At 43.7% G+C, this 144,179-nt stretch overlaps 1 protein-coding gene across 1 annotated transcript; it reads left to right on the top strand.

The window, feature by feature from the left end:
- The first annotated feature begins 53,981 nt into the window (after window positions 1-53,981).
- Window positions 53,982-136,360, top strand: CPE (carboxypeptidase E). The gene is made up of 9 exons (XM_075860270.1): window positions 53,982-54,495; window positions 92,043-92,239; window positions 97,500-97,667; window positions 98,923-99,040; window positions 112,002-112,184; window positions 125,216-125,355; window positions 126,637-126,736; window positions 129,486-129,604; window positions 133,433-136,360. Exons 1-9 carry the CDS (start codon window positions 54,213-54,215, stop codon window positions 133,529-133,531), a joined length of 1,407 nt encoding a protein of 468 aa, XP_075716385.1. The 5' UTR covers window positions 53,982-54,212; the 3' UTR covers window positions 133,532-136,360.
- Window positions 136,361-144,179: the final 7,819 nt, after the last annotated feature.

Here is a 144,179-nt window from a genome sequence, read left to right as displayed (position 1 = left end):
GGTAATATTACATCCCTGTCCCGCGAGTCCATGCCTCTTTTGATACACGACAATATTTTGCTGGCCTTTGAAGCAGCTGATTGACACTGCATGCTGAAATTTAGTTTATGATTTACAAGTACACCCAGATCCTTCTCAACAAGTGACTCCCCCAGTGTAGCTCCCCCTAGGACATATGATGCTTGCAGGTTTTTCGTACCCAGATGCATAACTTTACATTTATCTACATTAAACTTCATTTGCCAAGTGGACGCCCAAACACTTAGGCCTCATGCACACGACCGTAAAAACTCCCGTTATTACGGGTCGTAATTACGACCCGTAATAACGGGCTCATAGACTTCGATTGGCGACGGGTGCCTTCCCGTTTTCTCACGGGAAGGTGCCCGTGCCGTTGAAAAAGATAGAACATGTCCTATTTCAGGCCGTAATAACGGCACGGACAGTCCATAGAAGTCTATGGAGCTCTCGTAATGACGGGTGGCTACATGTGTGCACCCGTCATTACGGCAGCGTTGCTAAGCGACGTCAGTAAATAGTCACTGTCCAGGGAGCTGAAAGAGTTAACTGATCGGCAGTAACTCTTTCAGCACCCTGGACAGTGACTACCGATCAGTATAAACCTGTAAAAAATAAAAATAAAAGACGTTCATACTTACCGAGAACTTCCTGCTTCCTCCAGTCCGGTCTCCCGCCCGTTGCCTTGGTGACGCGTCCCTCTCGACATCCGGCCCGACGTCCTGGATGACGTTTCAGGCCATGTGACGCTGCAGCCAATCACAGGTCAATCACAGGCTGCAGCGGTCACATGGACTGCCGCGTCATCCAGGGATGTCGGGCTGGATGTGAAGAGAGGGACGCGTCACCAAGACAACGGCCGGGTAAGTATGAATTTCTTTAACTTTTATTACAGAAAAGGCTGTCCCTTCTCTCTATCCTGCACTGATAGAGAGAAGGGGCTGCCGATTAGTGCAGTGCTATTTTGCCGCCAAAAACGTGCCCGTAAATACGGGTGGAATACGGGTGACACCGGACCCATATTTACGGGCACGGGTTCGTAAATACTGGTGCAAAACGGGTGGAATACGTGTGACACCGGACCCGTATTTACGCCAGTATTTACGGGTGGGAAAAAATACGGTCGTGTGCATGAGGCCTTAGTTTGTTTAAATCTGCCTGCAATTCACAAACATCTTCCATAGTCTGAACTATATTGCATAGCTTGGTGTCATCTGCAAAAATAGAAATAGTGCTATTAATCCCATCCTCTATATCATTAATAAATAAGTTGAATAATAGTGGTCCCAGCACTGAACCCTGGGGTACACCACTTATAACTGGGGACCATTCAGAGTAGGAATCATTGACCACAACTCTCTGGATACGGTCCTTGAGCCAATTCTCAATCCAATTACAAACTATACTTTCTAAACCTATAGTCCTTAATTTACCCATTAGATGTCTATGAGGGACAGTGTCAAATGCCTTTGCAAAGTCCAAAAACACTATATCCACAGCGGCCCCTCTGTCTAGGCTTCTGCTTACCTCTTCATAAAAACAAATCAGGTTGGTTTGACAGCTTCTGTCCTTTGTAAAACCATGCTGGCTGTCACTTATAATACTATTTATTGTCACATAATTCTGTATATAGTCCCTCAATAGCCCCTCAAACATTTTCCCCACAATTGATGTTAAGCTTACTGGTCTATAATTACCCGGCGAAGACCTAGAGCCCTTTTTGAAAATAGCCAGTCCCTTGGCACTATACCACTCATGAGGACTCTCTAAATATTATGAAGAGGGGGACAGAAATAACTGAACTAAGCTCTTTAAGAACTCTAGGGTGTAACCCATCTGGTCCCGGGGCCTTGTGTACATTTATTTTATTTAATTTAGCTTGGACCATATCTACATTCATCCAATTCAGTATATCAACTGATATATTAACAGCACCGGCAGCGGCTACATCAGCTGCTCCTTCTTCTGTTGTATATACAGAGTGGAAGAACCCTTTTAGTAACTCTGCCTTCTCTTGATCCCCTGTGACCAACTCCCCATTACCACTATCTAAGGGTCCTACATGTTCAGACCTGGGCTTTTTTGCATTTATATGCTTGAAGAATTTTTTAGGATTTGTTTTACTATCCTTGGCCACCTGCCTTTCATTTTGTATTTTTGCTGATTTTATTACATTTTTACAGATTTTATTAAGCTCTTTATATTTTACAAAGGCTGCAGATGTACCCTCAGATTTGTATTTTTTAAATGCCCTTTTTTTGTCATGTATTGCCCCTTTCACAGAAGGTGTAAGCCATGTGGGATTTAATTTGAGTCGTTTATACTTGTTATCTGTAGGAATACATTTTGCACTATAATTACCCAAAGTAGATTTGAAAATCTCCCATTTATCATTTGTCCCATTATTTGACATTAGTTCTTCCCAGTCTATATCCTGAATTGCCGCCCTCATCCTGGGGAAATTGGCTTTCTTAAAATTAAATGTTTTTGCCCTCCCAGCTTGCGTTTGTTTTTTACAGTATAGGTAAAATGTAACTATATTATTGATCACTGTTACCGAGGTTTTCACGAACATTGACATTCCCAACAAGCTCTGCATTATTAGAAATGACCAGATCCAACAGAGCTTCACCTCTAGTCGGGTCTTCCACAAACTGGCACATAAAATTTTCCTGCAACAGGCTGAGGAAATGTCTCCCCTTTGCAGTTGAAGCCGAACCATGACACCAATTAATATCCCGATAATTAAAATCTCCCATTATCACAACAGTACCCGCCTGTGCAGCCCGCTCCATTTGTTTATATAAGATGGAACAAAATAAAATCTTTTTTTTAGCAAATGTGTCAGTTTATGCTAGCATTTTTCACACACGGTATAGACCACGGACTAAATTCATCTCCTTTCACATTCTTCCACTTCTCCCGTGCATGGGGATACCAAATATGTGTGCTTTATTCACTGTGCGGGCATGTGCCAGGGCCTGGCATGAAAGGAGGCTTTTTGGCCTTTTCGGTCCAGGAATTTTGCATTTGATTTTATAGCCGCATACTGTTTTCTTGCGGGCGTAATGCTGCTGAAACATTAGAAACACCCCATAAATGACTTCATTCACACAAGTAGACCCCACAAGGTTTCCTTCAAGGGGTTTATCATATTTTTAGCAAGTCCAGTTTTCTTCTGAAAGTTTCTTGAATAAGATGGAACAAAATAAAATCAGCGCTTTTTTAGCAAATGCGTCAGTTTAGGCTAGCATTTTTCACACACAGTATAGACCACGGACAAAATTAATCTCCTTTCACATTCTTCCACTTCTCCCGTGCATGGGGATACCAAATATGTGTGCCTTATTCACTGTGCGGGCATGTGCCAGGGCTTGGCATAAAAGGAGGCTTTTTGGCCTTTTCGGTCCAGGAATTTAGCATTTGATTTTATAGCCGCATACTGTTTTCTGGGGGGTGTAATGCTGCTGAAACATTAGAAACACCCCATAAATGACTTCATTCACACAAGTAGACCCCACAAGGTTTCCTTCAAGGGGTTTATCATATTTTTAGCAAGTCCAGTTTTCTTCTGAAAGTTTCTTGAATAAGATGGAACAAAATAAAATCAGCGCTTTTTTAGCAAATGCGTCAGTTTAGGCTAGCATTTTTCACACACAGTATAGACCACGGACAAAATTAATCTCCTTTCACATTCTTCCACTTCTCCCGTGCATGGGGATACCAAATATGTGTGCCTTATTCACTGTGCGGGCATGTGCCAGGGCTTGGCATAAAAGGAGGCTTTTTGGCCTTTTCGGTCCAGGAATTTAGCATTTGATTTTATAGCCGCATACTGTTTTCTGGGGGGTGTAATGCTGCTGAAACATTAGAAACACCCCATAAATTACTTCATTCACACAAGTAGACCCCACAAGGTTTCCTTCAAGGGGTTTATCATATTTTTAGACAGCCCAGTTTTCTTCTGAAAGTTTCTTGAATAAGATGGAACAAAATAAAATTAGCTTTTTTTTTAGCAAATGCGTCAGTTTATGCTAGCTTTTTTCACACACGGTATAGACCACGGCCAAAATTAATCTCCTTTCACATTCTTCCACTTCTCCCGTGCATTGGGATACCAAACATGTGTGCCTTATTCACTGTGCGGGCATGTGCCAGGGCTTGGCATAAAAGGAGGCTTTTTGGTCCAAGAATTCTGCATTTGATTTTATAGCAGCATACTGTTTTCTGGGGGGCGTAATGCTGCTGAAACATTAGAAACACCCCATAAATGACTTCATTCACACAAGTAGACCCCACAAGGTTTCCTTCAAGGGGTTTATCATATTTTTAGACAGTCCAGTTTTCTTCTGAAAGTTTCTTGAATAAGATGGAACAAAATAAAATCAGCTTTTTTTTTAGCAAATGTGTCAGTTTAGGCTAGCATTTTTCACACACAGAATGGACCACGGACAAAATTAATCTCCTTTCACATTCTGCCACTTCTCCTGTGCACGGGGATACCAAATATGTGGGCCTTATTATCACATAGAGATGTAGGAGGGCGGACGATAGAAGAAACTTATTTCACAAATCGCTTTTTTTCAAAGCTGGTTTTACAAAACTCACCAGAGTTTCTATAACACTTCCAAAATATCTGCTCTTGAAGCAAAATATTCATCTAGGGGTATAATGGGAATTTATTTTTTGGTGTTTTCTAAAATAAGAAATTGCAGGTTTATGCAAATGGAGCTCTCCAGCAGATGAACTTTAGAAAACATGCAAACATGACATCCACCACCTACCCATTCCCTCCCTCACCCTTGGAGTAAAATCAGGGGAAAAATAAAAAAGTAATGTAGGGCAAATATATTTTCAACAAATTAACTAAAATCTAATAATGCAGAAAAGTGTGGTATTTTTTAAAACATGGCTCAATGCACAGGCCTGGTTGCGAGGGACATGAGGGACAAAAATAACAGGAATCTTTGCGGTGCCCATCTTTTCTGCAGACGCGGCACTTTTTCTGGGGGTTGCTTCTGGTTGGTGTTGGGGGAATCCGATTGATGAAGTGTCTTTCAGTCAGTCGCGTGACATCCTCAGACTGGGGGCATTCTCTGGTGTCCTGAACATCAAAAATGAGGCCTTCAATAATTTTCTCCTGGAACATTTATTGAGCGGTCCCGCCCTTCATAAATCCTGAAGGCCGTGGTATATCCTGACCCGCTTTCGCACAGCTAATAAAGCTTAACGCCATATCTTGCCCTTTTGGAAGGTAGATATTGGCGAAAGCTAAGTCTGCCATGGAAGTTGAGGAGGGATTCGTCCACACTTACATTCTGCTCAGGGGTGTAGAGTTGCAGAAATAAATTATTCAGGGAATTTATTAGCGGTCTTATTTTGAACAACCGATCCCGGTTTGCATCGGTACTTGGGGGGGCCTGTGCGTTGTCGTTGAAGTGGAGGAACCTCATTATTGTCTCATAACGAGACCTGGGCATTACTGCAGAATATACTGGGGTGGCTTGGGCGGGTCTTGTTGACCAGTATGCCCTAATGGAGGGCTTTTTGACAATACCCATATTTAGGGTGAGCCCCAATTTTTTTTTTAATTCCTGCAAATTGGTGGGCGTCCAATCTCTGGCATGGGTGGATGAAGGTTTCTGCCTTATATATTGAGTAGCATATAAATTTGTTTCGTGGACAATCTGATTTAGGATGTCGTCCGTTATAAATAAATGGAAGTAATCCATTTGGACAAAATTTGTATTGTCCACGGTTATGCCAGGAGTGGCAGTAAATCCGTGGATTCTAGGCCCAAAAGATGGGGCAGGTGCCCATACAAGAGCCTGGACTGGAGGGACCTGGCTGTCCCATGCTACAGCGCTACTTGGCCCTGCGCTTTCATGTTCTGCAGTTTCAACTGCATCAGGGACAACGTCCCCTGAAGATGAACCTGAAGTGACGCTGTCATCGTCACTGCCCAAAACAGGTTCCATCTCTGACGCCATCTCTGATGCGGTCTCCGACTCAGACCACAGCATGGCGTATGCCTCCTCGGCGCTAAACAACTTCCTCGCCATAACGTCACTAACACTAACACTAACTAAACCAATTTTTTTTTTTTATAAAACACACAAACTAACTGGTATATATATCTACACTACCGCTAACAAAAAAATAAACCGCTATTGCTATATATATTATATATATGTGGATATATATAATTATATACTCCCTACCTGCCTATTCTAATAGAATAAAAGAAAGAAAGGTAGATAGATAGAAAAAAAGATAGATGGATAGATAGATTGTATAGATAGATAGAAATCTATCTATACAGAGAATGTTTTATAGTGTAACTGTATTTTTTTTCACTGTATTCTTCTGGCAGCAATTCTCTCGAGTCTCTTCTTCTCCTCAAACTGAAACAATGTTTGAGGAGAAGAAAAGAGGCAGGAGATTTACTGCCAGAAAAGTAAAAATAAAACAAATGTGGTCGCTGTGATAGGTTTTCACAGCGACCACATGTTCAGGGACCATCAGATTGGTCCCTGATACTCTGCCCAGTGCCCAGAGCTGTTGGTAACAGCGTGGGCACCGGGCTGTGTGCATGCGATCGCGTGCACACTGTTTTATACGCAGAAATGCATGTGATCGCTGTGATTAGTTGTCACAGTGATCACATGTTCAGGGGCCAAAAGATTGGCCCCTGACATTCTGCCCAGTGCCCATGGCTGTTAGCAACAGCCAGGGCACAGAGCTGTGTGCATGCGATCGCGCGTGCACAGTATCTGAAGTGCCGCCGTAATTAGTCTATACGGCGGACTTCAGAGACCCTGACCGCTGGCCGTATATATACAGCCAGCGGTCGGGAACTTGTTAAACTGTTTCGGAACCACTCTAAAGCAAATTTATCAATGTACTTATGTAAGTTTGGGCCAAGCAACATATTTCTGAAGCCCCCTTGCCACTTATAAAGCCATTTTCCGACAATTATGAATATGTCAGAAAACTAGGCAGGGCTTCAGAGTCACATTCTGCGCCACTCATCAAATTTTTCACCACTTTCATAACCTAAAAAAAGGCCAACCTGTCATTTTTAACCTGCGCTATATTAATTAGGCCGATCTCACTCACAATTTTGATGCCATTTTTGGCTCCGCTTTTTGAGCCAAACACAGAAGTGGAGACAAAAGAAAAAAGATGCATCAGTCTTTTCTTTGTACCTGTCGTGGAAGTCAATGGCTCAAAATATATTCGACTGAAATTTTGACGAGTGTTCCAACAGACACTCACACCAGGCACTTTATCCAGCATCCTAATCAGGATATTTCTTACCGATATATATCGAGAGAGTAGAAATAAAAAACAGACACTGCTGATGTGCTCAAAAAACTCCTATGGAGGTTTATTGCCGAACTCAATTATAATAATATCATTCAGAAGGGGTGTAGACTTGAGGTTAACCAATCAGAGGCAATGTGACAATAACTCTTATTCAGCCAATAGCAGACAATAAGAATATTTCAAATACATAATATTAATTCTTCATTAGAATGCTGACCTCAGGTAACACCTGGAGTCAAGCATATAATGGGCAGTTTTTAGTGGTTTGTTCTCATGGGGGAATTTGTTGCGATAATGAGAAATAGTTGCACTTTATGTCTGGGCGTTCAGCCAACCCGCTACAATGGGGTATGAAGGCCATATTATGATAAGACATTTCTTTGAATTATATAGAGGAAAGTTCATAAATGGAGAATACATAGCTTAGTAATTCGGCATCCTGCTTGATAATTCATAATGTAATTTCATACAGAGAATATAAGCAAATAAACCATCCTTCACAAACCCCGCTTTTTCTCAAATTAAATTACAGAAATGATATATTATGATTATAGACCTCAAACAATATATCAATAGGGCCACAACTAATATGATATAATGCCATCACCAATGTCTGGTTTGGGTATAGGGTCCCACCAGTGCATTGACACGTCCTGTACATCATCATCCTCTTCTATCTTCTGCTCTTCACTGACTGTCACCCTCAGGGTAACCCACACAATTATGGTGTAAGACAGTACGGTGGTATCCAGTGGGGGATTACACTCCTCCTGGTCACTTACTTATTTAAACACTTGGATGCTGCTAACGGGTTCACTTCGTTTTTTGGTCTTTGCTTTACTCTGATCTTTGCTGATGTCATCAGGACTTGGTTTCGTCATTGTCATCTGTCAGACACCGTCTCTTTTAGGATACATCACCGGGCTGTACTGTGAGCCTGGGGTGAGTTCCCACGTAGACGGATTAGTGGAGTCTTTTTGTGACTACCACAAACCCTCCGCATCTGTCCTCTTCCTCCGGTAAGTTGCTCGTCTGCACGGCTGCTTAGAATTGTGACACTGCCGTCAGTTCAGGACAAGCGCGTTGTACTGGATCAGGCTGCGCCTGCCGCATCTCAGTGATGGAGTTCATCATGTTAGAGTCTTTTAGTTCATGTTTACTGGCACTTGCTGGGGACCCCCTATATTCAACGGGTTGTTACGATTGCGGCGATACCAAATTTATATGGATTTTTTTATGTTTTCCTACTTTTACACCGTAAAAACAAATTTTTTTCAAAATTATTTGCTTTTGTGTCGCCATATTTTTTGACCGATGCAGCTGTATGAGGGCTTTTTATTTTTGCGAGACGACTTGTAGTTTGTATTGGTACTATTTTGGAGTAGATGCGACGGTTTGATCACTTTTCATCAAATTCTTTTGAAGGCAGGATGAACAGAAAACAGCAATTCTGGAGTTTTTTTTTATTATATTTTTTATGGCGTTCACAGTGCGGGTTAAATAATGTAATCATTTTATAGTTGGTTTAGTTACGAACGTGGCGATACCAAATATGAGTATCTTTTTACTTTTTTTCATAAAGTATTTTGTAAGGAGAAAAAGTTTTTTTTGTTTTTTTACTTGGGATATTTATTTCTTTATTTCAAACTTTATTTAACTTTTTTTTACTTTATTTTTAGTCCCACTGGGGGACTTTACTGTGCAGACTTCTGATCGCTATTATAATACACTGCAATACTTCGGTATTGAAGTGTATTATTGCCGGTCAGTGTAAAACTGACAGGCACCTGTTAGGTCATGCCTCTGGCATAGCCGAACAGGCAATCACTAAAGGCAGACCTGGGGGCCTTTGTTAGGCCCCCAGGCCCCCAGGCTGCCATAGAACCCATCGACACCCCGCGCAGGGATGCCAGTGGTAAGAGAGAGGGAGCCCCCTCCCTCTAAAATCACTCAGATGCGGCGCTCGCTATTCAACACCGCATCTGAGAGGTTAAATATGATCGGAGATCACTGCTAGTGGTCTCCGATCATTGCCCTGAAGCCTGAGGCAGTTACTAACAGCCCGGGCTTCAGCAGCACCCCGCACGATGCGGGGAAAGTTCTTCTGAAGTGCCGACGTGGAAACGCGTTACTTCAGAAGAACTACCCTGAACGGCCGACGTAAAAACACTATACGCCAGTCGTTAAGGGGTTAAACTAAATCAAACACACACCTTTATATAAGAAAAACTTCTCTGTCCCAATGAACAGGGCCCCTAGAAGATGTGTAGTTACTGGGTACATTGTATTTGCACTTGGTGTTACTCTTTTCAGCAGGATTTTTACCTTGTTTTGAGTTGATTACCTGGAACAGCTTCTACTCACAAAAATATACACAGATTCCACATGTTTATCTGACAAGTTTCTCCAACCAATTTTTCTTACTCTAATTTGTATTGCATGGGAAGGCCTCTCAAGATCCCTTCTCTTCGTGGGAGGCAGGTATGATAAGGTTGGCATCGGTCTGCCAGGACTGTTCTGTAGGCAAATCAAACAGCTCTAATAGAATTTAGCAGCAACTGCTATAAAACCTGGGACCTACCAATTAGATCTTACCAAATCGATCCTTGCAGTCTTGGGGCATATGTGAGGTCACACGCCATCAATGCAAGTGCCATCAAGAGTGCCTTGGGTGCTACCGGTTTACCTTCCTTTATCCGTCCACATTCTGTTAGAATCTGGTTTTCACGCCTTCCGCTCCCAGTTGGACACTTCCTGTGGAGAACAATCTTTTACATCGCATAATCATTAACCCCTTCCCGCACCTTGACGTAACTGCACGTCAAGCTGTGAAGTAAGTCCATGCACCTTGACGTGCAGTTACGTCGGCACTTTAAAAGTTCACCGCCGCGCGGCGCTACACCGCCGCAGTGTTTAACTGTGTAGTCCGTCTGCCCTGGTGTCCAGGCAGAGTACAAGGGACTCGAAGCAGTCCCTTGTTAGAGAGGCTCCGATTGGTCATTCTGTACAGACTTATCAATTGGAGCTTAGCACATTAGAGCTCAACGTCACAGGCTCTGATCTCCTCTGTTGGAGTCAGTAAGTCGAGGAGACAAAAAAACACTTAAAACCCACATTAACCCCTTGATCTCAGTCCCAAACTGTGATCACCCCTCCCCTCCTCTCCCAGTCTATAAGGGAGGTTTTCTTTTGTTACTGTTTTGTTTTTTTTAAATAAAAAAAAAAACTTTAGTTAGTTTAGTCAGATCTAGTCAGCGTTAGTTTAGTCAGATCTAGTCAGTGTTAGTCATCGTCAATTTAGCCAGTGTTAGTTTAGTCAGATCTAGTCAGCGTCAATTTAGTCAGTGTTAATCAGCGTCATTAGTCAGTGTTAGTGTCAATTTAGTGTTATATCATCTGTTCACTTGTTGTGCTACTGTGGGGTGGTGTCTGTTGCTGTGGTGCTGCACTTGTGGGGGGACGTGGCCCAGAGCCAAGGAGGCTTGGCTTGGCCCGATGGCATGGGTGCTTTTGGGCCTCTGGGTTGCTCCCTCTGCAGGATCGGTGTTGCAGTGGCGGTGACCGCCAGGCGGTGGTGCAACCTATAGAGTAGGGACCCACTTTTAAGAGGTCGCCGTGAAGTGGCAAGTGGGCTTGCATACAATTTGATCAAAATGTTACAAAGAACCTCTCGTTCATGTTTAATAATTTTGCCTAGCCGCAATTGATCATAATATATACTGGATGTGCGGTCCATGTCTAGAGTCTCTCTCATTGGTCAATTTAGTGTTAGTCAGCGTCAATTTAGTCAGCGTCAGACCGCTTGTCAGCATCAGATTGCCCGTTAGCGTCAGATTGCCTGTTCGCGTCAGATCGTCCTTTAGTCATCATCAGTGTTAGTTTAGTCAGATCTAGTCAGCGTCAATTTAGTCAGTGTTAGTCAGCGTCACTAGTCAGTGTTAGTGTCAATTTAGTCAGCGTCAATTTAGTCAGCGTCAGACCGCCTATCAGCGTCAGATTGCCCGTTAGCGTCAGATCGCCTGTTCGCGTCAGATCGTCCGTTAGTCATCGTCAGACCGCCTGTTCGTCAGCGTCAGTTATTCTGTCAGTTAGCGTCCTTCAGTTAGCGTCAGTTAGTGTGTGATTGTCAGTTATTCATCCTCTTTTTGCAAGTGTAGTTTAGTGTTAGTCAGTTATAGTGTCATAAAATAAAAAAATAAAAAATATATATTAGTGTACGTTAGTGTTAGTATTTAGCGTTTTATGTAAAAAAAAAGTTTTATTCTACATTTTTTTGTATACACTTTCTACAGTATACAAGTGTACATAAACATTTACTGTACACAAAAATAAAAAATGGGCCGCAAAACATTTTCCGCAGAGGAGGCGTATGAGATGCTGGCATCGGACACAGATACTGCGAGTGATGCTGAGTCCGCTTTTGTGCTGTCCTCTTCCTCAAGTGACACCGAGGAACCTCCTCGCAGTCGCAGGAGGGTTAGTGTTCAGGTTACACCTGCACCTGAACCTAATTGGTTGCCCCCAACCTCCTACACCCCCCAAGTACCGGACTTTACTGCTGCTGCAGGGGTCCAAGTCTAGACAGCAGGGCTGTCTGAAATTGAGTTTTTTCAGCTCTTTTTTTCGGACAGCATTGTGGACAAAATTGTTGAGCAAACAAATCTTTGTGCTCAACAATTTATTGCTGTCAACCCCGGTAGTTTTTATGCCAGGCCATACAGGTGGCATCCCACCGACAAAGCAGAAATGCTGCAGTACTGGGGATTGGTCCTAAATATGGGCCTAACAAAGAAGCCATCGGTGAGGGCCTATTGGTCCACTGATATTCTTTACTACTGCCCCTTATACCGCACCACAATGCCCAGTGCTCGTTTTGAGGCAATACAGAAGTTTTTGCATTTCAATGATAATTCCCAGTGCCCCCCCCCCCAGGATGATCCCAATTTCGATCGACTCTATAAAATTAGACCCCTTATTTCCCATTTGGCCCAAAAGTTTTCCATGCCATATACCCCTGGAAGAGAAATTGCCATTGACTAGTCCCTGGTGCATTTCAAGGGAAGGGTGAAGTTCAGGCAGTATTTGCCCAACAAACGTGCCAGGTATGGCATCAAGATCTACAAGTTGTCGGAGTCGGGCTACACACATACTTTTAGAATAAACGAGGGAAGAGACAGTCAGATTGAACCCCCAAATTGTCCACCCGTCCTGTCCTGATTGTCTGGGACCTCCTGCACCCACTGTTTAATCAGGGGTACCACTTGTATATTGACAACTGGTTCACAAGTGTAACCCTGTTCAAATGCCGGGTGGAACAAAAAACGGTGGCGTGTGGGACGGTCCGTAAAAACCAGAGACAGCTCCCAAAAACCTTCTCGGCCAACACCTGCAGCGTGGGGAGAGCAGGGCGCTCCAAAGCGAAGGGGTCCTATTTTGGAAATTCAGGGACAAGAAGGATGTGTTGATGCTAACATCCATTCATGATGCCACCTGCTCTCTTGTCCCTGTGCGTGGTGCAGCACCCACCACCACGTCACTGCCTGTCTGCATCCAGGCATATAACAAATTTATGGGGGGAGTGGACCTTCCTGACCAGATGCTCAAGCCGTACAATGCCATGCGGAAATAAAAAATTTGGTATAAAAACTTGCGATGTACTTTATCCAAATGGCATTGTACAACTCCTTTGTAATATACAGGAGCACTGGTCAGGAGGGGACATACCTTGAGTACCAGGAGAAGGTGATCAAATCCCTTCTCTTTGGAAATGTGGTAGAGGTAGGAGAAAGTTCTGCCTCTGCAAGTACGGATGTCCCCAGGATAGTTCCAGGGCAGCACTTTCCTGGTGAAGTGCCGCCCACCGCAAAAAAAATCCACCCCCAGAAGAGGGGTCGTGTGTGTGCCAAAAGAGGCATAAAAAAAACCACGACATACCAGTGTAACACCTGTCCCACCCACCCTGGACTGTGTATGAACGAGTGCTTCCGGATATACCACACCTCTCTGGATTTCTAAATTTTATTTTCATCTGTCCCTTTCATTTATAATTTTCAGCCCTTTCATTTACAATTACCGTCCCTCCCATTTACCATAACCATTTGACCATTTAAAATTTGAACATCCCCATAACAAAACTAAAAATTCCCATTACACCCCTAGATGAATATCTAGGATTTGTAATATGGTGTAGTATCTGCAAAATTTTTTAGGCCTATGCAAACATGATATGTGCCCAAAAATCATCCAAGTAAAGTAAGGCCTCAAGATCCTTGTGATGTTCCAATACTTTCTAGCCATGCCCTATGTCCAGCAACAGAGAATTAGGGCCAATTTGGGGGTATTTCTAAACTCAGAAGAAATATCCTGATAAATGTTGAGGTGTTATTCTTCACTTGCATGCTCTGTGTCTGAAAAATCTGTCCTATAAATGATTTGTCATATGTTCTTTTTCACACCAGATATCCACAAGAAAAAATTCCTTGAGGGGCGTAGTTTTCAAAATGGGGTCACTTTTGGGGGGTTTCCACTGTTTTGATACCCCAGTGCATTGCAAACGCGACATGGCACTAAAAACTATTCTAGCAAAAGCCGCTCACCAAAATCCAAATGACGCTCCTTCTATTCTGAGCCCTGCTGTGGGTCCAAACAGCAGTGTATTACCACATATGTGGTATTGCCGTAATCGGGAGAAATTGCTTTACAAATGTCGTGGTGCTTTTTCTCCTTTATTCCTTGTAAAAATGTAACATTTCTATGTTTTTTCAGAAAAAAAGTAGATTTTCATCTTCACACACATATTCAAATAAATTTTGCAAAATAACTGTGGGGTCAAAATGCTAACTATACACCTAGAAAGATTCCTTTAGGGGTGCAGTTTCCAAAATGGGGTCACTTTTGGGGGGTTTCCACTGTTTTGGTTAAAACACTTTCTGAATGCTGTTTTGAATACTCTGAGGGGTGCAGTTTTCAAAACGGGTTGATTTTTGGGGACTTTCTAACATATAAGACCCCCAAACTAACTTAAGATCTGAACTGGTCCCAGAAAAAATAGCCTTTTAAAATTTTCTTGAAAATATAAGAAATTACTGCTAAAGTTCTAAGCCTTGTAACGTCCTAGAAAAATAAAAGAATGTTCCAAAAATGATGCAAATATAAAGTAGACATATGGGAAATATAAACTAGTAAGTATTTTGTGTGGTAATACTATCTGTCTTCCAAGCAGATAGATTTAAATTTCGAAAAATTTAAATGTTTGCAAATTTTCAAAAAATGTTGATGTTTTTCACAAATAAATATTGAATTTATCGACCAAATTTTTTGACTAACATAAAGTACAATATGTCACGAGGAAACAATCTCAGAATCGCTTGGATAGGTAAAAGCATTCCAGAGTTATTACCACATAAAGTGACACATGTCAGATTTGAAAAATCGGCTTCGTCCTGAAGGTCAAAACAGGCTCAGTCCTGAAGGGGTTAATTTAACCCCATAAACAAGACACTAACATTTTTAGACATGCTGTTAAAAATAAGAGCATACAATATAGATCTGCTATATTGTGGCAACTAGTTTCACACGTTACATTACACACATGTATCACACATCACACAGATGTCACATCACACCCATTCACATTACACTCCCCCCGTTCTGACCTACATTAGTCAATGCAATGTACCCGGCTGCTCCGTTTTCTTCACTCTTCCTATCAAAATTTACACCTGCATTCAAATTGTTCTTTCTCACATCAACTTACTTGTAACCCCCTGTAATCACTTACTTTGTAATTTTAACGTATGCCTTGTTTCTCCTGGCCATCCACCGTCCCTTTCCCAACTTTCCACAAACCATTCTATTTATCACATACAACCAACCATCTTACTGCTGCCAGCCTTTTTTTTTTTACAGTGTGTTATTTTGCCTTCACATTCTTTACAACTAAAGCCCCAGCTAATTTTGCTCATTCTACTATAATGATTGCCGGGACCCATGCCCCAAGGCTGTCCCTCATTTTTGTCTCACTTTCTCCTGACCCCATGGTCGGAGAGCAGTAGGGGGATTTCTGGTAAATCCCCCACCTCCAGGCAAACTGACCATGTTTGCCGACATATATCTCAGACCACTCTATCTCCTAGACTGTCTTACCAATACGATATCAAAAGTCGTTCCTCTAGACATTATAGCAGTAGGGTCTCCTTTCCTCTGATCCCTCACTGTATTGAACATTAAGAACAGACAAAATGCTGCCAATCAACAATTGCAAGAGCAAATTCTTCAACACATGTTCGACATTCATGAACCTCCATTAAATCAAACAGGAGTTGGTCACATTCATTTCAAATATCTACAAACCCCTCACTGCCGGTGTATAGCTTTTGGTTCATACAGAAGGACCCTTACACACAGTATTACAAAATGGCAGTGTGCTAAAAGTGTATCAATGATTATTCAAAACTACATTCAAAGTTTTCCCTGTTGCACTGGATTCTCCATTATCAGGACTTAACCATTGAAGCCCTTGTGGTACTACAGGATATTACTCACAAATATCCAACTTTTCTGTCACCTACAAACAGTCAGTACGTCCCAACTATTATCCCAGAGCAAACGGGTAACAGAATAACTATTAATTGTAAACAATTTTACACAACTAAATAACAAATGACACACTACAACAGAGCAGTACAAGTTTTTTTTCCCCTCACTGTCCAAACTACAATCCTTTCATTTCAAAAACTTCACATGTGAGTTACAACTTCTCTCCACCATGCACAACGTCACCGCATTCCAAAGGGGGAAGGTCTTACACTTCTCACAATTTTTTCTGGTTAACAATGTAGTTGCTGGTAACAATTCTCTCATGTCTTTCATATCAAAAGTTCAAGACCACGTACGCACCTGCAATCTTTCATCACACAACAAGTTTCAACATACCTTTTTAGATCCATCCACGTCCAGAAGATGTGACGTCATGACAGCTAAATTCCGAGGCTTATGCAATACATGTGTGAATGGTGTAAGAATAAGCTCCTTACCTACTGCAGTTTTTTGTAATTCACAGATGTAAAGCGCCAGACCTCTCTAGCGACAGCTATCAGACGAGCAATCTCCCAGGTTTCGGCACCATTAATGTCGTGGAAGTTAATGGCTCAAAATATATTAGACTGAAATTTAGACGAGTGTTCCAACAGACACTCACGCCAGGCACTTTATCCAGCATCCTAATCAGGATATTTCATACGATATATATCGAGAGAGGAGAAATAACACACAGACGCTGCTGGTATGCTCAAAATACTCCTCTGGAGGTTTATTGCCAAACTTAATTATAATAATATAATTCAGAAGGGATGTAGACTTGAGGTTAACCAATCAGAGGCAATGTGACAATAACTCTTATTCAGCCAATAGCAGACAATAAGAATATTTCAAATACATAATTATAATTCTTCATTAAAATGCTGACATCAGGTAACACCTGGAGACAAGCATATAATGGGCAGTTGTTAGTGGTTTGTTCTCAAGGGGGAATTTGTTGCGATAATGAGAAATAGTTGCACTTTATGTCTGGGTATTCAGCCAACCCGCTACAATGGGGTATGAAGGCCATATTATGATAAGACATTTCTTTGAATTATATAGAGGATAGTTCATTACAAAATGGAGAATACATAGCTTAGTAATTCGGCATCCTGCTTGATAATTCATAATGTAATTTCATACAGCGAATATAAGAAAATAAACCATCCTTCACATACCTTTTCTTCCTTTTAGATCCACTTCGGGCTTTGGCTAAAAAAAACTGCATCAAAACTGTGTGTGTGATCCTGGTATAAAGGGGCATGAATGCTGTTGATGAATACAGCACCTGCTGCATCAGGGAAGAAACTGGCACGCTGCTCAGATGGGGCACCAGTATAAGTAAGGGTATGTTCACAATCAGCTGATTTGTTGCAAAAATCTCTGCAACTTACAAATCAGTCCAATACACCTGAATGGGGCGGTTTCTGCAGCATGTGCATGTGGTTTTTACAAACTCTATTCAGATATATGGGACAAATCTGCCGCGTACGAACATAATCTTAGGCCCCATGCACACGACCGTAAAAATTGACTGTAATTGCGGATACATTCGCTTATATTGTTCACGGATACCTTCCCGTTTATTTATGGGAAGGTGTCTGGGCTGTAGAAGTGTGCCGCAAAAGATAGGACATGTCCTGTCTTTTGCTTTTTACGGTCCGTGCTCCCATACTTTGTTTTGTCACTTTGTATAGGAGCACGAGCCGGAAATGCGAGTGGCTGTCCGCGGCCGTGCCCGCAATCGCGGTCTGTGATTACGGGCAAGGCTGTGTTCATGGGCCCTAAGACCGGGTTCCCACAGGATGGATACGCTGCGTAAAAACCACGCAGTTTATCCGACATGGAACCTGCAGGACTTTCCGTCCGAAAAATCGCACCATATTGTGGTGCAATTTTTCGGACGGAAATTCCGCTGCGTAATTAAGTGCACATACTTACCCCCTCCTCTGACGTCTGCGCCAACCTCCCTGGATGACTTTTCAGGCCATGCGACGCTGCAGTCTGTGATTGGCTGCAGCGTTCACATGGGATACGTCATCCCAGGAGGCCGGACTAGACGAAGAAGGAGGGCGTTCTGGGTAAGTATGATTGTTTTTTTCCGGCGTTGTGATTTTTGCGCCGTAAACACTGCGAATACGCCGCAAAAGTTGCAACACATGGCTTTCTGTTGCGGGTTTTGCATCCCTATTGAATTCAATAGGGAAAACCTGCAGCAGAAAATCAATGAAAATGCAGCATAAATTGACAAGCTGCGGAATTAAATTCTGCACCACAGGTCAATTTATTAATGTTTACGCTGCGTTTTTCCGCAAACGTGGGAATGAGATTTACTAGATCTCACCCACTTTGCTACCACTGTAAATGCTGCGGAATTTCCACTCAGAATTCCATTGCGGAAATTCTGCAGCGTTTACGCTACGTGGGAACCAGGCCTAAATCTTCTGTGTCTTCTTACCACGCCCGCACATGACTTTTTTATTGTTCTTGCATGGCCTTATAAATAGAAATGTGTGTCAAATTTGCACCCGTGCGGGACCCGTTTTCACGGATCCCTCTTAGATTGAGTCTGTTGAGGGATCTGTGAAAACTGACAAAAATAGGACATGTCCTATTTTTCACGGGCCTTTCACACGGTCCATTAAAACAACGGCTGTGTGAACAGCCCGATAGAAATACATGCAGCCGTATGACGGCCGTTAAAAAAAACTAAACGGTTGTCACACAGAGGATTTCAACGTTCATCTGAATAAGGCCTATGTCTGTATCTTGAAGCCGCAGTATTTTTGGTTCCAACTTCCCCTGCTCTTTAAAAACCTATACAGGTGTGCACAAAAAGTGCTATGCTATACTTCAGCTAACCATAAATCCTCCAAAAACATTCAGAGAAACCCAAGTATATTTAGCCAATAAATCACAACTTTATTAGTTCATTATAAAACACAATTAAAAATAGGACATCGTGTATGATCAAAAATTAAGAAGATATAAACCAGGGGTCTCAAGCACGCGGCTCGGGGGCCGCATGCGGCCCCTGGGGCAGTTATCTGCGGCCCGCGGGACACAGAGCCGCTAGTACAGGCTCTGCTCCGGGACTCTGTGGAATTCCCTGACATCGCTATCCACATATGGACAGCGATGTCTGGGGCTTTCCCAGAGCCGGAGTCCGGTGCAGAGCGCTAGTATCGGCTCTGCTTCGGCACTCTGTGGAATTCCCTGACATCGCTGTCCATATATGGACAGTGCTGTCAGTGTCTTCCCAAGAGCAAAGTCCCGAGCAGGGCGCTAGTCCAGGCTCTACTCAGGGGAATTCCCTGACATCGCTGTCCTCATATTGACTGCGATGTCTGGGGCTTCCCCAGAGTCTGAGTCCCGTGCAGAGCGCTAGTATAGGCTCTGTTCCGGGACTCTGGGGAATCCCCTGACATCGCTGTCCTCATCTTGGCAGCGATGTCTGGGGCTTCCCCAGAGCCTGAGTCCCGTGCAGAGCGCTAGTATAGGCTCTGCTCCGGGACTCTGGGGAATACCCTGACATCGCTGTCCATACATCGACAGTGATGTCAGGGGATTCCCCAGAGCAGGAGTCCCAGTGATGTCAGGAGCACAGCTGGAGTCCCAGGAAGAGCCTGCTAGTGCTCTGCCCGGGACTCCAGCTCTGGGTTTGTCCCTGATATCACATTCCCGTCCAGGAGAATCCCCTGACGTCACAGTGTATGGACAGTGACGTCAGGGGCTCCAACAGCAGAGGAATCCCCAGCCAAAGCATCGGCAATGCTCTGGCTGGGGATTCCACTCCTAGAGGGAGCGCCAATGGAGCTATCTACTTGGGGTGTATGTGGCATTATCTGAGGGGTGTGTGTGTGTGGCATTATCTGCAGAGGGCACTGTGGCAGCATCTACGGAGGGCAATGTGGCAGCATCTACGGAGGGCACTGTGGCAGCATCTATGGATGGCACTGTGGCAGCATCTACGGAGGGCACTGTGGCATTATCTACAGAGGGCACTGAGGAATTATCTACAGAGGGCACTGTGGCACTATCTAAAAAGGGGCTGCCCAATCTTGACATGTGTGTCTGCCAAACGCTGCCAACTGAGCCGCCGGACTGCATTTAGCGACACTTAAACTGGAAAACTGGGTTGTTGAAATAAGCACGTGGAGAATTCTCTCAAATTTTAAACCTAGCGGTGTTATTATAGTAATGCAGTATTAGTATTATAGTAATATAGTGTTATAGTAGTTCAAATAACTAATTGATTAACAATAATTATGTATTGTATCAAATTTGAAAGTAATACGGCCCGTCAACTTCCCATTTTTTCTATATGTGGCCCACTTACCCGGTCGAGTTTGAGACCCCTGATATAGACCATCCAGTTCCAAGGAAGACAACACGCATAAATACATATACACATATACTGTATATTCTGAATTAATAACCCAAAACTAGTAGAAAAGTGCAACAGGGTTAAAGGGGTTTTCCACGTTCTGGCAACTGATGACCTATCCACTGGTCAAAGAATAGTGGCCGAGCTGCAGTACTGCAGCTCTGCTCCTATTCAAGTGAATGTTTTGCCGAATGGCCGCAATGCAGTGGTCGGAGCCATCGGCTTCCGGCTACAACTTCTGCATACTGTTCAAAACATCCAGTGCCGGAAGCAGCCGGAACAGCTGATCGGTGCGGAGTCCAGGTGTCGGACCCGCACCGATCATATATCTGGTGGATAGGTCATCAGTTGTCAGAACTTGGAAACCCCTTTTAGTCAAGTCATTGGAATAGATACACAAACCATACACATTTATTGCAGAAGTTGACTTCCCTATTGAACTCAATGGAGAAATTCTGCTGTCAAGTCCGTATTTCACACCGAATAACCACCTCTGTAAATTGAAAGCTGAAGGCATGCCTGGAGAGAAGTACACCACACAGATGTTTGGTACAGCTTCCCTCTCTGTCAGGAGGAAGACTGAAAACTTTTTATTCAGAACAAAGAAACACAGAAAGAGACACATGCCTCCTCCCCAGAGATGTGGGAGTGCCCAAGCCCCCACCAGTTTCTCAGACTCACTCTTCTTGCATTCCAGGGGGCGGTGTCTTCCATAGGTGTGTCCGACATGAACAAAGAACTTGTTATATATATCAGTATATTACACAAAGAACTGAAATGTATATACATATGTGTGAGTATAATATTTTTCAAACAATATACATAGTATTGATCCCTGACACTGCAACACATCCGCAGTTTAGGCTATGTTCACACGGAGTATTTTGGGGGAGGAATATCTGCCTCAAAATTCCGTTTGGAACTTTGAGGCAGATATTCCTCTCCCTGCACGCCGATTTTCGCGGCAATTATCGCGCCGTTTTTCGCCCGCGGCCATTGAGCGCCGCGGGCATAAAACAGCGAGATATACGCTTTCTCCTGCCTCCCATTGAAGTCAATGGGAGGTCAGAGGCGGAAGCGCCCGAAGATAGGGCATGTCGCTTCTTTTTCCCGCGAGGCAGTTTTACTGCTCGCGGGAAGAAGACGCCGACGCCTCCCATTGAAATCAATGGGAGGCGTTCTCGGGCCATTTCTGCCGAGTTTTGCGACGCGGTTTCCGCGTCAAAAAACTCGGCAAAATACCCCGTGTGAACATAGCCTTACTCTACAGCTCAAACGGATTTATAGTACGGACCGCAGTTAAATTTATGCACATATTCTGTTCAGGTTTTTTCACAGCATGTGGATGAAATTTGATTAGCTCTCATTCACTTTGCCGGTACTGTAATATACAATGGATTTTCCGCTAGCAAATCCAGACTGAAAATCCATCTACGTGTGAACATACCTTAAAAGTGCTGGGCTACCTTTTATTGGAATCACTCTTTTTCTGAGTGTGAGGGATTCTATAGTAGAGAAGCTGCAGTTTCCCTGTAGTTCAGTAGTACACATTGGCAGCATCATAAGCAGAATGCAGACTGCTGTTTATATTTTGCTAAAATACGCAGAGTTTATCAATGACAAATTGGATTTCCTTTCAATTGCCCTGCACCATTTTCAAAATTTCAGATAATATAAATATACAGTGCAATTACTTTATAGGCACTTTCCTAATATAAATGTTGAAGTGTCCTCACTCCTCAGGTTTGAATTGTAAATTAACTTTGTCACTATGTAATGTCTGATATTGTTTGTTTCATGTTCCCTCTAAATTGTAAAGTGCTGCATAATATGTTGGCGCTATATAAATAAAGATTATTATTATTATTATTATTATTATTATTATTAGTACTACTCATAATCAAAACATTATGCTGGAGTCAAGAAAAAGTTTTTTCATTTTACATTATTTTTCAGGATAGCAAAGCAAAGTCATGTAGAGTTACGATAAAGGCTTCGAGAATGTCTGCCTTCTACACAGTTAATATCCTTGAGAACATTGCCGTGTTCTCGGACCCTGTGCAGCGCCATATAGAGTCCCAACAGGACCATATTACGTATTCATAACGTGTGGACATATGGTTCCTCTGTAACACGCAAGGATTGTACAGGGCCTAGGGTACCAGAGTGCCTTTAGTGTGCCGAATCTCTAACACAATGATGTAACATTAATGCCGGGTTCCCACGGGTCAGATGCGCTGCAAAAAAATCACGCAGCGTATCCGACCTGGAACCCGCAGCGTCAGAAAAATTGCACCACATTGCACCAGGAATTTTAAGCCAGATTTTTCTGCCTGCAAAAAAACTCAGTGTGAACAGGTCCTAAAAAAAGCGCTCATACTTACCCCCTCCCTCCATTGACGTCTGCTCTGGCCTCCTACAATAACGTTGCAGGCCATGTGGCTCTGCAGCCTGTGATTGGCTGCAGCGGTTACATGGGATGCAACGTCATCCTAGGAGGCCAGACTGCAGGAAGAAGGAGATAGTTCTGGTTAAGTATAATTTATTTTTATTTTCTTGAGTTGCGTTTTTTGTGGCAGAATTTCTGTGATTCCGGCACAAAAGTTGCAACATTGGCTTTTTGTTGGGGGTTTTGCATCCCCATTGAATTCAATGACGAAAACTCACGACATAAAAGCAACGAAAACGCAGCATAAATTGACATGCTTTGGATTTAAATTCCGCTCCGCTGGTCAATTTATTAACCTTTACGCTGCAGGTTTTTTCCTCAGCGTGGACATGAGATTTTCTAAATATCCACTTTGCTGCTACTGTAAATGCTGTGGAATTTCCGCGCAGAAATTCCGCAGCGTTTCGCTACGTAGGAACCCAGCCTAGTACAACAGGGCTCCAAAGGTCCAGCAGAAGACAACTGTATTTGGAGATGACTTTGAGGCCGATCAGTTGCAACTAAATTCTATTTCTTAGTAGATGATTTACAGTTGGTTTACAAATAATCTATTAGATCTTATTTATGATACTGTATGTCCTGCTTGTTCAATGATAACAACAAAGATTACGGTGAAATAAAAAGTGGATGTGCACATGTTCTGTATAGATGGAGTGTGAGACTTTAGGATTATTTCCTCTGGTGTGCTCAGGGAACCTCAGTGCAAAGCTAGGCCCATAGCAAATTATGTACGCTATATTACAGATCTATAGATTGCAAATGTGTAATTTGGCTGTGTGCATGGATCCTAAAAATGACTGAGATATATACAATATTCATGAACTGCTTTGTCTTGTTGACTATAACTGACTGCCCATTACTCTAGGTCATGTTGTATTTCACCATTGTGGTTAGTTTCCAGCACACAGAGTAGTCTCAGAACATAAAATGAAATGATATATTATTAGAACAAAGCCAATGTACTACCCTAAAAATTTTTTATACATTTGCTTTCATGTCATCCTGCTAGCAGTTATGTTTCCAGCCACCAGATGGCATATTTCCCATTCTGCTAAATATATACAGTTAGGTCCAGAATTATTTGGACAGTGACACAATCTTTATGATTTGGGCTCTGCATGCCACCACATTGGATTTGAAATGAAATAACTGAGATGCAATTGAAGTGTAGACTTAAAGGTTTAATTCAAGGGGTTTGAACAAAAATACCCTGTGAAACGTTTAGAAATTGCAACCATATTTCTACACAGCCTCCTCATTTCAGGGGCTCAAAAGTAATTGGACAAATTAACATTACCATAAATAAAATGTGTTTTTTTTTAAATACTTTGTAGGGAATCCTTTGCAGGCAATGACTGCCTGAAGTCTGAAACCCAAGGACATCACCAAACGCTGGGTTTCCTCCAGTGGCGTAGTTATAGGGATCGCAGCGGTCGCAATTGCGACCGGGCCCCGAAGCCAGGGGGGCCCACGGCCCCCCGCAGCACATCAATAAAAAGTTACTATAGTAACTCGGGCCGCGGGCCCCTGTTACTATAGTAACTGATAGTACTTACCTTCCTGGTTACGGAGCGCAGCAGAGGTCCTGATTTCACAGCGCTGTGCGCAGCACATGACGTCACAACGCTATGCGCCGCGCACAACATTGTGATCCTTTATAGAGTCAGGACAGAATTTCCACCGCGGCTGAAGAGGAGGGTAAGATTAATATACCTGCCTGCTGAAGCTGATTGGCGGGGTCCGACTCCCGGGAGACGGCCAATCAGCTGTTTTGAAGGGGCCGCAGCGCTCCTACGAGAGCTGCTTCCCCTTCATTCCGGTCACTTGCTCACACTGTGAATCCGTGTCGGTGATTCACAGTGAGCGAGTAAGGGAAATGAAGGGGAAGCAGCTGTTGTACGAGTGCTGCGGCCCCTTCAAAACAGACAGGCCCCGACACATCAGCTATTGATGGCCTATCCTGAGGATAGGCCATCAATGTTTAGGGACTGGACAACCCCTTTAAGCCTACGATGTAGCAGGCTTAGAGGGCCCATGAGACAGGATCACAGATTGTGTGATGCTGTCTGCTCGGCCCTGTATCTAAGCCAATTGTAATGGCAGGAAGGAGGTGAAGGGAAAGTGAGCCCTAATCTACCCACCGCCCTGTCCCTGCCTACTTGCAACGACCCGCCCTAGGCGACGAGGTACAACTGGGCGGCGGTCCCTACGCTGGCTAAGTGCACAGGAAGACAAACAGGGAACACGCAAGGGAAGGGGCAGTAGCCACGGAACGCCACGAGGAAACGGGGCGGCGAACGAACAGTCAGGACCAGGACGAAGTGAGTACACCCGAGCGGACACGGAGACAGAAGCAAGCCAGGGCAAGCAAAGCAGGTCAAGCAGAACTGCAGCAAGGCAGAAGCATGGCAGAAGCAGGCTGGAGCAAGCAGCAGTGGGGCCAGGAATCCAAAAGAATTACAAGCACTGAGGGAGAGCACAGGGCAGGTAATAAAGGGCAGGGGGCGGAGCTAACTCCGAGAGACCAGGCCGCGATAGGCTCTCCCACTCCTGAGCCTGCCACCCTGGTTGGTGGGAGAAGGTGTCAGTCGAACAGGTCTGGCCTCAGGTGTGGATTGATTAATCCCAGGAGTGTAGCTAGATGAAGTACCTGGCAGATCCCTAACAGTACTCCCCCTTTTATGAGGGGCCACCGGACCCTTACTAAGGGGACCCGGTTTAGTGGGGAAGAGGAGGTGGAACCTCCTGATCAATACCCCAGCGTGAACATCACGGGCAGGTACCCAAGTCCTCTCCTCCGGCCCGTATCCTCTCCAATGGACCAGGTACTGGAGGGAGCCCTGGACCATCCTACTGTCCATAATCTTGGCCACCTCGAATTCCACCCCCTCAGGGGTGAGAACGGGAACAGGAGGTATCCTCGAGGGGGACCAGGACGGGGAGCAGCGTTTAAGGAGGGAGGCATGGAAGACGTCATGTATGCGAAAGGATGGGGGGAGCTCCAGACGGAAGGATACAGGGTTGAGGACTTCAATGATCTTATAAGGTCCAATAAATCGGGGAGCAAACTTCCTGGACGGGACCTTAAGGCGCAAGTTCCTGGACGACAACCAGACCAAATCCCCGACGACAAACCGGGGGTTAGCAGAACGTCTACTATCCGCCTGAATCTTTTGTGCGCTCTGGGACGCCTCTAGGTTCTTCTGAACCTGGGCCCAGACAGTGCACAGTTCCCGATGAACCTCCTCTACCTCAGGATTATTGGAACAACCAGGGGAGACGGAGGAGAACCTAGGGTTAAACCCGAAATTACAGAAAAACGGGGAGACCCCTGACGAGTTACTGACCCGGTTATTCAGGGAAAATTCAGCAAGGGGAAGGAATGAGACCCAATCGAATTGACAGTCAGAGATGAAACACCTTAAATATTGTTCCAGGGATTGGTTGGTCCTTTCCGTTTGGCCATTGGTTTCGGGATGGAAGGCGGAGGAGAAGGACAGATCAATCTCCAACTTTTTACAAAAAGCTCTCCAAAATAAGGAAACAAATTGTACCCCTCTGTCAGAAACGATATTGACTGGGGCCCCATGGAGACGCAGGATGTGTTTCACAAACAAAGAAGCTAACGTCTTGGCGTTAGGTAGCTTCTTAAGGGGCACAAAGTGGCACATCTTGCTGAAGCGGTCGACTACCACCCACACCACCGACTTGCCCTGAGATGGAGGCAAATCGGTGATAAAATCCATGGAGATATGGGTCCAAGGTCTCTGGGGAATGGGCAAGGAACGTAGTAGGCCCGCAGGTCGGGACCTAGGGGTTTTGGACCTAGCGCAAACCTCACAAGCGGCGACGTAAGCCCTAACATCTTTAGGCAACCCAGGCCACCAATAGTTTCTGGTAATGAGGTGTTTGGTGCCCAAGATGCCAGGATGACCGGATAGAGCGGAGTCATGGTTTTCCCTGAGTACCCTCAGCCGGTATTGCAGGGGAACAAACAGTTTGTCCCCAGGGACGTTCCCGGGAGCTGCACCCTGATCAGCCGCGATATCAGAAGCTAAATCAGAATCCGTGGCAGAGACGATTATACCAGGGGGTAAAATACAAGCGGGATCCTTCTCGGAAGGAGGATTGGCCATGAAACTACGTGACAGAGCGTCAGCCTTAATATTCTTGGACCCAGCCCTATAGGTAACCAAGAAATTAAATCTGGTAAAGAATAGTGCCCACCGAGCTTGTCTAGGATTAAGCCTCCGGGCCGATTCTAGGAAAACCAGATTCTTGTGATCCGTAAGGACCGTTACCTGGTGTCTGGCCCCCTCCAGGAAGTGCCGCCACTCCTCAAAAGCCCATTTAATGGCTAGAAGTTCGCGGTTGCCAATATCATAGTTACTCTCCGTGGGCGAAAACTTCCTAGAGAAGTAAGCACAGGGGCGGAGATGGGTGAGGGAGCTGGTACCCTGGGACAGGACGGCCCCCACTCCCACCTCGGAAGCGTCAACCTCCACAATAAATGGCTCCTCTTGGTTGGGCTGAATCAGCACGGGGGCCGAGATAAAGCACTTCTTGAGAGTCTCAAAGGCCTGGACGGCCTCAGGGGGCCAATGGAGGACATCGGCACCCTTGCGGGTAAGGTCCGTAAGAGGCTTAGCGACGACCGAGAAGTTGGCAATAAATCTCCTGTAATAGTTGGCGAACCCTAAAAAACACTGTAACGCCTTAAGGGAGGCAGGTTGGACCCATTCCGCCACAGCTTGAACCTTGGCAGGGTCCATGCGGAATTCATGAGGAGTGAGGATTTGCCCTAAAAATGGTATCTCCTGTACCCCAAAGACACATTTTTCAGTCTTAGCAAACAGATTATTCTCCCGAAGGACCTGGAGCACCTTCCTGACATGCTCCACGTGGGAGGACCAGTCCTTGGAAAACACCAGTATGTCATCAAGGTACACAACAAGAAAATTACCCAGGTACTCTCTCAGGATTTCATTAATAAAATTCTGGAAGACAGCAGGGGCATTACACAACCCAAAGGGCATGACCAGGTATTCGAAATGACCCTCGGGTGTGTTGAACGCAGTTTTCCACTCATCCCCCTCTTTGATGCGGATAAGGTTATATGCCCCCCGTAGATCGAACTTAGAAAACCATTGGGCTCCCTGAACCTGATTAAAAAGATCCGGAATCAAAGGAAGTGGGTACTGGTTCCTTACGGTGACCTTATTCAGGTTACGATAATCAATGCACGGCCTAAGACCACCATCCTTCTTCCCCACGAAGAAGAAGCCAGCACCTACAGGAGAAGTCGAGGGGCGAATGAAACCCTTGGCCAGGCATTCTTGGATATACACCCTCATCGCTTCACGTTCAGGACATGAAAGATTAAATATCCTACCCTTAGGAAGCTTGGCACCAGGCACCAAATCGATAGCGCAATCGTAATCTCTATGGGGGGGCAACACCTCGGAGGCCTCCTTAGAAAACACATCGGCGAAGTCCTGAACAAACTCAGGAAGTGTGTTTACCTCCTCCCGGGGAGAAATAGAGTTAACAGAAAGACATGACATCAGACATTCATTACCCCATTTGGTGAGATCCCCAGTATTCCAATCAAATGTGGGATTATGCAACTGCAACCAGGGAAGGCCTAAAACCAGATCAGACGATAATCCCTGCATCACCAGTACAGAGCACTGCTCCAAATGCATGGAGCCAACCAGGAGTTCAAAAACAGGAGTATGCTGAGTAAAATAACCATTAGCAAGGGGTGTTGAGTCGATTCCTACTACAGGGATAGGATAAGGTAAATCAATACAAGGCATCTTTAGAGACATAGCAAATTCCACAGACATGATATTAGCAGATGAGCCAGAATCCACGAAAGCACTGCCCGTGGCAGACCGGCCAGCAAACGAGACCTGAAAGGGAAGCAAAATTTTATTGCGTTTCACATTAACGGGAAATACCTGTGCGCCCAAGTGACCTCCCCGATGATCACTTAGGCGCGGAAGTTTTCCGGCTTCTTATTCTTGCGCCTGGGACAGGTGTTCAGTAGATGCTTGTCGTCCCCACAGTAGAAGCAGAGACCATTCATTCTGCGAAACTCCCTACGTTGTCGAGGGGACATGGAGGCCCCGAGTTGCATAGGTACCTCCGAGTCCTCCGTGGAGGGGCGAGGAGACGGGACCTCGGGGGGAATCGCAGAAAAGTCAGAGGGGAGCACACTGAAGCGTTCTAGCTGACGTTCCCTGAGACGTCGGTCAAGTCGTACTGCTAGGGCCATAACCTGGTCAAGGGAGTCAGGCGAGGGGTAGCTAACCAGCAGATCCTTCAGGGCGTCAGATAATCCTAACCTAAACTGGCACCTTAGGGCCGGATCGTTCCACTGAGAAGCTACGCACCACTTCCTAAAATCAGAACAGTATTCCTCAACCGGTCTTCTACCCTGACGTAAGGTCACCAGCTGACTCTCGGCTAAAGCAGTCCTGTCAGTCTCGTCGTAAATGAGTCCGAGGGCAGAGAAAAAACGATCAACAGAGGAAAGTTCAGGGGCGTCAGGAGCCAAGGAGAAGGCCCACTCTTGGGGCCCTTCCTGGAGTCGGGATATGATGATACCCACCCGCTGGTTCTCGGAACCTGAGGAGTGGGGCTTTAGGCGGAAATACAGTCTGCAACTCTCCCGGAAGGAGAGAAACGTCTTACGGTCCCCTGAAAACCGGTCAGGTAACTTGAGGTCGGGTTCTAGAGGTGAGGTGAGGGGTACTACTAAAGCAGCGTCACCCTGATTGACCCTTTGGGCCAGGGCCTGGACCTGTAGGGAGAGGCCCTGCATCTGCTGGGTCAGGGTCTCAAGGGGGTCCATGATAGCGTCAGCGTAGGAGAAATGGTAGACTAGGTAAGGGCTTGTAATTATGTAATGGCAGGAAGGAGGTGAAGGGAAAGTGAGCCCTAATCTACCCACCGCCCTGTCCCTGCCTACTTGCAACGACCCGCCCTAGGCGACGAGGTACAACTGGGCGGCGGTCCCTACGCTGGCTAAGTGCACAGGAAGACAAACAGGGAACACGCAAGGGAAGGGGCAGTAGCCACGGAACGCCACGAGGAAACGGGGCGGCGAACGAACAGTCAGGACCAGGACGAAGTGAGTACACCCGAGCGGACACGGAGACAGAAGCAAGCCAGGGCAAGCAAAGCAGGTCAAGCAGAACTGCAGCAAGGCAGAAGCACGGCAGAAGCAGGCTGGAGCAAGCAGCAGTGGGGCCAGGAATCCAAAAGAATTACAAGCACTGAGGGAGAGCACAGGGCAGGTAATAAAGGGCAGGGGGCGGAGCTAACTCCGAGAGACCAGGCCGCGATAGGCTCTCCCACTCCTGAGCCTGCCACCCTGGTTGGTGGGAGAAGGTGTCAGTCGAACAGGTCTGGCCTCAGGTGTGGATTGATTAATCCCAGGAGTGTAGCTAGATGAAGTACCTGGCAGATCCCTAACACCAATCACATGGAAGGCTTAGATACATGGCCCATGTGTGATCCTGTCTGATGGGCCCTGTATTTAAACCTACCACACGGTAGGTTTAGATACAGGGCCCCAGCACACAGTAATCTTATGCTGTATAAGATTACTGTCTGCTGGACCCTGTATCTAAGCCTACCTTGTTGTAGGCTTAGATACAGGGTCCCACAGACAGTATCACACATGGGCCCTGTACAGTGGCGGATTAAGTAGACGATGGGCCCTGGGCTGTTACCCAAACTTGGGCCCCTCTTGCGCACCGCCGCCCTGTCGCGCCGTAACTATTTTTAACACTACCTTTTTGGGCAAGCATTAACAAATGGGTGTTACGGATTCCCCTTGTCACAGGGCTGTGTCCCTACATACTGACAGTATTACACTGTGCAGGGACACATCCTCCTGACAAGGGCAATTGTCTATCAGTCTTGGACTGCACAAAGACTTTTTGTGAAATACAAGGATTTCCTATAATAAAAATGTCAGGAGAGATGACAGATTCTCTGTAAATCTAGTGACTCACATGTGACGACGTCTCAGATTCTAGTAGTTTTTTTCCTCTTCTCTTCTCCATCCGGTCCAGAGCTCATGACGACGTCTCCCGGCCATGACTGATTTCTGCAGAATTTGCCACTCAGATGTCTTCGACTCCTCACTTTTCCAACATTTCCACACCTATAAATCAAAATAAAGTTATCATGGTGCCATCTACTGTACCCCTAAATATAATAGCACCAAACACTGCGCGCCTGAATATAATAATACCATACACTGTAAAACACCACATACACACAGCCCCCTGTACATAGTGCCACACACAGCCTCATGTACATAGTGCCACACACAGCCCCCTGTACATATTACACCCCCCATAGATAGCACCACACTCAGCCCCCTGTACATAGTGCCACACACAGCCCCCTGTACATAGTAGGGATGCACGGTGCATCGAAACTTCGATACTGTTTCGATACTGTGCATCCCTAAACGGTTCGATACCGCTATTTCCTGTATTTCGATACTTCGCTGCGCAGCCGCACAGCTCAGTATAGTAATACATGAATGTATGAGAGCGAGGCTGCGGCTGTGTAATTCAGCCACAGCCCCGCTCCTGAGTCATGATAACATGTGCGCACGGTCAGGATGATGCGATGTGGCCAGCGCTGTACTTATGAGCGGCGGCACTGGAGACAGAACATGGCGGGCGCGCTGCAAAACACCCCCATGTTCTGTGTTCAGTGCCTGAACTGCCGCTCATTAGTGCAGCGCCGGCCGCATCTCCTTATGCTGACCGCGCGCGCACTTCCTGTCAGGAGCGGGGCAATGGCTGTATTACACAACCGCATCCCCGCTCTATAACGGCAGAGATCAGAGAAACCTCTCATCTCCGCCGTTAATCCCCTGAATGCTGCGATCACAGCTGACTGCAGCATTCAGGAGAAAATGAGCAGGGGGGATGCCCCTGGATCGCGTCACAGGGAATTCCTGTGACGCGATCGAGGGCCATACCATATATGGGCAGACAGCTCAGGGTCTATTGACGGACCCCAGGGCTGTCTCACCATATTTCTTGTTGTTAGGACATACCCAAGTATGTCCTAACAACTGCCTGTGTGCTATCTGTCCACAGGCTAATGTACTGGCACATATCTGATATATGTCAGTACATTAAAGTTTAAAAATAAAGTAAAAACAAAGTATTGTTAAATTTAAAAAGAATACACATTCACCTTTTTTACAATAAACATTAAAATAAGTCTCAATACATAAAATATTCACACATTCAGTAATAACCTGCACAACAATTTTTTTGCATCATTTATGATGTGTATGCTGTAAAAAAATGAAATAAACACGGCTTTCATTCACTTATTAATGTGAGGCGCGAGGTGCGATGAATTTAACCTCCATGTTCCTCACATTAATAGTAATTAACCCCATCATGTACCTCACACATTAACCCATTATGACTGAGAAACATGATGGGATTAATTACTATTAATGTGAGGCGCATTCAAAATTCATCACACCTCACATCAGAAAACCGAAGATTTTTTTTTTTTTTATTACTGTTGGCAAAAGTATCGAAATTGGTATCGAAATCGCAATACTAAACGAAGTATCGGTATCGAAGTCCAAATTCTGGTATCGTGACATCCCTAGTACATAGTGCCACACACAGCCCCTGTACATAGTGCCACACACAGTCCCCTGTACATAGTGCCATTCACAGCCCCCTGTTCAGTGCCACACACAGCCCCCCGTAGATAGCACCACTCACAGTCCCCTGTACATAGTGCCACACACAGTCCCCTGTATATAGTGCCACAAAAAGTCCCCTGTACATAGTGCCACACACAGCCCCCTGTACATAGTGCCACACACAGCCCCCTGTACATAGTGCTACACACAGCCCCCTGTACATAGTGCCACACACAGCCCCTGTGGATATTACACCCCCCCATACATAGCGCCACACACAGCCCCCTGTAGATATCACACATCCCCCCCATAGAGAGCATTACACACAGCCCCCTATAGATACAAATGAATATCCCCCCCAAACGGAAATCTTTAGCAAAGTTAAGGTTTCCATTTGCCTTTCCGTTGAGGGGTTAACCAGATGGAACCCCTCAACGGAAGGGCAGCGTTGATGTGAACAGGGCCTTAGATACAAGGCCCTAGATACAGGGCCCATGTGCATGTGTGATACTGTTTGTTGGACCCTGTATCTAAGCCTAATGTTGTAAAGGATCTGCCAGACACAACTTCTGTGTCGACGCCCATAGGTTATCAGTCTGCACCTGCTTCTATGTCTGTGAGACTGACTCCATCTTCCACCACCCAGGATGGCAGGCTTAGGAGTGGGAGAGCCTATCACAGCCTGGCCAGACGGAGCTAGCTCCCGCCCTCTGTCTATTTTATACCTGCCTTTCCTGTTCCTCCTTTGCTTGTGATTCTTCTCTGTTGGTTTCCTGGCCCTGCTGCAGCTTCTGGAACTACTGATCCTCTGATTGTGATTGACCTTGGCTTTTTTGACCACTCTTCTGCTCTGCGTTTTTGTACCTCGCTCATCTCCTGGTTTGACTCGGCTCATTCACCTCGCTTGTTGCTCACGGTGTTCCCGTGGGCAACTTCCCCATTTCCCTGGCTTCTTTGTACCCTTGTCTGTTTGTCTGTCGTGCACCTATTGAGTGTAGGGACCGTCGCCCAGTTGTACCCCGTCGCCTAGGGCGGGTCGTTGCAAGTAGGCAGGGACTGAGTGGCGGGTAGATTAGGGCTCACTTGTCTGTTTCCCTACCCCGACATTACATAATCACAAGCCCATATACCTAGTCTACCCTGGTCCGTGACACTACTATGGACCCCCTTGAGACCCTGGCTCAGCAAATGCAGGGCCTCTCCCTACAGGTCCAGGCCCTGGCTCAGAGGGACAACCAGCCTGATGCTGCCCTGGTAGTGCCCCTCACCTCACCTCTTGAACCCCACCTCAAGTTGCCTGACCGGTTCTCAGGGGACCGGAAGACTTTTTCCTTCTTTCGGGAGAGTTGTAGGCTCTATTTTCGCTTAAAGCCCCACTCCTCTGGTTCTGAGAGCCAGCGGGTGGGTATAATTATGTCCCGGCTCCAGGACGGGCCCCAAGAATGGGCCTTCTCCTTGGCTCCTGACGCCCCTGAACTTTTATCCGTTGATCTTTTCTTTTCTGCTCTCGGGCTCATTTATGACGAGACTGACAAGACTGCCTTTGCCGAGAGTCAGCTGGTGACCTTACGTCAGGGTAAGAGACCTGTTGAGGAGTATTGTTCTGACTTTAGGAAGTGGTGTGTAGCTTCTCGGTGGAATGACCCTGCCTTAAGGTGCCAGTTTAGATTGGGTCTGTCGAACGCCCTGAAAGACCTGCTAGTTAGCTATCCCTCTTCTGACTCCCTAGATCAGGTTATGGCTTTAGCGGTACGACTTGACCGACGTCTCAGGGAACGACGACTTGAACGTGTTTGTGTTTTCTCCTCTGACTCCCCCATGATGCCTCCCGAGGTTCCGTTGCTTCGTTCTTCCACGGAAGACTCGGAGGTACCTATGCAACTCGGGGCCTCCGTGTCCCCCAAACAACGTAGAGTGTTCCGCAGGAAGAATGGTCTCTGCTTCTACTGTGGGGATGACAAGCATCAAGTGAACAACTGTCCTAGGCGTAAGAATAAGCAGCCGGAAGAACTACCGCGCCTAAGTGACCATCGGGGATGTCACTTGGGCGCACAGGTATTTCCCGTAAATATGAAACGTAATAAAATCTTGCTTCCCTTTCAGGTCTCTTTTGGTGGTAGGTCTGCTACCGGCAGTGCCTTCGTGGATTCAGGGTCTTCTGTTAATATTATGTCTGTGGAATTTGCTATGTCTCTAGCTATGCCATTGATTGATTTGCCTAAACCTGTCCCGGTAGTGGGTATCGACTCCACTCCTCTTGCTAATGGTTATTTTACACAGCATACCCCTGTTTTTGAACTCCTTGTGGGCTCCACGCATTTGGAGCAGTGCTCTGTACTGGTGATGCAGGGATTATCGTCCGATTTGGTTTTAGGCCTTCCCTGGTTGCAGTTGCATAATCCCACTTTTGACTGGAATACTGGGGATCTTACCAAATGGGGTAATGAATGCATGACGTCATGTTTTCCTGTTAATTCTATTTCTCTCCCTGAGGAGGTGAACACTCTACCTGAGTTTGTTCAGGACTTCGCTGATGTTTTCTCTAAAGAGGCCTCCGAAGTGTTACCAGCTCATAGAGAATATGATTGCGCAATTGATTTGGTACCAGGAGCTAAGCTCCCTAAGGGTAGGATATTTAATCTCTCTTGTCCCGAACGTGAAGCCATGAGAGAGTATAACCAGGAATGCCTGGCCAAGGGTTACATTCGCCCCTCTACTTCTCCGGTAGTTGCTGGCTTCTTTTTCGTAGGGAAGAAGGATGGTGGTCTTAGGCCATGCATTGACTACCGAAACTTGAATAAGGTCACTGTAAGGAACCAGTATCCCCTTCCTTTGATTCCTGATCTCTTCAATCAGGTTCAGGGGGCCCAATGGTTCTCTAAGTTTGATCTACGGGGGGCTTATAACCTTATCCGCATGAAAGAGGGGGATGAGTGGAAGACTGCGTTTAACACGCCCGAAGGTCATTTCGAATACCTCGTCATGCCCTTTGGGTTGTGTAATGCTCCCGCGGTCTTCCAGAATTTCATAAATGAGGTTTTAAGAGACTACCTGGGGGTATTTCTTGTAGTGTACCTTGATGACATACTTGTGTTTTCCAAGGACTGGTCCTCCCACATTGAGCATGTCAGGAAGGTGCTCCAGGCCCTTCGGGAAAACAAACTGTTTGCTAAGACCGAAAAATGTGTGTTTGGGGTGCAGGAGATACAGTTATTGGGTCAAATCCTCACTCCTCATGAATTCCGCATGGACCCCGCCAAGGTCCAGGCTGTGGCGGAATGGGTCCAACCTGCCTCCCTGAAGGCGTTACAGTGCTTCCTGGGGTTCGCTAATTATTACAGGAGATTTATTGCTAACTTCTCGGTCATCGCTAAGCCTCTTACGGATCTCACTCGCAAAGGTGCTGATCTTCTCCACTGGCCTCCTGAGGCTGTCTAGGCTTTTGAGGTCCTTAAGAAGTGCTTTATCTCGGCCCCAGTGCTGGTTCAGCCCAACCAAATGGAGCCATTTATCGTGGAGGTTGACGCGTCCGAGGCGGGAGTGGGGGCTGTCTTGTCCCAGGGTACCAGGTCCCTCACCCATCTCCGCCCCTGTGCCTACTTCTCCAGGAAGTCTTCACCCACTGAGAGTAACTATGATATTGGCAAATGCGAACTCTTAGCCATTAAATGGGCATTTGAAGAGTGGCGCCACTTCCTGGAGGGGGCTAGGCACCAGGTTACGGTCCTTACCGACCACAAGAATCTGGTTTTCCTAGAATCTGCCCGGAGGCTAAACCCGAGACAAGCTCGATGGGCGTTATTTTTTACCAGATTCAACTTTTTGGTCACCTATAGGGCTGGGTCTAAAAATATTAAGGCTGATGCACTGTCGCGTAGCTTCATGGCCAGCCCTCCTTCGGAGGAAGATCCTGCTTGTGTTTTGCCTCCAGGTATAATCATTTCCTCTATTGATTCTGATTTAGTCTCTGAAATTGCGGCTGATCAAGTTTCAGCTCCCGGGAACCTTCCTGAGAACAAGCTGTTTGTTCCCCTGCAATTCTGGCTAAGGGTACTTAGGGAAAATCATGACTCCGCACTATCTGGCCATCCAGGCATCCTGGGTACCAAGCAGCTCATTGCCAGAAACTATTGGTGGCCTGGGTTGCTCAAAGACGTTAAGGCCTACGTCGCCGCTTGTGAAGTTTGTGCTAGGTCGAAGACTCCCAGGTCCCAACCAGCGGGCTTACTATGTTCTTTTCCCGTTCCCCAGAGACCTTGGACCCATATCTCCATGGATTTCATCCCCGATTTGCCTCCATCTCAAGGCAAGTCGGTGGTGTGGGTTGTAGTAGACCTCTTCAGTAAGATGTGCCACTTTGTGCCCCTCAAAAAACTACCCAATGCTAAGACGTTAGCTACCTTGTTTGTCAAACACATCCTGCGTCTCCATGGGGTCCCTGTCAATATTGTTTCTGACAGAGGGGTACAATTTGTTTCATTGTTTTGGAGAGCCTTCTGTAAAAAGTTGGAGATTGATCTGTCCTTCTCCTCTGCCTTCCATCCTGAAACTAATGGCCAAACTGAGAGGACTAATCAGTCTCTAGAACAATATTTAAGGTGTTTTATCTCTGATTGTCAATATGATTGGGTCTCAATCATTCCCCTCGCCGAATTTTCCCTTAATAACCGGGTCAGTAACTCGTCAGGGGTCTCCCCCTTTTTCTGTAATTTTGGGTTTAATCCACGGTTCTCCTCCATTTCACCTGGTGGTTCCAACAATCCTGAGGTAGATGTCGTTCATCGGGAACTGTGCACAGTCTGGGCCCAGGTTCAGAAGAACCTAGAGGCGTCCCAGAGCATACAAAAGACTCAGGCAGATAGAATACGTTCTGCTAACCCCTTGTTTGTGGTCTGGTGTGGCTGTCTTCAAAAAATTTGCGCCTTAAAGTCCCGTCCAAAAAGTTGCTCCCCGGTATATAGGGACGTACAAGGTCATTGAAGTCCTTAACCCTGTCTCCTTCCGACTGGAGTTACCCCCGTCTTTTCGAATACACGACGTGTTTCATGCCTCCCTCCTGATACGCTGCTCCCCGTCCTTGGCTCCCTCGAGGAAACCTCCGGTCCCTGTTCTCACCCCTGAAGGAATAGAATTCAAGGTGGCCAAGATTGTGGACAGCAGGATGGTCCAAGGCTCTCTCCAGTACCTGGTCCATTGGAGAGGATACGGGCCTGAGGAGAGGACTTGGGTACCCGCCCGGGATGTTTACGCTGCAGTATTGCTCAGGAGGTTCCATCTTCGGTTCCCCAATAAGCCAGGTCCACCTAGAAAGGGTTCAGTGGCCCCTCATAAAAAGGGGGGGGGGGGTACTGTAAAGGATCTGCCAGACACAGCTTCTGTGTCGACGCCCGTGGTTAGTCAGTCTGCACCTGCTCCTAAGTCTGATCGAGTGACCCCTCCTTCTACCAATCAGGCTGGGAGGCTGAGGAGTGGGAGAGCCTATTACAGCCTGGCCAGACGGAGCTAGCTCCCGCCCTCTGTCTATTTATACCTTCACTTCCTGCTTCTCCTTTGCTTGTGATTCTGTCTGTTTCCTGGCTCTGCTGCTGCTGCTTGTATTTTGTCCTCTGCTCCATATAGACCCTGGCTTACTGACTACTCTCCTGCTCTGCGTTTGGTACCTCGTACAATCCTGGTTTGACTCGGCTCGTTCACTACTCTCCTGCTCTGCGTTTGGTACTTCGTACACTCCTGGTTTGACTCGGCTCGTTCACTACTCTTCTTGCTCACGGTGTTGCCGTAGGCAACTACCCCGTTCCCATAGCTTCTGTGTACCCTTGTCTGTTTGTTTGTCGTGCACATAGTGAGCGTAGGGACCGTCGCCCAGTTGTACGCCGTCGCCTAGGACGGGCCGTTGCAAGTAGGCAGGGACTGAGTGGCGGGTAGATTAGGGCTCACCTGTCTGTCTCCCTACCCCGGCATTACATGTACACTAACTTGTCAAGCAATTTATGCTAACCTAATAGTATACCTGATATAGATCGACTTTGTAATTTACTTACTGTTAAAATGTTGTTGTTTTATCCATAATCAACATATATCTCACAGGACAAGTTATTGGTTAGGTGATTCATACAAGTTCTGTGTGAAGTTACTGCGACTAGGTGTCTCCTTTCCTGTAATCCGCTGTCCACCCCCTGTTGTCAAGAAAAGTCTATCACTGTGTTATGGAATTGAAAGTTGAGTGATTCCCCAAAGGCTGCTTTAGACTGCCGGGAGAGAGCGTGCAAATAAAACCGCAACCTTGATCGACAAAGTCTAAGGCTACTCTAAGGTTTTTGCGAAAGCCTACCGCAAGGTGGAATGGTCTTTGCTGCATAGAACCCAGGTTGTCTTAGCAGAGTTCAGTGTTGGATAAGAGGTGCGATGCAGGCAAACCTGAACAGGAACCAGCCAGCCAGAGGGTAGACAGAAAGTCCAAAACAGAGCAAGTGGAATTCAGGTAAAATCAGAGGTCAGAACCAGCCGGGAGCAGATATAAAAAAATCGTTAAACAAGGGGTTAACAAGAGACAAGCCGAGGTCAGTTTCCAAGAAGTCCAGAAGTCAGAAGTACAAGAAGTGTCAGAGCATGATCAGAACACCAGAAGACTAGGAGAATCACAAGCAAAGACCAGGTGGAGGAAGCAGATATTAATACAACCCTACACCTAATTGGTAGAAAGACAGGGAACAGAGATAGGCTCAAAGTAAAACAGAACCACCCAGAAGCTAGAACAGTAGTCATGGTGATCTTAAGGGAACAGGCATTTTCCTAACACACTGGTTACAGATACAAGTCTATGGCGAGGGGAGAGGGAGCAGGAGGAGGAAGCTGAGAGAGAAAAATACACAGACACACTGCCAATACAAGTTTATGGTGAGGGGAAGAGAGAGCAGGAGAAAAGTGAAAAATACACACACAGACATGGCCACAGCACCGTCCATGAGGCGAGGTAAGCCTCTCGCCTGTCAGCAGCCTGCTGCTTCTCTGAGAGTGCAGCGGCGGCGCCATTGAAACCAACCGCCGCCACCCCCTCCTGCACTATAATTGCATCTGCGTCTATAGGATGCAGATACAATTACTAGCACTGGCAGGGCAAGGAACATTAGTTCCTTGTCCTGCCATTCTGGCCTTTCAATGACACAGGTGGCGTGATGACGCCATCACGTCGCTTGCGTCATTGAAAAGCTCTGAATGGCAGGGCAAGGAACATTAATTCCTTGCTCTGCCATTCAGCGCTTTTCAATGACGCAAGCGGCGCAATGACAGATGACGGATGTCAGAAGAGAGCAGGTCTGCATTGACACCGGACGGCGTGGGAACAGGATTAAGTTGAGTATGTAACATTTTTTTTTATCCTAATAAAAATGTAAGTGACATTATCTACAGGGGGGGCTCTATCTACAGAGGGCAGGCTCTATCTTCAGGGGGAGGGCTATATACAGAGGTCGGCTCTATCTACAGGGGGGCTATATACAAAGGTCGGCTCTATCTACAGGGCGGGCTATATACAGGGATGGGCTATATGTGGAGCACTATAGGGGGAGCTATATGTGAGGCACTACATACAGGGGTGGGCTATATGTGCAGCACTAATTATAGGGTGAGATATTTGTAGGGCACTATCAACAGGGGTGGGCTATATGTTGGACACTATACACAGGGGTGGGCTATAACTACAGGGGGGCTATATACAGGGGTAGGCTATATATGGAACACTATAGGGGGAGCTATATGCAAGGCACTATATACAGGGGTGGGCTACATGTGGAGCACTATTTATAGAGGGAGATATATGTAGGGAACAATCCACAGGGGTGGGCTATATGTGGGGCACTTTCTACAGGGGGGCTATATGTGGGGCACTATCTACTTGGGGGGCTACATGGGGGGCACTATCTACAGGGGTGGCTATATGTGGGCACTATCTACAGGGTTGGCTATATGTGGGACACTATCTACAGGGGACTGTATGTGGAGCACTATCTACAGGGCCTGTATGGGGGTTACTATCTATAGGGGGATCTATGTGGTGCACTATCTACATGGGGCTCTATGGGAGGCACTATCTACAGGGGGCACGGTGTGTGTGTGTGTGTGTGTGTGTGTGTGTGTGTGGGACACAGTGTATGCTGACATTATAATTAGAGGTGGAGTGTATGGTGCTATTATAATCAGGGACAGTGTATTGTGCTATTATAATTAGAGGTACAGTGTATGGTGCTATTATGTTTAAGTTTATTTAACCCGTTAGTGACCGCCAATACGCCTTTTAACGGCGGCCACTAACGGGCTTTATTCTGATACATACGCCTTTTCACGGCGCTGCATCAGAATAAAATTGCGGCGCCGTGAGAGGAGATAGCTCCCTGCTCTCAGCTACCGGAGGTAGCTGAGGGCTTGGAGCACACTCTGGTGACCGTTGTTTGCGGTCCCCAAACCGGCGATCGCCGGTATTCAACGAATAACCGGCGACCGCCATTACAACTAGTGCAGCGGTGGAAAATGGACATTTTTATCTCCTCTCACCATGAATGTTTGGTGAGAGGAGATAAAAAACTAACCTGAAGGGCCTCCGATGCCCGCGATCGTGTCCCCCTTCTCTTCTCCTCCCGCAGCTGCCGGGAAGAGAAAAAAAATGGCGCCCGCGCATGCGCACACAATCTAATTAAGATTGCGGTGCCGTGCAGAGGGATAGCTCCCTGCCCTCAGCTACCAGAGGTAGCTGAGGGCTTGGAGCACAGTCTGGGGACCGTTGTTTGCGGTCCCCAAACCGGCGATCGCCGGTATTCAACGAATACCGGCGATCGCCGTTACAATTAATGCAGCATTGAAATCTGACTTTTTATCTCCTCCCACCATGAATGTTTGGTGAGAGGAGATAAAAAACTATTTGTTAGGCCTCCGATCGTGCCCCCCCTCCCCCCAACCGCCGGAAAAAAAATAAAAAATAAAAATGGCGCACGCATGCGCTGTCAGTGAAAGGCAGCTATTCTGCCTGTAAATGGAAACTGATCAGGGACCGTTATAATTGGTCCCTGATCAGATGGTCACTGTGATATACCTATCACAGTGACCATAGTTCCATATTTTCAAAATACAGCACAAGATTTGTGCTCTTTCCCTCCCTCCTCTCACTGTAGTTGATCTGTGAGAGGAGAGAGAGAAATACTATACAAATCTTGTGCTGTATTATACTGTAAAATACACCACATACTTACTCGCCAGTGTTTTCCGATATTATCCGAATATTGTCCGTAATTTACCCCAGATTACCCGTAATCACCCCAGATTACCCGTAATTACCCCAGATTACCCGTAATTACCCCAGATTACCAGTAATCACCCCAGATTACACGTAATCACCCCCGTTTTTTTGTTTGTCTTCTAAAAAAAAAAAAAAAAAAACAATTATTAGTGTGGTGAACATGAACCGCAGAAGCCGCAGAATGTTCTCTGCAGAGCAGGCATACGCCATGCTGTGCTCTAGCGGTTCTGGCAGTGATACGGACACTGCGTCAGAAGCAGAACTTGGCTCAGAAAGCGACACAAGTTCTGCTTCTGCCACTGGACCCCCCAGCCCTATGGTGGTGGACGCAGCGGTCAGCGGTGAAGCGTCAGGAGACGGGCCTAGTACTGCAGTCCCTTCCGCAATTTGGGATCCTGCAATTGCTTTCTCCCCCCAAGTTTTGCCATTTACAGAGACTCCAGGCATCAACGCAGATGTCTCAAATTTTAGTCCCTATAATTTTTTTCATTTGTTTATAGGCGATCAGGTCCTGGAACTAATCGTCCAGCAGACGAATTTATACGCCAGGCAATTTGGCACCCAAAATCCCAGGTCTTGCTATGCCAGAGGATGGATCCCCACAACAGTTTCTGAAATAAAAATTTTTTGGGGAATTACCCTAAACATGGGGATAGTAAAAAAACTCTCTATCCGCTCCTATTGGGCTACCAGCGCTATCCATAGCACGCCTGTATTTGCAGCCGTTATGGCCCGAACGCGCTATGAGACTCTAATGCGTTTCATGCATTTTTCTGACAATACACAAATCCCCCCAAGAAGTAACCCAGCCTATGATCGCCTCAACAAACTGAGACCCCTAATCTCCCTCCTAAGTGACTCATTTTTCAATTTATACACCCCAGGCCAAAAACTAGCGGTAGATGAGTCCCTTATGTCCTTCAAGGGGCGTCTATCGTTTCGACAATACATCCCCTCCAAAAGAGCCCGATACGGAGTGAAACTCTATAAGGTGTGCGAGAGCACAACGGGCTACACCTGTGGCTTTTTCATTTATGAGGGCAGGGACCGCCACCTTAATCCCCCAGGATGCCCAGAAAATTGGGAAAATTGTCTGGGAACTCATGGTACCATTCCTACAAAAAGGGTACCATGTGTACACCGACAATTACTACACCAGTGTCCCCCTGTATAAGTCCCTCCATGCTGCGAATACAGGGGCCTGTGGGACGGTACGAAAAAATAGAGTCGGCTTCCCTCAACGACTGGTGTCCAGGCGACTAGAAAGGGGTGCGTCACTCTCATTTGCAAGTGACCAGTTGCTCGCTGTCAAATGGAGTGACAAAAAGGACGTGTACATGCTCTCCACCGTGCACGAGGACACCACAGTGGCAGTAAGAGAGAGGGGCGCTACCTCTGATAAGAGGAAACCGGTCTGCGTGGTGGACTATAACAAGTTCATGGGGGGAGTCGATCTATCTGACCAGGTCCTACAACCGTACCTGGTCAAGCGCAAAACTAGGGTCTGGTATAAAAAGGTAGCGATATACCTTATCCAGATGGCCACTTACAACAGCTATGTGCTGTACAAGACCCAGGGAACGCTCAGTTTCCTCCAGTATCAGGAGAAAATTATAGAGCACCTCCTGTTTGACTCCCCCGCACCTAGAGACTCCTTCGAGTCAGAGGATGTCAAAAGGCTCACTGAGCGCCACTTCCTTCACCCCGTCCCTGCCTCTGTGAACCAAAGATACCCCCAAAAGAGATGCCGGGTGTGCAGTAAACACAGAAGGAGGAGCGATTCCCGGTTTTACTGCCCCATTTGCCCTTCAAATCCAGGCCTGTGCAACTACCCCTGTTTTGAGACCTACCACACCGTTTCTAATTATTAATTTTATCTATAATTTAGGGAAAACCAAAAAGGGTGGGGTGGGGGATATTCTTTTTAGGGAGTCAATTTCATTTATGCATATTTTTTTGTTTAGTTTCTGGGCTTTCCAAGGGAGGGAGGGATTCTCATGGGGAGGTTTATTTATTTCAGACTGTAAAACTAAATTTCCCCTTTATGATTTTTTTTATACAATTCTTGGACAATTAAATCCAGGACTTGATCACTCACAAATGAATACAGTTTATTGTGCAGGAGCCCACATCTGTCTATTCAGAACATGGACCCCACAAGCGTTCTTGAAATAAAAAATAAATGTGGGCATTGCCCGTGCCGCCCCTGAATTAGTGGAAGTCGTGCATTTTAGAAATGGTTACAAGAATAAATTGGGGATGTATTTCCTTTTTCTTATGACTATGTCCTGCCACATACGGCTGTTACATTCCTAATTCTGTACCGTGATACGGGCATGATATTTTTTTTTTTGGAGGATCTCTAATAATCGAGCTGTTCCTTATCAATACACCATGGTCTTTGTTACGGTTCTTCTGGAAATACTGACATCATTTTGGGGATTAGTGATCCTTTACTGTTCCTATAGATGGTTTTGGACATTGCCCCTCTATATATTCTGTAGGTGATTGGTTGTTTTGTGCACATAGCGGTTCCTACCTTGCCGGGCAGGGGCCTGTTATGGTGTACCGCGTCACTTGGCACATTCGTCCCTCATAAGGATTGATGGAGCTAAAGAGATGTTGTACAACCAGTTACTGAAAAAAAAATCCTTGTCATGACAGCCCTGCAGGTGTTCTTCTATCTAGTGAACAGACTCGAGTTTGCAACATAGTTGGATACATTTTCCTCCATTTGTTTGAAGATATTGCCCGTCACTCCAGTACAGTTTATTTTTTCCTCTCTGACTGATTTTATATTAGGACAGAATTCTGTCCACAATGACATCATAATGGCACCAACTGCTTCTTCAGCAAGACATAGTCATAAGTACAGGCAAATACGTCTATAGCGACATGTATCCGTTATGAATACACGGCTTCACTTCTCTTCTGTATGCCGCACAAATTTATTAATGTGGCGTATTTCTAACAAAATAACCTTCTACCACGTCTCCTCTATTTCATGTGGAAACGTAATAAGAGTTTGAAGAAAACATTATATACCCATAGTGTCTGAAATGATACCCATTATTTCCTCCTTTAAAAAATTTTTGGTCCGCATGCCCACTACACCACTAGATGAATACCTTTAGGGGTTTAGTTTTTAAAATGGGGTCATTTCTGCGTGGTTTTTTTTTTTGTTCAGGCAGCTCAATGCCTCTAAATGCATGATATGGGGCCTAGAATTTATTCAATTGTGCCCTGAAAGCCAAAGGGTGCTCCCTCTCTTTTTGGCCCAGCCACACGTCTAATAAGCAGATTGGGGCAACAATGAGAGTATTTTTGAAAACAGGAGAAACCGGGTGATAGATTTTGGGGTGTGTTTCTTCATTCTTATCGTCGCTTTACACAGAAATCGGTCTTCAAAGTGATATTTTTATGGAAAAAGTGATTTTTATTTTTTTTTCACCTGCTATGCATTAAATTTAGCAAAAAACTGTGGGGTCAAAATACTCACTACACCCCTAGATAAATACCTTAAGGGGTCTAGTTTTCTAAATGGGGTCGTTTATGGGGAGTTTCTATCGTTCTGGTAGTTCAAAACCTCTCCAAATATACAGTGGGGCCTAAAACATTTTCAAGCAAAATATGAGTCCTGAAAGCCTCCGGGTTTTCCCTTCCTTTCAAGCCCTGCTGTGTGTCCAGGCAATGCATTAGAGTCACAATGGGGGCATTTTTGAAAACAGGAGAAACAGGGTGATAGATTTTGGGGTGTGTTTCTTCATTCTTATGGTCGCTTTACACAGAAATCGGTCTTCAAAGTGATATTTTTATCGAAAAAGTGATTTTTTATTTTTTTTCACCTGCTATGCATTAAATTTAGCAAAAAACTGTGGGGTCAAAATACTCAGTACACCCCTAGATAAATACCTTAAGGGGTCTAGTTTTCTAAATGGGGTCGTTTATGGGGAGTTTCTATCATTCTGGTAGTTCAAAACCTCTCCAAATATACAGTGGGGCCTAAAACATTTTCAAGCAAAATATGAGTCCTGAAAGCCTCCGGGTGCTCCCTTCCTTTCAAGCCCTGCTGTGTGTCCAGGCAATGCATTAGAGTCACAATGGGGGCATTTTTGAAAACAGGAGAAACAGGGTGATAGATTTTGTGGTGTGTTTCTTCATTCTTATGGTCGCTTTACACAGAAATCGGTCCTCAAAGTGATATTTTTATGGAAAAAGTGATTTTTTATTTTTTTTCACCTGCTATGCATTAAATTTAGCAAAAAACTGTGGGGTCAAAATATTCAGTACACCCCTAGATAAATACCTTAAGGGGTCTAGTTTTCTAAATGGGGTCGTTTATGGGGAGTTTCTATCGTTCTGGTAGTTCAAAACCTCTCCAAATATACAGTGGGGCCTAAAACATTTTCAAGCAAAATATGAGTCCTGAAAGCCTCATGGGTGCTCCCTTCCTTTCAAGCCCTGCTGTGTGTCCAGGCAATGCATTAGAGTCACAATGGGGGCATTTTTGAAAACAGGAGAAACAGGGTGATAGATTTTGGGGTGTGTTTCTTCATTCTTATGGTCGCTTTACACAGAAATCGGATTCAAAGTGATATTTTTATGGAAAAAGTGATTTTTTATTTTTTTTCACCTGCTATGCATTAAATTTAGCAAAAAACTGTGGGGTCAAAATACTCAGTACACCCCTAGATAAATACCTTAAGGGGTCTAGTTTTCTAAATGGGGTCGTTTATGGGGAGTTTCTATCGTTCTGGTAGTTCAAAACCTCTCCAAATATACAGTGGGGCCTAAAACATTTTCAAGCAAAATATGAGTCCTGAAAGCCTCCGGGTGCTCCCTTCCTTTCAAGCCCTGCTGTGTGTCCAGGCAATGCATTAGAGTCACAATGGAGGCATTTTTGAAAACAGGAGAAACAGGGTGATAGATTTTCGGGTGTGTTTCTTCATTCTCATGGTCGCTTTACAAAGAAATCGGTCTTCAAAGTTATACTTTTATGAAAAAAGTGAGATTATATTTTTTTACGCCTGCTTTGCATGAATTCTTACAAAAAAACTGTGGGGTCAAAATACTTACAACACCCCTTAATAAATACCTTAAGGGGTGTAGTTTGCAAAATGGGGTCACTTGTTGGGGTTTCCACCATTCTGACACCTATGAGCCTCTGAAAACCTGGCTTGATGCAGGAAAACCAAATGTACTTCAAAATGTATAAAATTATTACTAAACTTGTAAGTCTTCTAAATTGCTCAAAAAAAATATTTTTTTTCAAAAGTGCTGCCAAAATAGAGTAAAGAGATGGAAATATATATTTAATAAAAAAAATTGTACTGTATGTATGACCATATGTGACATATTGCCATTAAAAATAGGGAAAAATGATAATTTTTACAAAATTTCTTCATTTTTTCGATTTTTTTATTAATTTCCGTAAATCGTATCAGTCTACTTTTACCACTAAAATAAAGTACAACATGTGACGAAAAAACAATGTCAGAATTACTTGGATATTCAAAACTTTCGCTGAGTTATTCTCTGATAAAGTCAGACATACCAGATTTAACAAATCTGGCTTGGTCATTAAGGCCCAAACAGGCCCGGTCATTAAGGGGTTAAGTGTCTGGCACCATGATAACTTTATATTTGTTTATAGGTGCAGAAATGTTTGAACAGTGAGAAGCTGAAGACATCTGAGTTGCAAACTGCGGAAATGGGCTGTGGCCAGGAGAAATCTTCATAGAGGTCTTGACCGGATGGAGAAAAAACGAGAAAAAGAACAATTAGAATCTGAGATCGTCACCGGTGAGTCATTTAATGTAAATGTTTAATCTGCCTCTAATCAGTACTGTAGTCACTGTATGATGTACAGCGAGATGATGGGTGGTATGATTTTTTTTTTGTGAAACAGCAACTCCCAGCGTATCCTTACCATTGTTTGGGCCATGCTAGGAGCTGTATACAATTTAGTGCAAACCTATACTGCAGGGGTTGCACTAAATTGAACTGTATTCATGCTGGTGTTGTATTTATGTGCTGACATTGGTTCTCTGGCTGTATTTATGTACTGAGCTTGGTTCTGGTGTTGTATATATGTACTGAGCTTGGTTCTGGAGCTGTATATATGTACTGAGCTTTGTTCTGGTGCTGTATATATGTACTGAGCTTTGTTCTGGTGCTGTATATATGTACTGAGCTTGGTTCTCGGGCTGTATTTATGTACTGAGCTTGGTTCTGGTGTTGTATATATGTACTGAGCTTTGTTCTGGAGCTGTATATATGTACTGAGCTTTGTTCTGGTGCTGTATATATGTACTGAGCTTTGTTCTGGTGCTGTATACGTGTACTGAGCTTTGTTTTGGTGCTGTATAGATATACTGAGCTTGGTTCTGGTGGTGTATATGTTTAACTCCTTAACGCCGAAGGACGGATATATCCGTCCTCTGCAGCTGCTAGTTCGCGCAGGAGGACGGATATATCCGTCCTGTGATGGCGCGGGTACTGAGACTGTACCCACGCGATCAGCGGCAGGCGCACGGCTGTTATACACAGCCTGGCTCCTGCTGCAACTGCCGGAATCGAAGCGCGCGCCGATTCCGGCAGTTTAACCCATTAAATGCCGCTGTCAATAGTGACAGCGGCATTTAATGTGTTTGACAGAGGGGGGAGCTCCCTCTGTCACCCGATCGGCGCCCCCGCAAACAAATCGCGGGTCGCCGTCGGGTTTCCATGACAGCCGGGGGTCTAACAAAGACCCCCAGGTCTGCCTTCAGCATCTGCCTGTTAGGCGATGCCGGAGGCATGACCTAACAGGTTGCCTGTCAGTTTTACACTGACAGGCAATAATGCTTTGGTATACTAAGTATACCAAAGCATTATATATGCGATCGGCACATCGCATAGCGAAGTCCCCTGGTGGGACTAAAAAAAAAAATGTAAAACAGTTAAATAAAGTTTGTGAAAAAAAAATAAAAATAATTACAGTCAAAGTCAAATAAAACTACTTTTTTGGCCCAAAAAGTGGTTTTATTTAGTAAAACGGTCAAAACAAATCACACATACACATATATGGTATCCCCGCGTTCGTAACAACTTGACCAATAAAATGAACATATTAATTAAACCGCCGGATGAACGGCGTCCAAAGAAAACGCAAAAAACAACGTCAAAATTCTCTCTTTTCTTCCATTCCCCCCATAAAAAATAAAATAAAAGTTAATCTATAAGTCCTATGTACCCCAAAATAGTACTAATAAAAACTACACATTGGCCCGCAAAAATCAAGCCCACATACGGCCACATCGACGGAAAAATAAAAACGTTACGCCTCTTGGAATGCGGCGATGCAAAAACAAGTAATTTTTTTCTAAAAGGGTTTTTATTGTGCAAACGTAGGAAAACATATAAAACCTTTACAGATTTGGTATCCCTGTAATCGTGCCGACCCACAGAATAAAGTTAACATGTTATTTACGCTGCATAGTAAACGGCGTAAACTTATAACGTGAAAATCAATGCTGGAATAGCTGCTTATTTTCAATTCTCTCCTAAAATAAAGTTAATAAAAGTTAATCAATATGTTATAAGCATCTAAAAATGGTACAATTACAAAATACAACTCGTCCCGCAAAAAACAAGCCCTTATACGGCTATATAGACGGAATAAAAAAAGAGTTACGACTCTTGGAATGCGACCGTGAAAAAACAAAAAATAATCCTTGGTCATTAACGTGCAAAATGGCCCGGTCATTAAGGGGTTAAGGAGCTTGGTCCTGGTGATGTATGAATTTTGTTCTGGTGATGTATATATGTACTGAGCTTTGTTCTGGTACTGTATACATGACTTGACAATATTTTCAAACATTCCCCTGTATGTGTTTTTCAGATGCAGCAAAATCTATAAAATCAACTTTTAAAACGGCGCACGCTTTATGCTAATTACTCTATAAAGTTTCATGGGGCAGTGCCGCTATCCTGAAGACTCAAAGTCTTGCCTCCAAACCCACCATTCCACGCTTGATTGACATCCCCCTGGCTGTTCTACATCACTACCAGTCTCCTCCAACTTTCTCGGATGTGCTATTGCATAGGCACGCACCGTGCACCGAGGTGTTTTCTGACAAGGCAACCGCGCATATGAAAGAGTTGGAGGAGGCTGGTATTGATGTAGAACCGCCAGGGGGATGTTAATTAAGATCAGGGGGCGCCATTTACATTTTCGTCTTAGGTAGCAGAAAAGCTAGAATCGGCCCTGCAAACAAATGTGGCGCAGCTTCATGGTAAGTGTTATATGTCACCTCAGTGCTGGATTCTCAGTTACGCTGCTCATTACTGCTGTATGATATTTTCCATGCTGCTGAAGCTATATATATATTTAATAGATAGAGATAGGAGAGCAGGATTCTCTTCTATGTGTGCAGTGTATAGAAGACATGATAGCAGTTAGTCTCCGCCCACTAGCTCAGAGATAACTGAGAAATAGAGATAATGCCTGGAAAAGAGAAAACTGCTAAGTCATGCAGAATGCAAGTCATATACTGTAATTCTAAGAAATAGTCTTATTCCTCATGTACACACATATGACAGCTTATTCTGAAAGTCTCCTGGAAAGTTAGGTACGCTTTAAGAAAGGTTTAGACATCTACCTTAGGAAACACTACACAGGGTTACTGGTATTAGGCCTTCATTACACATACTCTAGATTTATTTCTGTGATTTTAAACGGCATGAAAAAACTCATGTAAAAATGGCAGCCTGGTTAAAATGTAAAATGTGTGTGTTTTTTTTTTTTAAATGGTGTTATTGGTGGTTTTATTATCTTGGGTGCCCTCACATGTTTTCCGTGGCGTTTATACTGGCGTTTTTTGGGGGAAAAAAACGCTGCGGACATTGGCTGGAAGTTAAAGAGGCTCTGTCACCAGATTGTGCAACCCCTATCTGCTATTGCAGCAGATAGGCACTGCAATGTAGATTACAGTAACGTTTTTATTTTTAAAAAACGAGCATTTTTGGCCAAGTTATGACCATTTTCGTATTTATGCAAATGAGGCTTGCAAAAGTACAACTGGGCGTGTTGAAAAGTAAAAGTACAACTGGGCGTGTATTATGTGCGTACATCGGGGCGTGTTTACTACTTTTACTAGCTGGGCTTTCTGAAGAGAAGTATCATCCACTTCTCTTCACAACGCCCAGCTTCTGGCAGTGCAGATCTGTGACGTCACTCACAGGTCCTGCATCGTGTCGGCACCAGAGGCTACAGTTGATTCTGCAGCAGCATCAGCGTTTGCAGGTAAGTAGCTACATCGACTTACCTGCAAACGCCGATGCTGCTGCAGAATCATCTGTAGCCTCTGGTGCCGACACGATGCAGGACCTGTGAGTGACGTCACAGATCTGCACTGCCAGAAGCTGGGCGTTGTGAAGAGAAGTGGATGATACTTCTATACACAACGCCCAGCTAGTAAAAGTAGTAAACACGCCCCGATGTACGCACATAATACACGCCCAGTTGTACTTTTACTTTAAACACGCCCAGTTGTACTTTTGCAAGCCTCATTTGCATAAATACGAAAATGGTCATAACTTGGCCAAAAATGCTCGTTTTTTAAAAATAAAAACGTTACTGTAATCTACATTGCAGCGCCGATCTGCTGCAATATCAGATAGGGGTTGCACAATGTGGTGACAGAGCCTCTTTAACATGCCTCAGGAGGCAGATACAGTTGAATACCGTGGTGTAGCAGGGAGTCGTCAGCTCCCTGCTCCACCCTTCACAATGTGACGTCTGCCGTGAGTGGTTTGGTGCAGGCTGGTGCCATTCAGTAACGTCATCACGCCTGTCTGCGCTGAGCTATACACAGCACAGATGAGAGTAGAAACTACAGAGGGTTCTCTTCCATTTGTTGTGGAAACGGGGCTAGATGGAGAATTATACTGTCTGTGAGGGGATCTACGGAGGCATTATACTGTGTGTGGGGAGCATTAAACTGTGTGGAGGGCACTATGGGGCCATTGTACTGTGTGGGTGGCAATATCGGGGCCTGACACTGTGTGGAGAAACTGTAGAGGCATCATACCATGTGAGGGCACTTTGGGGACGTGATACTGTGTGCAGGCACTATGGGGCCATAATACTGTGTGCAGCCTGCAGGTATTTTCTGCCTCCTATTAATTTCAATTGGAGGTCAGAAGCGGAAACCACTTGAAGACCATCAGCCCCCCACTCACAGTAAAATGACCATCAGCCCGCCACTCACAGTAAAATGACCATCAGCCCCCAACTAACAGTAAAATGGCCATCAGCCCACCACTCACAGATTCTCTCTGTTGGTAGCGCCACACAGCCCCTTGTAGGTAGCGCCAGATAGCCCCCTTGTAGGTAGCGCCACACAGCCCCCTTGTAGGTAGCGCCACACAGCCCCCTTGTAGGTAACGCCAGACAGCCCCCTCGTAGGTACCGCCACACAGCCCCCTCATAGGTAGCGCCACACAGCCCCCTTGTAGATAGCGCCACACAGCCCCCTGTAGAGAGCGCCACACAGCCCCCTGTATAGGGCGCCACACAGCCTCCTGGTAGGGAGCACCACACAGCCCCCTGGTAGGGATTGCCACACAGCCCACAGCCCCCTGGTTGGTAGTGCCACACAACCCCCTGGTTGGTAGTGCCACACAGCCCCCTGGTTGGTAGCGCCACACAGCCCCCTGGTTGGTAGTGCCACACAGCCCACAGCCCCCTGATTGGTAGTTCCACACAGCCCACAGCCCCCTTGTAGATAGCAAACCCCCCAACCTTCCTGTAGATAGCGCCACTGTAGCTCCCTGAAGGAGCGGATTCCCTGTGTGGCCGGGACGGGGATTCTGCTGCACCTGCAGGAGTTTCCATTGATGTCACTATACATATATGGATAGAGACATCAAGGAACGCTCCAGGAGCGGAATCCCCGGCCACACGGGGATTACGCTCCTTCATGGCTATGGCAGCTACAGCGGTAGCAACGGCACTAAATGAAGAAACGCCCGGGCAGGAAAGACGACTGCTGAGTCGTCGGGCCCGGGTGCTTCTGAAACAAGCAGGGGAAGGGAGCCAGTGCAGCGCCCCCTTCCATCTGCTGGAGGGATGCGCCCTGTGCGAAGGCGCAGCTTGCACACCCCTAAGGCCGGCCCTGTATGCAGGCACTATGGGGCCGTGATACTGTGTGCGGGCACTATGAAGGCAGGATACTGTGTGCAGGCACTATGGGGGCATAATACTGAGTGCAGGCACTATGGGGCATGATACTGTGTGTAGACACTATGGGGGCATTACATTGGGGGCATTACATTGAGTGGGATAACTGTGGGACTATGATATTGTGTGGGGGCACTATGAAAGCTAAATATTGTGTGGGGGCACTACTATGGCATGATACTGTGTGTACTGCGTGTACTCTAGGGCATGATACATTGTAGGGGCACAAAGACAACTAGGTGTGCATTAGACAGGGATTGGGTAGGGTTAGAGGCGTGGCTTAATGTTACAAAAAGTTTGCCCTTAATTTGCCCTTCTGTACGATCATTGAAAGTTGGGAGTTATGGCATCCTGATGTGCTGCTTAGATAAAGGAGACATAGGCGGCTGCCTCTTCTGCCCCTCATCCCAACCTTGAGTAGAAGCTGCTGATAGATTCCTATTCCTTTGTCTTCTAGAATCCTCATCTTGGCCTCAGTCTGTATGCGATTCATGAGGATCTGACCAGATGTTAAATAAACCACATGTTTATTAGGGGTTGTGCTTTATTTCCTAAACCACAGCAAGTCCTCCCTGGTATTCATGTCCTTCAACCTGGAAAATGCACGTCAGGGAGGCTGATATTGATAGGTGGTACTATTATGCCATTTTATATGGCACCAATGCTGGGGGGGGGGGGGGGGGGGAAATAAAATGTTTATAACAAAAACATATATTATTTTGCCATTTTTCCGGTGGCAGTGGTGCAGGTCTGTACCAGGACGTTCCCCTATATATGAATGGGTCCTGACAATGGACTAAAGGATTGATGTATTTTCTACACCCCAAAAGGAAAACATTAATATATGAAGTGTATATGTAAATACAAATAATGTGGGCGCTGAGGGCTGTCACCCTATTTTCTGACACCTTCATCCCATCCACCACAGCTGCTTGTAGGGGGAGTCTGCAGAGAGAGCAGGATCAGGGTGGGAAGGTGAGGGGAGGATGGGGAGGAGGAGGATGATACACAAGAGTAGGAGGAGGAGGGCTGGAGAACAGCAGAAGACAGTGACAGAGATAAGGAGACAAAGGGAAGAAGCAGAGGACCTGGAGGAGCACATAGGGCACACACTAGCTATAGGACACACCGCAGCACACGTCCATCACATGAGGTAACAGCCGCCGCTACACAGCACTGACATTACCGTTCTACGCGGCCATTCCGTATTCCGCTAGCAGACAGGTAAAGATGGTGCGGGGCTCCGTGTGTCTGGCCGCCTGCGGGCTGCTACTTCTCCTAGGCTGCTCTCCCTCTTCTTCCTCTGAGGCTCAGGGCAGGCGGCGGAGGCTGAGCAGAGAACCGGGCGGCATCTCGTTTGAGTATCACCGGTATCCGGAGCTGCGGGAGGCGCTGGTGGCGGTATGGCTGCAGTGTCCGTCCATCAGTAGGATCTACACGGTGGGACGGAGCTCCGAGGGCCGGGAGCTGCTGGTCATTGAGATGTCGGATAAGCCCGGAGAACATGAGCCCGGTAAGTGGATGACCATGATACACGGCAGGGTCTGCTGCGACATCATCTGTTACGTATAAACCAGATGTAGCAGAGCTGAGTGTGTAGGGTACCGTATATAGAGCTCAATGGTCATAGGTGCAATGCCATGTGATTTTAAAGTCATTTTTTTTTTAGAGTTATGAAAATAGTGTGATCTGTTAAATACAAAAAGTCACATCATTTGGGGGAAAAAAAACACTTAAAAAATAATGCTAAAGAAAAAAATGATATCTGAATGGACATGGAGAATTAGAAACGACTTATGACGTGCGACTGAGAGTTATCGCCATACAAAAACAATAAAGCCTCAAAGACAAATTCACAAATTTGGCTCTGCTACATCGGAACATGATTTGCTTACTCTGTGATGATGAGTATTCCCCTGCACTGTATGATGGCAGGTGCAGCCCGAGAAGTGCTATATAATCTACACTGGAGCATTATAGGATTAACAGCAGGTCGGATTTATCAGGAGGTAGAGGTGGAGTGACAGCTTAGGCCCCCCCGGCCGTCATATAACAGATATCACCACTACATCCAACCAGAAGACAAGGGACCAGGTTCACCACAGGTGGTTTATGGACAGGCTGCATTCTCTCCAGCCCCCTATACATACGTTATTTATTTATTTAATGGCAGCTTTAATTAAAATATTTTACTGTAAAAATTGTGAATCTGAGTGTTCCCCGAGTCAGGGTGCTCCCCTACTCCTGAAGTATTACCAGGCCCTGGTCTGAAGGTCCATCACTAGGCTGCTTCTTCGTTGCTCCACCGCAGGGTAGTGCGTCAAGAACCACCCCTGACTCCTACATAACATGACTAGCTCTGGAGGCCCAGCAGGGCTTTACATGATTCCTTCTGGTGCCTGGAAACCATCAACAAATTTCCTGTTGACAGATCTGTTATTTTTATTCTGTCTCTGTGGGTCTGCTTGTATCACTTACATCACTTACACGATAGCCTAACTTATTCCTAAATGTAGTTCTTGCTTATTGATATGTTAATGGGTCTATTTGGATATTAATGAGCATTATGTGTATAAACCCCATGATCTGGGAATTCACAGAAGCCATAATAAGATCTGGCAACAGCAGCAGCTAGCCTGCTTGTTTACAGTTTCCAGATAGCAATAGATTTTTCTGCATTGCACATAGTAACAAACTGAAAAGGCGTGTTGTATTTTTAAACATGTCTTGGGACCTGTTCACATCAGCGTTCGGTTCCGTTGATGGGTTCCGTCAGACCTTTCCGTTGGGGGAACCCTTCAACGGAAAGGCAAACAGAAACCATAGCTTTTCCATTAGCATTACCATTGATTTCAATGGTAATGCTTCCGTTGCTAATGGTTTCCGTTTGTCACCGTTCCGTAAGGTTTCCGTTATTTTGGTGGAATCCATAGCACAGTCGACTGCGCTATTGTTTCCGCAAAAAAACCTGAAACCTTACGGAATGGGAACAAATGGAAACAATCAGCAATGGAAGCATTACCATTGAAATCAATGGTAATGCTAATGGAAAGCTATGGTTTTGGTTTGCCTTTCTGTTGAAGGGTTCCCCCAACGGAAAGGTCTGACGGAACCCATCAACGGAACCGAACGCTGATGTGAACAGTCCCTAAGACATGCATGAGGAATACTCTCACTTCAAAAGAAAATAAATTCAGAATGAATTTTTCTCCAGAGGACGCAAATAACATGTGGTTAGAATTTTTCATCTTAAAGATCTCTGTAAAATAATAAAAGATTATGGCAATTATTTTTGCATGAAGATGAACATCAAACAATATTGGCTGAGCAGAGAGATGGTGCGGAGGCCTCTGTGTGATTTCCCACTGGTAGTGACCGCGGCTGTCATCCACAGAAGCTACACAATTGATGATTGGGTGTGCGGATATACAGCACGGTACACACACTGTAATGCGATATCTCTTGTATATCTATACCCGGTTATGTCAATTGTGGAGTCTTTTTCCAATTCTTTTCTATCTGCTACCACCCAATAGTCCATGCACCACTCTTATAACTGAAAACAAACACTGATTTACTGTATTCAAACGGATACAAACGTATAGCATTACATTTGCATACGTCATCCATTGAGATCAATGCTAAAAAAAAGTTACGTCGCATATACTTTTTTTTGATGTATAGAATAGCGTAGCAGACTCTGCTTTTCATTACTTTCAAAAAACAGTATTCAAACGTAAACCATGACAAACATGATATTTTGGTCTACGTTTGACCCGTTCTAGTCTATGTATACGCCGAGCAATACGTTTCCATACTTTTTTTAGTGTTTAAAAACGTATACCCCCGGCGGATAGCACAAACGTGATGTGAATGGGGCCTTATTTGGCTTTAAATTTTTTTATAAATCAATCAATCTTACAAAGATGTTACATTTACTATTTACCTAATAACATGCTCCGTTTTACCCCTCTCGAAGGAGGGAAGGGGTAGGGTGAGCGAGAGAGCAACAGAGAGGCATCATGGGAACTGTAGTTTTTAAGCCCAGACCAGTGAGAAGAGAACGCCCTATTAAAAGTAGCTGTCAGTGGAAGTAATGGCTCTTCAAGGCATCTGGAATTAACGGAAATAAAGCTGGAAAATCCATTTAATGGGGTTGTCTTATGAAAAACAACCATTGTGCATAAGCCCTATTGCATATGGACATCGTAGAGCGGGGTCTGAGAGCGGCTCACACTCAGGCAGTCCATCTATTACATAAATGGCCACCATGTAATACTACTGTACAATTCCCAGCCACTGTAGGGTAAATGCCTGGCTGGCATCCCCCGGGAAAATCAGGGCATTACCGCTGTTGCTCCTTTTTAAAAGGGGTTGTCTCAAAAAGACAAGAGGTCACACTCCATTTTCCAGAAGTACTATACATCGCCTCCCCAAAACACAAACATGCACAGTCCAAATAAAATAGATGTGTTATATACACACATAATGATTTTTTTTTTCTTTATCTCCATTAAAAATGAATGTGCAGCAGTGTCAGGTGGGATTTATACAGATCCCATTCCAGTCAAGCTGGGTACACAGGTAGCGGTAAAAAAAAAAAATTTTTGCCTGGAATTGTGTCAAAATCGCACAATGTCACAATTTTTCCAAAATGTGCAACAAAATGGTACGGATTTGCCACAGTTCCAGGGAAAAAAAAGAAGCTTTTTAACCGCAGCCTGTGAACCCAGATAAGAACACGAGCAAATGGATGAGGTGGAGAAAAAGAGAGACCCCTTGTGGGGAGGTGATGGGGTCAGCAGAAGACATGGAGGAGTGGCAAATGACCCTAGAGGATCACACTATTGGACAATACACAGGGGCAAATAAATGCAGGGGATAGGGGAACGGTGATAAATGAGGAGGAGGCAATGGAGGAAGGGGATTGATGGCATAGGGAAAGGACCACAGCCGTCCTGGCTATCTCCTTACCTCCAGCTTTTCCTTCCTGTGAGGACTCTGACCTGGCCACTGCCACACACTTGTCTCCCTCCTACTTTGTCCTCTGTCCTTTGCGGCCCTCGGGCGCTGCCCATAGAGCCTTATTGGCTCAATGGTGCCGGCACCTGACATCATTAGGAGCCGCCCGGCAGTGCTGCGCTAGCCTCTTATGAACCTCTTATGTATTTCTATTACCTCTTATACTGTGCCGCCATCAGCATCCTCCCACTCAAAATTAATTCCGCATTTATGTGTAACAATACGCAGGAGACTGATTTCAAAGCGTTTAGAATTTTTCTCAGGCATCAATGACACCTGTAGAGGCATTATTGCGACCTCTAAATGAGAGAAAATAGTACAGAATGGATACGAGCCATTCTTCCAATTAGATGATCCGTCTGTGGAGAGGTTCGCCTCCGCGCACCTCTTGCTGTCATTCCCATTTTTGAGGTTTCATGTGGCTAAAAAACATCAATTTGGCATTTATGTCCCTCCCACATGCCACAGTTTGGAGCTAGGTGCTTGAAAATGTTATCATTTGCAGATCTTAGGCTGCGTTCACATCTGCGTCTCTGTATGAAACGACGGAACACTTGCACAACGGAGACAAATGGAAACCATTGCCGGATCCGTCACCGTTGAAATCAATGGTGGGGGAAACGGAAACCTCTGGTTTCCGTTTATGTCAGTCAGGGCTCCGTGCCGACTGAAAACTTCAATGGAACGTTGGAACGGAGACTTGACGCAGATGTGAACGCAGCCTTAGCAACTCCTGCTGCTTCCTCGATTTGAATAATCTGACGGCTTGCCCTTCTTGGTGTTGCAATTTCAATGTGTAACTTTCTTTATCCGTGTATAAGAAGAGATATGTCTAGCAAAGGGAATTTATATTGATATATGGACGGTCAAAAGGAAAAAAAAAACTGTATTTAAAAAAAATAAACTAGACATACATTTTATTTGCTTTGACAGCTGTAACCGCAAGTTCCTTTTTCAGCAATATTTGCTCACCGGGTGAGAGATGATAGGTGTATAACAACGTCTCTGCTGTTCTGCTCTGAGAAGCTGTAGGACTGGGTTTGCTTTGCATTTGGGCACTACGTTTGTGTAATTCCTTTCATCATCTATGACTAATGTGTCCATAGACTTCTATTACCCAGACAGATGACAAAAAATTGTCCCCTAGATTGGTATGCCTTAATCTCAACTGTATTGAAAGCTCTGTTGACTACGTTTTTCAATAAAACGAAATAAAAAGAAAAAAAATGTATAAGGGTATGTTCACACGCACAGTTTTCAGACGTAATTCAGGCGTTTTACGGCTGTAATTACGCCTGAAAAAAACAGCTCCATTATGCCTACAAACATCTGCACATTACTTTCAATGGGTTTTACGATAATCTGTTCTCACGAAGTGTAATTTTACGCGTCGCTGTCAAAAGACAGCGCGTAAAAAGACGCCCGCGAAAAAGAAGTGTATGTCACTTCTTGGGACGTTTTTGGAGACGTTTTTCATTGACTCCATTGAAAAACAGTTCCAATAACGCCTGTAAAATACGCCGTGAAGAACGTGAGTTGTTAAAAAACGTCTGAAAATCAGGAACTGTTTTCAGGCGAAAACAGCTCCTTAATTTCAGACGTATTTTGCTACTGCGTGTGAACATACCCTGACAAATAGTTTTCAGTAATTGGCATACGTAGTATTCAACTGTGTAGACATACATCTGGGGCATATTTTGGGTGGCACTTTTTAAATGTTCCCGCCGAATGTAAGGCATTAATGTAATCCAACCTAAGAACTTTTGTGAGATTCTCCACGTGGCTATAAGATTGAATAATTGGCTCATATAAGTGTGCAGACCATAAACTGGTAATGGTCCATGCTCCACCCCCAGCTCCATGTATGCCAGCTGGTTACAAGGCCTGTAGATGCAGGTAGCGCTCCTTTAAATCTCCTTGTATATGTGTACCCAGCAGGGATGTTGGATGTACATGTTTGTATTTGTATTATATGCGTGTGTACTTGTGGTAATCTATGTGTGAATTGTGGTGTATGTATGTTTATGCTTGTGTATGAATGTGTGTTTCCATGTTGGTGCCCTTCATATTCGTGTTTGAATGTCTGTGTAGATACATGTAGGTGTGTGTTTATATGTGCACCTATATATGGTACATTTTATAGTATATATATCTGTGTGTATGTCTGTTATGCGTGTGAGTTAATTTGTGTTCTGTTGCCCACCAGTGGGGGGGGGGGGGGGCAATCCAAACTGTGGAGCTCCATGAAGACGTTCCTTTAATTCTTGTTCACAATCATACGACACATTATATACAGTCAATGGCGGATTATCATTGGGCATTTTGGGCGGCTGCCCGTGGGCCCGAGGCTCCCGGGGGCACATGGCTGCCCCAAGTACAATGAGTTTTTGCCACGAATCGCGACAAAACGGCATTGTGTATATCCAGTAAAGGACCTGCAGACATAAAGGTCACATGACCTTATGTCTGCAGTTCTTGTTACTGATTAGAGACCTGTTGGTCACATAACCGCAGCTCCTAGAACAGCAGCAAGAGAAAAGACAGTGGGATGAGCTGAAAGGTAAGTATAAGGGGCTCATGGATTTGTTTTAGGGGTCTGTGTTTAGGGGGGTCTGTGTTTAGATGGTCTGGGGTCTGTATTTAGGGGTCTGGTCTGGGGTCTGTATTTAGGAGGTCTGGGGTCTATATTTAGGGGGTCTGGTCTGAGGTCTGTATTGGTTTATGGGGTCTGTATTTAGGGGACCTTCTCTTGGGTCTGTATTAGTTATGGGGGTCAGGTCTGGGGTCTATTAGTTTATGGGGTCTGTATTTAGGGGTCTGGAGTCTGTATTAGTTTAGGGGGTCAGGTCTGGGGTCTGTATTTAGGGGTCTGGTCCGAGGTCTGCATTTAGGGTGCTTGTTCTGGGGTCTGTATTTATTTAGGGTGCTTATTCTGGGGTCTGTATTTATTTAGGGTGCTTGTTCTGGGGTCTGTATTTGTTTAGGGGGGTCTGGTGACTGCAATAGTTTTGAAGGTATGGGGTCTGTATGTATTCTAATTTATTAGTCTGAGTAAAAGGTGTTGTCCGGGCACATCGATAGGTTACCAGTATGAAAAAACGGTCCGTTCCCAGACAACCCCTTTAATGTATGGTTCCGGTCCTTGGTGTGTGAATTTTTGTGTTTTCTATAGAGGCTGGATATGGCTGCAGAAGCAAGGAGCAAAGATGTCTCATCAGGAGAAGTCGCCATACCAGTCTGTGTCAGATCTAGAAGAAAAGAGAACGACTCCCATCAGAGAAGACGTCACTTGTGAGTCACTGGATCTATAGAGGATCTGTCCCCTCTCCTGACATGTCTGTTGTAGGAAATCCTTGTATTCCACATAAGGTCTTTATGTATCGAGGACTAATAGACAAATGCGTGTTATCATTCCCATAGTCAAGAGGATGTGTCCCTACACAGTGTGATACAGTCAGTGATGGTTGGAGATTGTCAGTATGTAGGGACATAGCCCTTTGACAAGAGGAATCGTAACACCCATTTGTCAATGCTCTCACAGAAAGGTGGTGTTCACTATAGACACAGCAGAGCGGCGGTGGGGAAGGGGGGACCAAGTTTGTGGAACAGCCCCGGGCCTATGGTCTACTTAATCCGCCACTGTCGCAGTAATATGGGAAGTAATGTACGGCATGACTCAATAAAAGCTCAGTCACAACAGTTTTCTACAGTATAGCAGATGCAGCTCAGTCAGTGTCTGAGGTTTCCACATGGGAACGACTTGTGTCAGAGAAACACATTCTATTTTTACTGTGTCCTATGAAAGCCTATTTGTCCTAATTGAGGTAATCTTCATGTGCTCTGTGCAGCTTAATGATGTTATACAGTGAGTTACTGCCTAGACTTCATCTTATTCCATTAGAGCAAATGCCATGTTGTAGAAAATAGACATCATCCGTGTACCTAAAAACATGATACTACATTATAACAAGATAAAGGAACACCTTGGTAAATTGGAGGCCTTCACTGCAGAAATCATGAATGATCAGAAAAGCCTCTCCCAAGGCCACAAGTTAAATTCAAGATACTTTAAAGAGGCCAAGAACAAAGTCCATGTAATAAAAGAGAGAAAAGCACAATTGGGCAAGTGTCAAAGGAACTTGTTATAGATTGGCTAATAAGGTTTCTTGGATTAGGATATTTTTTTATTACATTTGTTAATGTAAAGGCCCTTTGTACACTGGCCGATTTTGGCCTGTGCAGCGAGCGCCAATTAACAAGACAGCTCATTGATCGGCACTCGTTTGCTCCTGTCACATGGAGCTATGCATCGTTACTCTGATCGCTCGTCCACATACGTTATTAACATGTCGGCAACGCGTCTCCTTGTTTACACAGGGAGATGTGCTGCCGACAACGATAATATTTTACTTTTTTTTAGAAAAGTACGATAAGCAGATGAAGGAGCGTTTGCCCAGTTAATGACATCCTCAGGATACGTCATAAATGTCAGATAGATGTGGGTCCCACCTTCGGGACGCGCACCTATCTCTAGAACGGGGCCTCATAAACCCCGTTCTGCCGCTCTTTGTTCCCGCTGAAGGGTGTGATTTCCGACCATGTTAGATGAAAACAGCGTAGCTCACTGAGCTACACTGTTCAGTAAGTTCCATAGAAGTGAATGGCAGTTATGGAAACAGCGTAGCTCGCATGCTACACTTGTTTCCGTAACTGCCATTCACTACTATGGGACTTCGCTGTTTTCATATGACATGGTCGGCAATTACACGCTTCAGTGGGAACACAGCGGTAGAACAGGGTTTAGGGTGCCCCGTTCTAGAGATAGGTGGGACCCGCATCTATCTGACATTTTTTTACATATCCTGTGGATATGTCATAAATATCCCTGACGGGAAAACCCCTTTATGTGCCCGCCTTACGATCGTAGCGCCAGGTGAATTAAACATCGTTTTCTCGGTCACACAAATTGCAAATACAAAGGTGTGTTTATAATGTCCTCCCCTACATTGCTCTGTCATCTTTTCTTTGATGTGTCTGGCAGAAGCTTGCGTCCCTCTCCCTATTGATCTAAGCATGTACGACTGGTCAATCCGAGTGTGCATGTTTATGGGGGAGTTGGCTGAATGAGCGGTGACAGCTACCTTGTGTCTGGTGGGCACTGTCACAGCTGCTCATAATGCAGTTTTCTCATATTTTTTAAAGTACAATACCTCCAAACCAGAGCTTCACTGGTTAACTTTGGCATTTGTCCATATGAATTTGTATGTGAATCTAAAAATAAAAATCATAAATACTTAACAAGACTAGGCTTCGTTCACATCTGCGCTAGGGTCCATTTCCATCAGAACGGGACCCTGACTGACACAAACGGAAACCAAAGATTTACGTTTCCATCACCATTGATTTCAATGGTGACGGATCCGGTGCCAATGGTTTCCGTTTGTCTCAGTAGTGCAAGGGTTCCGTAGTTTTGACGGAATCAATAGCATAGTTGACCGGATCCGTCGCCATTGAAGTCAATGGTGATGGAAACGTAAATCTTTGGTTTCCGTTTGTGTCAGTCAGGGTGCCGTTCCGACGGAAAGTTCAGACGGAACGGGACCCTAGCGCAGATGTGAACGAAGCCTAGTCTTGTTAAGTATTTATGATTTTTATTTTTAAATGTGACCGAAGCCGAAGAGATGTTAGTTTAAATATAGCACAAATAGGACTCTAGAAAATAACCACTGATCGATCACATCTCCATGCTGCTGAGAATTGATAGCGATTACATGGCGTGCATGTGCCCAAAGGCAGCAAAGTACAAATCTAGATGTAACCTGAAATATTCTTTGTTGTACCGAATGAATAACAATAAGCAAAATGTGACCTGACAATATTTTAGATATATACAATAACTGTAACAAGTCAGATTATTTTGTGTCTTATCAGATACCTTTGTATCCTCTCCATATAAACACACACATTCAAATGAATTCTGTTTTACTGAAAAGCTTGACGCTCCATGATCAATTTGCCTGGCATTGTTATTCCCTTTGGCTATTACAATATCTAATAAAAAGTGATACAGTAGCGGCATATACGCCAGTTAAAAACGCCATATTAGTGATTGTAATTACACTTATCAATGTTGCGGCCCAATATGAGCTAATCTCCGCACCCTGGGCTCTATAGTCCTGAGGCTATCAGTTACCTGGGTATGTGAAGGTACTAGGCCTCTTGTACTGAGGCCATCTCCTCTACATGCCATCCCATCATCCATGCAGACCATGATTGAGGACTGGATACAGAGACCGTGGGAGGCATACATAGCCCATACAGGGCTGCAACCTCACCGAGGATTGTTAGGGTATGTTCACACGCAAACGTACAATACGTCTGAAATTACGGAGCAGTTTTAAGGCGAAAGCAGCTCCTGAATTTCAGACGTTTTTGCATGTGCAGTCGTTTTTCGCGGCGTCTATTACGGACATAATTGGAGCTGGTTTTCAATGGAGTCAATGAAAAACAGCTCCAATTACGTCCCAAGAAGTGACATGCACTTCTTTGAGGCGGCAGTCTTTTTACGTGCCGTCTTTTGACAGCGGCGCGTAAAAAAAAAGCCCGTGTGCACAGAACACTGTAAAACCCATTGAATTCAATAGGCAGATGTTTGTCAACGCCTGAATTACGTCCATAAATAGGGCGTGTGAACATATCCTAACAAGCATCTCACGGTGTCTGATTTGCGTCTGCAAAAAAAAAGGACAGTTTTTCATGCATATAAATGTCTGTGTTGCATCAGTGTATTTTCCGTGTGTCATCCGTTTTTCTTGTCCGGTTTTCTTCTCTGCAAGCACTTTCTGGTTTCACTTTTCTGTTTTTTTACATACATTTCTTTAGCAACTGATACGTGAGAAGCGAATAGCACACGGATGTCATCTGTGTACTGTCTGTTTATTTACGCACCAATAGGACATACTGAGTTTCTCGCAATAGACACACGCTCCGTAAAACGAAAATAATGTGTGAATAGCCACATTGACTTGTATGGGTTATTGTGCTGCCCCGGGTTAAAACGAACAGCACATTGATGAGAAAACACGTCCGTGTGAATAAGGCCTTATAAGTTCTCAAATCACTTTTTTTTTATTATTAGAGGCTGAAGTGACAGTAAGGCCTCGTGCACACGGCTGTGGCTGTAATTGCGGGCACGGCCGGCCACAGGCAGCCGCCCGCATTTTCGGCCCGTGCTCCCATACATAGTATAGGAGCATGGTCCGTAAAAAGCGAAATATAGGACGGCTTATCTTTTGCGGTACACTTCTACAGCCCGGACACCTTCCTGTAAATAAACAGGAAGGTGTCCGTGGACAATAGAAGTGAATGGGTCCGAAATTGCAGTCCGCAATTACGGACAATTTTGACGGTCGTGTTCATGGGGCCTAAGCCAGCTCAACAGGCCTCCTTGTTTTTTCCCCCCTAAATACTTTTTATCTGAATTCTGTGACAACGTAGGACCACATTTAGAGTCCTGTCCCATAGTTTATCAATTTTTTTATTATTTCATTGAATTTGTTTTTTTTCAACTATCCCTTTCCTTTTTAGGCTGGGTTCACACGTGGCGGAATTTCACTTAAATTCCGCTGCGGACACTCCTCAGCGTTAATCCGCAGCGGAGCCGTTTGTCCATTGACTTACACTTTAATTTAGCAGTGTTCGTTTAGACGAGGCGTAAAATTCCGCTGCGGAGCATAGGCTGCGGAGCGGAATTTGGTGTCCGCAGCATGCTCTGTCTGTTGCGGACCAGTGGCGGACTCATGGCGGAATTTCTCCATTGACTTCAATGGAGATTCTAATTTCCGCAATGAAGTCCGCAGATGTCATGCACATGTTATGTGTGCTGCGGATCCGTCTTGCTTTTTTAACTTGACATTTCTTCATTCTGGCTGGACCTATGTATTTCTAGGTCTACAGCCAGACTGAGGAAGTCAATGGGGCTCCCGTAATGACGGGAGCGTTGCTAGGAGACGTCAGTAAATAGTCACTGTCCAGGGTGCTGAAAGAGTTAAGCGATCGGCAGTAACTGTTTCTGCACCCTGGACAGTGACTACCGATCCCAATATACATCTATCTGTAAAAAAAAATGAAGTTCATACTTACCGAGAACTCCCTGCTTCTGTCTCCAGTCCGGCCTCCCAGGATGACGTTTAAGTCTAAGTGACGGCTGCAGCCAATCACAGGCTAATAACAGGCTGCAGCGGTCACATGGACTGCCGCGTCATCCAGGGAGATCGGGCTGGATGCCGAAGGAGGGACGCGTCACCAAGACAACGGGCGGTAAGTATGAATTTCTTTGACTTTCACAAGGGAAAGTGCTGTCCCTTCTCTCTATCCTGCACTGATAGGGAGAAGGGAAGTACTTTTACCGCAGTCCGCAGCAGCTAGTCCGCATCAATTTACTGCACATTTTGGGCAGATCCGCAGCAGAATCTGCAACGCAGATTCTGTGCGGCATTGATGCGGACAGTTGCGGAGGAAATCCGCCACGTGTGGTCATGCCCTTAAGTTGCATTTCACTAAAGGCTCCTTAGGGTATGTGCACACGATGAGAGGCTTTTACGTCTGAAATTACAGACTGTTTTCAGGAGAAAGCAGCTCCGTCGTTTCAGACGTAAATGCTCCTCCTCGCATTTTGCGAGGCGTCATTGACGCCCGTAATCTTGAGCTGTTCTTCATTGAATTCAATGAAAAACGGCTCAAATTACGTTTCAAAGTGTCCTGCACTTCTTTGACGAGGCAGTCATTTTACGCGTCGTTGTTTGACAGCTGTCAAACGACGACGCGTAAATGACAGGTTGTCGGCACAGTACGTCGGCAAAAGCATTCAAATGAATGGGCAGATGTTTGCCGACGTATTGGAGCCGTATTTTCAGACGTAAAACGAGGCATAATACGCCTCGTTTACGCCTGAAAATAGGTAGTGTGAACCCAGCCTAACATGGAGCAATATTTTAAACCACAAATGAATGACCCCGAGGATCTGATGGACATTTCCATCAGGACAATCCAGTAGGGAGGTAACATCTCTCCACCAGGTGACGGCATTTAAAACAAAACTTTACTATTCTGATGTATTTTCTTCCAACTGATCAGGATTTACATACCCTCAAGTGTATGTAAGGCTATTCAGGAGGTCAGTGTATTGCTATATGCCACACGACCGTGTTTTTACGGTCGTGTGCATGAGGCCTTAGTCTGAGCGTAAGTTATGGAAATGAGTTAAATGTTTTGGATTGTTCATATCGCAATAAATCTAGAAGAAAGTTTACTGCTGTTTACGTCAGGCTACAAGTGGATCCAACCATTTGTTATTCTAGCCACACAGAGAATATAAGCTTCTTACAGTAAATTCTGCTTAATTTACTGTTAAATGAGTCATTTATTAGTAATATGAAATATAGTTAATATTTGGGTCAGTTAATGTTAAATCTTTCTATATCACAGATAAAACATGAATTTTTATTACTGCCAGAATGAATAAAAAGTAGAACAGAGATTCTCCTCCATTGAGGCAGAAGTACCCACGTCATTGTTCTATAATCTATTCCACTAGCTAGTCATCTGTATATTTTGCCTCCGCTAATATTTTATGACCTATGTATGGAAAATTCTCACAGAAAAACAAAAATAGAATATAATAAGAGGAGTCAAACGCAGGTTTACAATGTACACGCATGTATGGAGACGTTCTATCCTTTGGAAATAGTAATGTAAGGAAGAGACTGCGGTATTGACTGCTGAAGCTTGTTCGTCATGACCTCTCGTATTGACCTACAGATTTTAAAAGCTTGGAGAACAGTATTAGGTAACATTAAGGCCGGTTTCCCACGTAGCGTAAATGCTGCGGAATTTCCGCAACGAAATTGTGTGCGGAAATTACGCAGCTTTTACAGTAGCAGCAAAGTGGATGAGAATTTTAAAATCTCACGCCCACGCTGCGGAAAATAAACGCAGGGTAGACGTTTAGAAATTGGCGTGCGTTCGGAATTTAATTCCGCAGCATGTCAATTTATGCTGTGTTTTTGTTGGTTTTCTGTTGCGGGTTTTCCCCTTTTGAATTCAATGCGGATGCAAAACCTGCAACAGAAAGCCAAGTGTTTCGACTTTTGCCGCGTAATGGCAGCAATTATGCCGCAAAAATCGCAACTCTGGAAAAAAAAATCATACTTACCCAGAACGCTCTCCTTCCTGCAGTCCGGCCTCCTGGGATGACGTTTTATCCCATTTGACCGCTGCAGCCAATCACAGGCTGCAGCGTCACATGGCCTGCAACGTCATCGTAGGAGGCCGAACTACGCTCAGAAAAGAAGGAGGGGGTAAGTATCGACTTGTTATTTTTTTCAAGCGCTGCTTTGCGCAGCAAAAATTCAGTCCGAAAAACCGCACTATAATGTGGTGCGATTTTTCGGACGAAAGGTACTGCGGGTTCCAGGTCGGATAAGCTGTGCAGTTTTTACGCAGCATATCCAACCCGTGGGAACCCGACCTAAGGCTACATGCACATGTTGTAGAATTTGGTGCCGAAAATCTTCATCAAAGCGACAGGTAAATGCAGGTAATTCCGCAGGTAAAATCCACACCTAATAGTGTGTTTTTTTATGCATTGTTAGATGTGGTTTTTACATTTTGATGCGGAAATAGGTGCATTTTTATGCTGCAGATTTTGGTGCATTTTTTTTGTTTAAAACTAGTCAGATACAATAAAATGACATGCTGCGGATTTTTAAATATGCACCGCAGGTCAATTTACGTGCAGAAAAAAACCGCACGGTGTAGATGGGATTTACTTTGCTGGTAGTGTATTATGTTGCAGATTTTCCACACGAAAATATGTGCGGCAAATCCGCATGTAAAATGCATCGTGTGCATTTGGCCTAAAAGATTTGTATGGTTTCAGCAAATAAATTCTATTCTTTGTATTATAAAAAGATATGCTTGAGAAAGGGGGTGGCCCGAGACGTCACACAGGTGTTGTCAGACGCCGACCCTCCACACGTTTTGTCTCTGCTATCGACGAAAGCCGTGGATCTAACTGGGAAGACTAAGACTGAATTCTAACCTGGACACTTCCAGGACTCTAAACTTCAAATGGGTGAAATATTTTGTAGACATTTGGCAATTGTGATGCCTTTGTTTTCCGGCAATTGACATGGAAAGATATTTAATAGAGTTTTCTACTTTTTGACACTTCTGTCTGGATTAGTACTTATTTTCTATACATTATAAAAAGATATACAATTTTCTATTATACTTTCTGTATCAATTCCTCACTGTTTCCAAGATCTCTGCTTGCGGTCATCCAGTAGCAACCTTCAGTGTTTACTTCCAGGAGATAAACTAGTCCTGTCATGTGACGGACACTCGGGCTTAGGGAGAAATCTTTAAATACCGCGAAGAATTGATACCGAAAGTATAATGCTAAATTGTATAACTTTGCATAATACAAAGAATAACACTTATTTGCTGAAACTGGAATGCACCTTTAAGACACTTTCAGGTGTGAATAAGCCTCATCAAATACATATGAATCTACAGTTTTTATGTGCTTTGGTGTTAATGGGTACCCCAACATGTCATTGCTAAAGGGGTTGCCCCAGATTTGACAATTATCCCCTATCCACAGGATAGGTGATTATTGTCTGATCGCTGGGACCACTACCACTGGCACCTCCATCGATCATGAGAACAGGGGTCCTGAACCCCCGTTCCTCCTCACTGCTCGACCGCAGTGAGAAGGACATGAACGGAGCGATGGTCGAGCATGTGCACTGCCGCTTTATTCAAATGGGAATAATGGAAACAGCCGAGTGCAACTCCTTCAAAATAAGAGACACTTGGGTGCTAGGAGTCCCCTCATTAGGTTAATATCACCTATTGCTACTGAAGTAGGCTTGCTGCCATGGCATAGCAGTCACGTGAATGGCACCTCCATTTTCAAGACCGCTCTGAAGCCTTTGGTTTAGCTGCATAGAGTGAACATAGACATTGCTGATTTAATACCAATATTACCATTCTTGATAAGATCTTACAACAATTATGTCTTTTTCTCCCATATAGAAATTAGATTGTCAGCAGATTCCGCCAAAATCAAAGGAATCTCCTACCAAATACCTAAAATGTGTAACCGCCTTAACCTTTAAAGATGTTTCTCAGCAAAGTATACTTTTAGAACAATCGGAATAGTAAGGGTATGTTCACACGGCCTATTTACGGACGTAATTCGGGCGTTTTTGCCCCGAATTACGTCTGAAAATAGCGCCTCAATAGCGCTGACAAACATCTGCCCATTGAAAGCAATGGGCAGACGTTTGTCTGTTCACACGAGGCGTATATTTACGCGCCGCTGTCAAATGACGGCGCGTAAATAGACGCCCGCGTAGAAGAAGTGACCTGTCACTTCTTTGGCCGTATTTGGAGCCGCTATTCATTGACTCCAATGAATAGCAGCGCTAATTACGGCCGTAATTGACGCGGCGTTCAAGCGCCTGCACATGCCGGTACGGCAGAATTTACGGGGATGTTTTCAGGCTGAAACATCCCCGTAATTTCAGCCGTTACGGACCCCCGCCGTGTGAACATACCCTAATAATAATAATGCTGCCAATCTGGTAATCCATTCCAGTAGCTGAATCATTTAGACAGATTGGTTGCTAGGGTACACTGCCTTAGAGACACAGGGTAAATAGGGTTGTCAGGCAGCACGTCCCTAGCAACAAGTCTATCTCAGATTACTAAAGCTGAATTGCCCTAGAGCTGAGGGCTGAAAGATAAGTAGCATGACATAGAGCTGGAGCTGTGATCAAAACATTCCTCCAGAGGATACTTCAATAGACAGTGACAGTGTCATACCCTACCCTGTTTATGTCACATACCTACTTTTACCATTTGGCGGGGTAGAACCCGTACTGTAGCATATTGTTGGCTATGGAAATTATTTAGTAAAAAAACATGTAAACGCCCAGAATCTAATTACTGTAAATCAAAAGTCAAAAATAATTTTTCTTTGGCATTTAATACATTCTCAGCTACCCAGCGCTCACTCTTTTTCTGTCAACTTTTCAGAATATGGACATATTGTGCACCGAATAGTATGCAAAATACAGTTTCTCAAAGTACTGCATGTTCCCAAAGACGTCCGCAGCAGGAATACATAAAGCTGCTCGTACATTCTACTTGATTCAGTCATTATAAAGTGAAGTGATTGACCTTTCAAAATGCAAATCATGTTCTTCTCCAATAAAGACACTTAATACATTTAATGAATTCTAGACATAGTAGTTCAGTAGTTGTTTTAATGAATGATGAGATTAATACTGGTCGACTGTTCTAACATCGCTGCGGTGTGTCCTTCAGAGCAGCGTGCGCCATATTCATCCACAGGACAAGTGCACAGTTCATGAACATAGTCTAGACTTGAAACAAGGCCATCTTGGACCTGGTGTACAGTAGTTTCCGCCACTTTTCTAATCAGAATATTGAGTAGACTTGATAAAGGAATGACTACGCTATTTATATGTGTCAGAACAATTGGCGCAGGGGCTTCATAAATATGCCCTTTGTCCCAAACACCATATTTTCAATATGGCCAGAAATAGATTAAGATATTAATTCGATTTCCCCCAACATAGAAAAACCCATCCAGTGGTCGCGTGACAGATCGTCGTACTGTAGTGTCTAATGGCTCATATTTTTGGTTTATTTTCTTGAAAAATATAAAGGTATTAGATCAAAAAGAGGAAAAAAAAAGGTTTGGGATAGGTTTCTCTCTGTTCCTCTGACAGGATGTGTCCCCATTTTCAACATAAATTATATCATTTTTACATAAACCATTCCTACCGTCGTGTATATGAAGCCTAATTTAGGTTTTCTAGTCAAATTTTAGAAGTACAACTATTTGCACAGTATCACTTTCATCACAAATCCCACAATTGGGAGTTTTTTTTCCTCACTTTAGGGTAGTGAGTGGAGCCATGCACATAACTTCTATGACTAGTATCAGAAGACCCATCTAAGCCATGTTAGGTGAATTCAGACGACCGAACTATACGTCTGTGTGAGGCTCATTAAGCATACTGCCAGTAGATCTCTTCTAGATGGGAGAGCGTACACAATTGCTCACATCATTACATTTAGGCCTTATTCAGATGAGCGTGAATCTCGTTCGTATGACGGCCGAAACATGGACCGTGTGAAGAGTCGGTTGAAAAATAGAACATGTCCTATTTTCTTCCATTTTCACGGATCCCTCGATAGACTCATGTTTATGGGGATCTGTGAAAACGGGACCCGCACGGGTGCAACTCGGACATGAAAAACGGCTGTTTTTCGCGTCCTAGCTTGCACTCGTTCGTGTTCCGGGCCCTAGAGAACCGATGCAGTGTTACACGGCACATAATTTTTTCCATATAATCATCTATCTAGTGGCACGGTTTCTTGTCGTACCTGCTGGTTTCATAGAATTTTGCTCTGTACGTGTGTCATGTAATGGGTATAGGGAATAAACAAGTTCCTGCGTGGTCATTTGATTGAGTCATGAAAGATTTGTCCAGGTTTCCATGGTGACAGAAAGGATTAGCAGACGGAGATGATTTCATTGGTCCTTCCGCTGGCTCTGGTTACTCTTCTTAGCTGCGTTAATATGTTTGCTCCTGCTGCTGTATGTGTATTGACCATCTGCTGTCACCCAGTATTCCGTCTACTACAGCATATAACATATTGCTTGGAGATACATTATTTATTACATTTAGAAGTGACCGATTCCATGGTAATAAAAGTTTACACGTGATGTAAATCCTCATACATATATACTAGATTATTAAATAAAAACATTTTATTTTGTATAAAATTGTGGCAAGGAAACAAAAAGTATGTGGGCTCCTTCTGCCGGCAAACCTGCATCTAACATCTCCTATTGAAATAAATAATGTTGTCTCTAATTTCCCCTAGAGCGATGGGCAACCCCTCATAGTCTAGGGCAGTAAACAGATTAATGATAACATCCTTGGTGGTATAGGGCAGTAAAGGGGTTAATGATAACATCCGTAGGGCAGGGAAAGGGTTACAGAGTAACTGTACTTTTGATATGTCATAGGGACATATCAAATGTTTTGATCGTTGGGGGTCCGGGTGCTGAGGCCCCCCCACCATCGCTGACTAGAAGGTGCAGAAGTGCTCTACCACCTTCGGCTGTGATCGGCGCTCCTCATTAGGCTAAAGACGAGGTCGTAGACATTCTCTGTGAGCCCGTCTTCAGGCTGACAAGGTGCGCTGATCAGAGCGCTCAGATGAGTGCTTCTACACCTTTGTCTCAGTGATCCTGATCCTGGATCAGGAAAAAACAGAAGTCCTGGAAAACCACTTTTAATGTGACAAACTTAATGGGTTATTCCCATCTTCATAAGTTGAGCTATTAAGCTCAACCTGTTAAAGTTAATAATTTTTGCAAATACCTTCCTTTATGAAAACAATGTCGTTTTCGGTCTATCCGTCGTCCATGTCGCTGTCAGTCCCTCTTTGTTTATTGCTCGTTGTTTAGGGATACGGCCACCGCTGTTTTCAGATAGCGGTGGCCGCGCATGCGCAATGATATCCTCTCCGTCCTTAGGAGAGGATGTCATTCTAATCATGAACACGCATATCAGCACATGGGCATTAGATGCCGGGCTGGCCAATGCTCATCTGGATAGATCAGCAGTCGGCTCCAAGTACTGAATGTTGCAGCGAGGGGGGTATAGACAGCTGATGAAGAGGGGGGGGGGGGGTGGTGCCGCCACTAGAGTTATTACAGGTGAGGGGGAAGTGTTGCTGCGAGGGGGGTATAAGATCGTTCTCCCGATGCTGCTAGAACTACAGTATCTAGCAATGTCGGGAGCGCGCACAGTGCAGAGCGGCTTGATTGACATTGAGCCGCTCACACCCACTTTTATAAAAGATAACCAGCACTAGCTGAGTTATCAAGTTAGAAAAAAAGGTAGTTAGGGAAGTAATTATTATTTTTTTTTTAACATGAATAGATTTATAATTCAATTTATGATTAGGATTCATTATAAAAAAAAAAAGACCCAACTTGAGAATAACCCTTTAAGACCACACAATCACTAGTTTTATTCTTCATATAAACAACTAATGTAATTGGCAGTAAGCTTTAGGCCCCATACATTTGGCTATACTACGGCTCTATGCATGAGCTGTATATTTAGAACCAAGCCATCATTTGGAAAACCTTTACCTGATCTCATAGAACGGGATCAGATCCCATCTTCATATATATATATATATATATATATATATATATACTGGATTTGTTTCAGCCGTTTGTTTCTATTCACTATGTCACAGATATTTTTCACATGTATGAACGCTCGGGAATATTATTCAGTGTTATTGTTGCACTGTGACAAACCTCTTGTTATGGGAGGAATCTTTGAGCTGAAGATTGTTGTCATAGAGAATTTTATCCTCAGGAGATCTGGGGCCTTGATGAAAAGAAATGCTATCTTTTGTAGATGGCATCACAGTATAGGCAATGTTCATTTTGTGTGGTTTACAATGATGCAGTTTATAGACCATATTGCTGACATGAACTTCTTTACAGCTAGCACACAAAGTCCACTGTAGGTGAGCTATTGTAGATATTTTGTTTATTAGTAATGCAGTTTATCTTAGGCTTCGTTCACATCTGCGTCTGGGCTGCGTTCATGGGTTCCGTCAGAGCTTTCCATCATGGGAACCCATGAACGGAATCCAAACTGAAACAAACGGAAACCATAGATTTCCGTTTGCATCACCATTAATTTCAATGGTGATGGATCCGGTGCAAATGGTTTCCATTTGTCACCGTTGTGTAAGGGTTCTGTTGTTTTGACGGAATCAATACCGTAGTTGACTGATGCTATTGATTCTGTCAAAACAATGGAACCCTTACACAACAGTGACAAACAGAAACCATTTCAACCTGATCCGGTATTATTGAAATCAATGGTGATTCAAATGGAAACCTATGGTTTCAGTTTGGATTCCGTTCATGGGTTCCCCTGATGGGAAGCTCTGACGGAACCCATGAACGGAGTCCCGACGCAGATGTGAACGAAGCCGGGTAATGTAGCTATATCATTCCATTTAGTAATGAGCGGAATGATAAACCTCGTTTGTACATTTTTATGTATGGACAATCAGTTTCAGTAGTTTTATTGTGCACGGATGGAATGTATTGCTAATTCACAATGTCTGTGTAAACAGACCTTTTTTATAATTACAGTTGGTGGGAAAAAACAACCATCCGCAGCCCCACGCCTCATGTTTTTCATAGTTGTCTGTATGTGAAAATTAGCAGATGTGTATTTCTTTTGTTTTTGCTCCATTTTTTGGCATTCCCCGCTAGATACAGGACTCATAATATACACAAGGTGTCCAAAGCTTCATTTATCAATACGGTCTAATAAAAAAACTGGCCTTGTTGCTTATGGCAACCAATCAAAGCTCAGCCTTCGTTTCTTAAACTGCTCTGGAAAATGTAAAGCTGCACTTTGATTGGTTGTTACTGGCCGCAATGCAGTTTTTCTATTAGGCGATTTTGATAAATAATGGCAAGTAAATTTTGGGGTGAAAATTGTGCTATATTTATCAAAATGGCACACGTGGCATGATAAATTGAGTGAAATTCAAAAGGCTTTTTAAACATATTTCCCTTCCTCACCCTACTTCATGGCGCACAAATACACCAACATTTTGCACTAATTTGAATAAATTAATTGCATTTTTCTACTTTGATTATTCACACCCCATTTTCTTGACACTTTTTTTTAAAATTGTTGAGCAAATACAATTTTAGGGTGTATAAAAAGAGAGATAAAGACCTGTGATTTAATTGTAATATTACTACTCTATAAATCCCTTGTAAAGCCACATCTTCAATATGGAATTCAGTTTTGGGCTCCACTTTGTAAAAAGGAGATAGGAGAGCTGGAGAGGGTTCAAATGTGATTATTAAATTTCATGACAGAAATCCAAGCAGTAAAAATTGTACGCAGATTAGACCCATTAAATGAAGCTAGAAGTGAAACCGCATCAAGATGCTCGCTGAAAATTAAGCTCCGGATGAACGAGGTGGTTTCCCTATAAAAGCAATAGAAAACTTTTTACAAGTAGAATTAACGCGTTGGAATCTGTGTGAATTTTTCGCCATGTGAATATGGCCTTAGAGGTGATCTTATTAACATTTATATGTGTAGTCAATACAAAGAACTACTAGCACATGATTTAATTCTTTCCAGGAACTGTACAAAGGACAAGGGGGCATCTTTTATGTGTGGAGGAAAGGAGATTAAGACATCAATATAGGAAAGGGTTCTTTACAGTAATAGTACAGGGTGGGCCATTTATATGGATACACCTAAATAAAATGGGAATGGTTGGTGATATTAACTTCCTGTTTGTGGCACATTAGTATATGGGCGGGGGGAAACTTTTCAAGCTGGGTGTTGACCATGGCGGCCATTTTGAAGTAGGCCATTTTGTATCCAACTTTAGTTTTTTCAATGGGAAGAGGGTCATCTGACACATCAAACTTATCGAGAATTTCACAAGAAAAACAATGGTGTGCTTGGTTTTAACGTTACTTTATTCTTTCATGAGTTATTTACAAGTTTCTGACCACTTATAAAATGTGTTCAAAGTGCTGCCCATTGTGTTGGATTGTCAATGCAACCCTCTTTTCCCACTCTTCACACACTGATAGCAACACCGCAGAAGAAATGCTAGCACAGGCTTCCAGTATCCGTAGTTTCAGTTGCTGCACATCTCATATCTTCACAGCATAGACAATTGCCTTCAGATGACCCCAAAGATAAAAGTCTAAGGTGGGCTGACTTCAAAATGGCCGCCATGGTCAACACCCAGCTTGAAAAGTTTCCCCCCTCCCATATACTAATGTGCCACAAACAGGAAGTTAATATCACCAACCATTCCCATTTTATTTAGGTGTATCCATATAAATGGCCCACCCTGTAGTTAAACTATGCATTAAACTATACGCCCCAAGAGGTAGTAATGGCAGATACTATGCCCGCATTAAAAAAAAAAGTATCATATCTAATGACAAATGGCACTGAGGGTTATAACTAATCTAGCGATGAATGATGTATAAGTGACTGAGAACGGTGGAATTTGATAGACATGTGTATTTTTTTCAACCTATGTAGCTGTAACCTTCACCCGAACTACTTCTCACAATTTTTTGGGGGATTTATGGTTTATATAGTTGCAAAGACCACATCCAGATATGGCAAACCGACCGAGATTTTGGGGCCTATTCTCTGTGGATTTGTCACGGATACACACCCTAACTGGGCAGATGTATTAACATTGACTCCAGATAAGCTGCATTGTCTATTGGAGTTTATAGTAGCTTAAAATGTATTCAATTATTTACTTTCTGACAATCGCCAGTGACAAAAACAAGATCGTTAGGTAAATACCATACATAAACTGAGGCAAAGGAGGAGGATCCTGGAGTTCCCCTATAACAGAACAAGTACCCTCATTTTGTAATATACCTTATGTTTAAATACAGTCCCCAAAACCTAATTTTATAGGCAAAGTATTTGTCTATTTACTTCTGCAGGCAGCTACTTTATATGGATGAGATGCATGCATTGCAGTCTATACATGTGTGTAATCCAAAGAAAACGAGTGCACTTTATACTGGAATATTTCACTGCACATGAATTGTGTATAATGTTGCATGTATTAGTTAATTGGTAAGTATAAGTTAAATATAAATATTGGGGAAATATATTTTCCTCTCAAAACATGGAAAACGGCTGTAATTTTCCTTTATCATGCGTCATGGCTCTGAACATAGTGTTAAACCTTCCTGGATTAAACGGCCAGCTGTTGTCTTTTGTATGCCCCATTAAGAGTACATGAGGCACCTTTGTTTGCCAGGGCCTGTTCCTATTATCCACCTACACACATCCCCAATTTGCGTCATCAGCACCGTCTCCTGCGTTATTCTATCTCTAAATGATATTCCATCAGTCATGCTGCTTGTAATGGCCAGGAAAACACTGAAGCTGCATTTACAGCATGTCTTGTCATAGTATTACCAGGGTGGAGATACATATAATGGCCATATTGCCATTATACTGCATACTGTACTAAAAATAAAACTTTAGATTAGGATTGTTCATATCATATGTATTATATGAAGTGTGTTGATTGCCATTCATAGGCTTTTTTTGGGCTAAATATCTTTTATCTTTGTAATAATAGTATAATAATGAATCCTTTAATAGAAAAGTAACCTGATACAGTAAGGGTATGTGCACACGATGAGAGGATTTTACGGCTGAAATGACAGACTGTTTTCAGGAGAAAACAGCTGCCTCGTTTCAGCCGTAAAAGCTCCTCCTCGTATTATGCGAGGCGTCTGTGACGCTCGTAAATCTTGAGCTGCTCTTCATTGAGTTCAATGAAGAACGGCTCAAATTACGTTGCAAAGAAGTGCCCTGCACTTCTTTGCCGAGGCAGTCAATTTACGCGTCGTCGTTTGACAGTAAATTGACGCGTAAATTACAGGTCGTCTGCACAGTACGTCGGCAAACCCATTCAAATGAATGGGCAGATGTTTGCCAACGTATTGTAGCCCTATTTTCAGGCGTAAATCGAGGCATAATACGCCTCGTTTACGCATGAAAATAGGTCGTGTGAACCCAGCCTTAGGGGGGATTCACACAAGCGTGTATTCGGTCCGTGCGGGCCGCGTGGTTTTCACGCGGCACGCATGGACCAATACAAGTCTATGGGGCAGTACAGACAGTCCGTGCTTTTTGCGCAGCGTTTGTCTGCTGCGCAAAAAGCGCGACAGGTTCAATAACTCTGCGTATTTCGCGCATCACGCACCCATTGAAGTCAATGGGTGCGTGAAAATCACGCGCACCACACGGAAGCACTTCCGTGGGACGAGCGTGATTCGCGCAACAGCAGTGAAAAGGATGAATGAAAACCGAAAAGCACCACGTGCTTTTCTATTTCCGAACATCCAAACGGAGTGTCTTTGCGATGAGTGAAGCCGGACAAGCGTACCGAACTTCACCGGGTTCGGCCAAACTCGTTTTGGCCGATCCCGGCAAAAAAATTATCGGTACGCGACGTCAGGAGATAGTCACTGTCCATGGTGCTGAAAGAGTTAAACTGTTTCAGCACCATGGACAGTGACTTGCGATCCCAAAATACATTAACCTGTAAAAAAAAACGAAGTTCTAACTTACCGATTACTCCTGTCTCCTTCCTGCAGTCCGACCTCCCGGGATGACACTTCAGTTCAAGTGACAGCTCCAGCCAATCACAGGCCAAGCACAGGCTGCAGCCAATCACAGGCCAAGCACAGGCTGCAGCCAATCACAGGCTGCAGCGGTCACTTGGACTGCTGCGTCATCCAGGGAGGTGGGGCCCGATGTCAAGAGAGGCGCGTCACCAAGGACGCGTCACCAAGGCAACGGCCGGGAAGTTCTCGGTAAGTAGGAACTTTATCTTTTTTTTTTACAGGTTTTTCGCTGTTGTGTTCGGCATTCACTGTCGAGGGTGCTGAAAGATTTAGCTCTTTCAGCACCTTGGACAGTGACGGGCGTTGACAAGCCTCATCTCTATGATGCCGGCTGCGCGAAAATCACGCAGCCGCGCATCAGACACGCATGACACACGCAGCTGTCAAATGGTTTATGCGCTCGCAAAACGCTGCGTTGTTTGCGCACGCAAAAACGCAACGTTCGTGTGAATCTGCCCTTATAGTGTGACAGGCAGGTTTTTTTTAACAATTGTGAAAACATATTTAAAAGAAATTGGTTGGTCTAAATGATCACAAAAGTATTGTTTAGGTTTGGCTGAGTTTAACTTTCCAATGGACATTTTGGCAGCTTTCCCTTATGTAAAAATCATGTGCGCCTTTATGTCATACCTCCCCTACGGGTTCAGTATGAATATTTCTACACACTTCCTCATTTCTTTGAACTGTAAGGCCGGATTCACACGAGCGGGTGCGTTTTTCGCACGCAAAAAACGCCGCGTTTTGCGAGCGTTGTAGTTCCGTGTGTCATCAGTGAATGGTGCGTGGCTGCGTGATTTTCACGCATATGCCATCCTTATAACACGCGGTTTTGCTGTTTAGAAAAAGAAATGAAGGAAGTGCTTTAATTTTTTTCCTTCATTTCTTTATCTACTCTTTCGCGAATCACACACGACACACGGAAGTGCTTCCGTGTACTGCGCGTGATTTTCACGCACCCAGTGGGTGCGTAATGCGCAAAGATGCTCAAGTATAGGACATGTCATAAATTTTACGCAGCGGACATACGCTGCATGAAAATCACGGACTGTCTGAACGGCCCCATTGACTAACATAGGTCCGTGCATTCAGACCACGTTCCTACATCTTGGCGTAGTCGGCAGGATGTCGTAGTCCAGTAGCAAGATGGAGTACAGCAATGTCCAACTGGTCGATCAGAAATGGTACTGGATCGATGACAATGAAGTGCTGTAGGAGCTGCAGCGGTTGCAGCTGGAAAAAAGGAGAACCCCAGGGGAAGGGGCAGAGGTTGCCCTGCTGTGTGCCCTGGAGGAGGCCTATTTACTACCAGAGAAGGTAGGACTGAGTGAGACCATGCAAGTAGGTCTGAGCGCACTGCTCTCAGCGGAAGAATCAGCAGGGGCCATGTCCAGCCACATCAGAGTAGGCAGACTGCTTAAATCAGCTCCCGATGCATGAGGCGCATCGGATCCTGCTGTAGCAGCATATAAGAAAGCAGATGTTTCATACGAAGAGTTAGCAAGTGCAGGGCCAGAGAGTTGAAAAAACTAATATGGTTCAGTAGTAAGAGAGGCTTCAGCTTCACTTCAGGTAATGCTACGGCTTTGTACAAACTTTCTTTGTATGGAGCTGTAATATGGCACCCATAGAATTCCCTTGGGCCACACTGTATCTCCATATGCCTTCTGATTAATCGGATGCCATATTTGCTGAGATATTCCCCTAGAAACAATTCACCATATAGCGATACACGGTGTGCATACGCCTGCGCAGTACAGAGCTGCAGGGACTTCATGAACTTCTGTACCTGCTCAGAACTCACAGCATTGTGTGTTGGAGACTGAACAGACAGCAGTAGGAAGCTTGTATGTAAGGACTCATGCACACAACAATGCCATGCGCATGGTCCCATAGGCACTCCGTGTATCACCACAGATTGCCTATGTGAAACTCTGCAACTCGGTATGTGATGGAGTAAAAAAGCGTTTTGTGTAAAAGGCACAAGGGGGCACAGTATGGGTCCATAGAGCTGTATGCAGCTGTATTGATAGATTTAATTCACTAATATTAACATGTATATTTCTGGAGGGTCCCAGAACTGGAGATCTGTGAGGTAGAATATTGATCATAGGGGTAGGCATTATTTTGACATTCTGTCCCTAATCACATTGAATAACACTATAGTCAGCCTCTCCTCAGTCTCAAAGGGGTATTCCAGACACAAACATCTATCATCTATCTACTGTATCTAACATTTATCACTAATGCACAGGATGGGTAATGCATGTTTCTGGCTGGAAGAACTCTTTCAATGACCCGTTACAGGGAACAGAAGATTGTATCCAACTGCACAGCAAATTGAGAAAAGATAAACATTTGGTTATATGTCCCTTGACTATTTGATAACATGAAGACACAGATAATAGGCACAACCATGTGGAAGACATAAATATGACAAACACCCAAATTTGCATTCCCTATGTTAGGCCTCGTTCACATCTGCGTTGGAGGCTCCGTTAGCATGATGCGCTATTGTCTCCAGTAAAATCACAGACACCCCGACGGAAAGCCGAGGGAACCCATTAAAGTCAAAGCGTTCTGTCAGCCACTGGTATGACTATTGTGCACCGCAACCATTGCTTCCATTATTCCCTTATTCTGCTCCGTCAGATCGCAGGTCTGGACGTAACCTAATATTGCATTACTAAAAATGAACTATTTGCATTAGAAGTTCTCTGTATACCATTCCTACATAGTAATCGGCTTGCTTAGAAGCACTTAACCTGGACAGCCCCTTTAATCCTTCTTAAACACCACTGGCATGGCATTCACCTTAATCACTGATAGTATACATATCACGTGACTGTTTATAAAGGTTCCTATTCTCCGTATAAACTGAAGCATTATTCTACATTTCCGGCCCATCCTAAGGAAACCATGTCATTGTATAAGTGTGATCTTTCTACAGAAGTTTTCTGGATGACATTTAATGTCCCAGTTGTCACATTGTTTATGTTGTAAATGCTCCTCCGTATCAAGTTGCAGATTGATAATGTCATTCGCAAGCTGTCTTGTTTTTAAAGTTTAACCCCTCTCAGCCTTTTTTATTTTTTATCGATATAGCCATATGAGGGATATGTTATCGTTTTTTCACGGCACCATTTATTGTACCAGATAATGTAGTGGGAAAGTGAAAAAAAGTATTTGTAAGGCAGAATGGATTCCTCCATTATTTTCTACGTTTTGTTTTTATGATGCTTACCGTTCGTTAAAAACAACATGTTAACTTTAGTCAATTCTATTACGGAAATACCAAATTTCTATAGTTTTTTTTCTGATGTACTACTTTTATAAAAAAAAAAAAAAAATTTGCTTTGTGTCACCCCATTCTCAGGCCCATAACTTTTATTTATTTTTTCTGTTGGTGGGGGCTTATTTTCTGTGGGGCGAGCTTTAGTTTTACAACACTTTCTGATCACTTTTTAGTCCATTTTATTTGGGAAGGTACCAATTATGCATATTTTTAATTATTTTTTTTACGTTACTTTAGGAGAAAAATAGGTGAAGTTTTTTTAATTTTTGTACATTAAATTTTTTTATTTTTTTAGCTTTCCATGGGGACTTGAAAAAGTGATTGTTTGATGGCTGTTACGATACACTGCAATACCTATGTATTGCAGGCATTGTGCTATTTACCGTCTCCTATTAAGCAAGGGACAGGACTTAATAGGAGCAGAAAGATGGTCATCGACATGTCAACCATCGACACCCCACGATCTAATCGTGAGGAAGTGATGGGGTTACTCAGACCCCCTGTTTCTAACAGCTTAGATGCTGCGGTCGCTATTGACCGCTGCATCTAAGTAGTTACCCCCACTTTGCAGTGAAGTGTGGGCTGTATGTTATTGTTTGAGTATGGAGCAGGCTGTACAGTTACATTGTGTCAGGAAGGGGTTTAACATACTTTTATATAGGATGTGAATTTTATAGGTTAAATAATGTACCCCATTCTGTAAATTATAAGAATGTTAGGCTCTGTTCACATCACATAAGAGCCCTATGTTCTGCATATGTACCAAGAAAACTCTGGGCACATACACCAAACTTATTCCTAGGCCCCCATTTACTGGCATATGCCAGAAATTTCTGTATGTTTTGGGTACCTTGTTTTTTGAGGTATGAAACAGCGTAGTAGACTATGCTATTCAATACAAAGATGTACAGTAAGAAACGTATACTACTTGGTATGCATTTTATTTTTTACAATGACGGTCTATTGTTGATGCATTCCACTTTATGCCTATACAGTGGGATATGTTGCATCCTTCATTAGGGTATACGTTAGAAAATCATCCTGATTCATACCACCTCTGGGATCTGCATCTATCTCCCGTTTCACCTGGCAAGGCAGCCACTGGTGGATAATTGGTGCACAGGAGGATGTGTTTTCTGAGCTTTGCTGTATCCGTTACCCCCAAAGAAGTGGATGTGTACTGTACATGATACAGGTCATGAAACGCTGAGGTAACTGCTGATATTCTAGTCATTTCAAGTAGGGGGTACATTATTCCTTTTTGAAGAGAAAGAGGAGCTTGCCGTACACCATTTATTAATTAATTTTCTCAAAGAAGATCTGCAGCATCTGAGGTGTTTTTTGTTTTATTTTCACCAGCAGCTAGGGCACAGTACTACTGTGCACCTGAAAAGTCTTCAGACCCTTTCATTTTTTTCACATTTTGTTATGTTCAGGCCTAACAGACTTTTCCCCATCATTCTGCACTCTATACCCCATACTGACAAAGTAAACACTGAATTTCAGGAATCTTTGAAAATGTATTAAAAATGAAAAACTCTAATTTCGCATGGACATAAGTATTTAGACCCTTTGCTATGACACTTAGCTCTGGATGGCCTCACATTTCTCTAGATCATCTTTGAAATGTTTCTACACCTTGATTAAAGTCCACCTGTGATAAATGTATTTGATTGGACATGATTTGGAAAGACACACCCCTGTCTATATAAGGTCTCACAGCTGACAATGCATATCAGAGCAAAAACCAAGCCATAAGGAGGAAAGAACGGCATGTAGAGCTGAGACAGGATTGTGTGGAGGCACAGAGCTGGAGAAGGGTAGACAAAATGTTTCTGCTGCACTCAAAGTTTCCAAGAGCACAGTGGCCTCCATAAAACTTAAATGGAAGGAGTTTGAAACAACCAGGACTCTTTCTAGAGCTGGCGGCCCCACCAAACTAAGTAATCAGGGGAAAAGGGTATGGGAAGGGGGTGACCAAGAACCGAATGTTCATGAAAGAAACTTTCAGAAGGTCGACCATCACTGCAGCACTCGACCAATCTGGGCTTTATCGCAGAGTGACCAGAGAGAAGCCACTCCTTAGTAAAAGACACATGAAAGCCCGCCTGGAGTTTTAAAAAACAAAAACAAAAAAAAAAACACCTAAAGCACTCTCAGACTGTGAGAAACAAGATTCTGTGGTCTGATAAAACCAAGATTTAACTTTTTGGCCTCAATTCTAATCGTCATATCAAGAGGGAACCAGGCACTGCTCATCATCTGCACATAACCATCCCTACAGTGAAGCATGGTGGTGGCAGTATCATGATGTGGGTTGTTTTTCAGCGACTGGGACAGGGAGACTGGTTAGGGTTGAGGGAAAGATGAATGGAGCAAAGTACAGAGATATTCTTAATGAAAACCTGATCCAGAGTGCTATAGACCTCAGACTGGGCCAAATGTTCACCCTCCAACAAGACAATGACCCTAAGCACACAGCCAAGACAACACAGGAGTGACTTAGGGACAACTCTGTGAATGTCCTTGTGTGGCCCAGCCAGGGCCCTGACTTGAACCCAATCAAACATCTCTGGAGAGACCTGAAAATGGCTGTCCACTGACGGTCCCCATCCAACCTGATAGAGCTTGATAGGATTGTCAGAGAAGAATGGCAGAAAATCCCCAAATCCAGATGGGCAAACCTTTTGTCATCATCCCCAAGAAGACTGGAGATTGTTATCTCTGCCAAAGGTGCTTCAACTAATTTCTGAGTAAAAGGTATCTATGTCAATGCAATATTTTAGTTTTTGCTTATCAATAAATTAGCAAAGATTAATAACATTCTGTTTTCACTTTGTCATTATTGGGTATTGAGTGCAGAATGATGGGGAAAAACGTGAATTTTTCTTTATTTTAGAACAAGACCTCAACATAACAAAATGTGAAAAAATTTAAAGGGTCTGAAGACTTTCCAAATGCATTGTATATAATACACAATGCAGCTTCTGAAGAACAGGCCTCCTCAGGATAGGCCATCAATATCTGATTGGTGTGGGTTCGACTCTGCAATGCTCGTGCCAGCGCTGCTTCCCGTTCATTCCTTTCACATACTGTAAAATGATGACACTTGTAGCAGCGTTTCACAGTATTACAGCCTTTTCCCATGAATGGGAGTAATATTCAGTCACATTACACTTTACATATAATTATAACCAGTACTATAGTAAATAACCAAAAATCATTGGTTACATCACAGCCAGGTTTTCCTATATTACTTGCACGGCCCGAAGTTATTGTGTTTCCACTGATAACATTTTGTGTAATACCATCATGGGCCAGTAGTTGGCAATTTTTGCGTCACACCTCCTGCAATTTCAGCTGCAATATATTCTGAAATAGCCCAATATATTGTAATATGTGTACAAAACATGGAACACAATGATATTTAAGCAGTATTTAAAGACAAAAGTAAAATCAGATGACCCAATGACTTTTTTATAGGTGAAAAGATCTGGAGCTTCTGTGGCTTTTATTCATAGGGCTTCAGTATTAAAGTGTTATAAATGTAAAGATGATTTAGCGGAAACCACCATACTCCATATTTTATTGATAAGAATTAGTGTTAACCTGTTTTGAAACCATTTGTTACGTACAGCTTTATTTGCACATATACATTATTCCTTTATAAACATTTAATGAAGTTACTTTACCACCCGATAGTATTATCATTTTACTATACATAAGGCATTGAGGGATGCTACAATTATGGTTAATTAAATGTCCCATTACAATAATAAAAGCACTTAGATAGCCATAGCCTGCAGCTGGGAACATGTACCTAAAGTTTCAAAAAGCTTTATATACCACATCTGCAATACAGCTGTCTTCTATTAACTTTCCTACATCTTCAGCAATGTTGTACTGTGATCCTTTAGATGCGGTGGAACTCTTATATTGGCTCCAGATGGGATAATGCTCCAAATATAACACTGCGTAGACCAAATCCAAGGCCACCCACCCAAATGTTCTTTATAATTTTTACGGCTATGGGGTATGTGGACCCACTAGACTTCTCCGCCTTCGCGAAGTAGCAGCTGGCCAAACCGTAGTCAATGATAGTATATAGGACAAGAGTAGCTGGATATGAGATTTCGCAGACACTTGGCATGGCAGACGCTTGACTTCGTACTGGAACAAACACAATCACGGGATACGGAATACAGGATACTTGAACACAGGATACAACTAAGGGACCATTTGCTAAACGAACATAGGTAAACACAACAACACTCAGGCAAGGAGGATGAGACCTTTTTTAGTCCAGGCTGCATTTGGGATTGGGTAGGGACAGTTTTACTAATGTGCACGCTGGCCCTTTAAAGGGATTTTCCCATGAAGGACGTTTATGACATATCCACAGGATATCAGTAACAAGAAAAGGCAGATGCACACCGCAGGCGCTAAGATATATACAGTATATACACACACTTATTGTTTATTATGCATTTTTATTATTTTTATTCCATTACTGCTATAGTTATTATGTTAATAAATGTGAGGTTCTTAGCGCTCAGTTTGATCAAAATGTGCGAGCCCACCTGCCACGACAAGGCGACCTCTATCAGGGGATCCCTACACTAAACATTGTATCCCTATTATGGAGACTTACCTCTCTCTCTTGGGCTGAGCACACAGTGAGCTCAGGACAAGTAGGAACCAAATATATTCTGTTCTAATTAAAAACAGCCCCGGTGTGCATCTGCATTTTCTTGTTACTGGTAATACATTAGTCACGGCAGATTAGCACCTGCATATCTATTTCATGTTTCAGGAGGAGCTGACCAACTCTTTTTGTTTGCAGTATTTGCATGGGGGCAGTGACTTCTTCCATTTTGGTCGTGCTCTCCACCCACCTGTCCTGGGCTGTTTTTAATTAGAACAGAATATATTCATGTTTTAGGAGGAGCTGACCAACTCTTTTTGTTTGCAATATCCACAGAATATGTCATAAATATCAGATAGATGTGGGACCTGCACCTCTCTCTAGAACGGGGTCACCTAATCCCCATTCTAGCTTTTTGTGCTCACGATGACTCCCGGCCACTTCCTGATTACATGGTCGGGAGTTACGGAAACAGCGTAACTCGCTGAGCTACGCTGTTTCCGTAACTCCTATAGTAGTGAATGGCAGTTACGGAAGCAACGTAGCGGGCTACGCTGTTTCCATAACTACTATTCAGTTCTATGGGAGTTACGGAAACAGCATAGCTCAGCGAGTTACGCTGTTTCCGTAACTCCTATAGTAGTGAATGGCAGTTACGGAAGCAACGTAGCGGGCTACGCTGTTTCCATAACTACTATTCAGTTCTATGGGTGTTACGGAAACAGCATAGCTCAGCGAGTTACGCTGTTTCCGTAACTCCCGACCATGGAATCAGTAAGTAGCCGGCAGGTAGCGTGAGCACAAAAAGCTATAAAGTGGTTTACGAGGCTCTGTTCTAGAGATAGGTGCGAGTCCCACAGGTGGAACCCGCATCTATCTGACATTTATGACATATCCTATGGATATAATCCAAAAAAGAAAGTATTTGAAGCAGCACCAATCCCGATATCAGGAGCGGTCTGACGTAATGTAATCCTCAGAAAAAGCATGGTTGAACAGCAGCACACGTCTCCCAAATTTCAATCAATATGTTCTTTTATTGGTCAAAGATCCAGTAAAAAATTGCAACGTTTCGACCAGTGACAAGTGGAGGGTCTGGCTTGAGAAAGACCCTCCACTTGTCACGGGTCGAAACGTTACCATTTTTTACTGGATGTTTGACCAATAAAATAATATATTGATTGAAATTTGGGAGATGTGTGCTGCTGTTCAAAGATGCTTTTTTCTGAGGATATCCTATGGATATATCATAAATGTCCTTCATGGGAAAACCCCTTTAAGGCCTGGAACGAGTGTGCGCGTGCACGCACCCTAGAGGACACAGGAGAGCTGCAGTCGCATGTGCTGGCGTCTACAGGGAGGGAGACGCCAGCAAGAAGAGAGTGTCCTGCGGTCGCGGCTGCCGGTGAGTAGGACGTGCCGGCGGCCAGCGACCGCGGGCACAACAGTAATAAAGATGCATTTGATTGCATTTGTAATTTCCCTGTACCTGTTTGAGAGTAGCCTTATCTCACCACAATATTATATTAATACGATTTTAATAGAGAATGACAGGGATAAAAATGTATTGGGGAAAAATAGAGGTCACTTTCAAACTGTTCACTATTTGGAGCTGTTGCAACTGATAGATTTAATCCTAAAGGTGAAAGGAAAATGCTTATTTCTTTACAATATGCAGAATGCCATTTCATTTTTATTTTTTGTCTTAAAGAGGACCTCTCAGCCATTCTCCTTGTCAAAGGGGCATGTCCCTACACAGTCTGGCACCGTCAGCACAGATTAGACATTGTCAGTCTGTGTAAGGACACATCACTAACTGGTAATGCTTTGTTGTTAATTTTTAATACATCTCTATGAGGAATAACAGCGGAACAGTGCAACATAGAGTCTTAGGCCTCATTCACACGGCAGGGTTTCCCGGCCGGGTGCCGGCCGTTCATAAATCGGCCGGCACCCGGCTGCATTAGGAATAATAGACCCCTAATGGGGCTATTCACACGACCGATTTTTTGACGCCCGGGAAAACCGGCCGTCAAAAAATAGGACATGCTCTATCTTCGCCCGGGTACCCGGCCGCCCGGCTCCCATAGAAGTCTATGGGGCCGGGTATTACACGGCCATCACCGGCATGTGTCCCGAGTGATGGCCGGGTTTTCCGGCGCTTGCGCTCTATCTCCTCCTCCTCACAGCGCAGAGTGCATGTGAGGAGGAGGAGTTGATTCCATTCTGACGAATGGCATCGCTGTACACTGTGTGGCAGGGCCGGGGTGTACAGCAGGTGGAAGGGAGCGCTGCGCTGGCTCCCTTCCCCTGCTTATTTTAAAAGCACCCTGGCCCGGCGACACCTTCGATGGCGCCGCTAGCAGCTGCTGCGGCTGCTACTACTGTAGCGACGCCACTATAGCAGAGCGGGGAGGTATCTCCCCGCTCTGCTATGTGCTAGCCGCACTTTAGCTCCTTGAAGGAGCGGAATCCCCGTGTTTTCGGGGATTCCACTCCTGGACAGAGCGCTTGATGTCTCTGTCCATATCTGGGCAGTGACATCAGGGGAAATTCCTGAAGCGGAATCCCCGAACACATGGGGATTCCACTTCAGGAGTTGCCGCTGATGTCACTGTCCGGATCTGCCCGGCCCGGCACGGATGCAAAACTTAATGCAAACCGGCCGGGCAAAATGGCCGATTTTACCGGCCGACAATCGGGCTCGGGAATGACCCGGTCGTGTGAATCCCGCCTTAAGTAATGATTCTCCAGAATTGGAGAAAAATATTTACTAAAATGGACATGTCAGGAGAGCTAACAGGTCCTCTTTAAGTTGACCATGCATAACGAATTAAAGCCGACCAAACCCGATTATTTCAACTGGATGTGCAAACAATCTAATATGTACATGGGGAGCCTAAGGGTATGTTCACACGCAGTGTTTTCAGGTGTATTTCGTGGCTTTTACGCCTCGAAAAATGCCTGAAAAAACGGAAGCTGAACGCCTACAAACATCTGTCCATTGAAATCAATGAGAAAAACAGCATTTAGTTCATACGGGGCGTCTTTTACGTAAAAAGACGCTCCGTAAAAAGAAGTAGCATGTCACTTCTTGAGGTGTTTTTTGGAGCTGATTTTCCATTGAACAATATGAAAAACACCTAAAAAAACGCCTCAAAAGAAGCCTGAAAAGAAACTCCAAATTAAAAGAAGCTTAATTTTCAGCTTCAAAATGCCTGAAAATCAGAGGCGGTTTTCTCTGAAAACAGCTCCGTATTTTCAGGCTTTTTTAGTAAGCGTGTGAACATACCCTAAGGGCCTGTTCACACAGAGTATTTTGACGAGCTTTTTGGAGCGGAAACCGCTCCGCAAAACTCGTCAAAAACCGGCCGAAAATGCCTCCCATTGACTTCAATGGGAGGCGGGGGCGGTTTTCACCCGCGAGCGGTAAAACCAACCTCGCGGGAGAAAGAAGGGACATGCCCTATCTTTGCGCGTTTTTGCCTCTGACCTCCCATTGACATCAATGGGAGGCATAGAGAGCGTATTTTTTTGCCCGTAGCACTCAATGGCCGCGGGCGAAAATGGAATTTTGATGCAGAATTTTTCTCCTGCAAAAAACTCAGTGTGAACACAGCCTTACAGTCTCCTTAGTTCCGGTGGAAGGTAAGCTGCTGCCAGAGTTGTCTTATTCTCCACTTCCCTGCCGAGCTGAGCATGCCTGTTTGCAGGAGAGCCGGGAGATATAGACGTCGGCTGAATGAACTTTCTAATGTGAACTGTTTTTTTTTTTGTTTGCTGACATAGTAGCATTCTGGAGTCTAACAAAAAATAGTATTTTTACAAAATATCATATGAAAACTCTCAGCAAAAGGAAATGTTAGTAACATAGTTTGAAGAAAAAAGACTAAAGTCCATCTAGTTCTACTTATTATCCTGCCATGTTAATGCTGAAGAATTAAAAAAAAAACACGCCATTAATAAGACTGGGTATTCAGACTTGTGAATGGCATGTTCCTGATTTCTGAGAAAATATCAATGCATCTTGCTGTTGTTTTTTCCTTTAAACTCTTCCAAGTATAATTGTCTTTAAGGCCCAGTTCACACTGACTTATATTTACGTGGAAACCGCGTCGGAATCCGTGCCAAAATACGTCCAAAACCGCCTCCCATTGATTTCAATGGGAGACGGAGGCGTTTTTTTCCCCGTTGCAGTTTCTAGCTGCTTGCGGTAAAAAAGAGCAGCATGCTCTTTCTTGTTGCCGTTCCGCCTCTGATCTCCCATTGAAAACAATGGGAGGCAGAGAACGCGTTTTTCGCTGCGTTTTTTGCCCACGACGCTCAATGGCCACGGCCGAAAAAGGCCCTGAAAATCTCGTCAAGAGTTTGCAGCCAGGTAAAAATCTGCCTCAACTCTGTGTGAACAGGGCCTTCACCTTGTCTTAAAATAACCCCAAAAATTTGTTAATGTCTGTTTGGCCATTTGTGTGTTTTCCTGGTTGTCCACGGTGTTCCAAAGTCCAAGGGCATCAATATTTTTTTATTGTTCAGCTTTTACAAACACATAAACACTATATCCTGGATAATACCAATGATTTCATTTTATAGAGGGATTATAGAGGGATTACTAGGTTTTTCCTTGCTGAAAAACAGATGTTACAAAATGTCATGTTCTGTATGAAACATTACAAGATGGAATGCGCTATTGTATAGATGAACATCTGCTGAAACTAGTGATCTGATCTCTTACAGGTGAGCCTGAATTTAAGTATGTTGGCAACATGCATGGGAATGAAGCTGTGGGTAGAGAACTTCTCATTTATTTGGCCCAGTATCTCTGCAATGAATACCAGAAAGGCAATGAGACAATCATCAATCTGATCCACAATACCCGTTTACACATCATGCCTTCCATGAACCCAGATGGGTTTGAAAAAGCTGCTCAGCAAGTAAGTAAAAGGGTAAAAAACAGGAAAATCCTTTTATATGTATACAGAAAATGTGATGTTCATGTTGTTACCCTTGCACAGTGATTCACTGAAATGGTTTTTCTAATAGATGATAATTAAAGAGATTTTCTGGGAATATGCATTGATGGCCTCCCACCGATCAGATATTGATGACCCATCCTGATGATAGACCAACAATTAAATTTTACCGGACAACCCCTTTAAGGCCGGGTTTCCACGGATCGGATACGCTGCATAAAGATCACTCAGCATGTCCGACCAGGAACCCAAAGTACATTCGGTCCGAAAAATCGCACCTACTTACCTAGGCCGTTGTTATGGCGACTAATCCCTCCTGTGCAGTCCTTTCCGGTCTCCCTGGACGATGCTGCAGCCCATGTGATCGCTCTAGCCTGTGATTGGCTGCAGTGGTCACATGGGATGCAACGTCATCCCAGAAGGCCGTGCTGGACGAAGAAACACAGACTTCTTGGTACGTTTTTCTTTTCTGTAGTTGGGATTTTTGTGGCGTAATCGCTGCGACTACGCCGCAAATGTCGCAACACTTGGCTTTCTGTAGCGGAATTTGCATCCCCATTAAATTCAATGGTGAAAACCTGCAACGGAAAATCAACTAAAACACTGTATAAATTGACATGCTGTGGATTTAAATTCTGCACGGTGGGTCAATTTATTAACGTTTACGCTGCAGTTTTTTTTCTGCAGTGTGGGAATGAGATTTTCTAGGTCTCATCTACTTTGCTGCTACTGTAAATGCTGGGGAATTTCCGCACAGAATTCTGTTGCGGAAATTCCACAGCGTTTACGCTAAGGCTGGGTTCACACGACCTATTTTCAGACGTAGACGTCTGAAAATAGGGCTACAATACGTCGGCAAACATCTGCCCATTCATTTGAATGAGTTTGCCGACGTATTGTGCAGACGACCTGTCATTTACGCGTCGTCGTTTGACAGCTGTCAAACGACGACGCGTAAAAATACAGCCTCGTCAAAAGAAGTGCATGACACTTCTTTGGACGTTTTTGGAGCTGTTTTCTCATAGACTCCAATGAAAACAGCTCCAAAAACGGACGTAAAAAACACATTGAAAACGGCGCGAAAAACGCGAGTTGCTCAAAAAACGTCTGAAAATCAGAGGCTGTTTTTCCCTTGAAAACAGCTCTGTATTTTCAGACGTTTTTGGTCACTACGTGTGCACATACCCTAAGTGGGAACCCGGCCTAAGTCTCACTTGGTTGTATAGTTTGTGTCATCTGCTTAATTTGCTTGTTAAAGAATACCTTGTGTTTACATAGATATCATATGTGGAGTGCAAACACCCAATGCAGCACATGGCAAACAAGGTAATGGGCTACAATACTGAAGTAGCAGCTGAATAGTTGCTGCACTCAAGTGGCTCATGACAACTTGTCAGAAGCTGCACTGATGTTTCAAGTTAAGAATGTCCTGGGAAGCATTTTCCTTTGATAGCCCTATTCGTCTTCAGACATGAAAGTTGAAAAGTATAATAAACTGCCCAATCTGTGGGGTAAGCGGTCAGTAAAATCTTCAATTCCCTTTCATCGCTACTGCAGGAGTAATTAAAAACTATGGACATCTTTGATATGACAAAAAGGATTTTTACATGTTACTGGTTACCTTGAGTTAAAAAAGTTGCACTAAGTTTTGGGCTGCACTCTCCATTCCTTCATTTATTTTCAGACTCCCTGATTTATGTTCTTTGTGATCTGCTCGTAGTTTCAGACGTTTCTTATGTGTGCGTGTCCCTCACCGTAATAAAGGCTGGATGTGAGGTCTGTGTCCAGGATGCTGCTGACTTCACTAGCTTTTATGTATCAGCGCAGCTTCATTCATGTACTGCTTACCTCTTCAACAGCCCATGGTGGATTACTACTACCTTTTTGCTGACAGACACTGATGCTGAGATGTGTGTGATTCCACCCTTCCTCCCCCTGCAGGCTCTGTTGTGTGTCTTCTCCCTATATGCACTCTGATGCAAGCGTTTGTGATCTGCATTATTTGAACACTTCGAGCCCCCCCTCTTTCAGGTACAGCCTCCTCTGCTATCCCTAACACTGAGAAGAGGGGAGGGTGAGCGCACAGAAAGCATACACAGACAGTAGCAGTGTTCTATTGGATTTATGTCAGAAGCAGCTGCACAGACAGCTATGTACAGGGCTTAGGTCATCTTCACATCACGTTCTTTCCCTACGTTTAGCATGCACGACGGGAAAGCTCCCAGAATAAACGCTAAATGTGTTCAAAGGGATCCATTAGCCCGACGAAGGGCAAAAGTGTCCCTTTGGCCTCCATCAGGCTGATATATGTCAGTATACCTCTTTTTTTTTAGGTGTGGAATAGCCTAGTAGACTATACTATTCAATACAACGGAATCCCATAAAAAACAATACCAGGCGTATACGTTTTTTTAACATTGGAGCCTATGGGTGATGTATGCCACAGTATGGCATACGTCACAGGCATACGTTTAACATATACATCATGGCCTTTTTAAAAGCTTTATATGGCATATACGTTAAACGGATACCATTATAGTCCATGGGGGTTGGATACGTTAAATTGATGCCTAATTGTGGCCTCCGTCAACCATAGACTAAAATTATATCTGTTTAAACAGTCAAGACCCCAGTTCATGATGTATCAGTTTAATGGATACCATTACAGTCTATGGTGACAGATGGGGAATTTATCAAATCCTAGGTTTAAAGAGGTTCTGTCACCACATTATAAGTGGCCTATCTCGCGAGATCACGCTTGCTGTGCTGTAAGTCCCACACAAACGTTACCGAAGTGTCGGGATTGTGAATAGACATCGCGTCCTGGCTGGAAGCGATGTCTATTTACCGTCAAGACACTTCAGTAACGTTAATGTGTGAGTATGTGACTGCACATCATGATTTAGCAAGATTTCTCTGTTCTGAGTACATGAATGGAGAGAAGTGTATGACAGTGATTGGTCAGCGTCATACACTTCTCTCCACAACGCCCACTTGGTCAAAAAGTAAAAACACGCCCAGTTGGGCATTAGGAAAGTCATTAGCATAAATCTAAAATAGGTCATAACTCCATCAAAACTGATTGTTTTTCTAAATAAAAAACACTGCTGTTATCTACATTACAGCGCCGATCACATTATGTAGAAGATAGGGCACTTATAATGTGGTGACAGAGCCTCTTTAACTTATATGTTGAGAGCCTTTCCCGGCGTATATGTCAAAACATAGTGCAATAATCTGATGTGTAGGGGCTATGTGTTCATAGCCTTTAATCATTAACCAATTCCTATTAAAATCAATTGGCTTTCCGTATAATGCACAGACAGGACGGGTCTTCCAAAGAAAGAGATACTCTTTGTAGCTGCACTCGGCTCTCAGTACTAGATGAGGGTCCTGATCGGGGGACTTCCCTTCTATTAACTGAGCATTCCATAATTTGGAAAATATTTTTTTAAAACTAGATAACCCTTTTAAATTGTCATTGGATTCAGTATCCCCTGCCAAAAATGTAATTTCTCTTATCTGAGACTATTTTAGATTCCTGCTTAAAAGTGTTTTTCGGTTTTGTGTAAATAATGCTTCATCACTTTTGTTGGAATTGATTAAGACTGGTATATCCTACGCCAGTCTAAATATGAAGTAGTAAAATTTAGCCCTAGAGTACGCCTCTTAATAAATTAGGCGCATCTCTGGCTACTAGCTGGAGTAGATTTGCGCTATAATTTATGCTAGTTTCTGCCATAAATTAATGTAAATGGTTGGGCAGCAAGTGGCCCCGTCCTTTATTAAAGAAGTTTTCCAGTCTTAAGAAATTGATGTCCTATCCTCAGGATAGGCCATCAACATCTCATCGGTCAGGGGCCAACTCCTGGCACACCCACCGATCAACTGTTTTGAAGAGGAAGCAGCGCTCGTTCTTCCCCTTCAAAACAGCTGATCTGCGAGGGTGCCGGTAGTCCTGAGGATAGGCCATCAATTTCTTAGGACTGGAAAACCCCTTTAAGCGCTTCCCACTTTTGAAAAAAAGTGGCGAGTGTAGCAAAAAAAGTGAAAGTTGTAACATTTTTGCTGAAAAAAAATAAGATTATGTGCAAATTGACAGAAAGCTAACGTAGAGTACTTAATAAATTGCTCTATTTGTGTTTCAAGTCTTTACCATCTTCAAGGTCTCTGTTTAATGTCAGTAAATTGAGAACATTCTTCTGTACATTAAGTGGCTGGAAACCGCTGCATATCTAGTCCTGCTCTCATCTGAAAAGTGGAGACAATTGTATTCAGTATAGACACGGCTCTGTAAGCTAAATAGCCTGGACTCTAGACTGATACACTGTAGCAAACGTTCAGATTTTTTCTATTGCTGCTGGGTTTAGATCACACAAAACTTTGCCTTTACTCGATACAATTGTATCCACTTCTCAACTGAGAAAAAAAATAAGTTTTCAATAAACTGAAAGCAGAGATCTTGAAAATGGTGAGGAATTAAAACACAAAGTATATTGGAAAGTTGTATGACTTTTTATTTATATTTACATAAATAAGGAAAACTCCTTTAAAGCTTGCTGTAGAACAATTGGTTATTTATTCTTAGCATATACAAACCTGGGATACATAATAGCATAAAAATATCCTCTTTAGATCATTTTTTCTCATAAATGTATTTATCTGGTGATATAATTAATAATCTTACTAAGGCTGGTTCACACCGTGTGTAGCCACCCTAAGACTCTGCTCACACTGCCTTCAAAGGCCCAGCAGTATTCTTGCCGTAAAAATGATTGACACCACGATGGAACCTGCATGGAGCCCAATTGTTAGTCCATTGGGCCCTTAAGGCGCTGTTGATATTAATAGTACTGGATCCGACATACAAAGTTATGAACAGAAGCCACAATTTAGATGTAAACAAAGCAAAATTAAAATAAAAGCTTCCAGTTTCCAAAATACAGATGTGCAAAAATAGTTTTTTCTTTAAGTCTCTTGTGATTGGAGGTCTACTTGCTCCCCCTAGTGGTTGTCCGGTAAACAAAGTTAAAGGAATAATGATCTGTATGTGTCCAGTAAAACTTTATCTTTGTACGGTAATTGCCTTTACTAAAAAATTATTTTAGCATATAATTAATCAATAAATCAATCAATCAATGAGAACATTTCTTCTAGTATTTAGTCAAATGTCTGAAATCTATGCAAAATGACTTAGTGCTCTTTTTTTCTCTTGCACAAGCCTGGAGATATAAAGGACTGGTTTGTTGGTCGTAGCAACGCTCAAGGTATAGACCTGAACAGAAATTTCCCTGATCTGGATCGTATTGTCTACGTTAATGAGAAAGATGGTGGAAACAACAACCACTTGCTGCAGAATCTGAAGAAGACAGTTGACCAAAACACCAAGGTATCTGTTATTCAAATCAAAGATTTTCAGATATATTTTAAGTTTATGTAAAATGCCACCAACGTTATGTAGGAAACTACTGTAAATATAGCTAAGGTTGATGAAAAGAGGAAGAGAAGTCCAAACGTTCAGTCAGTTCTTACAGTAATCTAGAATAGGGGTAGCAACCGTAGCGAGGTGCGGTTCTACTATTGTTCTATTTATTCTTACTAAACTTCATTAAGGGGGTTGTCCACTACCGGACAGCTGATGACCTATCCACCGGAAAGGTCATCAGTATATGATCGATGCTGATCCGACACCCGGACCCCGCACTGATCAGCATCTCCAGCTGCCTCCGGGCACTACTCGTACATGCCGGTTAGCAGTTAGCTCCGGCCACGGAATAGTAGCCGAGCTGCAGTACTTCAGCTCTGCTCCTAGTCAAGTGAATGGGAGCAGAGCTGCAGTTCTGCAGCACTGCCACTATGCTATGTATGGAGCCAACTGCTTCTGGCTCCGTACATCGCATAATGGGCAATAACATGCCCGCTGGCTGATCGGTGCAGGGTCCGGGTGTCATATACTGATGACCTATCTTGTAGAGTTGGAGTAGAGTTACCAACAAACAGTTGTCACTTTCTTTTCCCCGTTCGCCTTGGCAGGGCACACAAAGTGAATAACTCAGTAGATAGAGGTAGAGACAATGTATAAAACGTGTTAGTGGTAGGACATGTATTAAATTTATGCACATTCCTGGCACATTTGCTTTTTATAGTTCATATATATGTTAACCATATACTCTTAAAAAAAAAATTTGTAAGCGGTGCACACATTCTTCCTTTTTCTGAGGCACTTTTCTGCATACTTGACATGACCAAGACAAATCTGCGGCATTGTTTTTTTAATTCGGATGTCTATCTTACACTTTTTATACATGGCCTCAGATAGCTCCAGAGATCACTCTTCTCAAGATAAAATTTCTCTTTCTTTCTTTTTCATTCTTTTTCTTTCTTTCTTTCTTTCTTTCTTTCTTTCTTTCTTTCTTTCTTTCTTTCTTTCTTTCTTTCTTTCTTTCTTTCTTTCTTTCTTTCTTTCTTTCTTCATAGATTGTAGTAAGGCATAATTTTGAATAAAAAGATTTAGCAAAAACATTTAAATTTTAGTAATGCAATAAATATAATTTTTTAAGTTGAATTAAATTTAAGACATTATCTGTTCTGTTGCTTAGGGGTTGAAATATATTGCATGGTAACTATAATCTATCATTTTGCAGCTTGCTCCTGAAACCAAAGCAATAATTCATTGGATTATGGATATTCCGTTTGTTCTTTCTGCCAATCTACATGGAGGTGATCTTGTTGCCAATTATCCATATGATAAGACCCGAAGTGGTAAGTATTTGGTACCATAGTAGAATAGCAGTCATTACATTATCTCCGCAAAACAATTTTTAGATTTATAATAATTACAGTATTGTAATTTTGCAAAAAATCTTCTCTGTATTAAGTTGAAAACAAATGAGAATTTTATGCTTAAAGTTGTTTGAAATTCCAAAAAGAGTCTGCTATGTTTTATTTTTTTATGTGTATTTTTTAAGAAACGCTACTACTCATGTCTGTGTTCTGTATCTTGTTTTGCTGCTCAGCTTCATTCACTTGAATACCAGAACACAGCCTATGGACTAGAGTAGTACTGTTTCTGGGGGGGGGGGGGGGGGGGGGGGGAAATAAGCAACCCCTTTAAGTAAGCATACACTTCATATCCTTGTAAGGCCTTGATTGTATACCACCCTTGCAGGTATATCTTTGGTATGGTATGAAATAGGAGACTTTGCGGCAAACGTAACTTTATTCAGCCGGCACTGATGAAGCACACTGCCAACACAAAAATAATTCACACTTCTCACCACCAGAGGTACAATATTTAGTTATGGTTTGAAGGCTATGTACACCTTTGAAAATGATTATTTATTTATTTTTAATAAATATGTGCATCAGTGTGATTGGTGCAACTTTGTAATTACATTTTATAAAAACATTTTTTTTCACTTTTTACGTTTTTATTTTACTTTGAAAGTATTTATAATACAGTATATTAATCCAAAAAGCCAAAGCATCAAATTTATATAGCCATATATACACAAACTTTGGAATATTCATTAATCACCCATTTTGCAGTTTAGCCTTTATTATAGGGGGATATGACAAGGGACTAATTTTCTCTAGACCTGTATTACCAGGTCATCAGGACTTTCATTTCCCCCCTCTACTTATCCCAAGAACTCGTATCCTTCCCATAATTCTATCCCTTTCTTTTTATTTTCCCTATTTTCCTTCATCCTGTGTCATCCGTTATCCCCATTATTCTACAATAAGTCCCATTAGGCATATCCTCCTCACATTTAATACTTTTGTATAATAAACCACCAAAAAATAAGCCGATAATTACTATAGCCTCAATCCCTTCCCCTCCCAGCATTCCCCATCATATTTATTCCAACCATTTTCCCCACATCTCCTCAAACACTGTCTCCTATTCTTCCAAAAATAGAAGATTTTTTCATATTGTAACATCTTTTTTGCATACTTCCTCCAGCAGTTTACCATTGGTGGTTCTTTCTTAATCCATTTAAACATAATGGTCTTACGTACCCAGAATACAAGTTTCAATAAAGCCGCCTTCCTCATTTCCCTTGAAGTCTTAAAGAGTCTCTGTCACCACATTATAAGTGGCCTATCTTGTACTTAATATGATCGGCGCTATAATGTAGATTACAGCAGTATTTGTTAGTTAGAAAAACTATCATTTTTGACGCAGTTATGACCTATTTAAGCTTTATGCTAATGACTTTCTTAATAGACAACTGGGCGTGTTTTTACTTTTTGACCAAGTGGGCGTTGTGGAGAGAAGTGTATGATGCTGACCAATCCGTGACCAATCAGCATCATACACTTCTCTTACTAGATCACTATGTGCAGCCACATACACACACATTAACGTTACTGAAGTGTCCTGAGAGTTAATAGACATCACTACCAGCCAGGATGCGATGTCTATTTACAATCCTGACACTTCAGTAACGTTTGTGTGTGACTTACAGCACAGCACATCGGGATCACTTTGGGCTGCCATTTACACCGTAATCTCGAGAGATTACGCTTCCTGTGCTGTAAATCCCACACAAACGTTACCGAAGTGTCAGGATTGTGAATAGACATCACGTCCCGGCTGGGGGTGATGTTTATTAACTCTCAGAACACTTCAGTAACGTTAGTGTGAGTGTATGTGGCTGCACATAGTGCTCTAGTAAGATCACTATGTGCTGACTAAATGAATGGAGAGAAGTGTATGAATCTGATTGGTCAGCGTCATACACTTCTCTCCACAACGCCCACTTGGTCAAAAAGTAAAACACGCCCAGTTGTCTATTAAGAAAGTCCTTAGCATAAAGCTAAAATAGGTCATAACTCCGTCAAAAATGATCGTTTTTCTAAATAAAAAACACTGCTGTAATCTACATTACAGCGGCGATCACATTATGTAGAAGATAGGCCACTTATAATGTGGTGACAGAGCCTCTTTAAATCCATCATAACCCAACACACAAACAATCAGATCCCAGGGAATTTCCACCCCATATCTCTCCAAGATATCTTTCACAACCTCCTCCCAAAATCTCATGATTTTGGGACATAACCACAGCATGTGTATTAGATCGACTTTTTCCCCTGAACACTTAGGGCAGTTTGCTTCACGATCCTTAAACATCTTTGCCAACCTATATGGGGAATAGTGGGCTCTATTAACAATAAAAAGCTGGGTAACACGAAGCTGAGGTCCATGGGAAAGCTTAGGAATATTTCCCAAATTTCTCATCCATTGGGATTCGCTTATCTCTCCTTAATCCAGTGCCCATTTCTCCTGGGCAGGATATAAAATATACTGATTCCTTTCATCACTAATTATTATATATATATATATATATTCCCACCAACAATTTCACAAATGGATTCTCATCCAATTCTTTAGTCATTTCCTTCCATTTAAGGCCGAGTGCATGCCTAACTTGAAAATACCATATTCTTTCTTTCTCACCCAGTCCAAATTCCCCAATTAAATCATGGAAACAGTGGCGTAGCTATAGGGGTCGCAGCGGTCGCAATTGCAACCGGGCCTCAAAGCCAGGGGGGCCCGTGGCCCCCCCCCGCACCACATCAATAAAAAGTTACTATAGTAACTGGGCCTGCGGGCCCCTGTTACTATAGTAACTGACAGTACTTACCCGCCTGGTTCCTGAGCGCAGCGTAGGTCCTGACGTCACAGCGCTGTGCGCCGCGCACAGCATCCCAACTCTGGATAGAGTCAGGACATCTGCTGCGCCTGAAGAGGAGGGTAAGATTAATATCCCTGTCTGCTGAAGCTGATAGGTCGGGGTCCGACTTCCAGGCTTAGATACAGGGTCCAACAGACAGTATCACAAATGGGCCCTGTATCTAAGCCTACCACATGTGTTACTAATCTTTTTTTTGTGTTTGTGTTTTTTTACAGGTTCGGTCATTGGACTATGTCTGATTCAAGGACTACTTCGATGACTGCTTTTTTTATTATCAATAAAATGGTTAATGAGGGTTGTGTTTTTTTTTTTATTTCACAGAAATATTTTTTCTATGTCTTTGTATTTTTTTTAAACTTTATTACTACAGCCTTAATAATGGCAGCCGGCTGATTGACAGCGTCCATTACTAAGGCAGGGCTTAGTGTTAGCTGGTGCAGAGGCTAACACTAACACCCATTATTACCCTGGTACCCACTGCCACCAGGGGAGCTGGGTCGGATACTGGGGCGGCCGCGGGCTGGTATTATCAGGCTGGGAAAGGCCAGAAACGGCGCCCCCTCCCCCAGTAATGCTAGCCTGCTGCTCTTTATTGTATCTGGATGGTTATGAAAAACCCACGTCATTTAAAAAAATAATAATAATAATTATTGGAAAGAACAATGTGGGGTCCCCCCCAATTTTCATAACCAGCCAGATACAACACAGCAGCAGCAGCCTATCATTACCAGGGTGGGAAGGGCCACTGTTTTTGGCCTTCCCCAGCCTAATACTACCAGTCTGTGCCCAACCATCACTACAGATGGTCGGGTACTGGTTCGTACCCGGGTCCTCTGGCGGTGGGTATCAGGGTAATAATTGGAGTTAGTGTTAGCCTCTGCACTGGCATAACATTAAGCCCCGCCTTAGTAATGGACGATGTCAATCAGCCAGCACCAGTACTAAGGTGGTAATAATAAGGTTTAAAAAAATACAAGGACATAGAATTTTTTTTTTATTGAAATAAAAAAACCCACACAACCCTCATTAACCATTTTATTGAGAATAAAAAAAACATTGAAGTAGTCCTCGAATCCGACGTAGTCCAATGACCGAACCTGTAAAATAACACACAAACACAAAAATAATTAGTAACACATAAAGAAGCAAAACAATTATTATTCTTACCTTTCCTGGGTCCAGCGCTGGAGCCGCAATGTCAGCGAGCTGAGCTGCTGTATCTAATCCAATCGTGTGATACTGTCTGCTGAGCCACTGTATCTAATCCTAGCCATAGTTTATAGGGTCATAGTGCTATAGATATGCTGTCTCCTATACACACATATACACACACATTTTCTTGGGGGGGGGACATATGTATTGGGGCTATTTCCCCTGACATTTTAAGTCCTTAGTGACGCCCCTGGCTGCTAGTGCTGCATCGTTGGGTCACTTAGGAGACCCAGCGATGCAACTAAAAGCTGCGGGCTGTTGGCCATGAGAAGTTTGCGGGGGGGCCCAATAAGAACTTTTGCATCGGGACCCATGAGCCTTTAGCTACGCCCCTGCATGGAAAGCTTTCAATTCTTCTTCTTTGAGGATCTGTCCCAATTTATTTATCCCCTTCTGCTTCTAGAATTTGTACTCAGAAACAAAGTATCAGTCTAAGAAAAAGGAAGAAATGATCCAACGCTGAGTCGTACTTTGGATTTAAAAAGGAAGCAGTATTCCCACCTTTATTGGGGTATTAGGATTAAAATTGAAGGGAGACGCAGTCCCAAGATATATGTAGATAGTAGGCGGTTTGCCCTGGCCTACGCGTTTCAAGCACGAGCTGTGCTCTTACTCATGGCAAAGAAATGTGAAAGCACATCCTGCCTTGCCTGCTAGATATACGTAGATAATGAGTGTGAAAAGTTCAGGTGAGTGATTAACCCTATATGCTGATTGTTACTGCAGGCAGGGTGTACCCGCAGGAAAAACCGGCACAGGTGTATGTAATCAAAGAGGTATGTATTGTATACTGAAAAATTTATGGACCTGTCCACTCCATGCAAAAAACAATAACTAAATATAGATGGAATTGTTCAGACTACTAGGTGTTACGTACAATACCTCAAATCGTATAAATTATACAGCAGGCAAAGCAGTATTGGCCTCACAATGCATACAATATATATCACAGATGTTATATTTGCGAAACATTAAAAGCAAAAAATATTACACAATTTTTAGGCTGACTTAATTCTGATTGTTGCATATTTTAAGTAGCATACAAAGTATTTATAATATACGGCAAAAAAATGCAAACAAAACAGGAATATCATTTTAAAAATTATTAAGGGAAGAAAATTAATTATTCCCAACATAAAAAAAGAATTAAATATATATACACGCATATATGACCAAAGGAACACTATATATGTGTAATAGTTATTTACTATTAATACTCTTAGGTAAATCATTAGATGGCAGTAAATAAAATTTCATATCGTAGGTGCTTCATTGGGAGTGGTTGAAAAAACTCGATGTAAGTCAGGTCTGAATAAGGCTCTAAAAGTTACCTAGATACTTAAGGAGAACTAGTCTCGGAAATATTTAAATTTTTCGTTTGTGGTTTGTTAGTTTTAGAAACGATTCTTGTAATTACAGTTGGTTGGTAGAACCTGCTAGCTGGCATAAGTATTCATTCCAAACTATATTTTTATGGGGGACCATTGAAAGTTCCATTCAACACCATGTACAATAGATGAAATAAACTTCATACATGAATATCTACACCCTGAAACGAGATGTAAATGCGAGTTTGGAGTTAAGGGGATTATGCAGATATAAATGATCCCGAGGCTAATCTCTTACTGAATAATTCTAGAGTCTATTTGCAAAATAATACCCCCTAGTTAATATACCTCCAAAATGAAATACCATTGCTAATGGTTCTGATGAATCCGGGATATATACCCTGTGTTATTAAAATACCTAGCATTACCGTGGCGCTGTCCAATAAATATGGTGCTGAATGTGCTTCAAATTGTATCACACAGTACCCATTTAAGTGTATGATGGAAAAAATGCGTGTGTTAATATCTGGAGCCAAGATGGAGTGTAAATGCGGGACAAAAAAGGGGCTATAAAGGTATTTTTGGAGCCAATCACATACTAGATATTTCATGGAATAAAACTTTCAGAATAAACCCCCTAGTTAACATACCTCCGTAGTCACCCACCATACCCATTGGTTTCAATGAGAAAAAATAAATATATGTAATGTGTTGATGAAATACCTCTCATTGCCGCCAACACTATCCATAGTCTGTGGTGCTAAATATGTTTCAAACCAAAGCATTCAATGCCATTTGTGGTAGATAATTCTGGAGTATAACCTATACAATAAGTCCCCCCCCCCCCCCCGTTAATATACCTCTCCAACGACACATTGCATCTATTGATTCTAATAGATCAGAGATACAAGTGGATACAAGTGGAGCTGTCCATAGTATGTGGTGCTGAATGTACTACAAGCTGTCACATTCAATGCCAATTGTGTTGAATACTTCTAGAGTGTAGCCTGATATAGTAAGTCCTCTTCTAACTGATATGACTCCACAGCGGAACGTTATTCATATAAATTCTGATAAACATAAATACATGAAGAATGTTACAGAAATGCATCAAATTACTGTTAGCGCTGTCCACAATGTGTGGTGCTGAATGTGCTTCAAGCCACGACATTCAATGTAATGTGAGGAAAAAGCCGTGGAACTGTTAGTGACAGTCTATAGGCATCCTCTAGGGGCAGAATTGGATATGTATGTAAGGAAATGATATGTAATTTTGTTAATTCAATAGTGAAACATAAGTTCCTTCTTAACATTGAGGCCTAACGGAAAACGTGTTTCCAGATTGTAAATCCAAAAAGCCTCCCTCGTCAGAAGGCGGTGCCTGATGTTACCCCCTCTTGTAGTGCCCCTAACTTTCTCAACTGCATAACAGCAAAACGAACTGGTGCATCGATTATGATGAGAGATGAAGTGTCTGGCTATGTTTGAGATGTTCAAAATATTTGGATTCCTGATATAACCCAAGTGTTCTAAAACCCGTAGTTTGAATTTTCTTATTGTGCATCCCACATACTTTAAGTTGCAACTGGTACATTCAATGACGTAAACTACGTTATTGCTGTTGCAGTTGATGTAAGACTTAATAGGGAAATTGATGTTTCCTGTGGAGTTTGAAAACTCTTTTGTGATCTTAGAAAAACTACAAACTTTACAGGGTTGTGTTCCACACTTAAAATATCCTTTATGTGTTAACCATGTGGGTTTAGGGAGACTAGTTGTTAATAACGAGGGGGCTAGCATGTTTCCGAGAGTAGGAGCCCTCCGTGACACTACTCTGCATCCATTCCTCAAAACCTCTTCCAATTTGGCATCTTCATATAGCAGAGGAATATATTTGAGCACCATATTCCTAATAAGATTAAATTGGTTACTGTACTGCAGTACCAATGTTGGTATGTTGGGGTCTATTCTCCTAGATTTTTTGGTATCTGCCTTATGTTCAGATGACAAGAGAGAGTCTCTATCTTTGGCTTTAACAATCGTTTTAGCCCTCTCAAGTGTCCAATTCCTATACCCACGTGCCGTTAGTCTGCGACATATCCTTGATTCCTCTCTGGTATATCCTATCTCTGTGCTACAGTTCCTCTTAGCTCTTGTTAATTCACCCACTGGTATTGCCGAAATTGTATGTCTTGGATGGCAGCTAGTGGCGTGTAATAAAGTATTACCTGATATAGGCTTATGATAAATTTCTGTACACACCTTAGATCCGATCTCAGAACTGAATCTGATATCCAGAAAATCAATAGTAGTGTTATTGGTGTTATAAGTAAATCTAAGATTCAGATTGTTGTCATTGATGAAAGCCATAAACTCCGGTATGGCAGACACATCACCCTCCCATATCAATAGGAGGTCATCGATGTATCTGCCATACCAGTGGACATGGCCCGCATATGGATTAGTAGTAGAAAATAAGATGGATTCCTCCCACCAAGCCATGACCAAATTAGCCAGGGATGGAGAGAACTTGGCTCCCATAGATACCCCTCTCTGCTGGAGATAAAATGTACCTGCAAAATTAAAATAGTTGTGTGACATGAGGAAGTTCGTCACTTCAACTATATAACCCTGCAGTGTCAGATCGTATCCACTATATTTATACAGATGATAGGTGAGGGCTTTGATAGCAATCGAGTGTGGAATACTGGTGTAAAGAGAGACCACATCGCAGCTTAGCCGCGTGTGGTCTTGATTCCAAATTTTGTTTTGAAAGATGGATAGCACATCTTTCGTATCCCGCAGATGACCGGGCACCCTTAAAACAAGTGACTGTAAGTGGCAATCCAGCCATTCTGAAATTTTCTCCGTCAGAGACCCTATACCCGATACTATGGGCCGCATCGGGGGAGGGATGATGCCCTTATGTGTTTTTGGTAACGTAATAACTCGTATAAATTCAACTCCAGTTCACACAGGGTCAGTTTCAGTTCGACTGAACTCGAAACAACTGATGGAGCGGAGGAAGAATCGGATCCTGAAATGGCTCAAGGAGCGCGTACATTTAAGTCCCAGTATGGCAGCAAACGGGACTTTTCAAAAAACGGGGGAAGAGGGGGGGCAGGAAACACAAATCAAATGGATATCATCCAACCCAGGAGGTTGAGGAATCACAGATGAATTAAGTCAGCCTAAAAATTGTGTAATATTTTTTGCTTTTAATGTTTCGCAAATATAACATCTGTGATATATATTGTATGCATTGTGAGGCCAATACTGCTTTGCCTGCTGTATAATTTATACGATTTGAGGTATTGTACGTAACACCTAGTAGTCTGAACAATTCCATCTATATTTAGTTATTGTTTTTTGCATGGAGTGTATAGGTCCATAAATTTTTCAGTATACAATACATACCTCTTTGATTACATACACCTATGCCGGTTTTTCCTGCGGGTACACCCTGCCTGCAGTAACAATCAGCATATAGGGTTAATCACTCACCTGAACTTTTCACACTCATTATCTACGTATATCTAGCAGGCAAGGCAGGATGTGCTTTCTCATTTCTTTGCCATGAGTAAGAGCACAGCTCGTGCTTGAAACGCGTAGGCCAGGGCAAACCGCCTACTATCTACATATATCTTGGGACTGCGTCTCCCTTCAATTTTAATCCTAATACCCCAATAAAGGTGGGAATACTGCTTCCTTTTTAAACCCAAAGTACGACTCAGCAAAGTATCAGTCTCCCAGCTTTATATTCTGCCATATTGGCGTGTTTCTAAAGTATCCAACCGCCAAAAATCTCTTAGATGCCATATTCCATACCATGGTATACATATATAATGAGGGAAATTCCACCCTATATCTTCTCCCCATTCCAGATTCCAAAATTTTAGGCATGGTGTAGTTTTGCCACATTGGAAATCTGTATCTCAAAGCCTTGACCCAAACACTTTCGGTTTCTATATAGAGAATCTTATTGACTTGTGCAGCAAGAAATAGTCTTTTATTATCGGAACTGCCAAACCACCACTATTGAGTGATTTCTTTAGCTGCTCTAGTTTTATTCTAGGTCGTTTCCCTCTCCAAACCAATTCTGAGAATAGACAATCAACTGTTATATATATATCATGTCTGTCATCCATATTGGACTGTTCATCAAGACATACAAAATCTTTTGTAGTAAGATAGTTTTATTCATTGCCACCCTTGCCGCCAACCCGAGGTCAATTTTTTTTTAGATCTGGATCTTTTCTCTTACATACTTCAAAAGTGGGGCTACATTAAATTTATCATATTCCTTAATGTCGCACGAAACATTAATCCCTAGATATTTGAAGTGATCAGTTTTTTGTTAATCTTCTTAACTGCCCTCCCGTTATATGTCCCTTTTCATCAATTGGTGAGATGGATGATTTACCCCAATTAATACTGACATCTGATATTTTATCAAATTCATCAAATAACTTGAACACTATCCTATTAGAGGCATGGGTACCCATAAACTATAAAACGTCATCCGCAAACAAGGCTATTTTTTTCTTCCTCCCTTCCATATTTAAAACCCACTATTTCAGTACATTTCCTTATATAGCTTGCGAAGGGTTAAATTACTAGATGAAAGACCAATGGAAATAGAGGACAACCCTGCCGAGTTCCTCTATCAACTTAAAGGGCTCAGATGTTATTCCATTTATAAGAATTCTTACCGCTGGACCATTATATAGCAGTTTTATCCACTTTCATAAGTTAGGCCCTACTCCCATATAGCTCAAAACATCCCACATAAATTCCCACTCTATAGAGTCAAAGGCCTTGGCTGCATCAAAAGACATTATTACTCTTTCCCCCTGATTATCCGGCTTTAACTGGATATTCTGGTATAGTCTAGATAGGTAATCCATTGTAGATCTAACCATCATAAATCCAGCCTGATCTCTGTGGACTTAATCCCCCACCACCACTTTGAATCTATTTGCCAGAACAATAGCAAGAATCTTAGCATCCGTATTCATTAACGAAAGTGGTCTATAGGAGTCAATGAACAACGGATCTTTTCCTTCTTTTGGAATGAGTATTATCAAAGCTTCTCTCATAGAATCAGGTAAGTAACCAACCTTAAATGCTTCCTCATAGGTAACTAGTAACTCTGGCAACAAGATTTCTCGATATTTTTTATAGATCTCAAATGGGAGTGAGTTTAAACCCGGGGTCTTTCCATCTGGGGATGCAGCCAAGTCCCCGCGCCAACTCCACCAAGGAAATTGGCGCCTCCAACCACTCTTTCTTTTCCTCAGACAATGAAGAATGCCCTATTTTCAACCAGAACGCCACATTCTCTTCCATTGACCCCTTCCCCCTTGAAAGATAGGTATTCTTAAAATAGGAAAGAAAAGCTGCTCCCACTTTTTCTGACCCCACCACAATTTTTTTCCTTCTCATTTTTTTTAAAAACTGAAATACACACTTTTGTTTTTGGGCCTTAATAATCCTTGCCAACCTTTTCCCAGGAGTTCCTATTTCCACATCAACACTATAGCTCAAAAGAAGTTGGTCTTGTTGTTCTTTAAGAACCAAATAATTGTCATAGTTGTCTACAGCCTTTTGCCAGGTCTCAAATTTTTTCCCTGGATGGACAATACACTACATCTTCAGTTTGGCTTACTTTCTTCTTTAGGATGAGTCCCTCTTGTTTAACTTTCTTCTTATAGTGACTAATTTCTCTAATCAGTGCCCCCCTCAAATATGCCTTCATGGTATCCCATACAATCAGTTGTGATGCTGTGAACTTATTAACTCTAAAAAATTCATTTAACCCACTTTCTATATTTCCCAGTGAGTCTATTAACCTGTGTTATTACCCAGTGCACATACTAACAATAAAGGTGCATAGTCGGAAATCCCCTTAGTTTCATACTCAATCCTTTAAATAATTTCTAGTGCAAGACCATTTCCAAAACAATAGTCTACTCAAGAAAAAATTACATGTGTCTTTGTATAGTAAAATACTTTGTTTCCCCCGAGTGTCTCTCCCTCCAAATGTCCCTACCTGATATATTTCGCAGCGGACATTCCAGACGAAAAACTGCACCAGAATTTGGTGCGTTTTTTTCGGGTGGAATTCCCTGTGGCCGCCAGGGCGGATGCGTTGTGTAACTTTACGAAACGTATCCGCCCTGTGTGAATGTAGCCTTACAGCAGGGGTCTCAAGCGCGTGGCCCGCGGGCCGCATGCCGACCATGGGGCTGTCATCTGCGGCCCGCGGGACACAGAGCCGCTAATATCGGCTCTGCTCCGAGACTCTGGAATTCCCTGACATCGCTGTCCACATATGAACAGCGATGTTATTTAGCCTTTCTACAGCCCGGACCCCTTCCCTTAAAATATAGGGGAAGGTGTCCGTGGGCTATAGAAATTAATTGGTCATTACTTTGATCTGCAATTACGGTCAGTAATTGCGGATCAAAATTACGACCGTGTGCATGGAGCCTAAGTTTTATTTCTAACATGACATATTTGTATTTTAAAGTGAATCTGTCATTTCTCATGTGCTACTCTTTCTGAGGAAGGCATAGTATAGTGGAAAAGACGCTGAGCTTAAGGATATGTTTTCTGATTCAGTATTTTCATGTAAAAATTGTCAGTCATACTTCCCCCGCCAACTCATCTAAGAAAAACTGAGACTAAATAACTCTTAGGCTGTGTTCACACGGGGCGGATACGCTGCATAAAAGCAGCTGTGCGATGCAATTGAATTCCAGGTGAAAAAGTGCACCAAACTGGTGCAGTTTTTCGCCTGCAATGTCCGCTGTGGAAAACTGCAGCACTTAGACAGCCTGCTAGCGGGCCGGCCTCCTGGGATGACGTTTCATCCCAGGAGACCGCTGCAGCCTGTGATTGGCTGCAGTGGCAGTCAAATGGGATGAAGCGTCATCCCAGGAGGCCGCCCCTCTGACGTCATCCAGGCCGGTGATTGGCTGCAGCGGTCACATGGGATGAAATGTCATCTCAGGAGGCCGCGCTGGAGGGAGGAACACAGACTTCTGGGTAAGTATGAGATAATTATTTTTCTGAGTTGGGTGATTTGCGACAGGATAACTGCGAACTCGCCGCAAAAAATGCAACTACTGCTATTTGTTGCAGGTATTACCCCCCCATTGAATTCAAATTTTACCTACCTATGACACCTACCTATTCCTGTACCCAAACTAGTATAGGGGAAAGTAACGTGACAATACTGAGTTCAATTACGTTACTGATGTCACATTTTTGGCCCACCAGTGCACAGTGCCTTCTAATAGGGAATATGGACCGGGTTGTCCCGAGGAGAAAAGCCCATTTAACGTGCAAGCTACATATAAATAAACAGCAGTGGCAGAGCAAGGGTGGAATTAAAATTCTATTACAATTGACACGTCTATTTTGTCTGCTGTTTTTGATTCTTCTGAATAAGTTATTGCACTCTTTATTTTGCAGGCAGTGCTCATGAATACAGTGCTTGTCCTGATGACAGCATTTTTCAGAGTTTGGCTCGTTCATATTCTTCACCCAACCCTGCCATGTCTGACTTAAACAGGACACCATGTCGCAAGAATGACGATGAAAGCAGCTTTGTGGATGGAACCACTAATGGTGCAGCTTGGTACAGTGTTCCTGGAGGTAAGCTTTACCCATGGCAGATAGAGGATTGTGAAACGGAATGAAGCCACAAATGATAAATGTGGCCAAACTTATGCTTGTATATTAGAGAACCTGATATTGTGTGAAACTGCAGCCTTCAGACATACTTCTAATATTGAAATCTCTCTATATTAACTGAAGCAATTCAACAAAATAAAGGAAATCTGCTGGGAAGTCAAATTTTCTTGTAGCTTCCTTGCAGCATACACAGTATTAAGGCAACCTGTATCCTATTGATGGACTCGCAGGGTAATGGTTGGGAATCTTCTGCTTCTTCATGTTGTCTTTAATGAGTCAGCATATATAAAGCCTATGGCCCATCTGCATATTCAATTTAAAGGGGTTGTCCAGTTTCAGAAAATTTATGTTATTTGTTTTATAATTAAATGTTACATAATTTTCCAATATACTTTCTATGCTAATTTCTCACGGTTTTCAATCTCTCTGCTTGTTGATATTCAGTAGGAACTTTCATTGTTTACTACCAGCGGATAAAATTCTATCCATGGTCATGTGATGGACACACAGGTGCTGGGATCGTTACAGGGTCATGTGATAGACACACAGGTGCTGGGACATAGACACAGCTCTGATACACATACTGTAAGGGTATGTTCACACGCCCTATTTACGGACGTAATTCAGGCGTTTTTCGCCTGGAATTACGGCTGAAAAAACTGCTCCAAACCATCGGCAAACATCTGCCCATTGAATTTAATGGGTCTTACAGTGTTTTGTGCAGACAGGCTTTTTTTTTACGCGGTGCTGTCAAAAGTGCATGTCACTTCTTGGGACGTAATTGGAGCCGTTTTTCATTGACTCCATTGAAAACAACTCCAATTACGTCCGTAATGGACGCCGCGAAAAACGCATGCACTTGCAAAAACGTCTGAAATTCAGGAGCTGTTTTCGCCTCAAAACAGCTCCGTAATTTCAGACGTATTTTACGTTTGCGTGTGAACATTGTAATGTCGGGGTAGGGAGACAGACAGGTGAGCCCTAATCTACCCGCCACTCAGTCCCTGCCTACTTGCAACGACCCGCCCTAGGCGACGGGGTACAACTGGGCGACGGTCCCTACACTCAATAGGTGCACGACAGACAAACAGACAAGGGTACAAAGAAGCCAGGGAAATGGGGAAGCTGCCCACGGGGACACCGTGAGCAACAAGCGAAGTGAACGAGCCGAGTCAAACCAGGAGATGAGTGAGGTACAAAAACGCAGAGCAGAAGAGTGGTCAGTAAAGCCAAGGTCAATCACAAGCAGAGGATCAGTAGTTCAAGAAGCTGCAGAAGGGCCAGGAAACCAGCAGAGAAGAGACACAAGCAAAGGAGGAACAGGAAAGGCAGATATAAATAGACAGAGGGCGGGAGCTAGCTCCATCTGGCCAGGCTGTGATAGGCTCTCCCGCTCCTAAGCCTGCCATCCTGGGTGGTGGAAGATGGAGTCAGTCTCACAGACATAGAAGCAGGTGCAGACTGATTAACTATGGGCGTCGACACAGAAGTTGTGTCTGGCAGATCCTTTACAGTACCCCCCCTTTTATGAGGGGCCACCGGACCCTTTCTAGGTGGACCTGGTTTATTGGGGAAACGAAGGTGGAACCTCCTGAGCAATACCCCAGCGTGAACATCCCGGGCAGGTACCCAAGTCCTCTCCTCAGGCCCGTATCCCCTCCAATGGACCAGGTACTGGACGGAGCCTTGGACCATCCTGCTGTCCACAATCTTGGCCACCTCGAATTCTACCCCCTCAGGGGTGAGAACAGGGACCGGAGGTTTCCTCGAGGGAGCCACGGACGGGGAGCAGCGTTTAAGGAGGGAGGCATGAAACACGTTGTGTACTCGAAAAGACGGGGGCAACTCCAGTCGGAAGGAGGCAGGGTTAAGGACTTCAATGACCTTGTATGGCCCTATAAACCGGGGAGCAAACTTCTTGGACGGGACTTTAAGGCGCACATTTTTTGACGATAGCCACACCAGATCCCCGACCACAAACAAGGGGTTAGCAGAACGTCTTCTATCTGCCTGAGTCTTTTGTATGCTCTGGGACGCCTCTAGGTTCTTCTGAACCTGGGCCCAGACTGTGCACAGTTCCCGATGAACGACATCTACCTCGGGATTGTTGGAACTACCAGGAAAAAGGGGGAGACCCCTGACGAGTTACTGACCCGGTTATTAAGGGAAAATTCGGCGAGGGGAATGAATGAGACCCAATCATATTGACAGTCAGAGATAAAACACCTTAAATATTGTTCTAGAGACTGGTTAGTCCTCTCAGTTTGGCCATCAGTTTCAGGATGGAAGGCAGAGGAGAAGGACAGATCAATCTCCAACTTTTTACAGAAGGCTCTCCAAAACAATGAAACAAATTGTACCCCTCTGTCAGAAACAATATTGACAGGGACCCCATGGAGACGCAGGATGTGTTTGACAAACAAGGTAGCTAACGTCTTAGCATTGGGTAGTTTCTTGAGGGGCACAAAGTGGCACATCTTACTGAAGCGGTCTACTACAACCCACACCACCGACTTGCCTTGAGATGGAGGCAAATCGGTGATAAAATTCATGGAGATATGGGTCCAAGGTTTCTGGGGAATGGGCAAAGAACATAGTAAGCCCGCTGGTCGGGACCTGGGAGTCTTGGACCTAGCACAAACTTCACAAGCGGCGACGTAGGCCTTAACGTCTTTGAGCAACCCAGGCCACTAATAGTTTCTGGCAATGAGGTGCTTGGTACCCAGGATGCCTGGATGGCCAGATAGTGCAGAATCATGATTTTCCCTAAGTACCCTTAGCCGGAATTGCAGGGGAACAAACAGCTTGTTCTCAGGAAGGTTCCCGGGAGCTGAACCTTGATCAGCCGCAATTTCAGAGACTAAATCAGAATCAATAGAGGAAACGATTATACCTGGAGGCAAAACACAAGCAGGATCTTCCTCCGAAGGAGGGCTGGCCATGAAGTTACGCGACAGTGCATCAGCCTTAATATTTTTAGACCCAGCCCTATAGGTGACCAAAAAGTTGAATCTGGTAAAAAATAACGCCCATCGAGCTTGTCTCGGGTTTAGCCTCCGGGCAGATTCTAGGAAAACCAGATTCTTGTGGTCGGTAAGGACCGTTACCTGGTGCCTAGCCCCCTCCAGGAAGTGGCGCCACTCTTCAAATGCCCATTTAATGGCTAAGAGTTCGCGGTTGCCAATATCATAGTTACACTCAGTGGGCGAAAACTTCCTGGAGAAGTAGGCACAGGGGCGGAGATGGGTGAGGGACCTGGTACCCTGGGACAAGACAGCCCTCACTCCCACCTCGGACGCGTCAACCTCCACGATAAATGGCTCCATTTGGTTGGGCTTAACCAGCACTGGGGCCGAGATAAAACACTTCTTAAGGACCTCAAAAGCCTGGACAGCCTCAGGAGGCCAGTGGAGGAGATCAGCACCTTTGCGAGTGAGATCCGTAAGAGGCTTAGCGATGACCGAGAAGTTAGCAATAAATCTCCTGTAATAATTAGCGAACCCCAGGAAGCACTGTAACGCCTTCAGGGAGGCAGGTTGGACCCATTCCGCCACAGCCTGGACCTTGACGGGGTCCATGCAGAATTCATGAGGAGTGAGGATTTGACCAAAAAACGGTATCTCCTGCACCCCAAACACACATTTTTCGGTCTTAGCAAACAGTTTGTTTTCCCGAAGGGCCTGGAGCACCTTCCTGACATGCTCAATGTGGGAGGACCAGTCCTTGGAAAACACAAGTATGTCATCAAGGTACACTACAAGAAATACCCCCAGGTAGTCTCTTAAAATCTCATTTATGAAATTCTGGAAGACCGCGGGAGCATTACACAACCCAAAGGGCATGACGAGGTATTCGAAATGACCTTCGGGCGTGTTAAACGCAGTCTTCCACTCAACCCCCTCTTTGATGCGGATAAGGTTATAAGCCCCCCGTAGATCAAACTTAGAGAACCATTGGGCCCCCTGAACCTGATTGAAGAGATCAGGAATCAAAGGAAGGGGATACTGGTTCCTTACAGTGACCTTATTCAAGTTTCGGTAGTCAATGCATGGCCTAAGACCACCATCCTTCTTCCCTACGAAGAAGAAGCCAGCACCTACCGGAGAAGTAGAGTGGCGAATGTAACCCTTGGCCAGGCATTCCTGGATATACACTCTCATGGCTTCACGTTCGGGACACGAGAGATTAAATATCCTACCCTTAGGGAGCTTAGCTCCTGGTACCAAATTAATTGCACAATCGTATTCTCTATGAGGTGGTAACACTTCGGAGGCCTCTTTAGAGAAAACATCAGAGAAGTCCTGAACAAACTCAGGTAGAGTGTTCACCTCCTCAGGGAGAGAAATAGAATTAACAGAAAAACATGACGTCATGCATTCATTACCCCATTTGGTAAGATCCCCAGAATTCCAGTCAAACGTGGGATTATGCAACTGCAACCAGGGAAGGCCTAAAACCAAATCGGACGATAATCCCTGCATCACCAGTACAGAGCACTGCTCCAAATGCATGGAGCCAACAAGGAGTTCAAAAACAGGGGTATGCTGTGTAAAATAACCATTAGCAAGAGGAGTGGAGTCGATACCCACTACCGGGACAGGTTTAGGCAAATCAATTAATGGCATAGCTAGAGACATAGCAAATTCCACAGACATAATATTAGCAGAAGACCCTGAATCCATGAAGGCACTGCCGGTAGTAGACCTACCACCAAAAGAGACCTGAAAGGGAAGCAAGATTTTATTACGTTTCATATTTACGGGAAATACCTGTGCGCCCAAGTGACCTCCCCGATGGTCACTAAGGCGCGGATGTCCTTCCAGCTGCTTATTCTTACGCCTAGGACAGTTGTTCACTTGATGCTTGTCATCCGCACAGTAGAAGCAGAGACCATACTTCCTGCGGAACTCTCTACGTTGTTGGGGGGTCACGGAGGCCCCGAGTTGCATAGGTACCTCCAAGTCTTCCGTGGAAGAATGAAGCAACGGAACCTAAGGAGGCATCATGGGGGAGTCAGAGGAGAAAACACAAACACGTTCAAGTCGTTGTTCCCTGAGACGTCGGTCAAGTCGTACTGCTAAAGCCATAACCTGATCTAGGGAGTCAGAAGAGGGATAGCTAACTAGCAGGTCTATCAGGGCGTTCGACAGACCCAATCTAAACTGGCACCTTAAGGCAGGGTCATTCCACCGAGAAGCTACGCACCACTTCCTAAAGTCAGTACAATACTCCTCAACAGGTCTCTTACCCTGACGTAAGGTCACCAGCTGACTCTCAGCAAAGGCAGTCTTGTCAGTCTCGTCATAAATGAGCCCGAGAGCAGAAAATAAAAGATCAACGGAGGAAAGTTCAGGGGCGTCAGGAGCCAAGGAGAAGGCCCATTCTTGGGGCCCGTCCTGGAGCCGGGACATAATTATACCCACCCGCTGGCTCTCAGAACCAGAGGAGTGGGGCCTTAAGCGAAAATAGAGCCTACAACTTTCCCGAAAGGAGAAAAAGGTCTTCCGGTCCCCTGAGAAACGGTCGGGCAACTTGAGGTGGGGTTCAAGAGGTGAGGTGAGGGGCACTACCAGGGTAGCATCAGGCTGGTTGTCCCTCTGAGCCAGGGCCTGGACCTGTAGGGAGAGGCCCTGCATTTGCTGAGCCAGGGTCTCAAGGGGGTCCATAGTAGTGTCAGGGACCAGGGTAGACTAGGTATAAGGGCTTGTGATTATGTAATGGGGTAGGGAGACAGACAGGTGAGCCCTAATCTACCCACCACTCAGTCCCTGCCTACTTGCAACGACCCGCCCTAGGCGACGGGGTACAACTGGGTGACGGTCCCTACACTCAATAGGTGCACGACAGACAAATAGACAAGTGTACAAAGAAGCCAGGGAAATGGGGAAGCTGCCCACGGGGACACCGTGAGCAGCAAGCGAAGTGAACGAGCCGAGTCAAACCAGGAGATGAGCGAGGTACAAAAACGCAGAGCAGAAGAGTGGTCAGTAAAGCCAAGGTCAATCACGAGCAGAGGATCAGTAGTTCAAGAAGCTGCAGAAGGGCCAGGAAACCAGCAGAGAAGAGGCACAAGCAAAGGAGGAACAGGAAAGGCAGATATAAATAGACAGAGGGCGGGAGCTAGCTCCGTCTGGCCAGGCTGTGATAGGCTCTCCCGCTCCTAAGCCTGCCATCCTGGGTGGTGGAAGATGGAGTCAGTCTCACAGACATAGAAGCAGGTGCAGACTGATTAACTATGGGCGTCGACACAGAAGTTGTGTCTGGCAGATCCTTTACAAACATACCCTAACTGGAACGATCCCAGCACCTGTGTGTGATGAACAATGAATGTTCCTTCACAGAAAACTGAGGAATTGATACAGAAATGATATTGGAAAATTCTATAACTTTTCATTATACAAAAAATAACATTAATTTGCTTAACCCCTTAAGGACACAGCCTGTTTTCGCCTAATGGACCAGGCCATTTTTTTTCTAATCTGACATGTCACTTTATGTGATAATAACTTTGAAATCCTTTTATTATTTCAAGAGATTCTGAGATTGTTTTCTCATGACACATTGTACTTTAAGTTAGTGGTAAAATTTGGTCGATACATTCAGTGTTTATTTGTGAAAAATACCAATATTTAGAGAAATTGTTTCTAAAATGTAGCATTTTTCTACATCCTTAACCCCTTAATGACCAGACTATTTTGGACCTTAATGACCAAGCTATTTTTTACGTTTTTCAATCGTCGCATTCCAAGAGCTATAACCTTTTTATTTTTGCGTCGACATAGCTGTATAAGGTCTTGTTTTTTGCGGGACAAGTTGTATTTTTTAATAGCACCATTTTTAGGTACATATTATTTATTGATTAACTTTTATTAACTTTTTTTGGGGGGGGAATAGAAAAAAATCTGAAATTTTGCCACGCTTTTTTGCGTCCTAAATCTACGCCGTTTACCGTGTGAAATTTACCAATGTATTTTTTTTTTTTGCAGAAAATCTGTTTTAATTAATCTTTCTTCTGTAACACAGAAGGCTTTAACAGAAAAACCTAACTTCGTATTTATTGCCCAGATTCTGCAGTTTTTATAAATATCCCACATGTTGCCCTAGTGTTCTACTGGACTGAAATACAGGCCTCAGAAGCAAAGGAGCACCTAGTGGATTTTTGCGCCTCTATTTTACTAGAATATATTTTAGGCACCATGTCAGGTTTGAAGAGGTTTTGTGGTGCCACAACAGTGGAAACCCCCCTAAAAAGAAACCATTTGGCAAACTACACCACTAAAGGAATTGATCAAGGGGTATAGTGAGCATTTTAACCCCACAGTTTTGTTGGAATTAGGATATAAAAATGAAAAACTAAATTCTTTCCAATAAAATGTAGAAATCTTCGATATTTACAAGGAATAAAGAATAAAAAGCACCCCAACATTTGAAAATTTCTCCAGATTACGGCAATAACCCATATGTGGTAATAAACTGCTGTTTGACACACGGCAGGGCTCAGAGGGGAATAAGCATTTTGCTTTTTGGAGCTCACGTTTTGCTGGAATGGTTTTTGGGTGCCATGTCGCATTTGCAAAGCCCCTGCGGGACCAAATGAGTGGAAACCTCCCAAAAGTGATCCCATTTGGGAAACTGCACCTCTGAAGGAATTTATTGAGGGGTGTAGTGAGCATTTTGAACCCAAAGGTTTTTTACTGAAATTAGTGGAATTAGGCTGTGAAAAGGAAAATCGACAATTTTTCTAATAAAATGTAGATTTAGCTGAGATTTTTCAATTTTGACAATAGATAAAAGAGAAAAAAAGCCCCCCAGCATTTGTAACGTGAACTCTTCTGAGCATGGCAATACCCCATATGTGGTGATAAACTGCTGTTTGAACCCACGGCAGGGCTTAGAATGAAGGGATCGCCATTTGGCTTTTGGAGCTCAAATTTAGCTGGAAGGGTTTGCGGCGCCATGTCACATTTGCAAAGCCCCTGCTGGACCAAATCAGTGAAAATCCCCCAAAACTGACCCCATTTGGGAAACTACACCCCTGAAGGAATTTATCAAGGGGTTTAGTGAGCATTTTGATCCTACAAGCTTTTTGCTGAATTTAGTGGAATTGTACTGTGAAATTGAAAATTAAATGTTTTCTGACAAAACGTGGACATTTTCATTTTTTACAAGGAATAAAGGAGAAAAAGCACCCCAACATTTGAAAAGCAATTTCTCCCGATTACGGAAATACTCCACATGTGGTCATAAACTGCTGTTTGGACACACCTCAGTGCTCAGAAAGGCAGGAGGGCTATTTGGCATGCAGATTTGGCTGGCTTGGTTTTAGGGCGCCGTGTTACATTAGCAAAAACCTGCGGTACCAGAGTACAGTGGAAGACCCCAAGAAGTGACCCCATTTTAGAAACTACACCCCTCAAGGCATTTATCATTTGCCTGGACATATTACAGGGCTCAGAAGTGAAGAGCACCATGCACATTTGATGTCTATTTTGGTGATTTTCACAGCATTGGCCCAAAATTGCAAGGCTCTGAGGTTAAATAGTAAAACAAATCCCCAAGTAGTGACCCCCTATTTTGGAAACTACACCCCTTAAGGCATTTTAAGGGATGTAGTTAGCATTTTGACCCCACAGGTGTTTTTTCATTACATATTAATGTGCAGCGGATGATGCAAAGTGAAAATTGCAAACTACCACTGATATGCCATTTTAGTGCACAATATGTTGTGCCCAGCTTGTGCCACTGAAGACAAATGCCTCCTAAAATGTTAAGTGGGTTCTCCCGAGTATGGCGATGCCATATCTGAGGACGTAAAGTGCTGTTTTGGAGCGCAGATTTTGCTTGGCAGTTGTTCTATTTGGGATTTTACTGGTATTTCAGTTTATAATGTGGAGGCATATGTAATTTGTGCGTCAGGGTGTATGTAAGCTGTGCGGAGTACATCATGGCATAATAAGAGGGTATAATAATGCGGTAAATAAATAGATGTGTGTCCGGTGTCGCACTGACACATTGGAACGCTCTGCACATTTTGCATCGCCATATTCTGAGAGACAGAACTTTTTTATTTTTTCACTCCTGGAGTTGTGTGAGGGCTTATTTGTTGCGGGACAATCTGTAGTTTTCACTAGCAGCATTTTGGGTTACATGCCATTTTTTGATCACTTTTTATTCGATTTTTTTTTTGGCAAGCAAGGTGACCAAAAACCAGCAATTCTGACAATGTTTTTAATTTTATTTATTTTTTTCAGTATCAACCATGGGCTATAAATGACAATTTTACTTTATTCTGCAGGTCGATACGATTATGGCGATACCATATGTATATAGTTTTTTTTTACGTTTTGCAGCGTCTGCACATTAAAATCACATATTTTTTTTTATATTTTTTTTGTCACCATATAGAGCCATGACTTTTTTATTTTTCAGTCAAAAAAGCTGTGTAAGGGCTTATTTTTTGCAGGAGGGGTTGTAGTTTTTATTGGTTTTGGGGTACATGCAACTTTTTGATCACTTTTTATTCCATGTTTTAGGAGGGGTGGTGATAAAAAAAATAGTGATTCTGGCATTGATTTTTAGTTTTTGCGGCGTTCACCATGCGGGAAAAATAACAGGTTTAGGGCTTATTTAGACGAACGTGTAATACGTCCGTGCAACGCGCGTGATTTTCACGCGTGTCGTATGGACCTATGTTAGTCTATGGGGCCGCGCAAACAGTCCGTGATTTTTGCGCAGCATGAGTCCGTTGCGTAAAACTCACGGCATGTCCTATATTTCTGCGTTGTTCGCGCATCACGCACTCATTGAAGTCAATGGGTGCGTGAAAATCACGCGCACCACACGGAAGCACTTCCGTGGGACGAGTGTGCTTCGCGCAACAGCTGTCAAACTATGAATGTAAACAGAAAAGCACCACGTGCTTTTCTGTTTACAAACATCCAAACGGAGTGTCATAATGATGGCGGCTGCGCAAAAATCACGCAGCCGCGCATCATACGGGGCTGACACACGGAGCTGTTAAGTGCCTTTTGCGCACGCATAATGCCGCGTTTTTTGCGTGCGCAAAACGCACACACTTGTGGGAATCCGGCCTTATAGTTTGGGTCGTTACGGACGTTATGTGTACGTTTTCATTTTTTTCCTATAATAAAAGATTTACAATAGGAAAAAAGTCAGTGTTTGTTTTTATTAACTTGAAACTTTTATTTTTACACTTTTATTCCACTTTTTAAACTTTTTTTTTTTGTCTCACTAGGGGACTCGGGGGCCTGCACCACTGATCTTTACTCTAATACATTGCACTACCGACGTAGTGCAATGTATTAGAGCTGTCAGTCATTCACTGACAGCAAGCCTATTAGGTCTCGTCTCTGGACCAGGAGGCCATTGTTAGACCTCCGGTTGCCATAGTGACAATCGGCATCCTCACGATCACATCTTGTTGATGCCGATCTCTACAAACCACTAAGATGCCGCAATCGCTTTTGATCGCAGCATCTAAGGGGTTAATGGCAGGGATCGGAGCTGGCTCCGTTCCCTGCCATTATAGCACGGTGTCAGCTGTAACATACAGCCGACACCGGCGGCTGATGTCGCAGGCTCCGCTTCTGAGCCTGCGCCATTTTTGTTTTGCGGCTGGAAGCCCTTTAGGCCCTGCCTCCGGGTGGGACCTAGCAGGCTTCTGTAATTGGCAGACACGAGGCCATTGTTAAGCCTCCGGTCTGCCAGAACAGCCACCAGAACCCCGTGATTTGCATTGCAGGGTTCCGATCTGCTAGGAAACACCATAGATGCAGCGCTCGTTTTGAGCGCTGCATCTAAGGGCTTAATCGGCCGGATTGGAGGCTAGCCCAGGTCCTGACCATGTCTCAGGGTGTCAGCTGTAATATACACCTGACACCCGCTGGCAATGTTGCGTGCTCAGCTTCTGAGCCCGCACCAGCAATACAACGTACCCATACGTTGTGTTGCGTTAAGTACTTAACGACAGTGACGTAATAGTATTTCGGATGTCGTTGAGGGGTTAAACCGAAGACATTTTCATCCATTGGCGGTCAACATAAACAATTATTTCCAACTAGTTTCACAAAAAACAAAACAGTATTAGTTAATGCATTAGATTAAGTTGAGGGAATTGTGATTATTAATTAGGGTTAGGCTGTGTTCATACAGTGCGATTAATTTGTGCTTTTTTTTCTTCGATTTTAAATTGCGTCAAAAAGTCGATTTGACTGCAACATATGAACACCCTTAAAATTTGTATATTTTTCCCTTCCCCTTTCCCATTCCTTGGTTGAACTTGATGGACACGTGTCTTTTTTCAACCGTACTAACTATGTAACTATATAATACCGAAATTCATTTGCATGCAAAAACTGGTTGATGCATTCCTGTGTTTTTTGTGTTTTTTTTGCGGTTCTTTACGTTCACAGGTGCGCATGTTAGACCTGTGTGGTATTTATCATCTCCTCATATCTTACAATTCTTTGCAGAGTACATTTTGTTTGCATAAGGCACCTGCTTGAGTACACATTTTTGTCACAAATTTGAATTTTCATTCAAAAGTGGCGTGAAAGTGGTTGTGTGTATAAATTATTACGTTGTATACACACAGTATGCTGTTCACGCTCAAAAGATTTTGGTAGTATAGTAGCTGTGCAAATTTGTGGATGATGGCCAGTTATTGTACGGCCTCTATCAGCATTTTTGAGAGCAGAAGCTTTTGTTTATGTAGACGTATGTGGTATATATGAACTTCACACATATTGATCCATTACACACATGGATCTACTGCTCGGATTTGCACTTTAGGCGCAAATGTATTTTCTGTTTGTCACAAAGTTAGGCCTTATTCACACGAACGTATAATACGTCCGTGCTACGCGCGTGATTTTCACACGCGTCGCACGAACCTATGTTAATGAATGGGGCCGTTCAGACTGTCAGTGAATTTCACGCAGCGTATGTGCGCTGCGTGAAACTCATGACACGTCCTATATTTGGCCGTGTTTCGCGCTGCACGCACCCATTGAAGTCAATGGGTGCGTGCAAATCGCGCATGCCACACGGAAGCACTTCTGGGTGATGCGCGCTACAGCAGTAAAAACTATGAATGAAAACATCTGTTTGTAAACATAAAAACAGAGTGTCATCATGATGCCGGCTGCGCGAAAATCACGCAGCCACGAACCATATGCTGATGACACACGGAGCTTTTGCGCGCGCAAAACGCACACGCTCGTGTGAATCCGACCTTAAGTGAAGGTAGACAACAGCACGTCAAGACAACTGCAATTGTCTGGTTGTCTGCTTTCAGGAAATATATAGGGTTCGGAGTGCACTCACTTTTTATGGTGTGTAATCCCTGTATTTTATAGGTTGTTACTTCTTTAAAATTTCCTGTTTAAAACCAGATTTTTGGTCTTTTCAACTCTGGTGATTTTATGAAGATATGTTGTTTTCCTTTTGTCAGCCGTGTATGCTATCACTCACAAGTACTTGGTTGTTATATGGCAGTTATGTAAACAGTTGAGCAGCACTCGCATGCGGGGCCTCCACGTCACATAGTCCCAACCTGGAAGCGGCCGCCACCTCACCAGTTGTGACCACTGTTCTCGATATAGGTGCGGATCCCAGAGCTTGGACCCACATCTACCTCCTATGGATATGCCATAAATGTCTGAGATTAGATTAACCTTTAGAAGTAATAACCACAGTGCCCCCATAGCAGTACTCCCATTACTGTGTTAGATACAAAGAGTGACATACCACATCCTGTGCCAGCCACAGAGCTCTCATATGTGTATTATACCACAGTGCCTCTATAATCCCTCCCTAGGAGTAGCAGGCAAAGTGCCCCAATCTAGTACCAACCACAGTTTATTCCTTTAAAATGTCTGCTCTCCCATTCCTTGCTCTAATAAATTGAAAAGCGCAATAAACCTTAACGTATCCTTTCCCACCTGCTGTTATCCATTGTGCTATGATTCTAGGTATGCAGGACTTCAATTACCTGAGCAGTAATTGCTTTGAGATCACTGTGGAGCTGAGCTGTGACAAGTTTCCACCAGAGGAATTGCTGAAGAATTACTGGGAAGAAAACAAGTACTCACTGGTGAATTACATCAATCAGGTATAATATATGGTTTATATATTCGATTTCTAAACCCAAATGTTAAGTTGATGGGCTTCTCTTGGTTGGGATTAGCCTCCAAAGCCCCTCTAGAGCTCCACAGAAAAATGAACTCCACACATCATCTTCAGACATTCAGCACAAAACGTGTTAGTTAAAAAGAAACTGTACTTTTAAAAGACTTTTGATATGTTTATGGTGACATATAGTGACATATCAGAAGTTTTAATTGGTGGGGGTCCTGGTGTTGACACTCCCACCATCGCTGAAACGAAGGTCTAGTAGCGCCCTGCACCCTTAGCTCCTCATTAAGCTGAAAACGGCTCAGAAGCTTCTATGTGACCCCCTCTTTAGGCTGCACCTGGACCTTCACCTTCATTTCTGCGACGGTGGGGGTATCAGCACCCGTACACTCACCGATCAAAACTTCTATTATGTCTTAAAAGTTTTCTGAAAGTATAGTTACTTTTTAAAGTCATTTACAGATTGAAGGCTGGATGTACCACCATTTTTCCGATTTTGGTTTTTGTCACAACATCATTTCCAGAGACTAATTTCCAGTTTTAGAAGCCATCATGTCGGTTTGGATACCAAAGTGTGTCTCTCTGTTTGCGTCTTGGAAGAACAACCTCTAAAACCTTCCCTACACATTACGTAACTGTGGACTGATCCCCCCCCATTATGTGAGTTTGGCTTGGCTGGGGGGTGTAGCTGCCAGACACCACCAGTGTCATTCATCTGTGGTATAAAACAAAAGAGAATCAGCCGAAAAAATACAAAATGGCTAAACCTCTTTTGTTTGAAGAAGGAAAATGCATTGGACTGTTGGGAGATTTCATTATGTCTGAAGAAACTCTTACCTGTATTTGCAGTTGGACTAAAATGTACTATATTGGAGTTACAGCAGCAAGTAAATCTGATCCACACAGGATTCATATTTACATGGAATCACGGTATCTTGTTATATTGCCCTTACATTTCTTTATAATAGAGGTGTTCTCTTTTATTGTAATCCTGTCTGTGATGATAATGAGGTGACTGCTAAGAAGTCATCTCTACAGAACAGTAAAAACTGTAATATGTCAGGATTATTTTTTAATATAATGACATGGAAAATGAGAAAAAAACAGCACCAAAAATGTATAAACGTTTAACACAAAACGAAACAATAGGTCATTTTCTGTTGATACATTTGCTATGTATTGCATGACATTGAGCTCATGCATCGGTGCTGTCATTTCTGTGCTCCGATGGAAGAAATTATTTGTTTTTGTTTTTCAGGTGCATCGTGGGGTGAAAGGATTTGTCAAAGATCATCAGGGAAAACCAATTGCTAATGCAACAATATCTGTAGATGGAATCAACCATGATGTGACTTCAGGTGCGTCTTACTAAACAATCTTCTTGTTTACAAGGTGCAGTGTTAGGTATAAGACTGGGTTCACACTGTAGTGTTTTTTTTTTTTGTTTGGGTAGATAAACTCTCATGTTTCTCAATAGGGGATCATCAACCACAGCACAAAAAAACTCATGTTAAAAATGCAACAAAAACAGTGTGAACCCAGCCTAAACTGGAATACATTAAAAGCCACTTGAAAATCTAAGCAACTGGAAATAATTAGGAAATAAAGGAGCAGCTTAAGAACCAAACAATAACCAGGCCCTGTACTAAAATGGTGGAATACAAGATGTTGAAACTTTGTATTGTTTAGAAAATGTATTGAACATGTTCTAAACTTTCCAGTTTCCGCTGATTGTGATTGTATTTGGCAATGTTATTCTAATAAATATAAATGATTGACTGTGAGGCTGATTAAGCATACTGCCAGTAGATCTCTACTACATGGGAGAGTGTACACAATTGCTCACATCACTACATTTAGGCCAAGGTCAGATGAGGGTGAATCTCGTCCGTGTGATGGCTGTCACACGGACGCATGTATTTCAGTGGGCTGTTCACACCGCTGTTATTTTAATGGACCGTGTGAAGGGCCCGTGAAAAAAATAGTCCTATTTTCAGCCGTTTTCACGGATCCCTCAATAGACTTAAGTCTATGAGGGATCTGTGAAAACGTGTCCAGCACGGGTGCAACTCGGACATGAAAACCGGCCATTTTTTACATCCGAGTTTGCACTCGTTCGTCCGACTCAGGCCTTAAAATGACTTATTTAAAGGCTATGTACACCTTTTGAAAACGTTTTGGTTTTTTTTAAATAAAAATTTGTAGCGGTGTATTTGGTGCAACATTGTAATTACTTTTTATTAAAAATTGTTTGAACTTTTTAAGATACAGCTGCTTTCTATCCTGTATACAGAGCAGCTGTATCTTGCGCTAAGGCCTGAATCCGCCATGTCAGCGGCACTGACGGGTTCAGTGTCAGCGGGTCAGACACGCAGGATCCACCTGTTATCGATCACATCTAAGTTATGAACTTAGATGTGATCGGTAAAAGCTCGATCCTGCGTGTCAGAGATACGGAGACAGGTTTCAGCGCTAGATGCAGCTGCTCTGTATACAGAACACAAAGCAGCTATATCTCAAAGTGAAAATAATTTTTAATAAAAGTTAAAAAGTTGCACCAAACGCACTGATGCACATTTTTATTTATAAAAAAGTTTTCAAAGGTGTACATAGTCTTTAACCCCTTAAAGCATACCTATACTTTCAGGTGACTTTTCCGAACAAGTTGTCATGTGTGTACATGAGGAATAACATTATTTCTGGTCATTATATAACATTATTTTTTAGCAGTTTTCTCCTCTGGAAATTCTATCTCCAATTCTTAGTTTCCCTACAGCTAGTAAATAGAGTCTAACTGCTATCAGGTCTGCCGTACACTGCACACATAGTGAAGAAAATATCCTGCTCCCCAATCTTTCTGTAGCAAACCCTCAGAAACAACAGCATCATGAAGGAGATTATACAGCAGTAATGAGTGGTATAGCTGGGAATCAAGCACTGTAGTGAGATAGAACACATACCAGAAGCCGCAGCAGCGTCTCTGTGTGTCTCTCTCTCTCTGCTCCTGCTCCCTCCTCCCCGTGACCATCTCTGTATAGTTTTATGGGCAGCTCTAACCTGATCCTTCAGTGAGCTGATATTCTGTCTCATCTTGAGGAGATGGATTTAGCCGCATATTCAGGGTGAGTATGTTAGGGGGATTAGTGTCTGATAGTGTAGAAAGAGGCATTTGTTTCTAATAAGATACATTACAAAGTTTGTTATATTCGCTTGTACTATTGATTTGTGCAAAATTTGTTGAAAAGTTAGTGACCATTTAAGGACACAGCAATTTCTTTTTCAGTTTTTCAGCTGTGCATTTTGAAAGCCATGACGTTCTGAAAGCTTGCTCTGTAAAAACACTTAGGTGCCGTGAGCGCTATTGATCACAGCATCTGCGGGGTTAAACAGCCGGGTTTGAAGTTATCACCGCTCCTGAGCCTGTGCTCTCCCTGCGCAGTACTATTGCGGTGTGGGAAGGGGTTAAAGACTATATCTAGAGGAAGGCTATATCTATACCTTAATAGCTAGAGGAAGAAATGTGATTTATTCACATTCCAGAAATCAATGCAGAGAGATGAACAGAATATCAGCATAAATAAAATAGGAGTATTCTGTATTTCCTCTAGGACATATGTCTGTTGTAATGTTTGCAGACCTGTATGGGGAACATTTCAGACACTTACACTCACAGTGCATAAATCACATCTTAGACCTTTCCTAAAGGCGTTGTCTTATTAGAACAACCCCTGTCCATATGCCTTATTAGAGCCTCGATGAGGGGGATCCCTTGCTCAGTAACCTCTGTTAGCCAGTGAAGAGCCACTGCACAGAGCTGCTCCCACTCTCATACTCCATGTATTACATTGTCTGCCGCCCCCACCTCCCTCTGGCTATAACAGTTGATCACCAGGGCTTTCAGCTGACAGACCCATGATACATTATTCTTCAATAATTTATTGTAAACAAAATGTTTAACAGGTTTCACTGACACCAAACAGGTGAAGAATTCACATGTAAAAAATAGATGTCAAAATATATACTCAAAAACGGATAGGTTCAATGTATGACTGTATTTTAGGAGTTATATTCATTCATTGCTTTCATTCTTTTTTGTATTCACTCCAGCTAAGGATGGTGATTACTGGAGGCTGCTTGCTCCTGGGAACTACAAAGTCACAGCCTCCGCTCCAGGGTATCTTGCTGCCACTAAAAAAGTAGCTATTGCTTATAGCCCTGCTACTAAGGTAAGTAGATGGTGCAAATATTGCAGATATTATGCAGAGGCGTAGCTAGGTTCTCCTGCACCCGGGGCAAAGATTCAGTCTCCCCTCCCCTCCGAACCCCTCCTTCCCCCTCGTCATGTTTGCTTGCTCTACCAATCAATGAGGTGCAGTTTTTTTTTATGTAACTCGAGCATAAAACCATTTGTACATTTTACAATTAATATAGTTATATAAAGTAGTTAACATAATTAATTAAAAGAGGCTAGTTAGACTATATGGTGACATAATGAATAGCCTCCTCTTGTAGATAGTGCCACCCCACCTTGTAGATACTGCTACTCCCCTTGTAGATACTGCCACACACACCCCTTGTAGATAGTACCACACAGCCCCCCTATAGGTAGTACCAAACATACCCCTTGTAGATAGTACCACACAGCCCCCCTGTAGATAGTACCACACATTCCCCTTGTAGATAGTACCACACAGCCCCCCTAGATAGTGCCACACAGCCCCCCTTGTAGACACTGCCATACAGCCCCCTTACAGATACTGCCACACAGCCCCCTTCTAGGTAGTACCACACAACCCCCCGATGTGAAGAGTACCACACAGCCCACAGGAGCATGGTCATGCGGCTGCATATGAGATAGAGACATTTTATCTAAAGACAGCACATAAGTTAGTGGCTAATCTTACTGCAGTTAAACCATTTGCACACATTTTTTAAAGATCAGAAAACCCTTCAACCACTTAACGAGATGGCAGCCGTTAAGGGGAAATATGAAGCTGACGACTCACTGCAACAGGCGGAATCAAAGATTACTTAGATTCCGCCAGTTTAACCCCTTAGTTGGTGTGGTCTATCACGAGGGCGGCATCTAAGGCCATTGGCCCCTCCGCGAAGCAATCGCGTAATTCCGATTGTCGTTATGGCTGCCTGGGAGCCTTGTGAAGACCCTCAGGTCTACCTTCTTTGAACACCTAATAAGTCCGGCCTCTGGCATGTTCCCATTTTTTTCCCTAAAGTAATATTAAAAAAATAAAACTTAACATAACTGGTATCGTTGCGTCTGTAAAATGCCAAACTATTACAATATAACGTTACTTAACCCGCTCGGTGAACGCCGTAAAAAAATTCAAACCGCCGAAATTGCTGTTTTTTGGTCACCTTATCACCCCAAAGAATGGAAAAAAAAGTGTTTAAAAAGTCACATGTACCCCAATATGTTACCAATAAAAACTACAGCTTGCCTCGCAAAAAATAAGCCATCACACCAATAAATCAACAGAAAAATAAAAAAGTAATAGCTCTTAGAATGTGGTGACACAAAACTATTTTTGTTTTATAAAAGTGGCAAAACATAAAAAAATATACATTTGGTATCGCCGTAAATGTATCAACCCATAGAATAAAGTGAACATGTAGTTTTTACCGCACGATGAACTCCGTATAAACTAAACCCGAAAAAAATGGCGCAACCGCCATTTTTTTTGTTTCCCAGTACATTATATGGTACATTAAGTGGTTCAATGAAAAACTACAACTTGTCCAGTAAAAAAAACAAGTCCTCATAGGCCCATGTCGATGAAAACATAAAAAAGTTATGGCTATTGGAAGGCGGGGAGAAAAAAAACCCTCAAATTGGACATGTCATTAAAGAGGCTCTGTCACCAGATTTTGCAACCCCTATCTGCTATTGCAGCAGATCGGCGCTGCAATGTAGATTACAGTAACGTTTTTATTTTTAAAAAACGAGCATTTTTGGCCAAGTTATGACCATTTTTGTAGTTATGCAAATGAGGCTTGCTAAAGTCCAACTGGGCGTGTTTAAAGTAAAAGTCCAACTGGGCGTGTATTATGTGCGTACATCGGGGCGTTTTTAATACTTTTACTAGCTGGGCGCTCTGAAGAGAAGTAACATCCTCTTCTCTTCAGAACGCCCAGCTTCTGACAGTGCAGACCTGTGACGTCACTCACAGGTCCTGCATCGTGACGGCCACATCGGCACCAGAGGCTACAGTTGATTCTGCAGCAGCATCAGCGTTTGCAGGTAAGATCGACTTACCTGCAAACGCTGATGCTGCTGCAGAATCAACTGTAGCCTCTGGTGCCGATGTGGCCGACACGATGCAGGACCTGTGAGTGACGTCACAGATCTGCACTGTCAGAAGCTGGGCGTTCTGAAGAGAAGTGGATGATACTACTCTTCAGAGCGCCCAGCTAGTAAAAGTATTAAAAACGCCCCGATGTACGCCCATAATACACGCCCACTTGGACTTTTACTTTTAAACACACCCACTTGGACTTTTGCAAGCCTCATTTGCATAACTACAAAAATGGTCATAACTTGGCCAAAAATGCTCGTTTTTTAAAAATAAAAACGTTACTGTAATCTACATTGCAGCGCCGATCTGCTGCAATAGCAGATAGGGGTTGCAAAATCTGGTGACAGAGCCTCTTTAAGGGTTTAACCCCTTAAGGACACGGCCAATTTTAGCCTTGAGGACAGAGCAATTTTTTTATATTTCCCTCTTTGCATCCCGACGCTCATAACGCTTTTATTTTTTGTACGACGTAGTTGTATGAGACTTTGTTTTTTGCGGGACGAGTTGTACTTTATGTCTGTACCATTTTTTGGTACAAATACATTATCGTTTAATTTCTATAAATTTTTAATTAGATTAAAATGCTGAAAAAAAGCAGTTGCGCAGCAGTTTTAATATTTTTTTTTTTACACCATACACCGATCATGATAAATAATGGTATAAATTTGTTGTACAGGTTGTTACGGTCCTGGCGATACCAAATATGTCTATATTATTTCATGTTTTGGGACTTATATTTTAAAAAGTTTATTTATTATAAAAAATGTGTATTTCTGTGTATTTTATTTACTTTTTATTTATTTATTTACCATTATTTTTTTTTTACATTCATTTAACTTTTTTTTTTAATCCCATAAAGGGATTTATCATTTTTATTTTTATTTTGTAACTGTAATGTACTGGCATAGATCTATATGCCAGTACATTAGCCTGTTATTGATTGTACACAGGAAATATGTTCAGACAGCCCTGGGGTCCTTCACTGGACCCTGGGCTGTCTGGCCATACGAGTTGTGGGCTTTGATCGCGTCACAGTTATTTTCTGTGACGCGATCGATGTGCAGTCCCCTCTCCTTGAACGCCGCGATCAGCTGTCATCGCGGCGTTCAAAGGGTTAACAGCGGAGAGAAGATGTTTCTCTCCTCTCAGCTGTCAGAGCGGGGCCGTGGCTGTGTATTACAGCCGTTGCCCCGCTCTCGATCGCGCGCAGACGTGCGCAGGGACGGCTGTCACACAGGACGAGTATGCTCGTCCTAATGCACGAAGTGCTCGCCGCTCAGGACGAGCATACTCGTCCTGTGTCGGCAACCAGTTAAAGGCTATGTACACTTTTGTAAGCAATTATTTTTATTATATGAATGTATTTTGTGTGTTTAAGCAGCTTTCAAAATAACGTTTATTATTATCATTTTTTTTAGTTATTAAGATACACCTTCTAAATATCCTATATACATTGAAGCTGTATCGTTCGCTCCGCTGATTGACGGTTCAGCTGAGATCGGGTCCAGCGCGTTTGATAACAGGACCTAGCTAATCACATATTAGCGAGACACGCAGGACCCGCTCTCCGCCAAACCGGGTGAGAACAATACGGTTCTCAGGGCTTCTCGTGGCCTGCTTTTTATTTATCCACTATTTTATATATTTTTTCTTCTGTTTGAATGATTAATCCAGTTTTATGCATTTTCCCACAATCAAACCATTATATATTTACTTGCATTCATTTTCCTATCAAAACAGATTGATTTTGATTTGGAATCCTTATCAGAGAGGAAGGAGGAAGAAAAAGAAGAGCTAATGGAATGGTGGAAGATGATGTCCCAAACTCTGAATTTTTAAAGAAGAAGACTTACCGCTGATATTTAATTATATGTTGACTTAGTATGCAGTAATGTGGACTATATATTTATAGAAATAGGTGTGTACAATAATATATGTATGTATGTGTGTGTGTATATATATATATATATATATATATATATATACACATCCTTACATGCATGTTATATATACACATTCCTATAGATATTGGATAACGTGTAATTTTGAACTTTCAACCTCTGTTTACTTTGTTTCTGTGATAATCTGGATAGGGTTCTGCACTCTTTATAATTGCTAGGCTTTCAGCTAGGGTTACCGTAGAACTTGGCACAAAAAAATCTGTGAGTATATGACAATGTTTGAGCAACGGTTTAGAGTTTTCTACCTAATGTCAAAAATGAAGCAGTGTAAGTTGAAATGCAATATTCTATGTCCAAGCCATGTGTTGTAAAGTACATATTAGTTTACACAATAGTATATAGCACAGCTGTTGCCAAAAATACCTTGGCAGTATGTATGTAGAAATTATATCAGCTACTCTTAGTGTGGGTCCTGGAAGAAGAAATAATCTTAGCGTTATTTCTTATCCTTAAATTTGTGAATTATAATATAATTTCTTCTTTGGACAACTGTGATTTGCTTATTGACGCTGCCTCCAAAATTTTAACGGCAACACACAAGTTAAAAATTAAGCACATGTACAGTAAGTATAATAATTTCTACTCTTAGTCATTCCAATGTTGCTGGACTAAATAGTAGGTTCACCTCTTACATATTATTTTAGGCAGGGCAATGTGAAAGAAAGGTTTTTGTAGTACATTGTTTATCGACATTGACTTGCTTTGTATCCAATAGCAGAAACAGTAAAAAAAAAAAAACTTCGGTAAGTGACTGTTTCTTACTGTATTCAGAACACCCCTATTATATGTGTGCCGTGGTCTGCTCCACAATAAACAGGGCATCTCTCCATAATTGAATGCACCATTACGGAACAGATAGGGGTTCTGCCTACACTGAGAAACAGTGATTTAGATTACCTGAAAATTTCTGGAGTGCGAAGCCAGACAAATAAATAAATAAATAAAGCATTACTGAAATCTTCCTTTTACACACTTTATACAAGTGTTGGACCAAGGTACATTGGGCCCACCTAGGTAATTATTCTGAGGGCCAAAACATTACCTATGAAAAGTGCATGTTCACTTTTGATTACATAGTAAACGTCACTATTTTGGTTGTACACCCAGATTGCAAATATCCCAAGAAATTGATCCATTAGCATGAAATCTGCAAGTGAGGTTGTGATTTGCATGTGGGGTATCTATGCTTAACGCGTACCTAACTTTTCAGGTGACTTTTCAAAACAAGATGTCATATGTGTGTACATGAGGAATACAACTATTTCTGGCCATTATATGACCTGTATATGGTATTATTTAGCAGTTTTCCTCTCTGCAGGCTCTATCTCTAATTTATAGTTGTCCCTGAGCTAGTACGGCTATCATGTCTTCTTTACTGCACACATAGAGGAGAATTCTGCTCTCATGTCTTTATCTATCATATATATATATATATATATATATATATATATATATATATATATATATATATATATATATATATTTTTATATATATATATATATATAAGCAGCAACATAGGGGACATTATACAGCAGTAATGAGCAGTGTAGCTGAGAATCCAGCACTGCGGTGAGATAGAATACAAACACAATACAAGGAAGCTGCAGCATGTCTGTCCGTGTCTTTCTCACTCTGTTCCTCCTTCCCTATCCATAGACTTGTACTAGCAGCAAGTCTGTGTCTCTTTCTCTCTCTTGTCCTGCTCCCCCGTCCCCTCTACTTAGACTTGTATTGACAGGCTGTGAGAAGACACACCCCCACCTTCTGCAGTCCGTCTCTAACTAGGGACGTATTTTTCTTGGCAATGGGGTGGACAGCAGATTACAGGAAGGAAGACACATAGTTGATCTATATCCGGTATAGTATTAGATTAGCATAAATTGTTTGAAAATTCAGTTTCTATTTAAACCTCATGGATTCTGTTGTTGCATGTTCTTATTGTATTAGATTCTGGGCCCATTAAAAATGATCTTTTTTCTCTCTGAGCATGTTCAACTTTGTATATCTATCTAATGTTATGTAAATGGTGAACCTACCCTTTAAAACAGTATGCAGGCTAAATAGAAACTGTAGGTAAAAACAACTAGACCAAGTTCCAGTGTGGCTAAGGCCTCAATAAATCTTTGCATCTGAGCACATCTTGGTCACGTATGGTTTATTATCCTGACAGCCAGATGTACTATAGTAGTGAACAGGTTTATTAAATTCTGTTCACACTATGCAATGTTTGGTAGTGTTTCTAGGAGCATTTATTTTCAGATGCAGATTACTACTACATGTGAACGAGGCCTAAGCGTAACACATAGTCCAGCATCTTCAGGAAGCATTGCAAACTTTAATGTTGGATTAATAAATACATTCATGAACAACCTTCAGAGGCATTAGTTGATGCTTTGTGTAATAACTAAACGTGTATGTTTCCTTCATTTATTAAATGACTATTTATGGCAGTTGTATAATAGTAATATCTTACTGCAAAGTTCATGTTATTACAATTATTTATATAGCTTTTATCGATGCCCAGTGAAACAGATCAGCGCTCTATGTGTAACTGCCAGATATTCTTGTGTTTAGCAAAAAACATATATACATGCTTTCACGGCTCATCATCTGCACATTGTCCTATTTGTGTAGTTGTTTGTTAATTATGCTCAGTGTATGTTTCTTCATTGCTGTATTTATAAAATATTGCTCTATTTCCAACCACTGTTTGGTGATTGTTAGCCATAGTTTCTTACAATATTCCAACAATGAAACCGCTCTGGGAACCAGCTTTTTGTGCTATTGAAAAGTGATCTGACCAGAATTCATCATACCCTCTCAATAATTTGGATTCCCAATAGTTAAGAGGCATAATGCTACAGGGTAAGAGGTATACAGAAACTCAGACTTTGACCAGGATAATTAAATTATGTCCTAGACAGTCAAATGTAGACTTGTTTTTTGTTTATTACGTTGGGGCCACAGACCGTAGATATATGCTGTTGCCACTAGGAGGCTTGACACGATTAAATAAAAAAGTGACTCCTTCCTACAGGATATACCCTGCCCACAGACACTGAGCTATTCAGTCTTAGCCTACCTTCCGTAGGAGGCAGACACTTCTGCTGATAGCAGCAGAGTTTATACCAAGATTTATTTTTATTTTATTTTAATCTTTTCATCATGAAGAACTAGGGTCACAGGGTCTCCCTGACTTCCCATTCAGCGGGCATACAGTGTCATATGCACTGCCTGAAGACAACTGAGACAAGAGCGTCAGCTCCTCTGTCACCGACCAGCCTAAGAAGCACCTCTAAGGGCAAGGCCACACGTAGTGGATTTGCTCTGGAATTCCGCTGCGGACACTCCGCAGCGCAAATCCGCAGCGGACCCTTTTCTTAATTGCCTTCCACAGCTTTGTGGTTGGGTTCGTTTGCACGTTGCGGACAATTCCGCTGCGGAGGATAGGCTGCGGTGCGGAATTTGGTGTCTGCAGCATACAATGGTTGTTGCGGACATGTGGCGGACTGGTTGCGGACTCATTGCGGAATTTCTCCATTGACTTCAAAATTCCGCAATGAAGTCCGCAGATGTAATGTACATGTTATGTGTGCTGCGGAGCGTATTGGTTTTTTAACATGACATTTCTTCATTCTGGCTGGACCTATGTATTTCTAGGTCTACAGCCAGACTGAGGAAGTCAATGGGGCTCCCGTAATTACGGGTGACTACGTGTGTGCACCCATAATTAGGGGTGACTACGTGTGTGCACCCAGAATTACGGGTGACTACATGTGTGCACCCGTAATTACGGGAGCGTTGCTAGGCGACGTCAGTAAATAGTCACTGTCCAGGGTGCTGAAAGAGTTAAGCGATCGGCAGTAACTGTTTCTGCACCCTGGACAGTGACTACCGATCACAATATACAGCAACCTGTAAAAAAAAAAGAAGTTCATACTTACCGAGAACTCCCTGCTTCTTCCTCCAGTCCGGTTTCCCAGGATGACGTTTCAGTCTAAGTGACGACTGCAGCCAATCACAGGCTGCAGCGGTCACATGGACTGCCGCGTCATCCAGGGAGGTCGGGCTGGATGCCGAAAGAGGGACGCGTCACCAAGACAACGGCCGGTAACTATGAAATTTGTTTACTTTCACTAGGGAAAGTGCTGTCCCTTCTCTCTATCCTGCACTGATAGAGAGAAGGGAAGTACTTTCCCCTCAATACGCAGCGGCTAGTTCGCATCAATTTATTGCCCATTTTGGGCAGATCCGCAACAGAATCTGCAACGCAGATTCTGTGCGGCATTGATGCGGACAGTTGCGGAAGAAATACGCTACGTGTGGCCATGCCCTAACACCTCTCCCACCAGCGTCCCCTTTGTAAAGGCGGTAACACTGAGGGGGTGCTCCTGCTGGTCAGTGCATATGGGTGATGGAGAGTTGGGTGAGTGTTATTAACCCCTCCCCCCTCCAAACCGGGCCACCGCATGTGCACTGTGCCGGTCTGTTTGACCATCTTATTCCCTGGGGCTTTTCCCTTAGCCCTCTCTGCGCTCTCTGACACCTTTGGGCAACAGTGCTTCACTGCACAAGCGAGGGGATGGGACATTCTCTATAGTATGCACCAATAGTGCTCTACCGCACTTTTTTTCCCTATCTCTCATGGGGAATCGTGTCTCTCCTGATTGGTTGGTCTACTCACATGACCGTCAGCAGCTAATCGTCGTGCTTCATCGGTGGGGCTTCAGTGTTCACATCAGGTCACTGATTCTGCACCTTCCACTGACTCTATTTCTATCCTTCAGCCCCAACATTCTCAAGCTGTTTTTCCAGTCTACTCCGAACTAGAGGGTACTGTCATTAAGGAATGGAAGCACCCAGACAAGAACTTTTCCCACTCTAGCCGTCTGGATGTTTTCTACCCCTTTCAAGAGGGCAATTCTTCAGCTTGAGTGCAGATCCTCCGGTTTGTTGCCTAACCAAGGCCACTACCTTCCCTATGGCAAATTCCACTTCTTTCAAGGATCCCCTGTATTATTGCGTGGGCTCTTTTGCTAAAACCTTGGGCTATGCCCTTCACCCCATTTTTGCATCTGTTGGGGTTAACAGCCATCACTGAATGGGCTCACAAGCTCCACCATGGCCTTCTTTCAGGCCCTCCTCAGGAGGAACCAGTTGATCTGCCTTACCTTATCTCCAATGCATCCAAGGTTATCTGTGAAGCTGCACTTGAAGTGGCCCATCTGGTTGTGCGGGATTCTGCTTCCTCTGTCATTATTCGCAGGACCACCTGGCTCAAGACTTGGTCTGCTGATTCAGCTTCCAAGACTCTCTGACTGCTCTACCTTTTTCAGGGTCTTGTCTCTTTGGGCCTGGATTAGAAGAGATTATCCTGGAAGCCAATGGTGCCAAAAGCATAGAATAGACCTGAGCACACTACAGCAGTCAAAAATGCGGGTCTGTGTTTTTGTTCCTTTTGTGGTTTCTCCAACACCACTTCCTCCAGGCCGCAGACTCAACAGGATCAGATGGTAGAACCCCCTTCAAATCCCGATGCTCCTGGCACCCCCGACTTCAACCTGCAAAGGTTGGAACCGGCAAGGCCAATTCTGTCTGAAGCTGCTCCCCCACTCGACTTGCCTCTGGTGGGGGGGGGGAGGCTTCTGCACATCAAAGACGTCTGGCTCACTCACCTAGGTTCAAGGGGTAGTATATTTAGGATACAAAATCGAATTTGCCAGCCACCCTCCAGAGTGTTTCTTTAAATCCGCTGTTCCACAGTCCCCACCCAGGACGGCACCCTTTTTCGGGCAATCGACTCTCTGTTTCTTCAGGGGGTCATCATTCCGGTGCCCTTGAACCAAAGGTTATGGGGCTTTTACTTCAACTTTTTTGTCATCCCTAAAAAGGACGGTTCGGCCCATTCTGGATCTCAAGTGCCTCAACGCACATGTTCGGATCCGTCATTTTTGGTTAGAATTTCTCTGCTCTGTCATCGCTTCTATGGAAAAGGGGGAATTTCTTATTTGGACATCAAGGATGCATATCTACACGTTACTATCTGTTCTACGCACCAGCGCTTCCTGCGCTTTGCGGTACTGTCTTGTACCAATTAGTGGCCCTTCCTTTCAGTCTGGCCACAGCCCCGAGAGTGTTTACAAAAGTTCTCTCTTTTGTGATGGCACTCCTTCGGGTTGTCGGTCAGCCTGTACCTGGACAACATCCTAATTAAACGAAAAGGTTACAGCACTAGAATAAATTGGAAAAAATGTATAGGAGTGCAAAGCCCAACAGGACTGGATCCAACTGTCCCACACAATGGCAACAAAGAGGATTTCAGGCATCACATCCAAAAATCAAGGAACTTTTATTCACTCATGCGATGTTTCAGCTCCTCAGAGCCTTTCTCATGCTTGAGAAAAGCTCTGAGGAGCTGAAAAGTTGCATGGGTGAATACAAATTCCTCCTTGTTGACATTCTAATAAAATCTCCCTTCAGGGAGGACAAAGAGATGGCTCTCCAGATCGTTCTGGACACTCTCTGGGTTTGTTTCGTTCAGTTGGATCATCAACCAGTCCAAGTCTTGTCTTTCTCCTTCTCATCAGATCATCTTTTTGGGGGTCGTCTTCGACACTCGCTCGGCGAATGTCTTCCTTCCTCCGTAGTGCCTCTCCATTCTTCAGGAAGGGGAGGGATTAGTTCCTTACAGACGGCTGTGCCAACCTCAATCCGCTTCTGCATACGAGTTCTCAGGACCATGGTGGCCTCAATCGAGACAATTCAATTTGCGCAGATTCACATGTGCCCTCTGCAGCAGGTGATCCTCTCTTGGTGGGACTAATCCTTGCAATCACTGGATCTGAAATTCATCTTTCCCCTCTCGGTCTGTCGCTCGCTTCAGTGGCTGATCACTTCTCCGGCTTTTCCCCCGGGGGCGCTCTTTCCTCCTGCTGACGTGGCTGATTCACACATGCCAGCATCAAGGCCTGGGGGCACTTTTCAGAACCTCACAGCTCAGGGACTGTGGTCTCCACAGGGGTCTTCCCTTCCCATCAATCTTCTGGAATTGAGAGCTATTTTCTGTGTCTCCTGCACTGGGCTCAGTCTCTGTCCGGAAAACCAATGAGGGTTCAGGCGGACAATGCCACGGCCGTGGTTTGTCTAAATCATCAGGGTGGCACTCGCAATGATGGCCGAGTCTTCCAGGATCCTAGTCTGGGTGGAAAGTCACGTTCCTGCTCTCACAGATGTTCACATTGCCGGGGTGGACTATTGGCTCGCACACTTTCTCAGGTTGCGAAATAGTAGATCCCAGGGAGTGTTCTCTTCATTATGATGTCTGTGACCAAATTTCTCTCAGGTGCGGTCATCCAGACGTGTACTTAATGGCCTACAGGTTCAATAAGCAGGTCCCCTACTTCATGTCCCGTGCTCGGTATGTAGGGGCCTGCGCCGTGGATGCTCTCATGGCATCATGGTCAGACTTCAGTGTCCTGTACGTCTTCACTCCTCTGCCTCTCCTGCCACGGCTCCTCTGATGGCTCAAGACAGAAGGGATTCCTGCCATTCTGGTAGCCCTGGTGTCACGGGCACAGGGTATGTGGACCCACTAGGCCGCTCCGCCGTAGCGGGGAAGCAGCTGACCAGGTCACAGTCTATGCGAAAGTCAATGGCAGACAGTAATGCTTGGGTACCTGCAATAGTCCAGACGGTGGCTGTGGCTTCAGCACGGATGGAGGCTGGTGCAGCAAGTGGCGCCAGATGTGGCGGGCAGTATCCGATGTAGCAGAAGTCACTGGATGTGGCAGAAGTCACTGGATGTGGCAGAAGACACTGGACGTGGCAAACGACACTGGACGTGGCAAACGACAGCAGGTGCAGTAGACACGACTCCAACGCTGGTAGGCACAGGAACTAGAACAATACGGAATACAGGAACGGGTAACAGGGCACGGGTAACAACTGGAACGGGGAAACACTAAGGGACCATTTGCGAGACAGACTGGGATAGACTAACAACGCTCAGGCAAGGATCAGAAGGCCTGGGGCCTTCTTATAGACCAGGAAGTCATGGCAGTTGATGATGATGACGATCCTTTTGTGCGCGCGCGCTGGCCCTTTAAGGCTGTGCGCGAGCCCGCGCACCCTACGGGACACAGCAGGACGGAGCGGAAGTGAACGCTGGCGTCTCCTAGGAAGGAGACCGGGGCCAGCACTCACGGATCCATGGCCGCGGGCGTCGGGAGGTGAGTAAACCCGGCGGCCCGCGGCCATGGACGCTACACCTGGATTGGCCGCACCAGCTGTTGGTACGCGGACCTCGTGTCCCTGTTGGCCGATGTCCTGTGGCCCTTACCTCTCCATCCTGACCTCTCTCAGGGACCTCTCTTCCACCAGAATTTAAGGTCGCTACGTTTAATGGTGTGGCTGTTGAAGTCGCCATTCTGAGTGCTCGTGGTTTTTCGGAGAATGATAATCTCACTATGCTTAAGGCCACACAGTCCTCTTCAGCAGACATTTACCATCGTACATTGAAGGCTTACCATGGTTGATGTGAGGATCACAAGCTTCCCCTTTGCATTTTTCCTTGTCCAGGATTCTATCCTTTTTACCAAAGAGTTTGGATCATGGTTTAGCTCTCAGCTCTCTGAAGTGGCAGGTGTCTGCTCTTTCCATCTTGTTTGGTCGCCCATTGGCGTCTAAAGCTGACATTAAAACTTTTGTCTTCCGATTCCCTTGTGGGATCTGAATCTGGTATTGGATGTCTTACAGTCGACTCCATTTAAACACTTGAGAGAAGTCTCTCTTCGATTTCTGCCCTGGAAGGTGGTTTTACTGGTTGCAGTGACCTCCATTCTTGGAGTTGGCAGCTCTCTCTTGCCGTTCTCCGTTTCTGACTCTTTACCAAGACAAAGTGGTGCTCCGCAAGGTGCCCTCTTTGCCTAAAGTGGTTTTGGCCTTCCACATGAATGAGGATATTGTCCTGCCGTCTTTTTGTCCTTCTCCCAGTCATCCGAGGGAGCGTTCTCGCCACAATCTGGATGTCGTCCGTGCTCTGCGGCTTTACCTCTCTATCACTGCTTCCTTCCACCGGTCAGATTCCCTCATCATCCTCCCAGAGGGTCCCAGAAAGGGTTTGACGGCCTCTAAGGCCACCATTGCTTTGTGTATTGGAATGATTGTTTGCAAAGATTATCGCGTCCGTGGGAAGGTTCCCCTTTTCCGGGTCATTGCCCACTCTACCAGAGCGGTTGGGGCTTCCTCGGCTGTGCGCCATCATTCCACATCCCTTCAATTGTGCAAGACAGCCACGTGGTCTTCTCTGCACACCTTTGTCAAGTTCTACCAGGTGCATACCTATGCATTTTGCGGACGCTTTTCTGGGTCGCAAGGTATTGCAGGCATTTGAAATAACTGACCACGTTCTGTGTTCTGTTCCCACCACTGGGAACTGCTCTAGGATGTCGCATGGTCTGTTTCCCCCAATGTAACAAACAATAAAACAGCAGTACTCACCGTAAAATCCTTTTCTTGTCCAGTACATTGGGGGACACAGCTCCCCCCCCAATTGTTTTCAAGTTTTTACACTGGGTGATTATCGTGCAGATGAGCGTTCATATAACGCTCATTGCCGATAATTGCCCTGTGTAAAAACGGCAGCGATCAGCAAGTGAACGAGCAAACGCTCGATCATCTGCTGATCGTATCATTTAAAAAAAGTTAAATATTATCGTTGCCGGCGTAAACAGGTAGACGCGCTGCCGACATGATAATAGTGTATGGGGACGAGCAATCGGAGTAACGACTGCTCGTCCCCATCCATAGCTTCGTGTGACAGAATCAAACGAGCGCCGATCAACGATGTCCCCTTGATCGGCTCTCGCTGCACCAGCCGACTGTCGGCTGGTGTAAAAGGCCCTTAAGCAAGTAGATTGGGCTGGAAAGACATGCTTTTTCTCCAAATGGTCTTCTTGGATAAGTTGTTACAGTCATTTTAAGTTTTTTCTTCTTGGATCTTTCTGTTGTTTAGATGAGTTCCCAAGCCTTGGAAATGGCTTTGGCCTTCCAGATTGAAATGTTTTAACATTTCTCTCCCCCATCTACATTAGAATTTTTTTGAACATGGGATAGTGCTTGGTATAGTGAGGCTCAAGATATAGTGAGGTTTAGGCTGTGGTAACACTCATGGTCAATTAGCGTTTTTTGCTAAAATTGTGGCAAAAAAAAGGAAATAGATGAAAGAACACGGCCTTAGGCTGCACTCACACGAGCGTGACAGATATACGCGCGTAAAAAACGCGCGCAAATCTGTCTGTGTGCGTTGCGTTATGCATCAGTGTTCTTTGCGAGTGGCATGCGTTTTTCATGCACTCGCAGAGCATTTTATTTATTTTTTCAAATGAATTGATGCGCAAATCACGCACTGCACACGGATGGGTGTGCATCCGTATGCGGTGCTTGGTTTTCATGCACCAATTGTCTTCAACGGGTACGTAGGTGCGTGAAAACGCACCAATATAGGACATGCAGTGAGTTTCACGCA

Source organism: Rhinoderma darwinii, chromosome 1 (assembly GCF_050947455.1).
Source record: "Rhinoderma darwinii isolate aRhiDar2 chromosome 1, aRhiDar2.hap1, whole genome shotgun sequence".
In the NCBI taxonomy this organism is placed as follows: domain Eukaryota; kingdom Metazoa; phylum Chordata; class Amphibia; order Anura; family Rhinodermatidae; genus Rhinoderma; species Rhinoderma darwinii.
This window is presented reverse-complemented; position numbering and strand designations above follow the sequence as displayed.

What these genes read in the sequence shown, in the direction of transcription:
- CPE (XM_075860270.1), top strand. Translation starts at nt 54,213, where the DNA reads ATGGTGCGGGGCTCCGTGTGTCTGGCCGCCTGCGGGCTGCTACTTCTC. An exon ending in GCCCGGAGAACATGAGCCCG is followed by an intron (nt 54,496 to 92,042) that starts GTAAGTGGATGA and finishes GATCTCTTACAG; the next exon opens with GTGAGCCTGAATTTAAGTAT. An exon ending in CAGTTGACCAAAACACCAAG is followed by an intron (nt 97,668 to 98,922) that starts GTATCTGTTATT and finishes ATCATTTTGCAG; the next exon opens with CTTGCTCCTGAAACCAAAGC.